Source organism: Xenopus tropicalis, chromosome 1 (assembly GCF_000004195.4).
Source record: "Xenopus tropicalis strain Nigerian chromosome 1, UCB_Xtro_10.0, whole genome shotgun sequence".
NCBI classification, from domain to species: domain Eukaryota; kingdom Metazoa; phylum Chordata; class Amphibia; order Anura; family Pipidae; genus Xenopus; species Xenopus tropicalis.
Window position 1 is genome coordinate 144,624,016 of NC_030677.2, and position 134,494 is coordinate 144,758,509.

A 134,494-nucleotide genomic window follows, 5' to 3' on the forward strand; every position below is an offset into this window, starting at 1 on the left:
TAGCTTTTATAAAATTGCACAAACGCAAGGCAATATCCCTGAACAATTCCTACTCATTCTTGCAACATATCAGACCCCAATACTCTAAATAAACTGCATATACTCGAGTATAAGCCTAGTTTTTCAGCACGCAAAATGTGCTGAAAAAGTCACCCTCGGCTTATACTTGAGTCAGGTGCCATGGGTCCCTCTAGACTAGCACCATCTGTCATTTGTGTGCAAATTAGGCCCCTGCAACCAGACCCTCCAGTGCCCTGGCCTAGGCTCCCACTAGTAATACTTATTTCCCCTTACATCTCCTCCGGGACTGGGTCTGCTGCCACTTTGCCAATGTGCAATGAGAGTGGGGTAGTACTCATATTATTTTTGTTGACCCTCTTCTCCGCTTACAGAGGTAGTTTACTGTTTTTCTTTGAAATAAATATTGAAAAACATATACCCCACTGATGCCTCAATTAATGTCATTTTATTGGTATTTATTTTGATTGTTAAAACTTAGCAGTAGCAGCTGCATTTCCCACCCTAGGCTTATACTCGAGTCAATAAGTTTTTCCAGTTTTCTTAGGTAAAATTAGGTACCTCGGCTTATATTCGGATCGGCTTATACTCGTGTATATACAGTAGTTGAAATATTATATCAAAACACAGATTATGTATATGTTTATTTAGATAGTGCTACTGGTGTAAGCAGTTCTGTACAGAAGAACAATGCGTTAATATACAAAATGCATCAAGATTCTGGTAAATGTCAGAGGGACTGGTGTAAGACTGGTGTAAGTCATGGGCATAGGCTGTACGGGCCCCTTTAGAGCTTACAATGTAAGTGGGTGGGTTACTGTAACAGCATTTATGGTGTCCTCCAGCAAAACTCTAAAAAAATATTATTCAGAATTAGGGTTCCCCGCTGTGTGGTTTTTAAAAGGCTGTTTGATTTCTAAAAAATATATAGGCTAGAATGTGTCAGCACAGGGATAAAAATCCTACTGATTTTTGTGTGGGCTCGCTAATAATATCGGAGAAAGTATACAAATTTAGGGGGTAAAGATGTATTGGGATATTATGAGGTACCAAAAGGAATCCATGTGTTGCCAAAACACTAATCTTGTGTTTATTAAAGAGCAGTTCCGTGTGAAAATGAAACTGGGTAAAATAGATAGACTGAGCAATAGTTAGTTATGCAAAAATGTAATCAATAAAGGCTTGAGGGGGCAGATGTCTAACATAAGCCAGAACACTAGTTCTTTCTTTACAGCTCTCTAACTACAGCAGATCTAATTAACTATATTCCAAATATGTTTTTATTTTGCGCAGTCTATCCATTTTACCCAGTTTCATTTTACACTGAACTGTTCTTTTAATATTTATTTAATAACTCAGGACTTACTGGCATGGCTTAGATCAGAAGTCTCTAACCTTTTATATTCATGAGCCACATTCAAGTGGAAAAAGTGTCAGGGAGAAACACAAGCATGAAAAAGTTACAGGGATGCCAAATTATAGCTCCGATTGGCTATTTGGTAGACCCCCCGTGCATGCACAAATGCACACATGCATGTCACTGAGGGAGAAACTCAGTGCATAAAGCGCACATTTGCCATGCAGAGGGGGGAGTGCCAGGAAATCAGCGGTGGGGGGCGAGGGATCCTGGACTAGGGGTTGGCGCCTAGCGCCCCCTCTCTGTTGCACTCTAGGCAGGTGCCTCTTCTGCCTACCCCTAGTTCCAGCCCTGCATTTACTTGTCACCTGTTTAAAGGAGAAGGAAAGTCTAAGTCACTTGGGGGTGGCAAAATGTTAGGCACCCCCCCCCCCCCCCAGTGACTTTAATCACTTACCTTTTAGGGCTCTGGCACACGGGGGAGATTAGTCGCCCGCGACAAAACTCCCTGTTCGCGGGATTATCATGTGTTTATAACCTTTGCAGAAACAATGAACTCATGAGTTGCAGCCTGATAATTTTGTTATTAGCAAAAGGCAGGAAACCCCTGAATACGTTTATAACTCTCTGTACATAAATAGCTGTTCTTAGAAAACTCTTATACATGTTGCACTGTATATATTCTAGATAACACCAAATTTATTACATGAAATGGAAGGCATTTTAACTTAGAAAAAAACAATACTATGGACTCCCCACTCTGTAAAACTAATTGCGCAGAGTGTTGATTGCCAGAGCATTTTTTAATGCCGCATCGTTTTTACAAGCGGTAAGCACCCGTCACTTGACAGCACTAGAGCGTCACATTAAAACCTTCTATCCCGGGTCATTGAACCAGACAATTCTGATTATCAGGTTTATTGGCCCCTGCAATAACAAAATAAGGCTTTAATTTTCTTGATACGACAGCCTGTGAATGTGAAAGTGAGTATTGCCAACCATACTGTCCTCCAGCAGCCAGGAACACATTTGCCTTCATATTTCTATATTTGGGTAGAGATAATGCGTCACTTCCCGTTAGGAGCGGACATGTATCTCCCCAGGAAGTGTTTCCCCTCGCTATTGGAGACAGGTTTGTGCCTGACGCTTTTAGAAGTACTTCTTGCTGAACGTCAGTGAGGACTTGAGTTTAGCATTTAGCATTTAGATTTTAGATTTAGCATTTGTGTACCATGGCATAGGCTGCCATCAGCCATAAGTTTCCGCAAGTTGTTTTCTCGTTTCCTCGTTAGAAATGCCAGGTCATTTCCAATCCTGTGTTGGCATATGTCAGAAGGCTGATAGAACATACATAGCTTTGCTTACTAGGCTTGACTTTTGTTTAGGGTAGACAGACAGGAAGGCACGTTTGTAGAATGGCGGACAGCCTTAGTGCTGTTAGATGTTTGCAAACAGTTGCCCAGAATGTGGAGTTTATATGATAGTAACTCCCTGACCCATGGACTTTGAGGCATATATAAATTTGCCCTTACCTTCCCAGATTCTGAAGTATATATTTGACACATCATTTATATAGTGCTTTATACCACTCCAACAGCACTGTTCTCAAGGGGTGACTGGCTTTACAGCTGTCATTGTGTTATATTAACCCCAAATTTCTGAAACCATGTCATTCTAATCTACATTTATTGTTTCCCAGGATGCCAGCGTTGCCATTGGATGAGTTACAGGTGACCCAAAAAGATGCTGTGACAGGGAGACTGTGTACTCTGCCTGCACTGGTAAGATATAACGGCTGCCATTATTCAGTTAGCAAGCACTCATCGTCAAGCTCTATTTAATAACTCATTCTAAGTGTAGCTGTACTTATTTGTCTCAACCTCCTTGGGCTGTATCACTCTTTAAGTGGCTACAAACATTTACTTTACCCCTTAGGGTGAAGACACACAGAGCTACTAGTAGCAGCTACTTGTCGTGGCTACTAGAATAGACAATGCTGATCATTTACTAATAACTGTCTCTATGTGTGTTTTAGCAGAGGCAATTCTCAGTATTGTCTATGGAAAGGTTTTTTTCTGGAGTTTAGTAGCTGTGAAAAAGTAGCTGCTACTAGTAGCTCAGTATCTTCACCCTTAGGGCAGGGGTACACGGGGAGATTTGTCTCTCCGCAACAAATCTCCTGCATTGCAATCCCACCGGCTAGAATGTAAATTGCCGGTGGGATTCATACGCGTTGCTGCGATGTCCCGCAGTCGCCCGAAGTTTCCTCTGAAGACAACTTCTGGTGACTGTCGCGGCACAACTAATCTCCCCATGTACCCCTGCCCTTAAGTGTAACTTTTGCTTGTGATTTTTCAGGTGTCTGTCTGAATTAGGTTACAATAAGTGGCTGTTTTCTTTCTTGCCAGCATCCTGAGCGTATTGTGTCAAGGCACTTTGTCTTATATGTACCTCCACCAGCTTCCTGTGCTCCAGCTTTACTAGAGGAGTTTTTGGAGAGAGCTAATTTTATCACACAAGACCTGCGCTGGTTACTGGGGCTTCCCCATGACCTCTTCTGGTGCCAGGTGACTAATTATTGTTGTTTAACCATTTGAATGCATTCCAAACATTGATAGGATCTTACTGTTTTTTTTCACTATTCTGGATTTTAATGAACTTTTATTTAAATATATTTATGTTTGAAAAACCTCTGTTACACTTATATTTTCTATTCAGGCATATTGTATATTGTGAGAGTTGCCATATTGTTGCATCAACAGTTACTGACAAAAGGCTACATTTCCTGTAGTAGTAATTTATATTTGATGTAGCATATTGCTGGAGGCTATCTTAGTAGTGGTCAGCATGGCAGCTCGCATCCATTTGAATACACAGAAATGTACACCCTACATATAACCAGCAATGTTCTTTGTCCAGGGATATAAATGAAAAATAACTGTACTTCAAAATACAATTTATTCTTTCCTTTATTCTTTCTTTCCTTTAATAGGCCATTCCTAAAGAGGATTTAATTTTTAACGGTTTGCCATTTTCCATATACACGTGCAGGCATTATAGAATTCCTTTAGTTGAAATATCGGAGTTAGTCTTGTATAATGTTGCTGTGCTGTAATACAGATTTTATAATTTTATTTAGGCCTTTTTATTTTATACTTTGACGCATTCTGTATACTTCTGTACATTTTCCTTTGTTTATTTAGAAGAACAGTAGTCTCAGAAGCACTAGGTGGGACAGGTTTTAGGAAGCTCCAAGATCTCACTCTTTTTGGACATATATCAGTGGGAGCTGCTGTAGATTTTCACTTTTATGGGACAATGCAACAATATTTGTAGTAATAATTTATAGATAGTTTAGGTTTATGCCAATGGGATGTTCTCACTTGAATCCAAGCAACTTGTCATTAGTTTCAGTGTGTACCCAGTGATTGCATATAAATTAGCACTATGCATGTGATAAGCAATGCAATTTGTCTAGGGAAATAAATGTAAATTAACTGCTGTACAGAGATTTTCTTTTGAGGAGTTCCCTTTTCCCCATATGCAGTCCCTCTAAGTGTTTTTGAGGCATTCTACAATTGTTATCTATAATAAAATAACACAATGTTCAATGTTTTGTTCAAAGTATCAACTGTGTACTTGACTGGTTTTGTTGTTTTTTTGTTAGTTTATTTCTTTTACTATACATGTTCTGTTCTGTTTCCAAAACCCCAGGTGCTATTTGATGAATCACTACAAAAATGTCTAGATTCTTTCTTGAACAATGCTCCAAGGAGATATGACCGTCACTGCCCCCTTCCTCCACTTGTTCAGAAAGTGCAGAATGAGCTTCATCACTATGTCTTCCTCGCTTTCTTGCGTATGTCGACACACAAAGAATCCAAGGTGCCATAAAATAATATCAATAAATGTAATAAATATTTCAAGTCACAGTTGCATTTTTATGTTGGTTTGAAAACCCAACAGACTGTTCTTCAATTTCATCGTATTCTTCCGCTTTTTAATCTTATTTTTCTAAACAATTTTCCTCCCACAGTTTGTTTTAGGGGTACAACACCCAAACTCCAAACTTCTTTGTCCTATAGCAGAGCAGGTTGTTTGTGCTTTTCGAAGTGATCCCGCCTTCTGTCTTTTTGTGGAGCCCCTCCTAACACCCCAATTGTTTCATTGACTTTGACAGGGAAGATTTTCAAACTGCTGCCGCTCTTACATCTTTGAAGCTAAACTCGCAAAACTTGAATATCATAATCATGGGGTCACCCCAAATGAAACAGCGGCATTTGTTGGACAACCCAAAGCTCGAACAGCCAATCAAATTTCACGCCTTATTTAAAAAGGGAACTTTAAACTGCTGCCAATCTTAGAGCTTTGAAGCCACAAAGTTAAATCATAGTCATGGGGTCAACCCAAAAGAAAAGGCAATATTTGTTGGAGGCCAAGTTGAAAGAGCCAACAACAGCCAATCAGATTTCACACATTGACTTTTAATGGGGAAATTTAAATTGCTGCTACTCTTACAGCTTTGAGGCTACACTCACCAAACTTGAATCACATAGTCATGGGGTCAACTTAAATGAAAAGATAATATTTGTTGGATGGCCAAAAGTGGGTGGAGCTACAAACAGCTAATCAGTTCACCCATTAACTATCAATAGGGGAATTTAACCCGCTGCCATTCTCACAGTATTAACCCCAGGATTCGGTTTGGGGGTTGGTCACTGGTGGACTGCAGGTCAAGGTTAGTAAAAGTGGACGGAGCCACCAACAGCCAATCAGATTTCATCCATTGAATTTCATTGTTTTACATTTAAATTGCTCCCATTCTTATGCCAGGGTTCCCAAACTTTACACAGTCAGCCACTAGTTGACTGCATATTCAAGGTTAGAAAAAAAGTGGGTGAAGCCACCAACAGATTTCACCCATTGACTTTTATTGTTTTAAATTTTAACTGCTGCATTCTTTAAATATTATTACCAGGGTCCCTAAACTTTGCACAATTAGTCACTGAGTAACTACAGTGCAAGGTTAGAAAAAGTGGGCAGAGCCACTAACTGTAGTGTATACTGACTTTCAGTGGAAAAATTAAATTTTTTTTGTCATTCTAACACTAATAAAAACTAGGGTCCCCAAAATTTATACAGTGTTTTTTACTATATGACTGTGGTCCAAGGTTAGAAAAACTGGGTGGAGCCAACAATAGCCAATCAGATTTCATTCAGTGATGTCATATGATTTTAAAACCAACATGAAGTTTGTTCTCAAACTTCCCTTTCTAGTTGATTAATAGTGTCTGTCTGTTACAGGAACACCACATTACTCCCTCTGTGTTTGGGGAAATCCTGTACAACAACTACCTGTTTGACATTCCTAAGCTCCTGGATATCTGTGTCCTTTTTGGAAAGGGGAATTCGGCTCTGCTACAGAAGATGATTGGTAAACAATGCTGATTTTGCTTTTCTTTGTGTTTATTGATAGTAATAACCCTTCATTTTCTTATCTTTCTATGTGTCTTAAAAATGGTTTTATAATAAAATTGCATTACCATGTCCCATATTCCAGTAGTCCTTACAGGTGTACTGCTTATAAATTGGATTTATTTTACATTAGCTGTTCCTTAAAGGAGAAGGGAAAAACATTTTGGCATTTTATTTCCAATAAATTAGTCACAATAGTGCAAGTTAGAACGATATATATATATTTTGCAGAAAGCTTTACCATCCCCTAGTAAACAGCCCTAGAAGCTCTCTCTGTTTGCTTAAGATAGCAGCTGCCATTTTAGCTTGGTCTCAGTAGCTTCCGTGCTGCAGCACTGTAGCTTAGATTACACAGGTTGGGGGAGTAAATTCTTATGGGTGAGGGAGCAAATTCTGATTGGAGGGGAAAAGGGAGAGGATTAAACTGAGCAGACTTGTGCCTGTGCCCAGAAGGATTTTTCTAAGATTAGGAAGTCTGATACCGAAGAAAGATACCAATGTAAATAAAGCCATTGAGAGTCCTCTATCAAAAGAAACACAGGATTTCTTGTCTTCTTTTGTGAAGAAAAAATAACTACCTCGAGTGTGATCCCTTGCCAGCGGTTCCTGCTCCAGCCCGCCCCGCCAACCCCACAGACTGCCTGTTTGCCCTCTTCTGCGCGCCGCAATAGTTCTATGTAGCAATAGTCTACATAGAAGTCGAGCCCGGGATTTCTGCAGGGGAGCGTGACGTCACTTCCGCTGTGGGGTTGGTGGGGCAGGCTGGAGCAGGAACCGCTGGCAGGGTAGCGGTGCGCAGGCAGTCTGTGGGGTTGGCGGGCTGGAGCAGGAACCGCTGGCAGGGGAGCGGCATGCAGGCAGTCTGTGGGGTTGGCGGGGCGGGCTGGAGCAGGAACCGCTGGCAGGGGATCACACTCGAGTATAAGCCGAGGGTGACTTTTTCAGCACATTTTTGATGCTGAAAAACTCTGCTTATACTCGAGTATATACGGTAAGCTTTATCAGAAAGGTCTATGTAAATACAGCCATAAGCACTCACAGAAATGTTGCACTAAGTCCTCTATCAAAAGGAATGTTCTTAGGGTATCTGACTTCCTCTCTCAGAAAAACCCTTCATTCCTGGGGCTAGATTCTGCACAGTTCTCTCCTCTCTGCCCTCTCCTGCTCCTCACAAGTATTCATAAAACTCACTCCCCCCCACACTTAGGAATGTGTAATCTGAGCTATAATGACTAAGCTGCAAGCAGGAAGCTATGAAGACAAGCTAAAATGGCAGCTGCAATCTTAAACAAACAGAGAAAGCTTCTAGGGCTCTTTACTTAAGTATGATAAAGTTTTCTGTAGACTATATATAGAATTCTATGTGGCAGTAATGTGGCGACTCTATTGGCAGTAAAATGCCAAAATGAACTTCTCCTTAAAAGTTACAAGAGACCGTTTTTTTTGCTGTCCATGGTAATTGGCTGCTCTGCTCACTGTCGCCTTAGGGTGGCACAGATCACAGCATGTAAGAGTCTTTCAGTTCTTGTTTTTACCCTCTCAACTAGCTTTTAATTGGTAGTTTTTGTAAATTGTAAGCTGCCGGAGACAAGCGCAGTTTATATGAATCCGGTTCTCGGGAAGCCTTGACACCTTGTTTAAAACTTAACTACCTTCATTGTCAAGCTAAAGGTAGAGAGGCATCAAAAACAAAATGCAGGCAGTTAAACACACCAAAGAGATATACTCACTGATGCCTGTTAAATGGTGAAAAAAGAAATACCTGGGAGATCTTATGGAACACTCAACCTTCCCAACATACCTGCAGATCCGAGAGAAAGCACAGCAACCTACTCTCCCCTTTTACAAATATTTACAGTTGCGATCAGTGTTCAGGGACCAATTTGCCACTCTCACCCCCCAACTCATTTCTTTACCAGCGGAGGCTACTTTACAATCTAGTAACCCAGTAAAGCTCACCTCAAATCTATATCAAAATCTACTTTCAACAGGTCCAAAACCCTTCCACTCTGCACAAATGTGGTGGACTTCCCAAATACCAGCACTCACCCAAGACGATTGGGAAGAGGCAACAGACGCAATGTACAACTGTCTTATATCTACCAGAGACAGACTTATACAGTATAAAACCTTCCATCACCTGTATATCACACCACTAAGATTGCACCAGATGGGCCGTACCCCAACAAATCACTGCCCGAGATGTGCAGCAAGCTCTGCCAACTTTTTTCACATGATCTGGTCATGCCCCCATATTGCTAAATTCTGGTCAGCAGTGACCAAATATCTATCAAACAACTTAGCCTTCCCCACTGTGACCGCTCCTGAAACCTGCTTGCTAGGAGTCCTAGACACTATAATTGCCCAAAATAGCTCCCGGCTACGCTACAGAATATTGCTGTTCTATGCCAAAAAAACAGTTGCAATGCACTGGATGGGCACTACCCTCCCCACTGTTACAGCCTGGAAGAATCTAGTGAATGCTGTTGTCCCTCTTTACAAACTTACATATGAGAACAGGGGCGTGTCCGATAAATTCAATAAAGTTTGGGGTCCTTGGTGTGAACTGGAGGGAAACTGAAGGACTCTACTCCCATTCACAGGGTAAAATCCCCGGCGTTTCCCCACTTCTCTCTACCATATCCTGAGCACTTAGCTCAGTAGGTTGATGTACCCAATACTATGTAACTGCCGCCAGATCCACCCTTAAACTTTGTATTGTTACACTTTCCCCCTCGATGTTTGTAACAAACCTTAAAGACAGACCTGAAAAGAAAGACTAGCATATTCTATTTACTGTAATGTTAAATGTGTTATTTTATGTTTTTGTTTGTATAAAAAGCAATAAAACATACCTTTCAAAAAAAAAAATGGTGAAAAAAGGCCAAAGGTTCCATATTTAACAGAAAAAAATGGAAATAAGATATTTTAATTATTATAAACTGCATGTAGTTTCCTTTTAAAAAAAAAAAAATATCCATATACAAGTGGATAAATAATTTAATTCTGTTGCATTTGTAACTTGTCATCTGTTTGCCATGTAAGTTATGATTTATATTTGAGTAAAGCAGGAAACGCAGCATGTGATTTTCAGGTTCCTGCCAGCTCATACTTAGTTACATCTTTCATTCCACTGTATGCTTTTTAAAGCATTTTTTCTGTTTCCAGGTAACATTTTCCAGCAACAACCCAGTTATTACCAGGATCTTGATGAGAGTGTGCCTACATTGCTTCAGGTAAATGGGCTGTATCTGTAAAAACAAATAATGCATAATACATCGCTTAATGAAAAATATGATGAGTACAATAGATATCTTTTGAGGAGTTTGACCCTGTAAAGGTACAGAGCTAAAGTAGAATAGATCAGATGGAGGTGAAGATAAATAATGAACTGACAGTTATTATTTTTTAATATATATGCAAGGTTTTCTGCACCCTTAAAGTAATGTGTGATCTGTATTTATAAACAAAAGATTATAGTTTGTGGTCATATCCACCTCATAACATTGATATATTGAATAGACCCATAAAACTTTTCCACAGATATCCAAGACCGTAAATAAGATTGCCTTACTAAATCTCACCCTATTTGACATTGTTTAGTGCCTCTCAATTTATCTGTGCAAATCAGATCATCTTGCCAAAGGTCTGTTGGGTCCTAGCCTGTTTAGCTAATGCCACACATGGCTGTTTCTTGGCCTTAAACACAGGGCAAGAGTCCACACCTTCGCTGGCATCAGCCTTCAACTTTGCCTACATGCAGAACCATTGCACTGATCCAAGTGCAGGTACAAAAATGCCTACTCACGCATTCTCTCACTGAAATCTGCCATGTGTGCCTGCACACGGGCCAATGCAATGGTTACGGCTATAAGCCAATAAGAAGGCTCATGCCAGTGTAGGGGCGGATTCTCCACCTTTGTGGCATTACCATTAAGTTTTTGTCACACTGCTACCCCTGTCCTCTGCCTTGAGGCTTTCTAATATTCAGGCAGTCACTGCTATACATAACATCCCTGCACACAAATATCTGTTGATTAACCTGGTCTTTACAGTAAAGTACTTACTTGGTTATACTCATTGTGAATTTTTGTGTGAAATAAATCCTTATTTCTGTACTTCACTGTATATTTGCAACTGCAATATAGTTATTTCTAACTTCATTATTTTCTTTGAAGGTGTTCAATAGAATCCTACAGATCTGCGGGATAAAGCAGGACAGTGATTGTGCAGAGCCTCAAAAATTGGAAAGCCAGAAAAAGATAACACCTTTAGATATGCCAGAAGAGGTCAGTTTATTCAAGTAAACCTTTTGTAAAGTGAATTTCTGCTATGGTATCGCAACTATAAACAAGATATTTTTGTTCTAACTGCTTCATTTTTTTTAAACATTACCATATGCATTTGGTCCTGAGTAAATGTTCACAGTCATATAGAACTGAACAATATTTTCCAGTGATCAGCAGGTCAGTCTCTGTTTATTTCACTTACATTCATTTTGATACAACATATTAGTCAAGACCCAATACAAAAGTAAAAATGCTCTATATTAGTATGAAATGTAATGTTTAGATAACAATTAACAAAGCTTAGTTAGTTTTAAAAAAAATACAGCAAAGTCATTATGTATATTGCCCGTTTCACTTTAACTGTATATAATATATATATATATATATATATATATATCCAAAAAAGACCAGCAACACCGAGTTATGCTCCAAAAACAATCAATTGTGTATTAAAAACGCATGAACAGCCAAAGTTACGTTTCGGTCCCCATCGGGACCTTTCTCAAGGCAACCATGCTAACCAACCCCATGTTCTATTTATCCATAGTGGGGGTTGGGGTTGGTTAGCATGGTTGCCTTGAGAAAGGTCCCGATGGGGACCGAAACGTAACGTTGGCTGTTCATGCGTTTTTAATACACAATTGATTGTTTTTGGAGCATAACTCGGTGTTGTTGGTCTTTTTTGGATATTTAAGTCATTTACCTTGCACCCGAGCTAAGAGCTGAAGCAGAGTGCCACCCTGGGTTCGCTATATATATATATATATAATATAGTATAAAAAAGACCAGCAACTCCGGGATTTCTTGTGAAAAATCAAAACATGTATTCAAAGTAGCATACACAGCCGACGTAACGTTTCGGTCCCCATCAGGACCTTTCAGTGAAATCGCGCAAGTTTCCTCTCAAGGCAACTTGCGCGATTTCACTGAAATCGCGCCGCCGCGTATGCCATCCCACCAGCGATTTACATTTGGTGGGATGGCAATCCGGGGAGATTAGTCGCCCGCGAACAGGGAGTTTTGTCGCGGGCGACTAATCTCCCATGTGCCAGAGCCCTTAGTGGACTAAATAAAACATACAGGAATATTGTCAGAAACGTCATCCCTGCTCATTTCCTTCTTCAGGATTTGCAGGATGCTGTGCTGTACCTTTGTGACACATCCAGCACACTTTGGGCATTCTTGGAAATATTTCCAGCTGCTGCTCAGACTGTTCAGAAACATGACATCTTGAACAAGTAAGTATATGAAAGCCCCTTTTAGTATTTTAACTTGCATGTCGTAGTAATAGCAAGATAGCACAGCCTTTACATTTATTAGGACAACTTCAGTATAGCAAACTTTGAACAAGATACCGTACATTTAGGATTGTTTTCAGGGTGTTTAAAATAATGCAGTGTTTCTTCTTTTGAATATGGCCTTTAAAAGAAGAATTGTGATTATCTTGCTTCTTATTATGTGTCTGCCACAGTTAGTTAAAGGAAAACTTTACCCCCAATTAATGTACCGTATATACTCGAGTATAAGCCGATCCGACTATAAGCCGAGGTACCTAATTTTACCTAAGAAAACTGGAAAAACTTATTGACTCAAGTATAAGCCTAGGGTGGGAAATGCAGCAGCTACTGCTAAATTTCATTAATTAAAATAAATACCAATAAAATTACATTAAATGAGGCATCAGTGGGGCATATTTTTCTAAATATTTTTTACAAAGAAAAACCGTAAACTAGCTCTGTAAGTGGAGAAGAAGGTCAACAAAAACAATATGGTATCAACAATAATGCCTTAAGAGTACTACCCCCCCTTAGCTCAATCAGCAACCAAGCTAAAACACAAAGAGTTAAAATCCTTCAAAACTATGGTTTATATAGAATATAAAGTGCAATGTATAGTGCAGAATGGGACAGGTGAGGATGGTAGATGAATTTGGGAGCGGGCCAGGGCACTGGAGGGTCTGGTTGCGGTTGGCCTAATTTGCACACAAATGACAGAAGGTGCTAGTCTGGAGGGACTCATGGCACCCGACTTGAGTATAAGCCGAGGGTGACTTTTTCAGCACATTTTGGGTGCTGAAAAAACTAGGCTTATACTCGAGTATATACAGTGATATAAACTATCTGTTGGTTAGGTATTCATTCTGGAGGTGTAATTTTCCTTTAAATGTTTTTGGCGCAGTTTGTTAAATGAAACACAGTATCCACTCTGCCTTGTGTCATGAGTGACCAGGCTCACTCTTCACTTTAAAATTAAAAGTGTGGCATTAGCCTTCGCCCAGACAAGGGCAGAACAGGGAGCAGTTATTTTAGCAGCAGGATACCAAGACAAAATTTGTACACAGTTTACCAAAGGTGATCCATCATACCTCATAATTCAACTTTGCTCCAAAATATTCCTTATCGGTTTATCTCTTCCCTTCAGACTGAGCTCTTTTTATGAGCTGGCCTTCTCTGAACTGGAAGCTGCAGTAATGAAAAGGAAGTTTGAAGACAAAAGGTGATGAAAATAATTTCATGTTTCTTAAAAGCCAATCTTACTTTATAACTTTATATTTTTCATTGCTGTTTGTGATCTTTCTACGTTGCACAGAAATCTAAACAACAAAAATCATATTCTCAGTTGTTTCTTTGTCCAAGCAAGTGGCCTGTGAAATTGTGTCCCTGCACTTTTATCAGTTCTCCAGTTCCTCAGTAGTGTTGCTAATGAACACATATTTTTTATTTCTAAAACTTTGTTTTAACAGCATGCAATTAGATCTCTGGAGGAGGCTTTCACACTCCAAGAAGAAGCTGCTGGAGATCTGCCACATCATTATCAGTGAGACTTGTCTACAGCCCCTTCTAGAACACAGGTACTTGACTTCTGCACAGCCTGCCTGGGGACTAACATTTAGAAAGTTTGCATTCTAATTGTTTTTTTAATTGCAGAACAGAGAATATTCAGCCTTTTGTGGAGGAATTCCTACAGATCTTGACAGCCTTTCTTCCAGAAAGGAGGTAAGGGCAATTGTAGGAATGCATGTTCATAATAATAACATGGCAGGCTGATACCATATACTATGTATGGCTCATGTGTGGCCAGATAAATACAAGGACAACCACTCAGTTTAGGAGAACTTTTAATAATGGAAATTAAGTGTATTTCAGTTTATATAGAATCGTAAATATGTTACATTACAGTGGAGGAAATAATTATTTGACCCCTCACTGATTTTGTAAGTTTGTCCAATGACAAAGAAATGAAAAGTCTCAGAACAGTATCATTTCAATGGTAGGTTTATTTTAACAGTGGCAGATAGCACATCAAAAGGAAAATCGAAAAAATAACTTTAAATAAAAGATAGCAACTGATTTGCATTTCATTGAGTGAAATAAGTTTTTGAACCCCTACCAACCATTAAGAGTTCTGGCTCCCACAGAGTGGTTAGACACTTCTACTCAATTAGTCAACCTCATTAAGGACACCTGTCTTAACTAGTCACCTGTATAAAAGACACCTGTCCACAGAATCAATCAATCAAGCAGACTCCAAACTCTCCAACATGGGAAAGACCAAAGAGCTGTCCAAGGATGTCAGAGACAAAATTGTAGACCTGCACAAGGCTGGAATGGGCTACAAAACCATTAGCAAGAAGCTGGGAGAGAAGGTGACAACTCTTGGTGCGATTGTTCGAAAATGGAAGGAGCACAAAATGACCATCAATCGACCTCGCTCTGGGGCTCCACGCAAGATCTCACCTCGTGGGGTGTCAATGATTCTGAGAAAGGTGAAAAAGCATCCTAGAACTACATGGGAGGAGTTAGTTAATGACCTCAAATTAGCAGGGACCACAGTCACCAAGAAAACCAATTGAAACACATTACACCGCAATGGATTAAAATCCTGCAGGGCTCGCAAGGTCCCCCCTGCTCAAGAAGGCACATGTGCAGGCCCGTCTGAAGTTTGCCAATGAACACCTGAATGATTCTGTGAGTGACTGGGAGAAGGTGCTGTGGTCTGATGAGACCAAAATAGAGCTCTTTGGCATTAACTCAACTCGCTGTGTTTGGAGGAAGAAAAATGCTGCCTATGACCCCCAAAACACCGTCCCCACCGTCAAGCATGGGGGTGGAAACATTTTGCTTTGGGGGTGTTTTTCTGCTAAGGGCACAGGACAACTTATTCGCATTAACGGGAAAATGGACGGAGCCATGTATCGTGAAATCCTGAACGACAACCTCCTTCCCTCTGCCAGGAAACTGAAAATGGGTCGTGGATGGGTGTTCCAGCACGACAATGACCCAAAACATACAGCAAAGGCAACAAAGGAGTGGCTCAAGAATAAGCACATTAAGGTCATGGAGTGGCCTAGTCAGTCTCCGGACCTTAATCCAATAGAAAACCTATGGAGGGAGCTCAAGCTCAGAGTTGCACAGAGACAGCCTCGAAACCTTAGGGATTTAGAGATGATCTGCAAAGAGGAGTGGACCAACATTCCTCCTAAAATGTGCGCAAACTTGGTCATCAATTACAAGAAACGTTTGACCTCTGTGCTTGCAAACAAGGGTTTTTCCACTAAGTATTAAGTCTTTTTTTGTTAGAGGGTTCAAAAACTTATTTCACTCAATGAAATGCAAATCAGTTGCTATCTTTTATTTAAAGTTATTTTTTCGATTTTCCTTTTGATGTGCTATCTGCCACTGTTAAAATAAACCTACCATTGAAATGATACTGTTCTGAGACTTTTCATTTCTTTGTCATTGGACAAACTTACAAAATCAGTGAGGGGTCAAATAATTATTTCCTCCACTGTATATGGGACTCAAGCTTTCCCTAATTGGGGTGGTTGTGTTTGTCTTTATGTAGGCAACTTTAACTGATTACCATGCCTGGACTGACATTTCAGGAACACAGAGGACCAAACAGCCCCCTGTCAGCCCAATAAATATATAATTACTGCACTCACAGGTCTTGCAAAGTGAAAAAGTGGTCATTTATATACACATAACTGTTAAGAAGATTCAGGGGAGTTATTTGTGGAGTCAATGTTAGGACAATGTGTTTAAAGGAGAACTAAAGCCTAACTACAGAAGTAGGCTAGAAATGTTGTACATTAGGTTTTGGGCTTTTCTACCTGCCAAAGGCCCCCACAGCCCTTTGGTGGGAATGATCTGTGGCTCTTAAGATGCCCCCAGTAGCTCCCCATATTCTTTTCTGATGATTCACTGCACATGCTCTGTGCTGCTGTCAGTTGCTGAGATTAGGAACTGACATATAATATAAATGTCACAATATAAGGCTGATTAGTAATAAATGCAGATAATTACTACATGGCAGCGCAGAGACTAGTGCATATAGCATCATCATTTAATAATCCGCATCAGCTTATATGACAGACAAACGTCATTTTCTGCTTGATAATTTGCAATTACCTCTAAGCTTAGCTTTTCAACAGCTGCCCTGAGCACACTGAGCTTCTGTGACAAGTTTGAAGGCCTGGATCATTGCTTCTATTGAGATGCTGAAACTTAAGGCTGGTGCAGTAATTAGAGTACATGGCACTTTTAGCCATATCCATTTGTAGGGATAAGTTATCCTTTAATGTTTCTCTGGGGACCCAAATTCAACATGGTAGTAAGCAATATGATCCTAGAATTGGTTTAGAATAAATTATTTACTTTATTTCAACAAATTGGATTTTGAGTCTTAAGCTGGCCACACATGGACCAATATAATCATAAGAAACTACTTTTTGTACGATTTTCGGATCATATGTGGGCTTTGAAATATCGTCCGTTGGTCCTCTAGTCAATCGGACAGGTTAGAAAATATAAAAATAAAATCTATGCATGAATTGTGTATCTGACGATATCTTTGGGAGGACCTACAATGCATTTATGGGACTTCACTTTCGTACTATTGTTGTCTGACAATTATTTTATGTTCAGAGTGTCCTCCAATTTATTATTTTTAATACTTTACACTACAATTTTAGTCTGAATGTTAGTTTTACTGTAATATTGATATGAAGACATTTCTGCTGTACATACATACATTTTACCATTGCAACGATTAAACAGATTCTTTAAATCAACAGGTTTTTATGTGACTATGATGAATTATACCCAGTGGCAGAAGATGTGAATTTGCTACAGCAGGTCTCCCCTTCACTGTATCCTTTTATCATATGGGTTTAGGTCTGTATCAGCTTCTAAAATGCGTTAGTTGGCTGAAAAAATAACCCTTAACTCCATATCAGTGATGAGACTCGCACTACATACTTGTTGCATGGGGTGCAAAGTGCATGGTCGGATACCAAAAGATCGAGAGCCCCTACTCTGCCTCCAGCACGGACTAGTCCTGATGGGGCTACTAATGGAGTGAGCACTTGTACAACACAGAACTCTGTCTGTGGGGCTGAGCCTGAAGTAAGAATCTAGGATAAAAATTGCTTTCAGGACAAGGTAATCATGCACAATTACTCACTTTACTCACCTTCTGTTGTTTCAGTGTGCAGGTGCTACAGCCAGCTCTTCTTTTACTGGGGTGGAACTGGATTCTTTGGTATCACAAGTAAAGGACTTGCTTCCTGATCTGGGTGAGGGATTCATATTATGTTGTCTTGAGGAATATGAACACAATCCTGAGAGAGTAATTAACAATTTACTGGAAGATAACCTAAGCCCACATCTTCAAGGTTTGGATCGCACTATGCCCAGGTACTCATTTTACTTATAACCAAGCTTGCTTTCAAAAACCGATTGCTTAAAGGGCAGTGTTGCTTTCTTTTTTATGATTAACCCCCTGGAATCACCAGAGGTAGATGCTTAATTCTTACCACAAGGAAATAGTTGTGCTGGCATAGCTTTATCATATCTCTATGTACAGGCAAGCAAATGTAGGAATCTCTCTATCTACCAAGCATTCTTTATACCTTTATCACCTTTGTCGACCTGCTATGGGCACTAGCCCATTCCCTTTGGCTGTCAGGTCATGCATTCACCTATGTTATTACATAGCTGAATGTAAAATATAAGGATATTATAAGTCACTGAGGAGTTCTGTGACCATATAAAAGCAGGCCCAAGACTGATATTTTTTTTAAAAAAAAGTCAAAACCAAAATGAAATCCATTCCAATTCCCAATGGTTCAAATCTAGTAACAGGTGCAGGCTTTTAGAGTTTACTGTACAACTAGTAGGGTGTGGGCTTTCTATTTGACATAGCTTATTTCAAAAGTGCAGACAAGCAACACTCCTTCTATAAGCCACAGTGCTATTGTAACTGGTGATTTATTTCTCTTTAATAGGAAATTAAATAGTTATTCACATTGTAATTTGTCTCTCAGGAATGAGAGGGTGGAGACCTGTCCGCTTGTCACCTCTCGATCGAACATCTTTGCAGATGACGAGTTTGATGTTTTTAGCCGAGACACCATTGACACTTCAAGGATATGGAAAGGAAGGAGGTAAGCAAGCAACACTTATTCACTTATTATTCCTCTGCTTACACAGTGCTTTTATAATGTTTAGGTAGTGTTGTGTAGATGACACTGGCTTGGTATTATTTATGTAGGATCATGTCTTCTTCTGTGATATAGAATCATATGGACCCGTTACATGAGCAAATGTTTGTGTGTGTATGTGTTATGTCCTCAAATATGCAAAACTGTCATACAGAATCAGCAAATATATCTCAGTGGACAGTAGCTCTCCCCTTCACAGCCGTTTTTATAAAAATCTGGGAAAAGCACCCACTTGAAATGCATTACAATTGGACCATAAAAATCAGTTTAAAATGCTGGAAAATGTAAAATCGAGGTTTGACCATACATGGAATATATAAATACGCTGGTATGTAATACATGCATATTGCAAGCTTAGCAGCTACACATAAAGAAATTAGAAATAGCTAATGTTTGCTTTTTATTCTGATGCAATGTAGGAAACAGGAGTCAGCCACTGAAATCCTGGCAGATAAGAGTGTGATCTCCGCACAGAGGGAGCGTTACTCCAAGTACAGCATGGTCAGTGAGGAGCACACGGTAGATGTGGATTATGATGATGAGTATGATGATACATATGATGGAAACCAAGTGGGAGCAAATGATGCAGATTCAGATGATGAGCTTATCAGCCGCAGGTAACAGTAATATTAATGCTTATAATGCTCTATTTGTATTTAGATTAAATGAGCACTGAATATTGACTGGTTTTTCTGCCATGCAGAGTCCATATAAAGCTGGCCATACACAGGTCAATAAAAGCAGCTGACTCTAGGCCAAGTCAACAGCATATTGGCCCAAGCATGGGGGTCATTGGTAGTAGGATGGATGAAAATCAGCCAGCTATTAACTGTGCAGGTTTAAAAATCCTCCAAACAAGGAACACAGAGGCAAAGAGAGAGTGATAAATAGACAGATAGACAGACAGACAGACTGACATACAGAAAGACAGACTGGCTGACATACAGAAAGACAGACTGACAGACATACAGACTGACAGACATACAGACTGACAGACATACAGACTGACAGACATACAGACTGGCTGACATACAGAAAGACAGACATACAGGCTGACAGACATACAGGCTGACAGACATACAGGCTGACAGACATACAGGCTGACAGACATACAGGCTGACAGACATACAGGCTGACAGACATACAGGCTGACAGACATACAGGCTGACAGACATACAGGCTGACTGACATACAGGCTGACTGACATACAGGCTGACTGACATACAGGCTGACTGACATACAGGCTGACTGACATACAGGCTGACTGACATACAGGCTGACTGACATACAGGCTGACTGACATACAGGCTGACTGACATACAGGCTGACTGACATACAGGCTGACTGACATACAGGCTGACTGACATACAGGCTGACTGACATACAGGCTGACTGACATACAGGCTGACTGACGGACAGGCTGACTGACGGACAGATAGATATAGACGGACAGATAGATATAGACGGACAGATAGATATAGACGGACAGATAGATATAGACGGACAGATAGATATAGACGGACAGATAGATATAGACGGACAGATAGATATAGACGGACAGATAGATATAGACGGACATATAGATATAGACAGTAAGATGGACAGATATAGACAGAAAGACGGACAGATAAGATATAGACACAGACAGACGGACACAGACAGACAGACGGACACAGACAGACAGACGGACACAGACAGACAGACGGACACAGACAGACAGACGGACACAGACAGACAGACGGACACAGACAGACAGACGGACACAGACAGACAGACGGACACAGACAGACAGACGGACACAGACAGACAGACGGACACAGACAGACAGACGGACACAGACAGACAGACGGACACAGACAGACAGACGGACACAGACAGACAGACGGACACAGACAGACAGACGGACACAGACAGACAGACGGACACAGACAGACAGACGGACACAGACAGACGGACACAGACATATGGACAAAATAAACATGCATAGCACGGAAGTTCCAGAATTTGTTCTCCCATGAGAAGATCAGAGAAGCTGTAACAGCTGCCAGAGAGCAACTAATTTAACAAAAATCCATATCATTAAATTGTATAATTTTTCTCCCTGCCCTCTTCCCTAGGCCGTTCACTATCCCACAGGTGCTTAGATCACGCAATCAGGAGGAGGAAGCAGAAGAGGAAGATGAGGAAGAAGTGGCTGAAGAAGAAACTTCTAAGGTAAAACTGAGGATATAATCAGAGACACAGCTTTCTGGGTAACTAGACAAGAGGTACTGTTGTTTGGAGTTCTGGCTAGGATGCAGTACTAAATTCTGGCCAAAATGTCCTTTAAGTGCCAAGAATGTAGCCCTTGTCCTTTTTTGTGCCATTTCACAGCTCATCTGGGCCAGTATGTAAGACACACAATTTGTCATTACTGATAAAACTAAGAATGAGGCAAGACCTAGGCTGCTGGGAAACTATTCTAATGGCCTATAGCCATATTAGTGGTAACAATGTATTGTCACTGTGCTGCTGTTCATAACATCACTCAGGTTTATAATCCCACTTGAATTAGTTGCTGTGTCCTGATTATAGCAACAGTGCACAACATCTCTTAAATGTTAAATTCTAGAATTTGAGAAATAAAATATTATGAATACATAATTTATGTCTTTTATTCTCTGGGTGTATTTTTAGGATATTATTGTGCTTGGCTAATATGCCGCGCATTTGGGTATAATTTGGTATATTACTAAAAACTGATACTTTTCAGTAGGTTTTTACATTTTTTTTTCTTTTAATGTTATTCTTTTGAATTAATATTACAAATTATTTTAGGGAGTCTTTGCCCATTTACCCTTTTCAAACCTTTGCGTCTGTCTGTCTGTCTGTCTGTTAGTAACTGCTCCTTCTTTTCTACTTACAGCCAGATCACTTTGTGCAGGATCCTGCAGTGCTGAGAGAAAGGGCTGAGGCAAGAAAAGCTAGCTACTATGCCAAGAAAGGGTAAGAACCATATTACTTTGTATGTCCTTCACCCATTTGACTTCCAGCAATAGCTCAGTTATCACCTTTCCAGATTACCTGGTGCACAATTTGTATTCATAATCACAGTACTTATTCTGAAACTGAAAAGGCCAAAAGGGCCACATTGATTTTATGGCCCATGTATGGCCACCTTTTGCTTACACGCCAGCCACATGCAATGTGGCTGGCGTAGGCAGTAATAAGCTCAAAGAGACATCACTACATTTTAAGGAACAGTAACACCAAAAAATGAAAAATGTTTTAAAGTAATTAAAATATAATGTACTGTTGCCCTGCACTGGTAGAAGTTTCATGTTTGCTTCAGAAAGACTTCTGTAATTTATATAAATAAGCTGCTGTGTAGCCACAGGGTCAGCCATTCAAGGCACAGATTTCATAGCAGATAACAGACACACTCTGTAGAATACATTGGTAATCTACACATCTTATCTGTTTTCTGCTATGTAACCTGTGCCTTTTGAAGGATTTGATGCAAACACACAACTTTTACCAGTGCAGGGCAATAGAACATAAAATATTAATTACTTGTATACATTTTTTGGTGTTACTGTTCCTTGAATATAACCTCATAAAAAGCCTGCAGTGCTTTTTAATTACATATTACCTGAATACTTAATTAATAAAAGGACATTCTTCTTTTGTGTCAACTCTCTGTATCTTAAGCATAAGCAGCTGCTGAATTCAGCTGTCTGACTGCTTGCGATTTGTCAGGCAGTGTCTTACTACCCAAGCCCGTGAGAATATTTACCAGATAATACTACTTTCTCAGGTCTCACCTGATGTCGATTTAGCTGAAGAAGCCTTTTTATCTAGAAACTCTGCATTAGTATTCGTATTAAATAACCACACATCTTGTGTCCTTGTAGATTTCGACATGACAACACAGCAGCAGTGGCTGGCTCAGGCAGAGGGCAGGGGCAGACTCGTGAGACAATACAGGAACGCAGGAAGAAAGAATCCAATAAGAGTATGAGAGCCAACCACAACCGCAGAGTGATGGCAGACAGGAAAAGAAACAAAGGCATGATACCATCCTAATACTCAGCATGCCTCAGCAGGGCAGTATGACCTGCCACAGACAAAAAACTGCAAGGGACATTCTAGTTCTACAATAATAATACATTGCCTTGTGTGCAATAATTAATCTTATACTTTTGGGTTACCAGAAGGTTTTACATTCAAGAAAAAATAAGCATGAAACTCTCAAAGCACAAACAAATGCATAGCCAACCGAGCATGAGGTGCTCCCCACATGTTAAAGTTGGATTGCCATAAAGGGTTTACAAGTTTGTCAGAAAAACACAACCAAACTAAATAAATATGCAAAACCAGTCGCAACAAATGTAATAACAAAGCTGCATTGTTGTCATTTAATATTCTGGGACTATTGTTATAACATCACTCAGCTTCTCTGCTTCACTCTGGAGATTGTTTTAACACTTTGGGGCAGTAGTGTAAGGGCCTGGAGGATCACATATGTTTATAAATCACTATATATAGGACCACATCACAAATCTGCAAATTTTGTCTGAAATTGCCATGTCATCAAGTAGGCAGAGCTCTGGTTACCCATTGCTCAATGAAAGTTGTGTAGGGTGCCAAATCATTGATCAAAGTATTCATAAATTACACTTTATGTATTACAAATTCTTACTGATCAGATCTCATAAAAATTGCCCTGTGTTTGAGGCTAAGGAGCAGTATATCCTGTTTTCAACACAATTTCAGTGAATAGGGCTTGCGCTGAACACATCTTTTGTTTTAATTAAGAATTATTTGTTTATTTTTTGCACTAAAAATATCTTTTACTTTATTTCCTGTTTTAGTTTTTTTTTTTTTTAAGCAACTGGGGAGGAGGAAAAGTTACCAAAAAAGTTGAACCTTTTGTCTGATAAGCTCCTGATTATCTGAAAGCCTAACATACACTGCAGCTGGGAGGAAGAGAAGCTTTTTTTTTTTTATACAAAACTCATGTCTCTTTTAAGAAGGTAAAATCTAACTAAGCTTGATCAGACCGTTCTATGTAAATACAGCCCTAAACACTTACAGAACTGCAGAGTCCTCTGTGAAAAGAAACCCCACATTTCTTTCCTTCTGTTCTGTATACATGATCTGTGTCAGACTTCCTTCTCTCAGCAAAATCGTTCAGGGTATGGCATGAGTCTGCTCCTCTTTTCTCTCTCCCTTCTCCTTTCCCCTCCCCTCTCTGCTGTAATCTGCACAGAGTTGCAGGAAGAGAGGTCAGACCAAACTAAAATGGCAGCTGCTATCCTAAACAAACAGAGGGAGCTTCTATGGCTGATTACTTGGGTATGGTAAAGCATTCTGTAGAATATAGCTTGCATTATTGTGACTAATCTATTGGCAATAAACTCCCTGATTAGCTTTCATTAGTTTGTGGGAGTATTAGCCAACCAAAAGAGTGTTCAAAAACAAACAAATGCCTTGTCTAATGTCTCATTCTGCAAAACTTTTCCCTGCATATCTACTGGAATTGGGGGAGTTTCTTTAAGTAGAAGATGCCACTTCTGATTTTGTTTTTTTACTTTATCCAAGTGTTAGAATTGGGGCAAGTGCAGAATGATCACCCTATGCCTACAAAGGCCCATCATTTTCCTTACTTTGCAATGCTAAGATGATCCAGTAGTGTTCCCTTGTGTCATCTTGGAGCCTGGTCTGCCATCATATCACTCTCTAATCACCAGTAGTATACACTTTGATTGGTGATGCATTTTATTCTGTAATCAACTGTATACTCTTCACTTCTTGCTTAGTATTCAGGGGCGCTGCTGCCATGAGACGAGTTGATAAACTAGCCTCAGGTGGCAGCACCCAACAAGTTACCAGGAGCAGCAAAAAAGCTGCTTCTGGTAACTTTAGGAGCTGAATCTCCACTTTTTAATCGATGCACCCCTCCCCCCACCAGACCCCCTCCGATGCTGTATAGGTATGCGCAGGGGGCTAAGGGAGGGTGGCATTGCAAAAGCCGTCTCAAGAATGCCCCTGGTAGTATTTCCTATAACTGAGCAGACAGCACACACACCATTACATCATTTGTGTAAATAATCCAGTTTTCCAAGGTCTAAAGCTGGCCATACACCTAAGAGCTTGTTTGGTGAGGTCGCTAAACAATTGGATCCCTGATATGCTGACATTAAGCACTTATTCACATAAACAGTTTTAGGTCTGCTGATAACTCTTACATAGCTAACCCAGAAAATTCATAGTATTGAATTATGGAAATGAAAACAATTTACTGGTAGATCAATGCAAAAAAGATTTATATGTAAAATGCTCTGTATTGAGTGAACCCCCACCCATTTCCTCCCAGTTAGCCTACAGGTCTACAACCTTCCTTGATGTTAGAAAATATCTTGTAAAAATGAATCCGGCTTTTTGGAAAAAGCTCATATCAATTAGTATGCCCTAAATCCAGAGCTGCCATGTGAAATCATATGGCCCTGTGCTGTTTAGTTAGCAGTGATTAGGTTACTAGCCTACTTCCTTGCCAACTAAGTATAATGCAATCCAAACTCCTCGTTATCCACACTGACACCAAGCCCTCAACAGGATTCCCGCTTGTGCCCGTGATGTTAACCCACGCACATATCAAAAACTGCCTACACATACAGCAAGGTTTGGCAAGAGGTAGCATCATGCTGTGGGAGTTCTTGTAATGAGTAGTGGATGGGTATTATACGAAGACAGAACGGATGGTATAAAATACCGTATTAGTCCAGCAAGGCACAGAAACTTGGAAAGTTCATATTACAGCAGTACAGTGATCTGCAATACAAGGCCAGAGAACAAAAGGTGAATGTCCTGCTATGGCCCAGCCAAAGCCCTGGTCTTAATCCATCTGAGACTGATATTAATTCAGTATAGGATTAGCCATTCAATTGGCTGTGGGTCTATAACTGTGCATACACATTAGTAAACATTTCTGATATGTTCTGCATCATACCCAACTTGCCAAAGTGTTGAAGCAAACTGGGAAGTACACATGGATTGGGTGCAGATATTGTCAAACATAAAGCAAAGTGTGCACCAGCTCTACACAAAATCATAGCTTTTCACACACTTTAGTACTTCTATGCAGATCTCCATGTTGGAAAAAAATTCTTCTTTTCTCAAACCTACAGTGGTGATGAAAATTTGGTGTGTTTCTCATGGATGCAATATATGACCAAAAGGCTAACTCTTTACCAGAGATGTTATGTTGGATTCCCAGCCCATTTCTTGGCTTGAATCCAAGTGTGTTATAGAAACAGAAGTCCTTGAATGAACATTGGCAGGGATTATAGGGTCAGCATGATGGGTATAGCCTCATGAAACCACTTGGACTTGCATGTGCCAGCCTATAACAGAGCAGCACACATGCTCCACACTGAGGGCAGGAGATGGCACTGAGCTATCCGACCAGGAACTGATACCAACCATGTAAAAGAATTGGAGGAGGAATTCTGCAAATTTCTTTCAAGATAAGAGTAAATGATCCCTATTATAAAGGGGTATGTTGGCACAGAGGTCAACCTGTCACAGCTGTGTGCCAGACCGATTCCTTGGAAGAGGAGGATGTGGTGACATCTGCAAACAGGGCAGTGACACCCAGTGGCCGAAATGTAACAGGGGAAGTTACTAACACACCCATGCTTCTTCTATTCTGCAACCCAGTGCTTGGTCTTAAGGGCCGCATCCTCCCTACACAATTATAGTAAAAAAAAAAAAAAAAAAATGACTGGAGTAATACTTCAATGGGCCACTAGCCTTACCTTAAACACTATTACCATCACCATGCACTGTTAGGTTAGTTGTCAGCTACAAGCAGTGGTCTCAGCAAAATTTGTCTGACAGTTTTCAGAAACTCTAGATTTTACTAGATAATGGGGTTTTCACTTTATATTTTATTGATCTTACAACATCAGGACTATAGCTGTTTCCTATTCTTGCCTTGAGTCACATCACTGTGCTAGAAAGAGATGAGAATGGCTTTATCAATGGATGGGCTAACAGCAGGAACACAATATTCACTGACACAGCAAAACATTGCAAATATTTTAATCCATCACAGCTGACAGTTGTAATAAAGAGACTTTACATAGAGTCGTATTACACAGATGCAGAGTGTAATCATGATAAATACATCTGAAGGAACAGTCTGCAGAGTTCCAGGGGAAAGTTATTAAAGAGAAGTTTGTTCTCCTTGGATGAAGTGCCAGTCCATTTACAGGCTTTTTCTTAATACATCAGTCTGCTCCATCTATTCTTCTGACTGCTCATACTTGTGCTTGATGTGATCCCATAATTTCTACAGGCAAGAAAAAAAAAAGATTAATAAGTAAGACTGGGTTCAGTACGGAAAATCCCAACCCAAAGCGCAAGAGTTGGCCCCTTAAAAGCTAAAAGGGAACAGTCCTCAATATCAATTTACCCCAGACTGTAGTGGATGCATACTTACAGGTTTTGTTATTGTTTTCTTAGTTTGAAATATAAAATGGTTAACTGTGCTTCCTCAACCTAACATTTTCCTACTGACAAAAAAACCCAAAATCATGCTGTTTGTCAGTAATGCGCTGCCAATTGCCCACTCGTGCTGGAATCAGCCAGTCAGAGCAGTTTGAACCTCTCAGTAAATCACAGCATGTGTGTGTTGGTTGCAGCCAGGAAAAAAAATTAAGTTGAGGATCTTACAAATGTTAAATATATAAAAAAAAAAAAAAAAAAGCGCTCCAAATATATATTTTTAAAAACTGATTCATTGGTGGACTTTCTATAACAGCAACAGTAAAACTATCTTGTACCTGCTGCCCCAGTCCAGCATTCCTTAAAGAGAAGGAGGCTAAAATCATTGGGTGGGTGCTAAGTTGATAGATACCCCAGTGATTCTAGTCACTTAGCTCTTACCCTCAGAAGTGGTGTACTTTAATCTTAAGTGCCGCTATTTACTTTTGTAACTCAGGGGATGCATTTTTTGCTGGTGCAAGGTGAAAATCGTGCCTCAGGCAGCAGTGCCCCAATCGTTACCAGGGGTGGCAAATAGCAGCTCCTGGTAACTTTAAGGATGAAGACACACTGAGCTACTTGTCACAGCTACGAAATGCCAGAAAATACCCTGCCATAGACAATACTGAGAATTAGCTCTGCTAAAACACATAGACAAGTATCAGTAAATGACCAGCAGTGTCTATTTCTGTAGCAGCGACAAGAAGCTGCTACTAGTAGCTCTGTGTCTTCAACCTAAGTGACAAAAATCTGTCAAAAATAGAAGTTCATCTACAATTGCAGAGGGTGCAATTACATTCTCTCTACTAACAATACAACCCCCCCCCCCCCCCCAACTCTGAATTTGTGAGCATAGGGTATCATTGGAAAGGCCACCTCAAGACAACCTTGTAGCCCAAATCACCCCTGGGATGGTGCATTTTTATTTTTTTTTGAAGAGCTGAAGGTAAACGCCTAAAAGACTCTGGATGCCAAACCCCTCAGCCCCACCCCAGACTGTACCTTTCCTGCGCCTTTAAGGACACCACTAAGCATGTGACTTTATCCCTAAAGCACATAATATTACCAAACAAGAAGCTCTAGTCCAATAAGATAGTAACTTAGCGCAGTTATGGCTCAGCATGTGACCCATAGAAGAGAGAAGAAGGCTGAAGCGACTAGTGCAGCCCTTGGTCACATTACATGGATAAGCCAACACTTCACTACAAATTAGAGCCAAATAATGGCGCAGTAGGGAGCAGTGCGCAGCGATCACCAGACATGGTTACTGATTATTTCCGCATATTAACAGCCGCCTTAAAAATAATATTGTGGCACCCCAAGCACTGGTGACCCTCCCGTGTCCTTGGGCCCCAGCTCCCAGCGTTTGCCCTTGGCCTCTTCTTACCCCTCTATTGAGGTGATCGTACAAAGCATCCGCCCCCTGGTCAAACGCCCGCTCGAACAGCACAGCGCCGATCACTATTGTGAGCGTGAATGTAGAAGTCCTTCGGAACAGAGCCTGATACAGAGAACTTCCCAGCGCCATCTTTCGCGTCTGACAAATACACCGCCTCCTAGTACGTCACTTCCGCATCTAGATGAACCGGAACGCACGGCTTTTCCGATCACGTGAGGACAAAATGTCGAATTAACCTTTTCGTTTCCGAAGTCATTCGTTTAGCAATAACGTCAGACGGAGACCGCATAGTTTCTCAAATGATTTTCAATTGAATCTATACTCATATGATTTACTGCACTGGTAGCATTTTAAACTTTGCTGTAGTTCTAGACTCTCCACATTGGCTTTAGCTAATGCGCATGCGCTGGTCACGGCATAGTATTGTGCCTAGTGAGGATTCTGGGAATGTCGGAGTGGGTTTTCTGGATACATAACTTCGGGTTTGGTGTGTTAGTGATGGGCCGGGAGAACAAGCGGTAGCAGTTGTGCTGAGAGGGTCGGACAAGCTCTGCTGAGGCTATGGGGAGGCGATATTTCTGCGACTATTGCGATCGCTCTTTTCAGGACAATTTACACAACCGCAAGAAGCACCTGAATGGCGTGCAGCACCAGCGGAGCAAGAAGGCCTGGTTCGATGCCTTCAGAGGTGAGAGCGCGATTTCCTACATGGAGGCGAACCCTGCGCCCCTCATGAAATGTGCTCCCATATAGTTGTTTCTAGAGTAGTGTGTATAGTAACCAAGGTATCATCGCTAACGTTTTATATCAGGTCTATCTTAAGGAACAGTAACACCAAAAAATGAAAGTGTATAAAAGTAACTAAAATATAATGTGCTGCTGCCCTGCCCTGGTAAAAGTTGTGTGTTTACTTCAGAAAGTCTACTATAATTTATATAAATAAGCTGCTGTGTAGCCATGGAGGCAGCCATTCAAAGGAGAAAAGGCACAGGTTACATAGCAGATAAGTTCTGTAGAATACAATAGTGTTTTATCTGTTATCTGCTATGTAACCTGTGCCTTTTCTCCTTTTTTCCAGCTTGAATGGATGCCCCCGTGGCTACACAGCAGCTTATTATATAAATTATAGTAGTGTTACTGTAGCAAACACACCAGTTTTACCAGTGCAGGGCAACAGTGCATTATATTTTTATTACATTAAAGCTCTTTCATTAGTGTTACTGTTCCTATTTATCTAACTTCCCTGCAGCCTGACAACCAAAAGATGCAGGAGGATTGTGGGAGCTGCAGGTTACCACTTACAGGGAATTGTAAATGTTATCGCCCCCCACAGTTTCTCCTGCCACATCCTGCCGGTCCCTGTTTCAGGCTCCTCATCCAAAACCGGACAGCAGAAAGTATATTGCTCTTGTAGAAAATCTATCAATTTGTCTTAAGGTCCTTTTGTGAGATAATTTCAGAGGTTGGCCAAAGTATGCTGCCTTACTTCTAATCTTGCTCTGAAGAACGAAGGGTGTATAATAGTGTACCCCAACTCTAGAACTCCAGAGCCCAGGGTTTCAGTTCTTAGGGTAATGTCACATACAGCTGTGGCTAAACTGCCCAGGATATTTTGTAGGATGGTGATGGACAGACAAAATGCATCCTACAAGTTGAATGTAGTTGCGTGGGTCAAAATATAATGGGGCTGATCCAAAAATCCAGAGGTGTCAACCTGATAGCTGTAATACCCGGGGAAAATGCGGCTGATGTCACACGCGTGCGCAAAATCAGAGCTGAAGTTGAAAAATTCTACCCAAAATCTTGCGCTGTTGCATGTCAAGATCAGATAAAATCTGACCCACAAAATCTGATAAAAATCTCATGTGGAGTTCATCCCTAAAGCTGGCCATACATGCACCGATAATATCGTACAAAACCTCGTTTCGTACGATATTCGGTGCGTGTATGGCAAGTCGGCGAGTCGACCGATATCGCAGGAAGCTGCCAGTTAAAAGATTTTGATCGGGCGCCATAGAAGGCGCCTGACCAAAATCTGCCTTCAGCGCTGAATCGGCAGAAGGAGGTAGAAATCCTATTGTTTCTACCTCCTTAACTGCCGTTTCAGTCCTGAACGGTTTGTGGCTGATTGTACGATCTTTCGTGCTGATACTAGCCCTCAGAGACAGGTAGTGGGTTATATTTGCCACCAGGCCCTTCCTGACCTCTCCGCGTTGTCCCAGCCCCACTAGTGATGTTTCAGCACTTACTGATACACTTGCCCAGTCCCCTCTTTTAATGTCAGAGATGTGGCAAGAGTACAAGTCATCTCAGGTTGATTTAGGGTGGGTTTAGGTTTACTTGTGTTCATGTCAGTTTGATTTTATCACTGTTACTGGGTGGATTCCTTCCTACTGATATAAACTGGAAGTGCTACAAGTGCTCAGTATGAAAGAAAACATCCAAGACCTCATGTTGCTTTTATATTTTTCCTTACGTTGATGGATGATATTTTGAGCACATATTGTAGATTTTACAATAATGGGTTAGAACATGTCACCCAGCTTATTAGCTCAAATTAGCTGGAAGACTGAAACCACACCATGCCCTGAGCTGTGCATGTATGCGCATCATTTTAGATCTTGTTCTTCTCATGCCTTTCACAGATGCCTCGGAGGTCCTTGCAGAAGAACAAACCAAGAAAGTCTGCAGGAGATTCATACAGTGCGGTAATACACTTTCCTTTCCACTCAGTACCCTACCCTTCTCAAGTGACAGACAAGACAAGGTTGGGGCAAGCATACCGACATCCAGTCCTGATTACATGCACTTTGTGGTGCACTGAGCAATGTCCAGTATTGCTATTTTGTGTATGATTAAATAAATTAATGTTACTGATTAATGCTGGTACTATGCTTATGTTTCCCCTTGTAATTTTGTGGTGCGTAGCTATGCCTGCCATAATGAAGCATCTATGCCAACGCAGCACTAATTGTATATGAATGGCCTTCTGTCATTACCCACTTTTTTCTATGTTATATGCAGGGTTGCCATAAGCCACTGTGCTTGTTGTAAAATATAGTGCAGTCACCAGTATTTATTGTCCTCCTTATATAATGTTCCAGGAATTGCCTGTAGCAACTGTAACTGTAGAGTAACTGGTATTGTTACTGTATAATGTGCAGTGGTTGCCTGTAACAATTGCTGTGTCTGTGTAAAGCAACATAGTAGCTAGTAAAATCGCACACTATATTGTGTAGTAGCTGCAACACACATACTGCTTAGTGTTGTGTGGTTTGACCCGCAACCCAGGAAATCTGTGGGCTTCCACATAGGTTAGGTGGGTTTGGGTTAAAATTTAGGCAGCCCCTGCGGGATCAGGTTGGGTGAGACACTCTTCCTCCGCTCCTAAACTTTCCCTGTCTTGGAATATAAGGTGCATGCAGAAGTAGCCTACAGAGCGGAAAGATGCAGGTGCGAATTGGGTGCGGGTCCCACTATGGCAACATTTTGCGGGTTAGAATCTGGTCCAGATGCACTCATCGCTAATGCTGTTGCACTGAGACTAGTTAGGTTTAGTAGTCTGTGTTCTTATAGCATGTAATGTAACCATTGCTGTTGTTGATCTGCTTTGTTCCACTACAAAATAACACACAAGTTAAAAGGGTAGTTCACCTTTAAATTAACATTAGTATAATGTAGAGAGTGCTGTTCTGAGTCACTTTGCAGTTGGTCTTCTTATGATTTCTTATGATATGTAGTTTTTGAATTATTTCTCATTTGGAATTTCAGCAGCAGTTGCTAGGGTCCAATTTAACCTATCAACCAGGCAGTGGTTATGGATAAGACTAGAGGAGGGCCTAAATAGAAAAATAGGTAATGAAAAGTAACAATAGCCCTACAATTGTAACTTTACAGAGAAATTGTTTTTTGGCTGTTGGGGTCAGTAAAAAGCAAATAATACAAAAACAATACAAAAATGAAGACCAGTTGAAAAGTAATGTGGGACAGGAGCATGTGTGTGAAAAGTATTATTCGTGTAAGTACATGCAAATACATGACATACGTATGATTACTGACTGTGTCCTCTTATAGGCTGTTGAGCAATTGCTCATTGCTTTTAGCCACTTTGCTTTCACAGTGCTCTGTGTTAATTAAGTGTTGTTTCCAATGCCATTTCTGATTAAAGACCATCTCCCTTGTTACATAATAGTGTGTTGAGGTACTGTCAGACATTAATTATATTTGTAATGAATATAAGGCAGTGCATGATGGGATGCATTGTCACTGTGAAATAGGTTGCTTTTTGCCCTTCTCACAGAAGCACCTTATTAAGATTGCTGGATTGTATTGCTCTTGTTGTGCCCTCTATACAACATAATTGGAGGTTAGCTGGTGATGTCACTGCCTGTTATTGATTGCACTATTTTTTTTTTTGTCCTTCCAACGAGTACTAAAGTATCATTATTAAAATGATGTGTTCCCTCTTTCAGGCCAGTGTGACTTTGGCCCTGGCTGCCGCTTTTCCCATCTGACAGTAGAGGAACTGGAAGCTCTAAAGGGTCAAGTAGAAGGTAAGTGAAAGCTCTTTATCAGTAAGTCTCTTATATACAGTGTTTTCTTAGGCTCATCAATTTTCCCGTCTTTCAGCCATTTTGCTTATAATGTTTTATTGGTGCTCTGGCAATAGGCATTTTTGTAGCATAACAAAGGTTTGTGCACATTTTTTTAGGGGTCAAGTTTTTATTTTGCCACATGATTCAGCGAGGCATTGGCTCCAAGATTTTATGTGAGCTCGGCCAGCCTTGAGGTTTACCTGTTGCCCAACAGATCTAGGATCTCAGAATAACATGTGTGGTTAGTTAACCAAATGTCATCAGCCATGATGCGCTGCTCAGAACAGACATGAGCTAAAATGAATATTGCCATTGTGACATATTAGACAATTTCTCGTTTCTTTTTGTGTTATGGGAAGTAGATTTTGAAGTCGCCCCCCCCCCCCAGGCCCAGTTCATATGTTAATGTGCCCACTATTCCCAGACCAGACCGCAGAGAAGATTTAGGCTTTAGGCTTAACGCCAGTATGTACAGGTGATTGGCTGTAGAGTGGCTTAGTGACCTGTCAGTTAATTCTTTTGTCTCTGTTTAGGGGAAAGTGCAGCCTCTGCGAATTAGCCTGGAATTAGCAGTATTTGTGTAGTATCATTTTTTTTTAACAGGTTTTTATTTGTGAGTTTTCAAACAGGGTAGGGGAAATATTTACATCAGGTCAGGTACAGTACATATTCATTGTACATCATCAATTGTAAATAGCAGTCAACAAAATAGTATAAGCATCAATATCAATGCATGGCATTAGTAATTTAGGCTAAAGTTCACATTCAATGGGGGGGGATGAAAGTCCCTCTAATTTGTTGCTAATGACCAGTTCTCTCATATTTACAGGGGCAGCCTCTCAATAGATATGTTAATTGAATTAATGGGAGTCTAGAGCTGAGGCTAACCATTGCCTTAGTGTCTGGGTGTTGGTAGAGTGTAGTATCATTTTTACTTGTTGCCCACTAAGTACACTTGTTGTATAGAACTGCCCTCCCCCTCAAGGATTTGTTACAGATGAGTTGATTTAATGACATAGTATATTATCTTGCAGCAGAGCGGAGGGCAAGAGAGATGCAGAGAAGACAATTGCCCCCTTGCAACATAGAGAGATGGCTTGAAGAGAGGGCCAAGAAAAAGAGTGTAAGCAGTAAAAAGTGAGTACAGCAGAGGGAGCTGTTGGAGCAGAATGTGGCTAATTGAATACTCTATCACTAATAACTCACAGCTATTACAATTCTCCCTAGCTGTCTCTCGCCTACTTTCCCTCATGAAGTTTCCGTGGGGGGGGGGGGGGGTTCATGATATATGTGATATAATGTTCTGTTTCCATAGTTTTTGCCTGGTTAATGATTTGGTTTACATACAGTTCTAAGAATATTTAGCTATAACCACTTGTGTATTACTGCAACATACAGGTGACAATCATAGTTTTACTGCACTGTTGCAGGCTATATTGCTGTTACTAAGTAGATTGCAAATTAAATCTGACCAGGCTGTTAAGTCTGGGTCTACATTACCACTGGGACCAATGGGCACAATGCATCTGGGGAAAAGTTATTACTCCCTAAGCTGCTATATATCCTACTTCAGTCCCCAGTATGGTTATTTTTGTTCGACTGGACACTTTGTTTCAGCAGCTCATTTGGGTGAATTCTAGATGCCAGTTAAAAATGAATACACTAATGCGCTCCAAAGCAAATGTATGGGTTTCCTTTCCTTATATGCGCCTATACTATCTAGCTGCACAGCTATCCCATTTAGTTACCTTGATGGAAAACTAACACCATCACACCTTGACAAACATCTGGGCCCAACTAACAGGCTGCAAAGAACACCCCATAAATTGGTTAATACGGGAATCCACTAAACGAGATAACAGCCGTCATTTGCACTACGCAATGGGTATGGAGAATAGCTTCACAAATGGCTACAGACCCTCGTTACCCTCCTTTGGAATAATCTTGCTTATCCATCAGTTGCAGCAATGTGACATATGTGCATATGGTATGATAAAGTCTTAAACAACATAGGGAACAATATATACACATTAAGGCAGTGGCACACGGGGAGTTTAGTGAGGCGACTTTTGGAAATTGTAGCAACACATATGCCATCCCACTGGCGATTTACATTCTTGCCGGTGGGATGGCATTGCGGGGAGATTAGTCACCCGCGGTTATAAAGATTTGTTGTGGGGCAACTTATCTCCCTGTGTGCCACTGCCCTTAGGTATCTACAGCAAATGAAAGGGCTACCGGCTAGCCAGTGGCTTCACTACATAATTAAAAGAGCCCTCATGAGGGTCCACGGGTCTGAAGGCATTGTTCTGGCTAATAACAAACTACTAATTTACCTCACTATATTCCACACCAAGGGCCTATATATTATTTGCATTGCTCCTACAGGAAGATAAAGCTGACCCACTCGATGGCCTACGGGCCAAATGGGAAAGGGTGGTAGGTATTATTCTGGATGAGGAATGGCAGGAAGCCCCCCAAATGGTTTCAGTCTGTTACAGGCTCAGAATGATTCAAATATATGTGCTACACAGGGACTACTATACCCCAACTAGATTACATCTAATGAATACCTGATGTATGCACATAGGGGCTCCCTAATACATATGCTATGGCAATGTCAAGATATCCATTAACACTGGTCCACAAATCTAGACAAAATAAATCATACAACAAACTACAATAAGTAGAACTCCTAAACTATGTATACTACACATTCTTGGAATTCTGTGATTAACCAGTACACCAGACTATTTGCCCACCAAGCTCTCTTTTTAGCTAAAACCTTATTACACAAAACTGAAAGAGTACCACTCCTCCAGAAGTGCAGGCCTGGGAAAACTTGAATGAAAACTGGAGCAACTGATTTACTTTAAAAAAGGGAGTCTAGGGAAATTTCAGAAAATCTGGGGACAATGGTTGGATGAACACCCCCTCCCTAGTGCAACTGTTGTCTGTCTGTAATATTCTATCACCCAGTGTTAAACATGGATGGTTTTTTTTTTTTTCTAAAACTGCAATCAGTGTCATTGTACAAAAGTATTATATTCTGTATACCTCACTTGGCTGTAAATTAATTTTTACTATGTTCAATAAACTCTACCTGAATTAACAAAAAAAAAATCTCACCAGGCTTCAATGCATCAGCCTGTAAAGCCTGAAAAGGCAAATTGTTATTTCTCACAGATCTTCTATTAGCGTGGATTGCAGCCGCATCATTGCCTCTGGTTTTATTATCTTTTTTTCTTTCTTAAAGTGATTCTGTTTCTCAACCACCTACATACCAATTGCCGCCAGGCTGGCCACCTCTATGTGAGCTGCCTCCTTCACTCCACCCCCCCTCAGAATGGGATGAACCACCTGGCCTGGAATGGGGCTGAAACTGGAAGAAGATCAGAAAAGGAGTTGCTGCAATGTATTGTTCACTCATATTTTTTTTTTTATAATAAAATTGTGAAAAACAATAATTTGAGATTATTTGTTGATATATCCCAAAGCATGGAGAGGACTGTTCATATGTTTATTTGGGGAGAACATACTATGGAAAATGTACCTTGCTGCATATTGGCACTACAGAATGAGTCTTTTATACAGCTTTTAAGTTACACACTTTCTGATTTCACCTTTTGAACCACAGCACACGCTCTGTTTTGTTGTTTAATTGTACATTTTAGCTTTTCTGTTCTGCATAGTCTACTCTAGAGGCAGATCTCCTTTTAGCGCTTGCTGAACTGTAACATCAAGTTCTCCTCATTCCATCCATCTTGACCAAATGATGCTGGGAATTTCAGTTCAACAACAGAGTGGACATTAATGCAATAACCTTGTCAGCCATTCTGCATTAGACTTTCATGTAGCTTCCTATTCAGAACATTGTCTGATTTGTTCTAATCCAGTGGGGTTATTTTAGCTCATCTCCAACACATATCAGGCAGTGCTAGCACATTCTAACAATAGACATGGATGTTCTGAGACAATTTCGCCTCCTTTTTTTTTTTCCCTTTTTTTGGTGGCTTTGCATTATTCTCTTTTCGTTTCTATTTGTCAGCAGTGTCCAACAACCAGGAAGGTGCATTCTGAGGCTTCATTTTTGGTTTATGTAAAGTGGTAGTTTACCTTTAAATGAATTTGTTATGATGTAGTCAGTGATTTTCTGGTACAGTTTACAACAGGACTTTATTTTTCATTTTATTTTGTAGTTTTTTTTTATTGTTTTTTTCAGCTGCTCTTCAATTTAGACTTTCAACAAAAATTCAAACATAGGACATTTTATAACATACTAAAAGTTAAAAGTAAACTGACACTTTTGCCTATCAATCATGCATATGCTTCACTGCCAATGAGCAAAGCATCAGCCTGCCAATGGTGTAGCACATAGATTTCCGGGTTTAAGGGTATGCTGTGGGAAAACCTTGTTGCCTAGCTGCACACTTTTGGAAAGTGCTCTTAATATTTGTCTTTGCATTAAGGCCCAATCCTATTCAGATTTTCTTGCTATTTCCCTCTTACTACTCCACTGCACTTTGTAGTTCACATAGATTATATTAATTATTGGTTCCTAGGTGTGCTGAACACTTACTCCATAAACTGCAGTATTAAACATTATATTGTAAATTTCAATTTAAACAGATGTTTTACTTTAGTTACTGCAAATCCTATTGCTCATCATACTTTCTGTTTATATGCACATATTTATCAACAGGTACTCCCTTGTTTCAATAAACTGGAAAAATGTGCATTTGCCCAGACTTTTGACTAAAGCATTCCTCAGAAATGAGAGACCCCTTGGTCTGTTTAGCTGTAAGAGCCCACAAAATAAGAGTTTACCTTTTTTGTTTTTTTCTTGAGGTGTGATTACAGTTTATCCCATTCTATGACTGTTCCATGGACCCCCACAGCCAATAGGTGTACTTAAGTAAGCACAGGCCATTTATGTATTCCCTGCCTTATTATATTTATCTTCACCTGCTTTACGTAGTTTGAATTTCTTGGCTGTGGGGGTCCATGAAACAGTCAGCAAAACAGTGGGCAGGTAACAAGATAGCAGCTACCTGACACCTCTGCTAAAGGATTCACTTGCCTGAACTGATAGTGCCTCCATGGCCTAATAGTATTACTGATACTGCCCTGAATTTTAGTGAGTGGGTAAAATGGGCAAAACTACCTATACTGCCTCCCAGTAATTTAGGAAGGCTTCAGGCATTTGTCTGCCAGCTAAATTACACTGAGGAAACTGCCCCATGTGCCTTTAGCCTCAATTATCTTGTACAGTGAAGGACATACAGTATTGATATACACACATAGTATGTACTTGTAAATAATGGTACATTGACTTCTATGAACAATAATTCCAGATCCTAAATGCATTATATAGTAAGGGACAGAAGTAGTGGCACCCAAAATACATTAAATACAGTAAGAGACATTGGGTAGTGGCACCAAAAAAATGATTTCTGACGCCCTAAAGCCCCTTACCCTTCCAAAAAGCAGGTTTCTTAAATACTGGAGAAAATTTCAGCATTTTAGATATCAAATGGCGTTCAGGAACCCTGTATGTTAATCAGCGAGGCTTTGAAATATTTTTTAGAGACATTTGTAAATATCTATCTCTTCACTCTGTGATAAACATGCCTCTTTATACTTGTGAGGGGGATCTTGCAGCTTGGAATTAATGCTGGAGTTCTCTTTGTGCAGAGCTCCATAAATCTATATTGTTGTTCACTCTATGTTGTTGTTTCTGAGTTGAGTTACTTAAAATCAAGGTTGTAGACCCTGTGAATGCAGGTGGTTCCACGGGCGGAAACCGTGTTCTTCCTGAAGTTTTTGACTCTGCATATAATTACCTTGTAGGTTAGATGCACTATAATCCTACTGCAATGTTGCTGCAATATATTAAGATAAGTGGAGCTTGTTCTTCTCCATAATGCATCATTGATGTAGAATTACAAGCTCTGTACGACAGTAAGCCACCGTATCAATTGATAGGTTTCTAGAATAAAGCATCTATCATTTGCAGGCTTCATATGAGGAGCAGGGAGCCAGACACAGCAGCAAAACCTCAATGATTCTTGTCATGCCTCAGTGGGCAATCTTTTCTCTAGGTTGTGGTTGTTAAATATCAGTAGCACCCCTGAAGTCATGCATTCACTGTGTATCCTACTGAGTGCAACGGTAGCCTCTGCCTTTAAAACATGCTTCGTTTATGTCAGTTTCTCAATCAATTGCTGTCCTTTCTAATTACATAGTCTGTGGATCATTTCCTTTTATTGGCTTTAAACACTACCTCTTATGAGGAATTAATTGCAGACTCTGTGGCTGAGACACTTTCTGCCACCACAATTTTATTGTTTATTGAAATAAGCAGAAATCAATATGTTTTAGTAAAGAACATATTTAGCATGGCACAAATGCCTGTTTTACCTGACTCTGCGTTAGGATAATATGTCATTTTTGTGCACATTTCACAGGTCTTATTATGTGATTTGTTGCACCTAATGGAATATAGACCCTGCCAATCTCCTGTACATCATCGTACATATTATAACCATTTAGATTTCTGCACTCCAGTCGTTTTAGTCTTTTCACTGCAACTATTGGCTTCAATGCACAACACTGTGTTTAATGGTTCGGGAACAATTCAATACACTCCTTCCCAAAATAAAACTTTAACCTTTTGTTCAGACAACAAAATGCACATGTGATAACTTGTTATTTCTCTGCTTTATGGAGGTATTTCCATAGCCTATATTATTATTATTTAGACAGTTCAAACATATTCCACTGCACATCATAGGTTTGAGCTTGTCATTATTTTTTTATGAACTTTTAATTTATTAGTTTTCTTATTCTCTTTCTCTAGAGCAGGGGTCCACAACCTTTTTTTTCGGTGAGCCATATTCAAATATAAGAAAAGATGGAAAGCAACACAAGCACAAAAAAATTCCTGGTTGTGACAAAAAAAGGACTTTTATTGGCTATTTGGTAGCCCTATGTGGACTGGCAGCCTACAGGACACTCTGTTTGGCAGTACAACTGGTTTTTATGCAACCAAAACTTGCCCCCAATCCAGGAATGAAAAAAAAAACCCTGCTTTGAGACATCCAAGGGATTGGTGAGCAAAATGTTGCTCCCAGGTCACTGGTTGGGGATCACTGCTTTAGAGCCTCTAACTGAATATTCTCTGGTTATCAGGGTCATGGATTGGTGGATCTTGCAGTATCATTCTGCTTGCATACCATGTGGTGTAAACAGTTGTGCATTTGTGTTTTGAGTTCACTTGGTAGCATATCAATATAACTTTGCTAAGAAGAATGTTTTTGTGTGAATTTCTTTTTGTAATGATGCTTCTATATATTTCTATTTTGACCCTCTTCTATTCATCTGACTTCCAAACTGCTGCATAATTACTAAGAATATTTAGCCCTAGCAACCAGATAGATTTAATGTCAAACCTGACCAATGCAGAGTAAAAAAAAAAAAAAAATAATCTGCAACACTCAGGCTTGGAATGTAATATTGTTAAGGCTTATTTACCCTAGTAACCAGGAAGCAGTGTAGATGTTTGAGTAGAAGATGATAGTAGAGAAGCTGAATGCAAAGAAAATGAAGCCTCACAGTGAATGGTTGTTTTTGATGGGGGGGTCAGATTCATTAAGGAAAGAAAAGTCTATTAAAGGTACGGAATTGCTTATCTGGAAACCAGTTGTCCTAAAAGTTCCAAAAGTCAATTTTAAGCAAGTCATTCTAATATTTTTTAAATTATTTTCCTTTTTTCTGTAATAATAAAACAGTAGCTTGTACTTGATGGTAAATAAGCTACAGGAATCCATATAGGTGACTTAACAGACTTATTATGTTTATTTCATGTTTATTATGTTTATGTCATGGATTCTGGGTAATAGATTATATATGTTCAAAAACACAAAAAATTAAGGGCAATTGAAACATATATGGATTCATATTTAACAAACTAAAGTTTTAGCATGAAACTGAATGTATCTGAGTATTATGTTCCTAAACTATATTATCTGCATCTTTGTGAAGACACAACTGATTTAATGGTAACATGTGCTCCTTATAAACAGTGTGAATTGGTCCTAAATAACTAAAACTGCAATATTACTGAATTAGCAGGATCCTGTAAGCATTGCTGATGCTACTGCTAGGAACACAATAGAAATATTGAAATTGATGTGGAAGCTGTTTGTAAGAATGTCAAAGAAGCTGCCTAATAAGAGCAATTTGATGCACCCAAGAACAGTTAAACCCACAGTGACCACAAGATCTGGAGAGCATTATGTTTCCAAACTGCTTCCCTGACAATAAAGTGATTAGCATAGGCATTGACAGAATGTCATTACGGAAGTCAGGAAGACTTGCTGAGGAATTAGGAGGTAGGCCATAAAATGAAGCCTAAGTACCCAGAAAAGGGAGGAAAAAGAGAAAGGCTTAAATAGCCCTTTAATAGTGAATTACCTGTTGCTGGACCCTATAAATTACATGATGTGCCAAGAAAGGAAAAGGTGAAATAAATAATAATTGCAATGCTGGACCCAAACAGCCTACTGAGACAGACAGAGCACCAGCCAGTAAACATAAGGTCCCTGGTTCTAGAGTGTACGTCCTGACAGAGAAAATAAAGCAGTGCATAAAATGCGCAGTCAAAAGTAGTAGTGAAACTATTCTGATATGGGCTGTTCACCTGTTGTGGAGTTGGAGACTCTCCCAGTATCAAAGCAAAGTGCCACTTTAATGTATGCCATATCAACTAATTTATAGCTTAGCTATCCCAAGTCAATGTGAAGATGAAGGAAGAGCAAGGAGAGTGTATGCATGGATTTTCCAGACCTCAACCCTATGAAACACCTTTGGAACCATTCACATAGGAAAAGTAAAAAATCACCAGACACACTGGATGCTCTAAAAGACAACTGGAATGATACGGCAGAATCTCAGGTACTGCAATAATATGTAGGGGCTCATTAACTAAGTGCAAGTGCAGTTGTGGTAAAGCAAAGATGGCCACAGACATTGCACAAATCTGTTCCATGCATTAAAGGTACTTACATCTCAATCCACTCCTTGCACTTCAACTTCCTGCTGCAAAGCGCCAATGCATCCCACAAAAGGATAACACAAATTGCCAAAAATTGCATTATCCCAGCACCAAAGATTTTCAGCACAATTGCATTCAATTTGCAGCTAAGCGCAAGTGCAGTTACAAGCATTTTAATACATCAGATACAATTTGCCAAGCACAATAATGCTGGAATAATGAAAGAGGGGATATATAGTTATATATAATTATATTATTAAAACATTATGTAAACTTGTTTGAAAAACATAATTTGACTTACAAATCATAAAAATATTTGTTGGTGTTGGAACGTATTACAGACAAAACAACACTTACATAAAGAGTTCTTGTGTCCCTCTGAAGCTCTGCATTTTGCTCAATCTACTAACCTTAATGGAAGCGGTACAACAAGTCAAATACATTTAATAATAAAGTGAAGCAATACAGCGCAGACCAGGGGCAATATGCCCGTGTTCACTGAGCCATAGGCTAACACTGGTTTAATTTTCATCCAATTTCATTGTTACCAAAAATACATTAGAAATAGGATGAGAAAAACGTGTGTAGGGACTATTATTCGATTTATTCAGCCTGGACATTCTTCAAATAAAACCTGCTGCCAATACAAGGAGCTTAATAACATTAATGCCATGTAATACTGTAGCCTTTTTGAAAAAAATGCCAGCAATCCCTAACCCATTTCTTAGAAACCCATAAGACTGGATGCAGATGGAGCATATAGAATTAATTACGTGTTTTATCCCAGTGGAGACACCAGACCAAGTATACACAGCTGTCTTTTCCTACTATATTGTGGGAGGCCAAGAAACACTTACCGTTTAAGTACAACAGCAATTTTATATTTTAGTTGAGTTTTTTTTATCACTTCCCCTATTATTAAAGCTCTCTTTGGTGCATACTAAATGATCCAGTATAGCAGAATTGAAATGCCTCCAATTTCATATATCATGTGTATACCGCAAATACTTAATGCCATTTGGAATCAGAGTGATCAAGCCAGTCAAAATTGATCCTGGATTCAATTCATTTTTCTTTCTGGTTTGCAGTTTTTGTTCTGCTTTAGCTGCCATCGCAGCTTCCTGCTGCTCCTCTGGGATTTACCTCTGGAATTTTTATTCCTGAATTCCTCTAAAGAGACTAGGCCCTTACTTGCTTCAGATTAAAGAAATATTGTCATGGGAAAACATGTTTTTTTCAAAATGCATGAGTTGATAGAACTTCTCCAGCAGAATCCTGCATTGTAATCCATATTTTAAAGGCACAGAGGCAACAGATTTTTTAATATTTAATATTGAAATTTCACATGGGCTAGCCATATTCTTCATTTCCCAGGGTATCACAGCCATGTGACCTGTGCTCTGATAAACCTCAGTCACACTTTACTGCTGTGCTGCAAGTTGATATCACCCCCCCTCCATTTCCCCCCCAGCAGCCGAACAGAACAATGGGAAGGTAGCAAGCTTTAGATATAAAAATAAGTGTCAAACTTTGCCACATGTAATAAACACACTTCTTTTTTGGATTTCAAGTAGATTTAAGCATTTTTTGTCTTATATCTTATGTCTATATACAGTATATATAAATGGTTGGAAGGTACCAGAATCATCCACTTGCACCCCACTTTATTTTCTTAAGGTAGCAAGATAGCTGCTCCCTGACACCTGTATTACTAAAAATGGTAGATATGAGAATAACACTCAATAGTAAGAAATCCAACTCTGACATAGGACTCCTCCAGTTACATAGAGTAGAAACAATAGGTTATCTGAATGCAGATTTTGGGGCGAAGACGTGGCAATTAGTTGCCGCAACTTTTTAAAAAGCGGAAAAACCACAAACGATTAGTCACAGCAACTTATAGTACTCTATGGCGGGAAAGTTGCCACGATTAGTCGCCCAACTGACTTTGCCCTAAGGGTGAAGACATACAGAGCTACTAGTAGCAGCTACAAAAATAGACAATGCTGATAATTTACTGATAATTGTCTCTACGTGTGTTTTTGCAGAGGCAATTTTCAGTATTGTCTATGGCAGGGTATTTTATGACTTTTAGTAGCTGTGACAAGTAGCTGCTACTAAGTAGCTCCGTGTGTCTTCGCCCTAAAGTGTAGCGTTGGCTCCTTCTAAAAGCTCAGGATCAGGCCCAGTGCACTTCTCTCTCCCACCCTTTTTAAGAATAAAGAATAACTATGATCTCCATGCATGCTGTTCACTTCACCATAATAACCAAACCATTAATACTTCCCATTGCTATAGCCAAAATCTAGTTCTAGTGCTTAACCTCTTATTTTGGAACAAATTCCTTGTTTCACTGCATCCTTAATTTGTTTGCACAAACTATCAAACAACTTTTGGTTTGTCCCGTGGGTGTAGTTTTACAACAACCTTTTCTGTTTGGCCTTTGATCAAGAGAAAGGGGAAGTAATAAACAAGTATTTTGCTGGAAGAAGCAGGAAAAACATTCCTAACTACTAAACACAATGAGAACATCTTCAGAGATCAATATATTACTGCTGTTCAATTTATTATTATTTTTAAGACATTAAGCCAATTTGCAATGTCAGCCAGCCTGGCAGTGAGTTCCATAATTTTACTGCCTTGAGAGTGAAGAAGCCTTTATGTTGCTGAAAGTGAAAACACTTGTCCTCTCATCTGAAATGATGACCTCTAGCTGTAATACACAAATCTATGCCAATGAGAAATGTGTTGTAGCATACAATCCTTTGAAAGTGACAGTTCCCTTCTAAGTACTGTATTCACTGTGATTATTCTGCTCGGCATTAGAACTATTTGCACATTTTATTAAAGTGGCTCTCATGCATGCACAAATTAGATGGTTTAGGACACCAAGGATCGATAAAAGTAACAGAATTATTGATTATCTCACCTATGTTACAGCAGGCTCATTCTCCAATACCCTTCAGTATAACTTGATGAATGGAAATGGTAATCACAAAGTAAGCTCTATGTTCTTGCACGGTTACCAACTGTACACACTGTACCCATCTACAATTAACTGCCATCATAAAAAGAACAGTTGAACAAATGAGGGACACAAATTATATTTACATCTAGTGCTTCCGAACAGGCATGCTTCCTTAATTGTTTATTCATTAAGCATCAAGCCTAGATCATTTATAAAAATGCTAGCCCCAGTTGCTTAATAATTCAGCAATTATATTTATAGGAAGATACCTCCACGAATTTGAAAGAGAGATTACATATTCTTTTGCTAAACTTGCTGTTGGTCTTTTTTAGTTCAGCCCCTTGGAGGTTCAACCTTTGTTCAGGGCCCCCCTTATCACATAAAAGGTTTACAGATATAGAATAACATTTATGGATTAGTTATTCAGGGCCAGTTCCAAGAATATCTAGGACAGATAAGCTGTGCCACCCTATTTGACCTTTAAGATGGTCTTTCAGATACAGTATTATCAAGAGAGCAAATAGGCTTACTCTCCAAATCTCACCCTAACAGGCCTTCAGGCTGTTCCCCTGCCACTGAAGCAGGAGCCCCGAAGTTTGAAAACCAAAGTTCTAGAACATCATTAGCAATGGCGGAATGAAATCTGAAAGAAAGACATCATTAACAATGGCAACGGTGAACAAAGACACATTCAGTGTGACCTTGATGTCCATGCATTGGTTATACAGGCAAAGCAAAAGGAAACAGCTCTGCACATCTCAACTTAGGGGGCATGTTTACTAACATGGGAGATAAATATCACCAGTGATGTTGCCCATAGCAACACATCAGCAATGAGATTTCAACAGTCGCCTAGAAGTTAAAAGCAAACGCAAATATCTGATTGGTTGTTATGGGCAGCATCCCTGGTCCTATATATCTCCAATGTTAATAAACAAACCCCCTAGTTCTTTAGCAGGTGCACACAAGTATCAGCCATCAGAAACTTTACAGAGATGGAGACTGTGGTGAGCTTTTGCATGTAAAGCAGTGCAAAGAACCTGGGAAGTTGTCTATGGAACTGTTTAAATCAGTTATCCTTTGCCCTGTTCTAAGTAGATGACAATATATGAGGCAAATTCCAAAAGAAACAGGTTCAGTTCCCATGGTAGTGGATTTTTTCTTCTCAGTAATGCTAAGGTTTTTATGTGATGTTCTTTGCATTATTACTTCCTCTTAGATATGCTTAAAGGAGAAGACCTTGGGCTGTTGCTCCTGTTTGCTGAAAACAGTACCTGCCCAGTGTTATATTACATTGCTGATATAATTAAATTTGAAACAGAATATCCTGCCATTTATTTCACCTGACCAGACACAGTCAGCTAAAACTTAAGTTAGTGAGAAAGGAAAGTCGTGTGACACTGATTTGTTCAAAATCAAATTAGTGAGTAGAAAAGAGTCACAAGCCTTTTCTATTCTCACTAACTTAATTTTCTGACAGCTGCGCCAGGTCTGCAGAACTGAACAGCATCTGGTGCTCTTGTTTAAAATTCATTATGTCAGCAGTTATAAAATGGCTAATTTTTGCCATACAAATATTTGTTTTCTGTTTTTCCCTTACATTGTATGTATGAAGTAGCTGCACCTAATATATTCCTTACTTCATAGCTGTTAATGTGCAGTATTCCTTGCTCTAGACAGTGATATATATGTTTAAACAATATGTGCCTGTGTGCACAAAAGGTACAGCTACATGTGTATGCTTACATCTGTGTCGCTGTTTATTATGCAGATAGCGTCTCATCCTTCACCACTGGGACACTACATATATTCCTCTGCCTCGCTTTTGGTAAAACAGAGGTGTCAAGAGGGGCATTGATGGATTGATTGTGTTAAAAGGTAAGTCACGGAGCTGGGAATCCAATTTGGTGGGGGGAGGAGTATGAACTCTGAGCCCTGACAAAAGCATACCTCTCATTTTCAGATAAATCTGCCGTTTTGCTTTCCTGTTAGGAAAGATATGCATAGGTGGCACTATCATATCAGCAGCCACCCTAGATACTATATGCTCAAAGTGGTGTCAAATTTCCTATGCATCTGCTCTATTATATCTAATTTGTTTAGTACAAATAAAAAATGATCCAAGTGTTTCTAGAGGATCAGGAATAGGCCCATTCTAAATGCCTTTTACTTTTAAGTTTTATTTTATCCAAATTGTGATAGACATGGGCTAGAAAGACATAAGATAAAAACATGAGAGAGCTGTAAGCAGAACAAGAAACAGATAAGGGCTGCGATCATCGAGTAATCAAATTAAAAGCAAAATGGAGAGGAGAAGAGTGAGTGATTGTGAATTTAAGAGAATTAAATAGGAGGAGGGGGGGTACATTGGGAAAAGGGAAAGGTGTGAGAAAGAGAAAGCATATATGTAGTTGTTTATTATCTTTCCACTACATTCTGTTTCCCAAGACAGATGTGAGAATGAGATTTACATCTTGCTGCCACTTTGCTTTCAAAATATTTAAGAAGAAGCAGAAGAGTGAAGGACAAAAGAGAGGAGAAAGAACAGGAGGTGTGAGAATGAGGAAGACAGGTGGTGAGAGGTGAGGGAGGGTTGCGGGAGGAATACTGCATTAGCTGATTATTTCAGCCTGTCACTCTGAAAGCTCATTATCCTGTCCCTCATTGTGATGATACAATAACTTCCACTAGGAAGAGAGCGTGAAGACAGCAGATTAGTCTTTTGTGCCAACAACTGTACTATCCCTACTCTGCCAGAGAGACCTAGCATCTGCACAGTGCCACATAACTCCTACAGTGCCATGAAAAGAACTGAACCCATCCAGTGCTACAAGCAGTGCACAGGCTTTGCAATTCCGCATACCTACTGCAATGCCCTAGAGAGTATGAGATGCTGAATGTGTCAAGCACAGACTTTCCCCCTGCAGTCGTGTAATAAGTATGCAGTGGGTACCTAGAGCACATCAGTCCCTGCAGAACCATGCAGCTTTGCAACATACACACATCGGCACAGTTGTTGGTCTTTGCATGCATCCATTAATTGTTAGCCATGATCCTTGCAGATTTTATTGCAATTAAAAAAATACAGAAGGCAGAATTAAAACCTAGGACAAAACAGGCAAGAGCATGGATAGAGAGAAACAAGCAATTCAAGGGGATTGTGACAAGGGCCAGGCAAGAGGGGATGATTTTACGCAAACCTAAAAAAAAGCTCTTCATGTAACAGTATAGAAATCAGGAAAAAAAAACGAAATGGGGGTGCTGATAATAATAAAAGAGAAAAGAGCACATTGCTCTCTGTTTAGCTTATATTTATATGATTAAATATTATGACAAAGGACAAACCTGGTTTGAGGCAGACAAATATAAACCCCATGGCTCCCAAAGTGACCTGCAAAGTCAGCGCTGAGTTTTTGTCAGCTTAGAATTTAAAATACCATAATAACCCCCTGTATTACAGAGAATCACGCACTTGGGGTTTGCTGCATAAACGTTAAACACAAGCCTCAACAGACAGACATAAAAAGAAACAGACAGCTACATGTAATCTTAACTTCCTGCATTTAAGGGGTTAAGGCGGGTCACACTGGGGCGGGAAGACAGCTTTTCACTTCATCTGCCTTTCTGCTGGCAGTGTACAAAATGTTACTTTTTTTTTTTAATAGATGTCCATTAAATATTTTGACATTATCTTCAAAGTCTTAACCCCTTTGCAGACCAAAAATGTTATTGCTCATAAATATAGATTTGTATATTCGTATATATATGTACATCTATTATATATATAGAGAGAGAGAGCAAGAGATAGAAGGTCCCTTTGTGTTACAGGTTATAAAAGCACAGATGGTCACCTGACAACTTAAATGCCCATGCATTTCCATGCAAATCTTCCCATGCATATTCAGAGACCTGAGGGGCCATCCCCTGGATTTTACGTTGTTTGTGTGGTGGTATCTTTAGGTCCTGAAGTCCATTTGTAGATCAGTGAGAGGGAAAGAGTCAGGACTGACACATAGGAAAGTTCCTGTATTCATCATTTAGAGAAAAATATATTTTATTACTTCATGCCACTGCGTAGAACCTGATTGGCGGCTATAAGCATCACACTTATAATGAAAGCGATGGCAAAGGCGCAGATCAGACTTTTCCTTACGCAGGTCTGTCGAATTTGCTGGTTTGAAGAACCTAGAACAGGTAAGAAATAATTTGGTAGCCTAAAAAACATAGAAGATGGCTGATACAAGTTAAGGCAAAGTCAGTACCCCAAATACGTCTAGCACAGGGAAATCCAGCATGAAGCACTTCAGCTTCAGCTATAGGATGCTAGCAGTTCAACAACAGCGAACAGGGCTTGTGTTTGACTTCCTGCATCTAGCAGATACAATCACAAGTAGCCTTAAGGAAAATCAGTTTGAATGATTCAGCTAACTGTTCTAACGCAGAAGTATTTTTTATAATGAGACACATAAACTATACTTGAAGGCTGGACTCTTCTGCACACTTGCCATGTAGGACACCAGAGGAAGCATTGGGTTATTGGGGCAAACATAAAGACATACTGGAGAATTTCATTATATCACAGATTATAGGTTATATGGATTCATCTTATTTTTAATTTATAATTTTAAAAATGCAAATATGTTGAAATAATGTTTTATGTTCCAGCAGTTTTTAACATTCATTATTTAGAATCTGATATGGTTTGTCCTTGCAGCTTCAATTTTTTCCTTCTGTTTGTTGTAAAATAATCATGAGATCGCCAGTTTATTTTTAAACATGTTCCCTTTTATCGTGTGTGTGTTTTATTTCTTGTAGCAATGGCATCCAACAGAAGCAAAAGCTATGTCTCCAGAGGCCCCTGTCCTGCTCATTGTTAGTATGGGACCAAGAGACAATGTCCCTTTTCCATGCAATGCAATGCTTGTAAGAAATGTGCCACTGCCTCTAAACAAAGAGACACTTACTCTCCATATCGACAGAACAATCCCCTCTTGTTCCCAGGTTTCCGGCCTCCTCTGTCAATATGATATTCTCAATGTCACGCATGGACAGATGCTCACAGAAAGTGTCGTACAACAACCTCTTCAATTCCTCCACTGACAGAGACTGCATGTCACACTGCGAGGACACACCAGGGACATGAAGTTAAATGCAGGAGCAACATCCAACTGAAACATATCTTACATATGCATATCATCAGGCAACAGGCATTTCATCAGTCTAAGCAGATGTTTCATGTGGGACATGTAACATACCATAAACAAGACACTGAAAGGGTATGCCCAAAGCACATAGTAGGTTCATGAATAAGGAACACAGGAGTGACATCTCTGAGTAGAGCACACCTACACAAACAGACACATAGACATAGACCCAAGTAAAGTGATACCCAGACATTTACTCAATATCTTCATCCATATATGGCCAACCTACCTTCCAAAATACAGTGTCAAAGTCAGCACCATGGAACTTGTCTGGGATTCCAGATGTTGTGATCTTTGGTCCCAGTAATGTCACAAACTCTTCAAAATCAACTTGACCATCTCCTAGGACAAGGAAAGAAGAAAATGTGAGCAGGAGGAAAAATATTTCCCTTTTTTAAAGAAAAAGAAGACAGTGACATTATGAATGGAAAGAAGAGGATGCATTAATAAAGGAAGCAACATACAGTAAAGAATAATAGAGAGTAGCATATAGGAGGAAAGGCATATTATAGTGATCCCTTTGGAGGAAGTGGTTGAAAATTTGGAAGGAGCTCTTGATTTTGCTTGTTGCTAAATAAACTTTTTAAGTAATCAGAAATACATTTTATATTTGTATACTTTCAATCCTCTGATGTATATCATGCACTGGCTGCATTGGCAGCTCACCCAAATGTCTACATGTGTAAAGTTTAAATGCCTCAGTTATAATTGGCTCTTGCTGTTTTTCAGCCTGCTTGGTGAAATTTGTGCACTGTACACTACCATTTCATAGACATTTTGTGATAACGTAAAATGTTGTTAGTACAAAACCATGTGTGGAAAAGATATGTTAGTGTGTGAAATATAGAAAGGAACATAAGAACAAGAAGCATTATGTGTGATAAAGGAAGGGTCCCATGTAAAAGTAAAGGGAGAACTGAGGAACTAGGCAAGGAGCACAATGTACTGAAGGAATGGAGCAGAAAATCAGAGAAGAGAGATAATGTAAATATGTACATGGATAATGAGAAGTAAATTGAGGCAGGGTTCACAAGAAAGAGGACAACTGGTTAAGCAGTAACATAAATGTGTCTATCGATAGGAAATATGATTTAGTTAGCTTGCTAATAGGGATAGCAGAGAAGAACTTGTGGCTATATATATAGTACCTGATTGTTAACAACTAGTATAACAACAATAGAGTCTACTTCACAGTGATGAGCAGCACTATTTTATAGGTACAAATGACAGAGTTTGGGCAGAATGGAAAAGCAAGTAAAAGCACCAAAAAGCAAGAGAAAAAACTAAAGGTATACATATACTTTTCTCATGGTATATTTGCATTAAGGGCTAATGAGATGCACCTTATACATAGCCATTAACCAGGAGTATGGTTAGAGAACAGGGGGCCCTTTGGGATGTTTGAAGGCTGGGGATACCAATCTGAAGGAAAACAACAATAATGTAAGTGCAGTGTTCAATGGGTGCAAGGAAGTGTGGTCCATCAGAAATTGAAAGGCCACAAGGTGTGAAAATCCCTTGTGTATTCTGAAAAAATTGAATATATGTCTTTTTCACATCATGTTATCCTAATGTGGGCCACCGCAGTGCTTTGGGCTCAGGGCAAATGATCTCCCTGACCTTCCATAAATCTAGTCTTAAGAGTAAATCTTTACTATTCAGGTCAAAGAATCAGTGTTGAAAATGTAATCAGTGTATAAGTGATCTGTATTGAAATTCATATATTCTTATGTGGAGGAACAAGAATCCCTCAGGTAACTTAGTAATAAATTTCAAAAATTAGAGGCAAGGTTCACTGAACCCACTCCTAAATGTATTTAGCTATTTAACAGGCCTTAGAACCAAACCAGGGTCAAAATCAGTCACAAGTCTCCTTCATAAAACAAAACCCCAAAAAGAAACTAATGGAACCTAATTTTAATTCTAAGTGGATACCAAAAACTGGCATCTTTTAATGCAACAGAATTCGACCTTAACCTATGTGTAAACCATGGGGCAGATTTACTAAGACACGAACGCTCGGAGCGTTCATTCGAATGCTCCAAGCATATTTTCGCCGAATTTTTCGTGTCTTGCGTGACTTTTTCAACACCCGTGTGACTTTTTCGTATGCTTGCGCGACTTTTTCATACACTTGCGTGAAAAAATCGGAAAAGCTTTTCCTGCTGTTAACAATCGTTCGGTACGAAAATTTTGTGACTTTCGGATCGCCAAAACGATATTATCGTGACTAATACGATTTTTTCGTAATCATTTTCGTGATATTTGCTATCTTCAGAAATTTTCGTATCCAATCCGAATTTGTATATAACAGACTAGTGGATTCTAAGGAACAAGCTTAGCACATAATCAAGTTTATCTGGTTGGCAAACCCTATAGAATTAAAAGTAGATTTTTGGATTACCTTTTGCATTCATTGGCTGAACCTTATGAAACAGCAAAAAATCATGGATGTGGAGGTAAGACTCAAATTGAGTAGAACTACAGAATCTGCACAGGGCTGTGGAGTCGGTAGATAAATTCTCCGACTCCGACTCCTCAGTTTCTGATACTCCCGACTCCGACTCCGACTCCGCGACTCCGACTCCTCTGTTTTTAATATGCTAATGCAGTGCTGTCCAACTGGCGGCCCACTTTAAATGGTATCAGTACTGAGATTAACTGCATGGTTCTCACCTCAGATTCAGGCTGTAATCCCTCTGTATTATTTAAACATCTAATCCCCTGTACTGTTCACACTTTTTAATCTATGCATTGTTCACCCCCTGCATTGTTCACACCTCCTGCTCAGGCTGTAATCACCCACATTGTTCGTCTGTTCACACCTCAGACATTGTAAGTACTGCCTGGCCTATGCTGCCTGTGTATAGGCAGCATAGGGAAGGCAGAGTATGGCACATAGGCAGCATAGGGCAGGGAGGGTATGGCACAAATAGGCAGCATAGGGCAGAGAGGGTATTGAACACACAGGCAGCATAGGGCAGGGAGAGTATATGGCACACACAGGCAGCATATGGCAGGCAGAGTATGGCACACACAGGTAGGGTAGGGCAGAGTATGGCACACACAGGCAGGGTAGGGCAGAGTATGGCACACACAGGCAGCATATGACAGGCAGAGTATGGCACACACAGGCAGCATATGGTAGGCAGAGTATGGCACACACAGGCAGGGTAGGGCAGAGTATGGCACACACAGGCAGCATATGGCAGGCAGAGTATGGCACACACAGGCAGGGTAGGGCAGAGTATGGCACACACAGACAGCATATGGCAGGCAGAGTATGGCACACACAGGCAGGGTAGGGCAGATTATGGCACACACAGGCAGAATATGGCAGGGAGAGTATGGCACACACAGGCAGGGTAGGGCAGAGTATGGCACACACAGGCAGCATATGGCAGGCAGAGTATGGCACACACAGGAAGGGCAGGCAGAGTATGGCACACACAGGCAGCATATGGCAGGCAGAGTATGGCAGACACAGGCAGGGCAGGCAGGGTATGGCACACACAGGCAGAATATGGCAGGGAGAGTATGGCAAAGGCACACACAGGCAGCATATGGCAGGGAGAGTATGGCACACACAGGCAGGGTAGGGCAGAGTATGGCACACAGGCAGCATATGGCAGGGAGAGTATGGCACACACAGGCAGGGTAGAGCAGAGTATGGCACACACAGGCAGCATAGGGCAGGCAGAGTATGGCACACACAGGTAGTGTAGGGCAGGCAGAGTGCTGCCTGTGTGTGCCATATACTCTTTCTACCCTATGGTGCCTGTGGGAGGTGAACCTGGCAGGGGTTTGTTCTGGGAGTTTGTTAGCAGTTGGAAATAGCCATTAAATGGTCCCTAAGGTGTGTAATTATATGCTGGGGGTTGCTGTGCTATCCACAGGGGAGGAGGAGTCATATGGATTTTAGGGTGTGTCTTAATATGACATAATATAATTTTTTCACATATGAATGATGGTTGATATCCCTGCAGTGAGGACCAAGCCTTTGGGTTTTTGCTGCACTACCACCATTGTGATAAAATGGGTGTGGTTTGAAGTGGGTGTGGTTTAAAAAGGGGGGAGTGGTCAAAACTGGCTTCCATTAGCGGCCCTCCACCATGTATGCGCGAGAAATTCCGGCCCTCGGCACCGCAGAAGTTGGACAGCACTGTGTATGTATTTTATACATCCAGGAAGGGGCAGGGGGGAAGGGGCACTTAAAACACGACTGAACTGATAAACTGATAGACAATTTTATCTATACTCCTACTTCTAATGATTTCCCTAGAATCCCATAGTCATGTTTAAAGTTTTAGCTAACATTACAGCTGAATTACAGCAGTTTTTCAAATGTTTTAAAGCTTCAGTCTTAAACTATGGACTATCCATTCCCTTCACGTATACAGGTATTTCTAGTTATCAGTGAGAGTTAGGCTGGGTTCCCAGAGGAACCCGACGCAGTGGAGCTGCCGCACCATAACTGTGCGTTACGTCCCATTTAGTGAAGCATACAGTCAATGAAAAGCTTCATGGTCGCTCAACGTGTTCGTTTATGCACTGCGTGCATTGGGCTTTATTCTTATTGCAGAGAAGTAATTAATTATGACTGTTTGTGAATTGGGACATTTAAACTTGCTTTATTTATTTTTTTATTCCCATTTAAATTTAGTAGGAGTCGGAGTCGGAGTCGGTTCATTTTTTGCCGACTCCGACTCCAGGTACCCAAAATTGCCTCCGACTCCGACTCCTCGACTCCGACTCCTCGACTCCGACTCCGACTCCACAGCCCTGAATCTGCAGGCAGCTCTGCATAAATGGTTCATTTCGATGAATGAGATATAGCAATCAGACTTTAATGGCAATTAACAACATAAATAACATAAATTAGGTTTCACATATTGTTCACTTGGGTTACATTGTCAAATATTCTGCATAATTTCTAGGAAGCTGGATATTTTTACTGAAAAATAGCTGTTTTTTCATTTGCAGGGCTGTTTGGGATATATCATAAATATTTATTATCTAAGGCTTCATTGAACAGCATAAATCATGTTAGAATTTGTTTAGAGAATAGATATATCTTAATGCCCTAAAGAACTAATAGCAAAGATACCACAATTAAGAACAAGAACGTCTCCTTCAATTAATCTTATTAGCAGTGCCTACATAATTATCCTAATTTCCACACATGACACAATAATGGCATGAAATAAACTGTCTGAGAAAGAAGTCCAATACATATTTATATTTAGTACAAGGGCAGGGAAAGAAACAAGCAGTTTCTCTGCCAGTGCCATTTTGCAGGGTCTGTATTGGCTAAAACAATTCCAGATGTTTAATGACCATTGAAAAAATAATGAATAAACTCTATTTACAGATTTTATTTTAACCTGTGTTATCAGCCTACTTATCACTCCTCTGTGAAACATCCATTTATAACATGCTGAGAAGAACATCTTTAACATCTTTTATTCAAACTGCTTGACCTATATAATGTTTTGCTGCAAAAACATCCTATTTGGAATAAAAACTGTTTTTCAGTTGTTATGGTCCCACTCGCTTGCTATTTTTGCTTTCTAACATTCTTGCACCAACCAGAAACACAAAACAGGAAGGCAATACCATAAAATAAAAAGTAGACAAGTTGCCAGTTGTCTTTATGTCCATTTAAAGCTGAGCTTTCCCTAACCATTCTGCAGTCCAGTCCTGTATCCCTGCTGGTACATTTCCAAGGTACATGAAGTTTCTGCTTTTTTTCATATACTGATTTTATGATTAAGTCTTCTTTGTATTTCATTTTTTGTTACCTGTTAAATCATTTGTAACATTTAAAAATTCAATCTAAGTGATATAAATAGCCTAACCTTTTCTTATAAAAGTACACAAAATCTAAATAACAGTTAAAAAATCACAGGCAAAGTCTTAATCCACTAATAAAGTTTTTTTTATAAGGTAGATTGTTTACAGTACTAAAGGATCCTTCATATCTTTCAGGCAGTAAACCTTCTTGAAGAATTTGCATGCTTTGAATTGGTTTGTGAGTCTAGGAGACGCATCCTTACAACTTTAGTGGATAAGGAAAAGTTTCAATGGAGAATTGGAGAATTTTCTTCCCACATGCAGGGTCATTGCTCCCTATTTTTGGGTTACTTAGACATGTGAAACTGCTGTGTTTTAAATATATTAGTAATATAAGCAGTAGACATTTTTCCTGTCTTGCATGTATTTTATGTTGTATATTGATATATTGACATATATTTATATGTAGAGAGTAAAATTATACTCACCAAAATGTATATTTTTCCCTACTTTTTTAAAGCAATAATAACATATACCCTTGTGTCTAAAGAGGAGTACTCAGGTTTGCCAAAGTATGTGTGGTTTTTCCTGGCACACTGCAAATAAATGGTGTCTGTCTTACCAAAGCTGAAGCTAGAGAGTTGTTGAAAAGGTCTTTCAGATGTTTGGCCTGCAAAAGATGCTAAAAAGACTGAATGGCTTTGAACTTCTCTGACATGAACATCGATTAGGCATTGAAAATGCCTTGAGTTGCAAACTTGTCTTCATTAGGATCACAGTCTGAAAGTAAAACAACTGTGGTCAATACTGTCCATATCAATAGATTAAAGGGAAAGCTCTAAGGTAGACTGAACTTATGAAGCCAATACCTCAGCTGCAATCTTATCTTCATACTCAAAATGATTTTGTTTTTTAATTTCATGCCAGCTGTGGTTATATCAAATGGAAGGACCTCGAAATAAAGATGATAAGTATCTTCACAACTATGTAGAGAAACTTTCTGTAAACTTGGCCTAAGACTTGTAAAAATAAATGTCTGTTTTAAATTCAAGAGTATACATATGGTATACACAAATGTGATGTATTTTTAAACTCATGACCTGATTAACAACCTTCAAGTCTATTATTGTATAAAAACTAAAATTTGTTTTGGGAAATCTTAAATGTGTGTTCTGCAGTATTTTCTAGGAAGGAACAGGACCCAGAAATTTTTGAAGAAAGTCTGTTATATTTTACTCAGTGCTAATTCCACATGCTAAAGAGCCCATTTGTCAGGAATCACTTCATACCATTGCCAAAGGAAGGAACTTAACTTTTCACTTATTTCTGGCTTTGAGACACCGGAGGTCTACTTTCGTATAACTGATTTTCCTCTACCCTTGTCCAGCGCTAAAGAAGAAAAAGTGTTTAAGTAATGTTAAAAGGAACTATTCTCTGATCTTTTCTTGTATTTCTGAGTGTTAGGACTGTTATGTGAGGTTACTGACAAGGCATGAGTTAATGGGCTTGCATGCATGGCAGGTGTTAACAAGCACAGGGAGGAGTAGCCTATCAGCAGTGAACATAGGTTTTGTAAGCTCAGGCAATGCATACATCAGCAATGCCAGTTCAATGTGGCTTTAGTGTGATCAAGTACAGAGCTCTCTGAGTGTTCTTAAATGCTAGTTTAAGTGAATCCCTGCAACCTAGTCTTGTGTGTTCTACTTAGGCAGGGATCCTCAACATTGTATACCTGTGAGCCTCATTCAAATGGGAAAAGTTTTGAAGAGAAACACAAACATGAAAAAAGTTCCTGGAGGTGCCAAAAGTTACTGGAGGTTGCCCCTGAACTGCACTCATTCCTGCACAGATTGAATATTCCACCCTAAGTATACCCACTGCTTGTTCCTCTTGTGCCTCAGTGTTTACCCACATGGTTTGGGTCGCCTGGTGTTCTGCTACAGGCAAACTGGTAGGACTGAGTGATTCTCCTTAAGAGCTGTTACACTACTCTCTTACAGCCCCTAAGTCTGCCACAATTGTTGCCTTAACTAACTTAAAAGTTGCTACATAAGTTGTAAGACTGAGATGCTGACTTAGTTTCAGAAGGATTTCTTTTAAGCAAAAAAAAAAGGAACCTTCCTCTCATCTTCTAGAGATGTGCTTAGATTCTATATATTTGCTCACATCATTTTAAGATACAAACTGGTTTGAAGATTCTAAAACACAAGCTCAAAGTCAAATCAGTTGTGCAGTATCTTAGCATGGTGAGCTCTTCTAACAGCTGTATCAAAAGCCACTGACATAACTTTGTTAAAATCGGCTGTAGTATTTTCTTTTAGTACTTTTTCCCATTTACAATTTAAGACTTGTTTATCAATACAAGTGAAATGTACAAAGAACAGAAACACACAAAAATCACCATGCTTTTGCATGCAATTCATTCTTCCCAATTTCAGCACAATAGTATGTACCCCCAAAATACAGTGCACACTAACCTTTGGTAAAGAACACACAAACTGCAGTTTCCAGGATCCATTTTGGGATTCACCTGAATGCAAGCATTTTTTGCAGGATTTGGATTTGGAGAATCCATAGTGTCCAGCTGAATCAGTATTTGGTCAAAATACTGACTTGCACCAAATCTGGTGCATCCCTAGTGATCATTTCCAGTAAGAGGCAATAGTGACTTCAATATATGATTAAATAGGTACATTTCTTAAAGCTCTCTAAGACAACATTTGTTCTCTCTCCCCCATACAACAATCATAACATTCCAGAAATGTCTGTTACAGTGAACAATTGCACCCCATCTCCCCAGGCCTGGTGCCTTGGGGTTATCCTTGATTCTGCACTGTATTTCTCTCCTACACTGTACTTCACTAAATCATTCCACTTACACCTAAGAAATACTTCCAAAATATGATCATCTATCACAAAAGATGCTGCCAAAATTCTAAATTATATGGAACAAGGGAAAGTTGTTCTCACCACTAAATTTTTAACCATTCATGGGGATGCAATGAGGCTGTGACCACAAAATTCATACAGACAGCAACAAGAGGTCCTCTGTACTCACCCATCATCAATATATATAGGGCATTAAGACATTCTGTGTAGCTACCAAGAAATGCCCTCCCCTTTAAGCAAAACAGGGTTTGTTTGTCCATATATTGCAATATACCGTACTTCAAGCTGGCCAACTACGTCAAAATGATGCCAGGTTTGGTCAGTCCTACACTCACTTTTATCTGATTCATTAAGAATTCTACCGCTGCCATATGTATTTAACAAAGGAACTTAGTTTTACCTGCAACTTACTTGATAATGGGTTGGAGAGAACCTTTTGTTGCTGTCTATATGCATTTTGCAACATTGCACCCCTGCCTAATGGCTAATAATTTAGTGGTGAGCACAACTTTCCCTTGTTTGCTGTAGTTTATACAGGAGCAGTGGCCAGCTCCATGTTGTAACTCCCACTCTTACCAACTACAGTCAGGTGGTCCCAATGGAGCCAATAAAAGGGCAACCATTTGGGGATTTTAACCTTGAGAAATTGAAAGAGGGACAAAAATAAATTTTTGGCCGCACCCATTTTTGTGACCAAACCTCCTAAATACTACTCCCATTTTACAAAATTTGTCAGGTTATGTAAAGTTTGAGCACATTTCTGGGGGTGTTGGGGTCTTGTTTTATGTGTTATTACAGTTTTGCTAATAAAGGTGAAATTCCCCTTTAAGATGCAAGTTCCCCCAAGAGACCTGTTTATTTATTAGTTACAATTGTATCTAAGTGTTGACTGTTAAGAATTCTGGGCTCTCTGCTAAAAGCATACTTGTTTAATTGAGTTTGAGAAACTTGGTATCTACTTTGACATTCAGTGCAGGACATCAAAGGGAATCGAGAGACTTTGCAACAAGAATCCGGGACTGCGGGCTGAGCTGTTAAAATAGGGGCTGTCCCGTGAAAATCTGGACAGTTGGGGGGTATGCAGTTGTTTGTTTGTTACAGGTGGGGAATTTAAGGCAGAATGATGGTCCAGGGGCTCCCAAGTTGAGGGGTCTGCTGAACAGTAGTTATGCCACTGTCCCATTTAAACCATGCCCACTCTAGCCATAGCCAGATATTTAAAAAAGTGACATTGCTTTGTGCATATATTTCCCCAGAGAGGGTAACTTTTTTTCCCCCAGTGCTCATATGGTAACATATCATCCTCATATTGTAACTGGCCAGTTGAAACATCTAATTTAGAAATGGTCCATCTCCCCTACTTCCTACAGAGCTCACTACACTAGAAATTTTATTACAAGGTCAGTTGGGGGTGATATTTTTCCCTGGGACAGTATTCCACTGGACCTTGGATCAAGGTTCTAAAATGGGAACCTTACTTTTTTTCCTACTCTATGTGTTTCAGAACTAGGATGTGTTTCAGAACTAGGTTGCAGCCAGAACTTGATTGTTTTAGGGTCTGTCACTACCAACCCCACAGATGTCACAGATTTGCCTCTGGTGTCATGATTCAGACATCACTGACCTGGCTTCTGACATCATTACCCTTTGGGGCTGATTTACTAACCCACGAATCCGACCCGAATTGGAAAAGTTCCGACTTGAAAACGAACATTTTGCGACTTTTTCGTATGTTTTGCGATTTTTTCGGATTCTGTACGAATTTTTCGTTACCAATACGATTTTTACGTAAAAACGCGAGTTTTTCGTATCCATTACGAAAGTTGCGTAAAAAGTTGCGCATTTTGCGTAGCGTTAAAACTTACGCGAAAAGTTGCGCATTTTTCGTAGCGTTAAAACTTAACGCTACGAAAAATGCGCAACTTTTCGCGTAAGTTTTTATGCAAAAATCGTATTGGATCCGAAAAATTCGTAAAGAATCCGAAAAAATCGCAAAACATACGAAAAAATCGCAAAGTACCGATCATTACGAAAAAAACGCAATCGGACTCCATTCGACCCGTTCGTGGGTAAGTAAATCAGCCCCTTTGTCTTTGTCCATTTTATACAACCATCAAGGGTGGCAACTCAAGTATGTATATTTACATTCTACTTATACTAGCATACATTACTAAATACTATATTGGCTAATTGAACCACTTATACTGTACATGCTTAACGTCAGGTAATTTAAATGTGCTCATGTACTTAGAAATGAAAATCTGTAAAAAAAAAAAAAATATACATATAAATATATATAATATATGGAGCTTGTTTTAATTTATTTTTTGAATAAATGAACATGTATTGTCATATATCATTTTCCCAGTTTCACACAACTACTCTCAGCCATGGTGAAATTAGAAGCCAAAAAGGAAAACAGAACATAAGAGCTGGCATTAATTTCCCTAGATGCATTTGCTAAATGGAAATCTGTCTCCTGCTGGCTCACCTGTCCTAAGAGATAGACATTGAATAATTACTTCTTCCATCAGTGGAATTCTGGGAAAGAGGAACAAGACTTATTTCCTAACAGTGCACTACTCCTCAGTGAGGTAGTAAGGAATAATTTGGAGTGGGGTTGACTGTAAGATGGCAATAGGTTATTAACTGCGGCATATTGGTTAATCACATCCAAGTCAGAGTAAATAACAGGACTAAACCGAAGGGCCTTTTATATTGTGAAATCATCTCAACACTAAACAATTCATCCAATTACCTCTAGGGAAGGAAAAAGAAGTTTGTGAATCTGCTGTTTCATTTTGGTGTTCTACTGCTAATGAAAGCTGTTTTTCCTTTTTGAGCTGTTTGGTGAAGGAAAACTGCCTTTATTTAATGCATACTGCTGGGGGCTCAAACAAAAGCCATTTTTCTTAAAAAACTTTTGGTTTCCAGAAAATGGCTCTGCACAGACCTACCATACCAGCTAAAAGCTGTCTTTGCATTTGAAGGGTCCAAGAACAAAAAAAGGTGCCTAAGTCTGTTTCCTTCAGATTGTAATCCACTAAACCCAATGTCATTCTCCTGAAATGGCAACATAATGATATAACTAAAACCTATAAACAGGGAAAAGTTAAGGGCTCAGCCCCATGAAGGGTCAAAAACACATAGTAGACACACCACACCAGTACTTATCAAAGAAAACATATTTTTAATCAAGGTAAATATCGCTGTATTCTATTATTACATTCTAAGTAGATCACATCCACTGTCATCCCAGAGTCTAGCTTCTTGCTCATCTTTTACGCATAAATCTATACTCAAAATATTCATAGTATTGTGATTTGAAATATATTCCAGTTACTTTTAGCCCTAAAAAATGCTCCAACAATCACTGTCAAACTAACAAGCCTATAGATTTAGGCACAGGGACTGCTCCCTTTTTGAATAACATGGAATCTTGATTTTCATCATAATGAACTAGAAAAAGAGTCAGATATCAGCAATATAATGTATAACTTTTCAGTAGGCCTCTGAATGTTTTAAGTTTGTTTCCTCTGAACTTCCTTTGACATGCAAGCAAAAAGGAGGCTCCGCAACTGTTGATTTATAAGGGCTGTGACAGACGGGGAGATTCGGGGAGATTAATCTCCCCGAAATGCCATCCCACCGGCTAGAATGTAAATCGCCGGTGGGATGGTATACGCGGCGCATCGATTTGCCGAAATTGGCGAAGTTGCCTTGAGAGGAAACTTCGGCGATTTCGGCGCAGCGGGGGGGAGCGCAAGCCATCCCACCAACGATTTACATTCTAGCCGGTGGGATGGCATTTAGGGGAGACTAGTCGCCCGCGACAAGGGAGATTTGTCGCCCACGACAAGGGAGATTTGTCGCGTGGCGACCAATCTCCCCGTCTGTCACAGTTTTAAGAATGTAAACTATGGTAGAAAGTGTGCAAACCAAGTCATGCTTGGAGCACTTGTTTTATTATTATGGTGTATTTATTATTATGCTAAGTGTTTTCTGGGGGCATTATCTTGGTGAATGTAAAAACACAAATTTGACCTCTCCTTCCCCTCTGCTCTGTATCTGTGCCCATTAACAGTACTGGAATGCTTCTCGCAGTGTACTCAGGAAGCAGATTTCAGATACAAAACATTCAAAAGCACATGTTCAGGTCAAAATTCACTTCATGTGTGCACTGACAGATTCCAGTCCCATCAATGCGCATAAATATGGAAGGGGGGTTGTCAAATGTAATTTTTTTTATTAGCCTTACTAGTATTGCTGCAGGTATCTGCGCTCAGAAACACACCCCTAGAATAGAGAGCTAACTGTAGTCAGTGACTGTTAGTCAGTGCTGTATTAGTGAGGGTTGGGAGGCACGTGGGCATCCCAAAACCTCCTCCTAACTTGCGAGTCATTCTAAAACACAAGTTTGGGAGTGGCTAGAGCAGGGGGCTCAAACTCAATTTACCTGGGGGCCGCAGGAGGCAAAGTCAGGATGAGGCTGGGCCGCATAAGGGATTTCACAAAAAAATGGCTTTCAAGGGATAATGCAAGGCACGGCGGGCGGGAGCTGCTGATTGCGGAAATGACGTTATGCCATCATAAGTTATTATGGGAAGACGTTCTGTGTGCACAATTAGCTCCTTAGCAGCTAATTGTGCACACAGAACGTCTTCCCATAATAACTGTTATGATGGCATAACGTCATTTCCGCAATCAGCAGCTCCCGCCCGCCACGCCTTGCATTATCCCTTGAATCGCAATAAAAATCGCGATCCATTCATTGCTTTTGAGAAGGCGTTGGTGCGGGCCACAAAATATTGTACCGAGGGCCGCAAATGGCCCGCGGGCCGCGAGTTTGAGACCCCTGGGCTAGAGAATCTACTCCTCGCACTGGATTGGGAACTGGCCCAAGGAGCAAAGGGCAGCTTACTCCAGAGCTGTACAATCTGATTCTGCTCTCTACTCCTTGTGCCGAATTTTCAGTCTAGCACAATCTGTAGAAAGCAGCTCATCCCAGGGCACAGATGCAGTATGGACAGGGCTCAGTCCTCCTGGTGCTGCGCTTTGCTCCTCATGATATATTTTTCAATTCAGCACAATAGCAGAGCGCAGTTCTCTGTCCCTTTCCATCTAGAACAAGGTGAAAAGTGCAGTTTACTCCTAGGCACAAGTGCTCCTTAGATGAGCAATAAGTTGCATGCTTTTGCACCCCTTAGTACTCTAGCATTTACGCCTCATGGTAAAGTAAATTATGCCTCCCATGTATTAAGAATCCTTTGTGGTATACAACAGGAAGCCTTCCAAAAGATGGACGTGGCATGGGAGAAATCTTGCACCACTAAATTTAAAGATTTAGAGGAAGGGTAATTTGCTTAAGTTAATGGGCAGGTAAGTGGAGGCACTCATTAAGGGCCGTGACACATGGGGAGATTAGTTGTGTTGCGACACCGGAGATTTGTAGCAGATACTTGCAGCGACACAATTTGCCGTAGCCGGCGAAGTTTCCTCTCAAGGCAACTTTGGCAAATCTCTGCGCCGCGTATGCCATCCCACCAGTGATTTACATTCTAGCTGGTGGGATGGCATTGCGGGGATATTAGTCACCCCTGCGACAATGGAGATTTGTCGTGTTGTGACTAATCTCCCTGTGTGTCACGGCCCTAATACATTGCTAAGTAATGCAGTCAGAGCTGTATTCTAGGGGCATGCAGCCCTGCGGCAATAGAGCTAAAACAAAACGCATTGTGCAAAGTAAAAAAAATGGCCCATAGCGGACTTGTTCTGCTCTTTCCGCACTGCATTATGCATGCAGTGCATGGTGTTTACATTTATATTATATTTAAGTGAATAGGCTTGTGCACAAGTAAGAATGCTGTCAGCATGGTGTTAGTAAGTTAGCTGGGTATCAAGAAACCCACTATCCTTTACAATGCAGAAGATGATTCCTCTTGGGTGCCAACTTGTGGTTGCCAATCATATCTGACTCTGCCCTATATAAACCTTTGTAAACCCAAGTCTCAGCGCCTACTTTGCCCTGTTCCTGTCTCCACACCTGCTCTGTTTAGACCTATTTTCTTCAAAATGATTACTTATGCATTTGTCCTGCAGTACAACCTGTTACAAGTTCCAAGTTGTGTCTTTTGTCTTAAAATAGAACAGCTCTAACAGATATTATGTGATGGTATCTCTCAATAGGTTGTGTGCAAGGATTTATGAGGATTGTTCAAACAGTTGATTCTTTTTCACTACATCCTATCACATAAGACATGCTTTCCACTCAGTTACTTCTCTTGTTACCCTCTTATTGACGACTAAGAAGAGATTAGCAATGTTATAGCAAGAAGGAGGTGTAGAATGGATAAGTTTTCTACTCCAAAATGGCAATTGGACTAGTCCATGGGTCACTATTGTATAATAAGTAATAACAGGAATAGCCAGGCATTTTCTTGCTTATAAAAATGAAGCCAACCCTTTCTGAAAACTAACTACAGAATCTACAAGTAAAATGACTTCAAAGACAAAATTTCTAATTTTGTAAAAAAAACAAAACAAACCTCCTTGAAATCTCAAGGAATGCCCTCATATACTCTGGACATATCTGGTTGTAAATAAGGAAGGACATTTTCTCCAATGTAGTCAATATCGCTTTGATTTATATAAAGTGATTTTATGCATTAAGTGCTAAAACCTTCCACTGCCATTATTATTTTTGTCACAGCTCTCTAAAAAGTGCCCTAGTGCTGCAGACTGGTAGTGCTTTCCGCAGCTAAATCATGTACGATGCTCACATCAGAGGTTTTTTGTTCAAGTCAATGTAAGGGAATCTAAATTCATCTATATAAGCAGAGTGTAGATTTTATCATCTAAAGACTCCTTCTTTCCTGCAGGTTTACAATCAGAAAGGCACTCTGATCCTCCGAACAGAAGGTTGTTGGTAGGAGGTTCAGACTGGGATACAAAATAACATTTCACTGCATAGAGACGCAAAGAGTTACCACCAGCCTAATAAATACTGGCTCGCTATGGCATGTCATAAAAGCCCCTCTGGCATTTGCCAGAATCCACAGATTGCCAGTGTGGGCCTGGTTGGCAGTGGTACTCCTCTCTGCTAAGCATTCAGATATGACTACAGTGGCAGAAATGCCTATACTATTCTATCTGGCTGACTCTTTGTGTTTAGTAGAGGTTCCACTAGCTCTCGCTAAGTCTTATAGTCAGCTGTGGACCCCAAGATTTGCTTCAGAATCAACGAGGTAACAAATGTAGAGAAAGCTATTTTAAGAAGTTTTATGGTGGTTCACTCTATAGCTTAGTGACACATTTATAAGTCCTGATTCACACATTGAGATTCCACCATCCATCTTATATTTTTCTGCAGTATCACTGGTATATAATGATGCCGTAAACAATAGCCACAAAAGATACAAAATCTAAAATATTCATCAGAAATCTAAGCAACACCCTTAATTAAACTCACAGCCTGCAAAATGATGATTAGCATAAGGCCAGTTCTCATACAAAATCCAGAGTATGTGCTTTTTCCAGAAGGACACATATAAAGTGTTTTCAGACCTTACCATCCATGTCCAGTCGCTGTATAATGACTTCTAGTTCTACTTCATTTGGCATATACCCCAGAGATCTCATTGCTGTTCCCAGCTCTTGTTTGGAGATGAATCCATTTCCATCTCGGTCAAACACCTTGAAGGCCTCCCGAATCTCTATACAGAAAGGAAAATAGATTATAACTTCTTCTCTTCTAATGTTACTCAGCATTACATTGCATCATAAATGAACAATAATGTGTGTCTCTGACATGTTCATGCACCTATTCACATAATTATAACCTTTGGGTTATTATTGTATTAGCGCTGTTAGTCATAGTGTGAGGTTCAGTGAGTGTGAATGAACAAATCTTAAGTATGGTACAAGGGCTGCAGGGTGCAAGGAAATCATTTGTAAATCTATTGTAATAAAACAGTGTGTTTTAAGCTGTAATCATGCAAAACAGGAACAGGATAAACTTATACCTATCTTTGCATGAATTATACACAGATACCAGTATGGTTTATAGTAAGACACTAAGGGGCCGATTTACTAAAGTCTGAAAAAACGATTATTATCACTTCTTATTTTTTGAGCGTTAACGATCGATTCACTAAAAGGACACTTGTCATAATTAAGAAGCGATGTTCATGTCGTTATTTATCTGGTGATGACAGATTTGCAAGCCATATTTTAACGCATGCGATATATTCCGCTGCATGCAATATATTCCGCCGCACACAATATTAGCGCGCAATATTCTGCACATAAGTGTTACTCGTCGCATACCACATGAATTTTGTGCAGGTCCGCTGTGAGTGTTGAGATGAAGAATGTGGAAGGTGCAGCTGCGCAATTATTGCCTGTGGAGCGGCAAAAAAAACCCATCCTTACCACCGCCTGTCAGAAGCAAAGGTAGACAATCCTCAGTTTCTACCATTCCAAGTAATATTGTTTGCTAATTTTGGAGGACATGTGTTTTGTGTCAGGCTTGTGCAATGGCATAAAGAGGGAATGTCCATGTATATTGCAGGTGTTTCAATTACAGAAATGCAGTGTATTGGTAATAAGATAGGTGTGTTATTGGACAAGTGTGTCTTGCTGGGTTAGGTGCAGTCAGTTCATCTTGTACTTTTGGCCAGTCAATCTTTTAAACTTTTTTTTGCCCTTGCACTCTGTAAACATTTTACCTTTTTTTGCTCATTTGGAATGAATCAATGTCCACAAATACATTTTTGAAAATCAACTTTGCAATGTTGTAAAATAAATGAAAAACATTATTGTCCATGAAGTTTTAATGTCATCATAAACATCATTCAAAACCTTGAATTAACATTTATTTTTTTTAAATAAAGGTGGAAAACGTCACTCGGCTGGACAGTCAGCAAGTCCGCTACGCATGCAACACCAACAGTCTCCTGAAATGCAAAAAAGAATGTTTAGTGCTGATGATAATGCATGACAGTCTGGTCAAATTTTAAGTGATGTTTCTCTTTTTTCTGATAATGATGACAATGACCCCTCCGAATATCCCCAACAACCACTTGTTAAACATAAGGCCAAAACCCCAATATCTAATCGTTTCCACAAGTCACTCATTAACTATCACAAGTCTCTCATGAAAAAAATGCACGTTGCACACCTTGATTTGTGTGTCGCCACAGCTTACAACGACAGTCAGGTACGACAAACCTCATATGAGGCAGCTATGTTAAATCTGCATGAGCAACACTTAAAGGAAATGTAACACTAAATTTTTTTAAGTAAAAAGGCTATTCTACCCTGCACCAATAACTGCCCTATCCTGCAAACCACTTAGTATTTTAAATGCTTTAATAGAAAAAACTTGGCATCCTGTCAATTGAACTACTGCGATAAGGCGAAGTTAGGAGCTGCATCCACTATGCGATGATCGATTGATCGAGCCTAGCCTTTTTCCTGTATAGGAAGGAGTCAGGCTAGGCACGATCAATCGATCGTTGCAAAGTGGATGCAGCTCCTTCCTTCACCTTATCGCCATAGTTCAATTGACAGGAAGCCAAGTTTTAACAGGTATTTTCTATTAAAGCATTTAAAATACTAAGTGGTTTGCAGGATAGGGCAGTTATTGATGCAGGGTAGAATAGCTTTTTTACTTAAAAATTTTTAGTTTTACTTTTCCTTTAAAGGTCCAGGAAAAAAAAATTGCTTTGTTGGAAAAACAAAATGCCCTTTTAGAGAACATGAGTAATTCACAACAGGAATTGAACAAAAACTTGCCAAGTGTTCTAGATACCAATCGAACAGTATTGTTTGAGATGTTAAAGATTGTAGGTACTTACAGGCAAAGTAATTGTTTACGATATCTCCCCGCCTCTGTCATCTGCACTTTGGACAGGATGTATGGAATGAATTGGGTCATCCAGGTCCTCAGCCACAAACACAGGTAATCCATGCCGTTAGCTAGATTGTGCAGTACAGCACAGACTACTACTATTTGTGCAACTTTAGTGGGGCTGTACATCAAGCTTCCTCCCGACTTGTCCAGACATCGGAAGCAGCTTTTTAGAACCCCAAACGTTCTCTCGATAACAGACCGCGCTCTGACATGTGCTTCATTGAAAGCACATTCGGCCCTTGTATGCGACCTGGGTATGGGGGTCATTAGCCACCTAGAACAAGGGTAGCCAGCATCTCCTGAAATAAAATAAGATGGAATAAGTTGCTGAAATCAAATAAGCTGCTTACACTCTCCCACTGTCAAAAGAGGACCCGCTTGCAACAGATGTGACAGTGTGAGACTGATAGCTGACACCACAAGTACCTGCTTTGACTCTCCCACTGTCAAAAGAGGGCCCTTTTGCAATTGCAAACCATGCTTATGGCAGGCGGACCCTGGTTTGACAGTGGGAGACAGAAAGCAAATGTGGGAAAGTTGTGCTAGACATGACACAAATACTTACCTAAAAGCCACCCGTGAGGCATTTGTCCACTTTGAAAATCAGCATAAAGTCCGGACTGCTTCAGTATGTAAGCATCATGTGATTAGCCTGGAAATCCGGACACAATGATCCCGATGTTCATGCTACAGTCACAGACCACTTGGATGTTTAGGGAATGGTTACTTTTTCTGTTCTGAAAAATATGCTTCTTGTCTAGGGGGGAAATTAATGCCACGTGGGTGCAATCTATGGCACCTAACACATTGGGGATGCCACTTACACCATAGAACTGTCTTTTTGAACCCCCTGGCCCCCGACGGAAAAATTCAGACTACTTACTAAACTATGTTTACTACCTATATCTCATCATAAAGCTTTGGTACTCTACGATATTGTAACTATGTTTGTATATACGGTGATATTTGGAAAGTAGCCTGTATGTCTTTTGCTTTTTCAAAAAAAAATAAATATTGAAATATAGAACTGTCTTTTGATGGTGTTCCACTCATTTCTATTGGTGGGAAAGGAGATATAATTGGCAGACACTGAACGTATTGCATCCAGGACCTGGCCATGGCACCGTGAGAATGTGGGATGTGACACTCCCCCATAGATCCCTTCTGAAAACTTCCCATGGCAAAAAAATGAAGGGAGCACAGAAGTTTGACTATGCCAGGAACAGCGTGGCTTCTGCGTGCAAGTGGCTGCAGGTAAGGCTCCAGTACCTCATACAGGCTAAAGGTTGCTTCTCTATTTAACCTATAGCGCCTCACTATTTCCTCCTCTGTTAATCCCTCTAGAGTTGATCTTTCCCTGAAAACTCTAGGATGCATCACTCTAGGACGTTCACATACTTGATCCTCTTCTTCCCAATCCATCAAAAATCCGACTGCAAACTCCATCTTGTCTTCACAAACGCTCATGAATAACAATGTTCTTTGAGTAACGCCTACTCCAAGTAGGTGTTAATTTAGCACAGATTATCGCGATATTTTACGCGTTTAACGCTTCATATGCATTTGTGAATCATGCGTTAGTATTATTTCTATTCTATAATTACCGCAATGCGATGCACATGCGATATGAGTGGGAACGCATGTGAAATTACTTTGATGAATCGGTACTTAATTATCGCACACTTTTTAACGCAAAAAACTATAGTGAATCGATCTTTAGCAAATCGGCCCCTAACTGTTTTAGAGGAGCAAGAGTGTTGCTTGTCATTTCAGATACAATTTTGAGAGAATGTGCCCTATTCCAAGTAATCCGTTCCTCTTTTCAAATAGACCTCATTGCACCATATGTTTCTTTATATCTCCTGCTCTCTGCACATGGCAAATCTTATCTGTCGCTTTCTTTATCTTAAATCTTTCTTTTTAATGTTTTAGCATTGGTTATTAAAAATTCCTTTAGAATCAGAATAAGCAAATTATCAGAATGTCCTCTATATCCTCTAATCCAGATTTGATTCATATGATTCATATGACTGACAATTGTCCCATATTGGCAAGTTTTCCAAATAAAAAAGTGACTGTTCTAGTAGCACCTATATTTCCACTACAATATATCATCATTTATTGCCACTGTGTATAATACTGTGTGGATTTATTCAATTAAACAATACATACAGCTGAAAAACACCCATGTCATAAGGTGATGGTATGTTACATAGTTACATAGTTACATAGGGTTGAAAAAAGACCAGTGTCCATCAAGTTCAACCCATCCAAGTAAACCCAGCACACTTAACCCACACCTACCAATCTATACACTCACATACATACACTATATATACAACCACTAGTACTAACTGTAGATATTAGTATCACAATAGCCTTGGATATTCTGATTGATCAAGAACTCATCCAGGCCCCTCTTAAAGGCATTAACAGAATCTGCCATTACCACATCACTAGGAAGGGCATTCCATAACCTCACTGCCCTCACCGTGAAAAACCACCTACGCTGCTTCAAATGGAAGCTCCTTTCCTCTAATCTAAAGGGGTGACCTCTGGTGCGCTGATTGTTTTTATGGGAAAAAAGAACATCCCCCAACTGCCTATAATCCCCTCTAATGTACTTGTACAGAGTAATCATGTCCCCTCGCAAGCGCCTCTTTTCCAGAGAAAACAACCCCAACCTCGACAGTCTCACCTCATAGTTTAAATCTTCCATCCCCTTAACCAGTTTAGTTGCACGTCTCTGCACTTTCTCCAGCTCATTAATATCCTTCTTAAAGGAACAGTAACACTAAAAAATAAAAATGTTTTAAAATAATTAAAATATAATGTACTGTTGTCCTGCACTGGTAAAAGTTGTGTGTTTGCTTCAGAAAGACTACTGTAGTTAATAGAAATAGCTGTTGTGTAGGCATGGGGGCAGCCATTTAAATTGAAAAAAGGAGAAAAGGCACAGGTTACATAAGAAGATAACAGATAACTGTGTAGAATACAATGGTAATCTATGCTACTTATCTGTTATCTGCTTAGTAACCTGTGCCTTTTCTCCTTTTTTAAATTTAAATGGCTGCCCCCATGGCTACACAGCAGGGTATTTATATAAACTGTAGTAGTGTTTAAGAAGCAAACAGACAACTTTTACCAGTGCAGGGCAATAGTACATAATATATTAATTATTTTTATACACTTTCATTTTTTGGTGTTACTGTTCCTTTAAGGACTGGAGCCCAAAATTGCACTGCATACTCAAGGTGAGGCCTTACCAGGGACCTATAAAGGGGCAAAATTATGTTCTCATCCCTTGAGTCAATGCCCTTTTTTATACAAGACAGCACTTTATTTGCTTTAGTAGCCACAGAATGACACTGCCTGGCATTAGACAACTTGTGATCTACAAAAACCCCTAGATCCTTCTCCATTAAGGAAACCCCCAACACACTACCATTCAGTAGATAGTTTGCGTTTATATTATTTCTACCAAAGTGCATAACTTTGCACTTATCAACATTGAACCTCATTTTCCAGTTTGCTGCCCAGTTATCTAATTTTGTCAAATCGCTCTGCAAAGCGGCAGCATCCTGCATGGAACTTATAGTTTTGCACAATTTAGTGTCATCAGCAAAAATAGAAACAGTACTGTCTATGCCCACCTCCAGGTCATTAATAAACAAGTTAAAAAGCAAAGGCCCAAGGACTGACCCCTGCGGTACTCCACTAACCACACTGGTCCAATTAGAAAATGTTCCATTTACAACCACTCTTTGTACTCTATCCTTCAGCCAGTTCTCTATCCAATTACAAATATTATGTTCTAGACCAATATTCCTCAATTTGATCATTAACCTTCTGTGAGGTACTGTATCAAACGCTTTAGCAAAGTCTAAGTAGATGACATCAACTGCCATTCCAGCATCAAGGTTCCTGCTCACCTCCTCATTAAAGGCGACTAAATTGGCAAGATCTGTTACGCGTATTTACAAACATTAAAATTGGCATTACTTCTTGTAGCCAATCATTCTTAAGATACTTAGATCAAAGCTTAGGCAGTTACCTCTATATTTTCCAGAAGTAATGATTAAAAAACCATTAAGGATTCTTACACATACACACACCTGCATTTTCCTAGCAGAGGACCTATGTGCATCCCACTGCACAGTATTTTAGAAATTATTGATCCGAGTCTCCCCTGTGGGTATGTACCCCTGCAGATGGGAGGATTTTATGCAATTTACTGAAGCATTTTTGCATTCTCCCTATTGCTTGTCTTTTTCTCTTAAAGCTGTTTAACAGCCCTGTGCTCAGGGCCGGATTTCTTTCTGAGGCGCCCCGAGGCCGCCTCTGTGGGTGTCCCCCTCTGCGCATGCGCGAACGCGCCCCCTCCCCAGTGCGCATGCTCCTTTAAACTCCCATACGGAGCAGTGGGGAGAGGTCCCGACTGCTCCATATGGGAGCCAAATTTAAAATTTTTCTTGCGGCGGTGCTCACAAGAAACACTATAACCTATGGCAGTAACATTAATTACAGCGTGAAATATATTTGTACAATCTTTTCTCTCCCAAATTTGAAACTTATCAGAAAGTAAAGATGCAAATACAGTAGATTATAGGACTCATCACTGCTACAGATTATCCCATTTTGCCTCACTCTACAGTCTACACAATTTGCCACAATTATCAATAATAATAATAACAACAATAATAATAATAATAACAACAATAATAATAATAACAACACATATTTATAAAGCAACAATATATACCACAGAACTGTACAACAGATGCATGTATATGTAAAACCGATAAACGAATTAAAGAGGATCCTTCGTAACAGAACTGCAATCCCTTACCTATAGGGAAAATATATTTTATGACATATTTATGACTGCATATAACTGTTGCTCTGCAATTACACCAGCTTTTCCCAGACAGTTCTGGGCACAGCAAACACAAAATATATAAAAAAAAAAGTGTAAAACATAAAATTAGGTTTTTACTTTGTATCACTAATTAAGCAAAATGACAAGCAAAGGATTATGTGAGTAGAAGTTCAGCTATATACCTACTGGTTGGGCTATTCCTAAATCACCATACTATGGGGCCCATTCATTAAAGCACGATTGACTATGAATGAGAAAAAAAATCATATTTTTTCCAATTGTGCTTTTAATTAGCAAAAATGTGTGCTTTAATGAATGGGCCCCTAAGTGTTTTCAATTGGGGATGGATGAAATAAAACAGGGAGCTGAGGAAGATGGCTTTTTGGCGTCCAAAGAGGGATGACTTCCCAGGGGCCAATGAACTGCTATGCACTGCAGTTCATCATCTGTACATAAGAATGATGGAGGAACAACAGGCATACTATACGATGGTAACAACAATTCTGCATGGGAGAGATGCACAACCAAAAAGCCACCAACATCCACCAACAGCTTAAGAAGTCTGGGGTTATGTAATAAAAGGCACTGAGTTTGCCCATGGCAACCAATAACAGGTGACCATAAAATTTTACCTGCTGATTGATTGCTATAGGGTACTGCTCCTGGGCAAACTTAATGCCTTTTATTACGGTACATACGGGGTTTAGAGTTGTTCAACAAAAGATGATGGGCCATAGGTCAGATTCTATTTTACCCTTGTTTCTACCAATACCCTGATCTTATGCTGCTTTGGCCAGCTCCCTCAGCCCTGGAAGGCAACCCAAGAACTAATGTAGCTTTAGGCAGGAGCATAAGGAGCTTTGTACATAATCAGGCTCAGAACTGTAATAGAATTTGTCACAACCAAACACTTATTACCATTTTGTAATGATCAATACTAGAGAGGTCACAACTGCAGAAGGACTTCTGAAAGACAGTGAGCATTAGTCATAATGGTTTCTCATGTACAGCCCTGATATCATAATACAGCAGAACTGAGAAAGACAGTTTGATTTCTGTTCAGTCAGTGTAATTCAGTTTTCTAGAAGAGGGGTTGTGAAAGAAAAATCAGGGTTGATGTCTAATTATGCTTGTTGTAACAAAGTTGCAGTGCTCCACACACACCGATGGCATAACAGAGCACAACACAACCAAACATTCTCACACAAAAGAATACAGATATAAACACTCCTTGAAGAAGACATAGGAAATGCAAAGTGTGAAGTTCTTTTTGCTCTTAGAATGAAATGCCCCTTGTTGCTCATTCAACAAGCACAAGGGTCTGGAGCGTATCTGCACTTTGCACCTGGCACTAGATAAAAAAGCTGTTTCTGTGCAATAAATATGAAACAGTTAGGGCAGTGCAATAAATGATCCACAATTGTGTTGAAACATTTCTAAATCTGGTTGGTATCACTTCCAGCATTTACCATTAAAAATGGCATCTGCACCCAGGAGCAAGCTTTTGCAATTACCTTTAATGAATGACACTTTTTATGGAATTTCTGAGTTCATTTTGTGCGACTGTTTGCAGGTCATGGATGACCCCCTTTAATTAAAAATGCAGGAACGTGGGGGAGTATTTTTATGTGCACTGGGTAGGAAGCACACTTTGTCACTCAGTGCAATTACCCTGCTTATATCTTGCTCACCTACATAAATGGATCTTTCCAACTAAGACCCCTGGCACATTTCTCAAGTGCAGAGCAATCAAAACATAGATGCTCACTCTTAGCAGTTTGGACTACAGCATGTAGACACCCAAGACAACAACAAAAAACCCTGGTCATTTTAAAAACATTGGGTAATCCTTAGTGTCAAACAATATTTAAGTCAATTTGTCAAAACCACAGAGCCCCATGCACAGAAACATCCAGATCAGGCATATAACCTATCTGCTATTGACCCACAGTCCTCTCCAAACCCTGCTCAAGCATCTTATCCTGTTTTGAAAAAAACAATCTAGTTTCCACTTCCACTTACTTTCCATATTGATACCTCAACAACGAAGAAATGACAGAATGGTTTCTAAGTTATCTAACACAATGTTCTTTAGATAATTACAATGACAGCATGGTTTAAAAGCCCAATTCAGAGAGTCATAGATCAATACATGAATTGAAGACATAATATTCACCCATACCTTGGTGAAGCTAATATCACAATTCTATTCACTACTAAACAAACCCTCAAAACAATCATAGCAAAATCATATAGCAGATGTTCCAGAAATGTCCCCAGCCTCAGGCTAATGACAGAAGGATCATTTTCTGGTATTTCTACACCTTATGGTTCCTGAATGCATGCATAGTAACAGGTATGGGATCAACCCCCTCAGCCCATACACACACTGCAGATCTTTCAGCACAAACCCTGCTGCCAGTTTCACAATTGAAATCTGAATTAACCATGACTACTCTGCAGTGGAAAGATGTAGTAAACACTAATATCACTATGTACAAGTTAACAGGCTTTCTAAGAATATGCACCTCAAAATTTGGAAGATTTGGTCACCATGGCTGCAAGATCATTTTCAAGAAACCATGATCTTACAAGTAGTGGTTTATCTTCTCTGCTCGGTCCAACTCCCCCTCCAAACCAACCTTTGCAATCTCTGCATTTCTGTACTCCCCCCCCCCACCCCACACACTCTGCCATGGAGAACTAACATAGACAAATGGAATTGTGGTATTGTAACTGTCACATACCAGCGCTCACCTCCCCAAGAATCAAGCCACCAGGTGCTAACCAAAAATATATAAAGCAGAAGCAATAGCGAAAGCACTCACAGTGTTTAGCAAAGAGGACTGAGACTGATGTCTCTCGTACTATGTTGTTTATCTGTTTACTTGTTTTAATTGTTTAATTATTTACCTTGCACAAATGAAAGGGATACAAACTATTAAACATATGTGCTAAACATTCAAAATCCTTTGCCACATTAGAAATGGTATGAGTCTGGAACACTGTAGTCTTTTTAATCCCACATATCCTCAGATAGAGGACTACCTGCACAGGCTATTGCCTATTTACTTTATGAATTTGCCTTAATATTGTATCCCTCCCCTAACACTTATGTGCAGAGCAAAAGTAAATTATACCTACACACCCTGCAGTCATAATTATTAGCTATACCTTGGTGGAACAGTTAAATATGCTGCAGTGAGCTGCAGTAAGCTCTCGCGTAGAACTTATATACATACTGCAGTCATACACAGCAGAAATACACATAATCTGGTCAGAAAGAAGGAGAAAGTTAGAACACACAACAGGCATAAACAATGTTACCAACAAAAATATAAAGCTGTGACGTGTGGCAGGTACAGTACAAAAGGCTGTCATAAAGGATATTTATCACACACATGCACATAAAGCCCTAAGATACAGCATTAAAATATTTCAGGCACACAGTAAACATTATATTTGGCCATAAAAATCTAATATTACAGTGCAGAATAGGCAGTTACATTATTTAAAATGAAATTTTAGAGATGTCACAAAACATCCACCAAGAGAGGTTCCATTGTACACACAGAGAGTCTTCCATTAAGGATACGTGGTCTCAAATATCACTCCAAGAAATTGCCTTTAAATCTTATTTTTTAATAGTGCAGCTACAACAATGTGAACAAAGTACTGTGCATTAATGGACCGTGTTAGTCCGATCTGTTTGAGAGCCAAAGGCAGTCCATGAAATGTATAAAATCTGGGCTTCATTCCAGACTCACTCTCAAACAGACCAATTAACTCAGATCAGATTCACAAACCTTCATAAAGTTGCACCCTGCCTCACACCCCTGGGAGACCAGGTAAAGAGCCTTAAATAATAGAGGCTGTATGCCATGTTATGTTTAAAAGACTGTTTAAGGGTGGTCAGTTATTTTTTCCCCTTCTCCTGCTCAACCAAAATCAGCCCTGCATTAAAATGTTATTCACTTCATACTCATACCAGTGAATTATCTTTTGTTCAACAGCTCTCCAGTTTGGAATTTCAGCAGCTATTCGGTTCTAGGATTTTGTTTACTTTAGCAAGCAGGCAGTGATTTAAATGAAAGACTAAATTATGAATAGAAGAGGGACTAAATAGAAAGATAAGTAATAAAATTGTAGGCTCACAAGGCAATGGTTTTTGGCTGTCAGGGCCAGTGATCCCCATTTGAAAGCTGAACCAATGTAGAAGTGAAAGTAAATAAATGAAAAACAATGAAGACCAATGGCAAAGCTGCTAGGGATAGGACATTCTATAACATACTAAAATTTAACACAAAGTTGAACTGCTTAAGTGAGTTTCAAGCAGGAGCTGCCATATGCCAAAGGGAATTGGTGATCTGGGTCTTGTATTTACCAAGGGTTGTCTCACACCTAGAAAGCTGTTTTAAGACAGCACAGTTCTTGACCTCTCTTTCTTGGAGAGGAAAAGGCAATAAAGCAGGCAAAAGACACTGAGAAGCTCTCTCTGGTACCAGAATGCCTAAGGAAATTATAGACTGTTTTGTCTGGAAGGTGAATACAATTCAAAGAAAATGTAAAGCAATTTATTATATTTTTCTTAGTCTAATAAGTCTTGGGAACAGTGAGGGCATATGCTCTGTGCAGTTAGCAGGATTGCTCTTTTTGTTAACTGTATGGATGGTGGATCTGTATTTTTGTTGTGCAAAATAAAATAGGCGTGTGTGTTACAATGTCACATGATATATTGGTAGTTATATTAAAATTATATCATTATGGTTTAATAGGACATAAAGCTGTTTTGCTCTATCTTTTGGTTTAAAGCTAATTGTTTATACATAAGTGACTTGGTAAACATCTGTGGTGCCTCTTTGTTTTATGCCCATCTATGGGCCTGATTCACTAAAGTGCGATAAAATGTGCGCTATTTTTAGCGTGCGCTATAAATTTTACCGCATCTTAATTTTGGCGATTTTTCGCACGATTCACTATAAGCATACTTGCGCTTTTTTACGCGCGATATTGCATGCGTTATTTAACTCGCGAAGACTATTTCAATGCGGTATTTGCCGGTACATGCGCTAAATTACGCACGCGAATAGTCGCGGCATATGAATGGTAGCATAGAAATAGTATATAAAAATTGTCGCCACATATAAATGGTGTATATAAATATTAGCCACATATAAATGGTAGCATATAAATGGTAGCATATAAATGGTATCATATAAATAGTAGATGCTTATAAATAGTAGCCACTAGTGATGAGCAAATGTGTTCTGGTTTCTTTAGTGAAAAATTAGCAAATCTTTCGAAAGATCCAAAAATGTTGTGCGGGCAAAAAAATTGTTGCCTGTGACTATTATTTTTTGACGCTTGTATACATTTTTTTTTGCGTGGCGAATTTTTTCATGCGTTTTGCCATTGGCGAATTGTTTTGCGAAACGCATGAAAAAATCCGCAGCGAAAAAATTCAACGCACGTCAAAAAATTCGCTGCGAATCCATGCCTGGCGAAACATTTCATCACTTGTAGCCAAATATAAATAGTCGCGCAAATGAACGCACGCCATGTTAGCCATACACGCCAATACTTGCGGAAAATTACTGTATTAAAAATGAACATTTCGCTGCAAACTGGCGGCTGCGTCACTCTAGGGGAAACACAGACTTCAATAAATAACACTGCAAAGTCCATATTTTATTGCAAAAACTCATTTACTGTACTTTTCTATAATTATCGCCTGCCTGTAGTAGGTGTTAATTTTGAGTAAAATTGAGTAAAAAGACACAAAAAGCCATACACGCCAATACTTGCGGAAAATTACTGTATTAAAAATGAACATTTTGCTGCAAACTGGCGGCTGCGTCACTCTAGGGGAAACACAGACTTCAATAAATAACACTGTAAGTCCATATTTTATTGCAAAAAAATCATTTACTGTACTTTTCTATGATTTTTCGCCTGCCTGTAGTAGGAGTTAATTTTCGCATAGCCGAATGCGATATTTAGCGCGCAAAAGTTATAGTGAATCATGCGATCGTATTCTTTTCAGCGCGGAAAATAACGCATGCGGTAAAACTAGCGCGAGAAATACCGCATGCGAAAATGGCGATTTATCACACGCGATAATACTATGGTGAATCGCGCGCAAATTATCGCGTCTTTTTTACCGCAAAAAAGCGTGCGATAATTTTTATCGCACTTTAGTGAATCAGGCCCTATATGTTATATGTATATGTTTTTGCCATCCAAATCTCCTGTCCACAGTGCAGCTCCATTGTAACACAATGTGGGTTTGCTGCAGGTTGGGTTTGGGGCAGGATCTTAAGTGCTGTGGAATATGTCAGCTTTATATAAAGGATAGAAAAAAAATAATAAATAAATGTATATCTTTCAGGTCTATCTCCTGCCTTGCATAATTAAAGCAGGAACCAAGTGTAATGGCTATGGCACTTGATTTAACATGATTCTAGTCATTTTGTCAGCTGAAGGATTAATTGCTTAAAGCGTGGGTAACAAAGTTCCTTGAACATGATTGATTTTATCAGCAATAATGCAGACATGTGGGTAAAAGATAAAAGTTCCTCAGTGCACTGGATGGATGGTGTAAATGCACACAGATGATATGTGTGAGTGTTGATGTTGATGGCCGAGGGCCCAAACTAGGGCTAGGCAGACAGAGAAGGTACATGCCTAGCACCCCCTGACCGATGTGCCCTAGGCATATGCCTCTTCTGCCTACACCTAGTTCCAGTCCTGGTTAGCATGCATTGACCCTTAATTCTATGTGGAAGGATCCTGAGAGTTGTAGCGGGCGCCCTATGCCACCCAGTCGGCCACCTTGCCCCTGCACATTTTCCCCCCCGCGTGTGCTTTGGAGCACATGCGCAGTTCCGTCAAGCAGAATGGGGGGTGCGGGGGGTCATTTCCCCCACCTCGTAATGACAAGAGATGGGGGCAATGACAAGGGGTAGACAGGAGAGGCTCCTGCCTGGTGCCCCCCCCAATTGTTGCGCCCTAGGCAGGTGCCTCTTTTGCCTAACCCCAGTTTCAGCCCTGGTTAAGAGTGAGGTCTGTCATACCCACTCAGCCTAATTTACAAGGTTATTACAAATTGCTTGATACTCCTATAAATATAATAACTTAATAATTATTTAATAATAATAATTTAATAATTAATAATAACTTAAAACTATTCTTTTAAAATTAGATTCACAATTAACTTCATCCTACACACATAAATATGGTTTTCTTATTAGCAATATAGCCACTCTCCACGATGCCTTTCTCTCACAATCATTCTTATACAACTTAATAGAAAGGTGTTACTGAGAAATCTTTCAGCAATCTTACTTGTTAAAAACTTTTACTCTAATTATCCCCACTGACAACCATTTTAATGAACATGCAAAGCTGTCAGTATCACTTTAAATTAAAACAATACTGGGAGCATTAGGCAGATTTCTATCAAGTGGCACAAGGTCATATATCACTGACAAAGACGCATAAAGTACAATTACGAAAAACATTGCTTGCAATAAAGTGATTTGTCTAAGGGCAATATCAAAATAACATGTCAGAAGCAATCAATACTGCTGAAACAAGGAATATTCAGGATCAAAATGAGTTATCAACAACATGTATTTTCTTCTGTGATGTCTTCTTAAAGCCCGATTCCATATGATCAGTACAAACAATCACTTCTTAAACATTCTTAATACGGGTATAGAATCTATTATGCAGAATTCTTGAGATATGGAATTTTAGGATAAGGGATCATTCTGTAATCACCATACTTTAAAGGGGGCCATACACCTTCAGATCTGCTCGCTTGGCGATGTCACTGAGCGAGCGGATCTTCTCTCGATATCCCCCACCTACAGGTGGGCAATACGATAGAATTATATCGACAGGTATAGGCAAAGTCTGTTCGGGGACCGCATCAACGAGCCGATGCGGTCCCCGATCCGACTAGATTTTTTAACCTGCCTGATCGATATCTGCCCGATTTCAGGCCAGATATCGGTCGGGCAGGCCCGTCGGTAGTGCCCATACACGGGTCGATTAGCTGCTGAATCGGTCTAAGGGACCAATATCGGCAGCTAGAATCGGCCCGTGTGTGGGGACCTTAAGTCTGCTAAAAATCATTTAAACATTTAATAAACCCAATAGAATTGTTTTGCCACCATTATTGATCCATGCAACTTCGTACCATCAAGTACAAGTTACTGTTTTATTATTACAGAGAAAAGAGAATCATTCTAAAAACTAAGAACTATTTGCTTAAAATGGACTCTGTGGGAGATGGCCATCCAGTAATTAGGAGCTATCTGTGTAACAGGGATCCTGAATCTGTATATCCATTCTGGCTGTAAAAGACTCAACCTCTGTTGGCTGGCCTGTGTAATCTATGTGTACTTTTCAGCCCATGAAGCCAGAAAAATCAGCTTATGTGACATTTAGCCACATGTGTGGATGTCCATGTTACATTAATCTGATCTCTTGGCACAAAAACACAAATTATACAAACTGCCTTGTGGGAAGATACATAATGTTAATTCCTTTTGTAAATTAAAATGAGATTATAAACATATTATTTTAAATAACTGCAATCAAAAATGCAACTCTAAAAAGATAATGACTCTTTAATTAAGAGGATTTATCAGCTAAATGTCATTATCAATCTCCTGGTTTCTAAACAATATACTAATCTATTCACAGAAGTGCTAGTAATGCTGCATTACTTTTGGTGGGAATGTACAAAATGCTGATATTTATTAACAGCCAATATGGGCAGTATTTGCAGCTTGCATTTTTTTGTATCTACGCCCTGTTGTATTCGCCTACATAAAGGAAACACCAAAAGTTCAATGACAGCAAAAAACATCTCATCTAAATTCAAGCTATCCAAGCTATAGAAAATATAAAAATGCACTGAAGATCTATACAATCTTGTCTGCTTGTTTAGTGAAAGATTAATTTTAGAAATATTACAAACATATTCAAGACAAATAAACAAGCACACAGTGACAATCATGTTATTTATGCTTATGCACTTTCAGGTGAGCTTTCGTTGTTTGCACAGTGTTGTTTTAAAGACCTGCAACAGATTTTCTGTCAGAATCAGGTCTGGTTTTGGATGAACTACATGGGGACATTCAATTCTGTCTTGCCTAAATACACGTTTGTTTTGTGCTTAGTATAAATATTTTGCTAAAAGATAATACTTCTTCCCAGTCCCATATCTCTGGCAGATTTGAAAGAATTTCCTCAGGGCTCTGCCAGAGGAAACCTATTTTCTTTATCTTTTGTGAACAAATAATTCTTATGAATAATGCTCATGCCACCATGCTTCACTGTAGTGATGTTGCTTCCACTGTGATGTTTTGTGTCAAATTATGACATATATGTCACTTAAGGTGCCTTTACACAGTTACACAGTGTTAGACACTGGCTCAGCCACTCTTGATCAAGTTGACAGTCTATTGTTGATTGTGGGTCCAAAAACAATGGTTCCCCTACTCAAGCTCATTCAACTGAGCAGGGTATAAAATGCCTTTGGGCAAGGACCAAATCAGATGTCATTTTTAGGCTAATGTCCCACGGAGAGATTAGTCGCTGCTATTTTTAAAAAGTGAGTTCCAGCGACAAGTCGCTCGTTTTGTCTCTTAATAAAGAACAATATAAATCTGCAGTACCTAAACAGATGATACTGCTTCGAATTGCATATAACTCCAGATCTCTATGAGACCCTTTTTTGAGTGATGTTACAAAGAAAGCATTACCATTCAAAACTATTGGAATCGCTCAAAGGAAAACCCATCGGGGGGGAAGTTGCTGAGAATGTTTGCAAATTCCCCCATTGGAAACACTGGGAATTATGAAGTGCTGACTTGTGAGAAATAAAATCACTGCCCTGTTGAAATTTCTAGTAATCGCTTGTTAGGAAAAGATCACAAAAAAAATCACAGCAAAAAAATCTTTCCATGGGACATTAACTAACCAGTCAAGAAAAGTCAGCCTGCTTATACAGTGATTGGGACTGACAATCCCACTCCTATCTGGCTGATATTTGGTCCCTGTGTATGTACAGTATGATCGTTTGTTGGCCTGAGCATGCACACTGGGCCTCCTAAGGACTTTTTTGCATAGGGGTCCCATACAACTTACACTATTACGAGTGGTGTAACTATAAAGCAGACAACACAGTTGCAAGGGGCTCGGGGAACAGGGGGGCCAGACCGCAGGGTCAGCTTCCCCTATAGCCACTTTTCTACAAAGAAAATACAGACGGGTTGCACATAGTTGACCCCTTCCAGGATTCTTTGCATGGTGGGCCGGCACCACTTCGTTACACAGCTGCCCAATAATATTGGACATTCAGATAATAAACCATATTGATGTTTTTGTTTACAATGTACTAACTAATAATTCTGCATCCATTGCTAGAGGGCTGCAATGTCTCTTTATTTATTATGTTTATATAGTGCTGACACAAATATGCAGTTCTTTGTATCATCATTGCATCAATTTTGACACAGTTGCACTTGTACTTTAACATTAATTAGATGCAATTGTGATAAAGTGATGTCCAGTTGGTATCATTTCAAAATGACGCATGTGGCTACTTCTTTAGGATCCATGGTTTCTTCTGTGTCAATAACAGCACTGAGCACAAATATATGGAAATGCAAAGTACATTTGACAAAAGTACCTTTAATGAATGGAATTTTTCACACAACTTACTGTGGCCAATTTGGCAAACCCACAACTGCACTTGTGGTCATGACGACTATAGACTTTTCTATGAGACAAGTTCTTTTTTATTAATTATTTCATGGCCAACGTCACCAAAAAAGAAGCCTATGAATTCCCAGTGTGCCATAACCTAAACTCCCACAACAGGAATAGACTGAATGTAATTCTTTTCTTGTTTGTTTATTAATAAAACACATACCAATTTGTGTGTGCCATGTGCATATCTACTTCAAATGTATACATCTGAAGTAGATATGCCCTCTGCAACCACATACAGTGCGGATACTCAGCATGGATATCCACACATACTGCAGTCTCCCAGCATAATGCAGCTCTGTGTAAAAGCCACACTGCACACAAACTGCGTCACTGAGTATAAATACCTAGATATGTGTCATACACAGAGTCTGTACCCATGCATTAATCACACAGCAAAACCACAACCTAAAAGCACATTCTATGCAGCCGCATTCTGGCACTGCCACAAACAATTAGAAAAGATAAATTTTCTGCTATAACATATTGCATACAAATACCTTATTCAGTTATAGGAAGAATAGCAATTACACAGAATAAGCACACACACATATAAGGAGGCACAGTCTCCTGTTTCCATAGTTCAGGGTACCTTTGTTTGGTACTATGTCTAAAATGTTTTCCATGCTTTACTCTCCATAAGCATCAAGTACACTGCAGCACAATATAAATAAAAGATGCATACATTCATACAAAAATAGTGCAGATCTACAAATACACTGGTACGCGTATAAACACTGCAGTCTCTTGGTCTCCTCAGCTCGCTCCTTTGTGCCTCGTGTTCGAACAAATTGAATTCTTCCCCGAAACCTGAGAAGAATGTTAATGTGGGAGAGACACTGACACCCACAATATACACTGACACCCACAATGTGCACATACTTACCTCCTAAATACTTACCTCAGCACACTACATGGACAATCACTGTAAGCTTTTGCCTGATCACCCTCTACCCTTACAGTGAGTATTATTATAGCCACTTTTGGATTAATTCACTTGCATGATGTGTTTAGGATTAGAACATACATGCTAAAATAGTCTGTACATGCACTTAGCTCTAACTGAAAGGGCTCTAGCACTATTTTATGTGCTGATATGTATAATATGGAAAATATATATACTTACATTAATTACATAATATACTTACTGACGCTAACAACAAGCAACATACATTTAGATATTTTATAGACACAAAAAAGGCTTTCTACATGTTAAACATCTATTACACCCTTTATACATTAAACCTGTGGATTCTCTAGATTGCTAAATTACCACTAAAATCATCAAAAAAGAACTTTTGTGTGCTGCTGAGAGTTGCATTTCCACAATAGCTGGAATGATGCAGGCCAGCCATCCCTAATAATACTACAACAAAATCAGTATATCATGCGCATTTATCTGAATAATGCCACATGATACACACATTATGTACAGACAAAAAAAAATACAGTAAGACTAAATTGATGGCAGTTAATGACATCATATATATGGATACCCGTAAAACACACTGTAATGTGCAGCACCGGATGTTACAGTAACTTAAAGATGAAACTTTGTTGCTTTATCCCAGCTAACTGCATTGTCACCCAAGGTATTCTTGGAGTCAGCAGCATCCCAAACATATGCACTCTCTATAAAGACACAGGGTCATTTATGAAGGTGAGACAGGACTCAAGTTAATGCAAAAGAGGCCGTTTCCATGCTAGCAACTGGAAATGTTGTGCTTGAATGTGCTGCTCTATGCTGAGGTAATCGCTTAATAAAAATGAAAACTGTCTAAGGATGTATGACACATGGGTGAGGCACAAGGTCCTTGGCATGTGGAGTGGTACTGAGCGATCATAAATGGCTATCTATCTATCTATCTATCTATCTATCATCTATCATCATCATCCATCTATTATATTCAATGCAAATTTTACTGTACTGGGGTGTTATGTGATTTCCTAGGCACTAAGCAGTACACTTAAAGGTGTATTTTCAATATTGGAGCCAAAGATCACAGATGATATTGCCCATAGCAACCAATCAGATCTTTCCTATTGTTTTCTAATTTGTAGGTGACCCTTTAAATCTAACTGCTGATCGGTTGCTATGGGCAACATCACCAGTGATGTTTGTCTCCAAAATTAATAAATATGGAACAGTAACACCAAAATGAAAGTGTATAAAAGTGATTACAGTATAAAGCTCTGTTGCCCTGCACTGGTACAACTGGTGTGTTTGCCTCAGAAATACTACTAAAGTTTATTTAAACAAAGCTGCTGTGTAGCCACAGGGGCAGCCATTCAAGTGAGAAAAGGCACAGGTGTAATAAATTTACCGGTGCGGCGGGGACGCCCGCCGCGCTGCCATCGGCGGGGACGCCCGCTACGCCGCTCATCTTGCCGGCCTGCTGCTAGTGCGCGCGCCGCGCGTCTTCTTCCTATTTAAAGGCGCAGGTGCGCTGACGGATGACGTCATGACGCATGGCGCATGACGTCAGCGCGCAATGGCGCCAAATTTGAATTATTTAAAGGGCCTTTCTTTTGCTACTCATTGCCCGTGATAGGTTTATTCCTGATGTCTGTATTTGTGCTGAAAGCTTTTGTTTGTTCCTGTTTTTGATCCTGCCTGGCTTTGACGATTCTGATTATCTGTATCCTGATCCGTGCCTGTCTTTGACTACTGTTTCCGCCTCATCCTTCTGATTGATTACCCGGTTTGACCCTTTGCCTGCCTGACGATCCTAGTTATCTGCCCGCCTCGACCCAGCCTGTCTGACCACGTATTTGCCCACTCCTATCTGTACCGTGACCATTGGCCTTAAGACTCTTTACAGTCGTGCCCCATTGCTAGCCAGAACTCCTGCTCTGCACCTCTCGTATAAGTCCAGGTGGCCTTTATGGTAGAGTGGCAAGAAGAAAGCCATTGTTAACAGAAAACCATAAGAAGTCCTGTTTGCAGTTTGCCACAAGTGGGGGACACAGCAAACATGTGGAAGAAGGTGCTCTGGTCAGATGAGACCAAAATGGAATGCTTTGTGTGGCGGAAAACTAACACTGCACATCACTCTGAACACACCATCCCCACTGTCAAATATGGTGGTGGCAGCATCAAGCTCTGGGGGTGCTTCTCTTCAGCAGGGACAGGGAAGCTGGTCAGAGTTGATGGGAAGGTGGATCGAGCCAAATACAGAACAATCTTGGAAGAAAACCTCTTGGAGTCTGCAAAAGACTTGAGACTGGGGCGGAGGTTCACCTTCCAGCAGGACAACGACCCTAAACATAAAGCCAGGGCAACAATGGAATGGTTTAAAACAAAACATATCCATGTGTTAGAATGGCCCAGTCAAAGTCCAGATCTAATTCCAATCGAGAATCTGTGGCAAGATCTGAAAACTGCTGTTCACAAACGCTGTCCATCTAATCTGACTGAGCTGGAGCTGTTTTGCAAAGAAGAATGGGCAAGGATTTCAGTCTCTAGATGTGCAAAGCTGGTAGAGACATACCCTAAAAGCCTGGCAGCTGTAATTGCAGCAAAAGGTGGTTCTACAAAGTATTGACTCAGGGGGCTGAATAATTATGCACACCCCACTTTGCAGTTATTTATTTGTAAAAAATGTTTGGAATCATGTATGATTTTCGTTCCACTTTTCACGTGTACACTACTTTGTATTGGTCTTTCACGTGGAATTCCAATAAAATTGATTCATATTTGTGGCTGTAATGTGACAAAATGTGGAAAAGTTCAGTGGCTGAATACTTTTGCAAGCCACTGTATTTTGTCTACAGTGCAACAGAAACAAAGCATATATTAGGAACTTATTATTATTAACATTTATTTATAAAGCGTCAACATATTCCACAGCACTGTACAATAAGTGGGTTTCATACATTGGACATACATTAACATATAAAGCAATCAATAACCGATACAAGAGGTGAAGAGAGCCCTGCCCAAAAGAGCTTACAGTCTACAAGGAGAAAGGGTTGAGACACAAGGTGTGGGAATGGGCATGACAGAGTTGTGAGAGGTGTGGCACAGGGTATTGCTTTTAGCAGCACACTGAGATTATGTTAAACTTGATTAGGGTAAGCTTCTCTAAATAAATGCGTTTTTAGAGATCTCTTGAAGGCAGAGAGATTGGGAGAAAGTCTGACAGTTTGTGGGAGCGAATTCCAGAGAAGGGGGGCAGCCCTTGCAAAGTCTTGAATGCGAGTGTGTGAGGAGGGAATGAGAGAGGAGTTGAGGAGCAGGTCAGTAGAGGAGCGTAACAAGCAGGTTGGATGGTACCTAGAGATAAGTTCAGAGATGTAGGGTGGAATAGAGTTATGAACTGCTTTGAATGTGAATTTTATCCTGGATGGTAGGGGAAGCCAGTGCAGGGATTGGCAGAGGAGGAGTGGTTGGAGAGGTGTATGAGCCTGCTGTATTCATTGTGGACTGGAGAGGGGACAGTCTTTGGAGGGGAAGGCCAATTAATAGGGAGTTACAGTAGTCCAGGCAAGATATTATAAGAGAGTGAATAAGAATTTTGGCAGCATCTTGGGTGGTAAATGATCATATTGGAAATATTCCTTAGGTGAATGTGACATGATTTGATAAGTGACTGGATATGAGGAGTGAAGGACAGGGCAGAATCAAGGATAACCCCAAGGCACCAGGCCTGAAAGATGGGTGATGGTAGAATTGTTAACCTTTATAGATACCTCGGGAACAATGTGGGCTGAATAAAAGTGTTAGGGTCGAGGTTGGTAAGAAAAAACGTGCTTTTAGGGCATTCAAGTTAGCTGGGACAGCAGAAACTTTCATCAGGTACAAGGAAGCAAATAAAGCATGCAAAAAAGCTATCAAGCAAGCTAAAATAGAAATGGAAAGGGATATTGCAGCTAGGAGTAAAAAGAATCCTAAATTATTTTTTAATTATGTGAATAGTAAAAAAATGAAGCAAGAAGGGGTGGGAACTTTATTATCACGGGGGGGTAAGTTGGTTGATGAGAACGGAGAAAAAGCTGAAATTTTGAACTCTTATTTTTCATCTGTCTATACATCTGAGGAGCCAGATAATGAAGGCTTCCCTTGTAATATGCCCAGTTCTAGTAATTTAGCTACTGGCGCATGGGTCACTCGGGAGGAAATTCAAAAGAGACTTGAACATGTAAAGGTAAACAAAGGTCCAGGGCCGGATGGGATTCATCCCAGGGTATTAAATGAGCTGAGCGCTGTGATTGCCAAACCTCTTCACTTAATTTTTCAGGATTCATTGAGGTCTGGCATGGTGCCAAGAGACTGGCGGATTGCTAATGTGGTGCCGTTATTTAAAAAGGGATCCCGTTCTCAGCCTGAAAACTATAGGCCTGTTAGTCTGACATCAGTAGTAGGAAAACTTTTGGAAGGGGTAATAAGGGATAGGGTACTTGAATACATTGCAGTTCACAATACTATTAGTTTGTGCCAGCATGGTTTTATGCGTAACAGATCTTGCCAGACTAATTTAGTCGCCTTTTATGAGGAGGTGAGTAGGAACCTTGATGCTGGAATGGCAGTTGATGTCATCTACTTGGACTTTGCTAAAGCGTTTGATACAGTACCTCACAGAAGGTTAATGATCAAATTAAGGAATATTGGCCTAGAACATAATATTTGTAATTGGATAGAGAACTGGCTGAAGGATAGAGTACAAAGAGTGGTTGTAAATGGAACATTTTCTAATTGGACCAGTGTGGTTAGTGGAGTACCGCAGGGGTCAGTCCTTGGGCCTTTGCTTTTTAACTTGTTTATTAATGACCTGGAGGTGGGCATAGACAGTACTGTTTCTATTTTTGCTGATGACACTAAATTGTGCAAAACTATAAGTTCCATGCAGGATGCTGCCGCTTTGCAGAGCGATTTGACAAAATTAGATAACTGGGCAGCAAACTGGAAAATGAGGTTCAATGTTGATAAGTGCAAAGTTATGCACTTTGGTAGAAATAATATAAACGCAAACTATCTACTGAATGGGAGTGTGTTGGGGGTTTCCTTAATGGAGAAGGATCTAGGGGTTTTTGTTGATAACAAGTTGTCTAATGCCAGGCAGTGTCATTCTGTGGCTACTAAAGCAAATAAAGTGCTGTCTTGTATAAAAAAGGGCATTGACTCAAGGGATGAGAACATAATTTTGCCCCTTTATAGGTCCCTGGTAAGGCCTCACCTTGAGTATGCAGTGCAGTTTTGGGCTCCAGTCCTTAAGAAGGATATTAATGAGCTGGAGAAAGTGCAGAGACGTGCAACTAAACTGGTTAAGGGGATGGAAGATTTAAACTATGAGGTGAGACTGTCGAGGTTGGGGTTGTTTTCTCTGGAAAAGAGGCGCTTGCGAGGGGACATGATTACTCTGTACAAGTACATTAGAGGGGATTATAGGCAGTTGGGGGATGTTCTTTTTTCCCATAAAAACAATCAGCGCACCAGAGGTCACCCCTTTAGATTAGAGGAAAGGAGCTTCCATTTGAAGCAGCGTAGGTGGTTTTTCACGGTGAGGGCAGTGAGGTTATGGAATGCCCTTCCTAGTGATGTGGTAATGGCAGATTCTGTTAATGCCTTTAAGAGGGGCCTGGATGAGTTCTTGATCAATCAGAATATCCAAGGCTATTGTGATACTAATATCTACAGTTAGTACTAGTGGTTGTATATATAGTGTATGTATGTGAGTGTATAGATTGGTAGGTGTGGGTTAAGTGTGCTGGGTTTACTTGGATGGGTTGAACTTGATGGACACTGGTCTTTTTTCAACCCTATGTAACTATGTAACTATAACTATGTAACTATTGGATGGGGGAAAGAGAACCAATTCAGACTTAACTTACTTCAAGATCTACAATCTATGAGGGTTATGTAGTAAAAGGGTAAAGGTCTGCCCTAGTTCAGCAACCTACAGCAAACTTCCACAACCATAAACACCATTATCCTGCAGCATATGCCAAGGGTAATTCCTCTAAACAGCTCAACCTGCAAAAGGAAGGGTACACCAATAATGCTTATTTAAGTGGAAATTTTTTTAATCTATTTTTTTTTTATTCTTTTATTTTCTCCCATCTCAAAGACATTGTAAAGCCCAAGGGCATACAGGCAGCGCCCCCTAAGTTACCAGGGGCATCTCTCCAGTTTGGAGTTTTAGCAGCTATCTGGTTGTAAGTATCAAAATTATTTTAGCAACCAGGGAGTGTTTTGAATAAGAGTAGGAGAGGGCCTGAGTATAAAAATACTTTATAAAAAGTAACAATAACAAAAAAAAAATTTATCTGCACAGAGTAATAGTTTTTTGGCTGTTGGGTCAATGACCAATTGAGAAGTTGCCTAGAACTGTTCATTCTATAACATACTGAGGGTGAAGACACACGGAGCTACTAGTAGTAGTACTTTAGCTACTAAAATAGACAATGCTTGTTTTAGCAGAGACAATTCTCACTATTGTTTAAGACAGGATATATTCTGGAGTTAGGGCTCTGGCACACGGGGGAGATTAGTCGCCCGCGATTAACTCCCTGTTCGCGGGCGACTAATCTCCCCGAGTTGCCTACCCCTGCCATCCCACTGGCGAACATGTAAGTCGCCGGCGGGATGGCAGACGCGGCGGGGCGATTTCCGGAAATCGCCGAAAAAGACTTGCGAGTCTTTTTCGGCGATTTGCGCGTTAATCGCGGGCGACTAATCTCCCCCGTGTGCCAGAGCCCTTAAGTAGCCGTGAAAAAGTAGTTGCTACTAGTAGCTCAGTGTGTCTTCACCCTAAAGCTGGCCATACACATGACCATCGGTCGCACGAAACATCGTCAGATCCGCCACACACAGTCAGGGCTGAAACAGCAGATAAGGAGGTAGAAACAATAGGATTTCTACCTCCTTCTGCCGATTCAGCCCTGACGGCAGATTTTGGTCAGGCGCCTTCTATGGCGCCCGATCAAAATTTTCTAACCTGGCCGATCGGGGAGTCGTCCGATATCAGCAGCTTCCTGCGATATCGGTCGACTCGCCGACATGCCATACACGCACCGAATATCGTACGAAACGAGGTTTCGTACGATAGTATCGGTGCGTGTATGGCCAGCTTACCGGAGGTGACAGACGGGGAGATCAGGCGCTCTGCGACAAATCTTTGTTGTCGTGGGCAACTAATTTCCCCGCAATGCCATCCCACTGGCAAGAATGTAAATCGCCGGTGGAATGGCATACGCATTGATGCGATTTCCGGAAGTCGCCGAAGTTGCCTTGAGAGAAATCGCAGTGACGCATATGCCATCCCATCAGCGATTTACATTCTTGCCGGTGGTCATATCTTTTTTCAGTTTTTTGACTGGGTGGTATGTATTGATTTGTTTATTGATGGATATTATGTTGTTTTTTTAAAAAAATGCAATATTGTTGCTGCATAATGACATGATAAATAAAAATGACTTTTTAACTATAGTTAAACTATAGTTTGTTGGTATATATAATCCTCTATATGTATATATTTTCTTTAAAGGGCAAGAGTATCTTAGCTGGTGTGCCCTCCACCATTCTAAATTACTCTAAGGGTGAAGACACACAGAGCTACTAGTAGCAGCTATTTGTTACGGCTACTAAAATAGACAATGCTGATCATTTACAAATAATTGTCTCTATGTGTGTTTTAGCAAAGCTAATTCTCAGTACTGTCTACGGCAGGGTATTTTTTGGGGTTTAGCAGCCATGACAAGTAGCTGCTACTAAGCAGCTCTGTGTGTCTTCACCCTTAGGGCAGTGACAGATGGGGAGATTAGTTGCCCCATGACTATGATAATCTTTGTTACCATGGGCGACCAATCTCCCCGCAATGCCTTCCCACCGGATAGAATGTAAATCGGCGGTGGGATGGAATAAGTTTCCTCTCAAGGCAACTTCGGCCGACCTCCGGAAATCGTAGCACCACGTATGCCATCCCATCACCGATTAACATTCTTGCCAGTGGGATGGCACTGCAGGGAGATTAGTCACCCGCGGCAACAAAGATTTGTAGCGGGGCGACTAATCTCCCCATCTGTCACTGCCCTTAGGCCCATTACTGCTACTTGAGACAGAGATCAAAACACTTCTATTCGCCCCCAAAACACCTGTTCCGTAGCTCTAAGGGCTGTGACAGATGGGGAGATTAGTCGCCGTGCGACAATAGTCGTGGGCGACTAATCTCCCTGAAATGCCATCCCACCGGCGAGAATGTACATCGCCGGTGGGATGGCATTCGCAGCGTGGCGATTTGCCGAAGACGCAGAAGTTTCCTCTGAAGGCAACTGACGCGCTGCATATGCCATCCCACGGGCGATTTACATTCTCGCCGGTGGGGTGGCATTTTGGGGAGTCTAATCTCCCCGTCTGTCACAACCCTAAGAAGTCTATTGAGAAAATCTTTTCCAAGGAATTGTTGCATATCTAGATAAAAGTGATAAGAATGCCGAGACAGCTGGTTTCATTGTTGTCTGGAGCCTTAGCAGTAGTGCTATTTTCAAAGAGCAGAGAGATTTCCCTGCAGATTTTGTTAACAAGTATTATGATTTATCAACTATGTGCTGGGTTAAAAATGCATAAATGAATAAAAGTAACTGTAAATTGCATAAAGAAAAAATAATCAGTAAAAAAAGTTATATTATGTCTTTAACTGCATACAAACGGTGCTCTCTAGCCTTCCCTGGTGCGTCATTCACCAATCCCTTTATCCCTTGCATCCACTAAAAAAAAGACTGCTCCATTGTGCAAAAAATACGCTGGGTCAGATAAAGCAATTATAAAGTGAAAAACAAAAAGTTAATAGCATTTACAGAAAGAGCATGGAAATAGCAATACTTAAATTGGAGGATAAGCCAGGTCAATTAAAATTCATCCACCAACTTAACAGCAACAGATAGGTGTTAAAAAAAGACATCTTTTGATTTGCAGGCATTGAGCAAGACTCTAACACTGCAGGGAAAAGACCAGGGCAGCAATGACACAGTGAAAGCAGAATAGGGCAATTAACAATATAAAATCTAAAGCTCAACAAAAAGCTGAAAAATGAATAATGCAGAAACACAGGACATGGGAGGTAGCAATGAGAATGGTAATTCAAAAAAGCAGGCAATCTTTTTATGTATCACACTGCTTATCAGAAAATTAACCACCTTTATTTTTTAAGCTTCCAGGTAAAACGAAAGATATCAGAAGCATCATTATACACATACAAAAGTCACTATGGTAAAGAAGAGATAAGTGACAAAACAATAGGAGGATTGCAACCCTAGAGGACAGAAATGATGGAGGATAATAGAGTCCAACAACTCTCAACACCACTGTAAAAACTAATTCAAAAGAGTAAATGTAAAAAAGGTTTAGGGCTCTGGTACACGGGGAGATTAGTCGCCCGCGGCAAAACTCCCTGCTCGCGGGCGACTAATCTCCCCGAGTTGCCTTCCCTCTGCCATCCCACCGGCGAACATGTAAGTCGCTGGCGGGATGGCAGACGCGGCGGCGCGATTTCGCGCAAATCGCCGAAAAAGACTCGCGAGTCTTTTTCGGCGATTTCCCGAAATCGCGCCGCCGCGTCTGCCATCCCGCCGACTTACATGTGCCATCTCACCGGCAACTTACATTTTCGCCGGTGGGATGGCAATCCGGGGAGATTAGTCGCCCGTGGGCGACTAATCTCCCCGTGTGCCAGAGCCCTTAGGATCAAAATAAGATAATAATATTATATTCAAGATGATACCGGGAATAGGAAAAGGAAGACACACAGTTTTAATCAGCCATGAAACAGCAAGTTTCTATAGCACCATTTTGTAACAGAATACCCATAATGCACTCATTACCTGAAATACCAGTTAAAGGAGAAGGAAAGGCTAAGTCACTTGGGGGTGCCAAAATGTTAGGCACTCCCAAGTGACCAGGGCCGAATTTCTCCGTGAGGCGCCCCGAGGCCGCCCCTATGGCTGTCCCCCTCTGCGCATGCGCGAACGCTCCTTTAAACTCCCATATGGAGCAGTGGGGAGAGGTCCCAACTGCTCCGTATGGGAGCCAAATTTAAAAATTTTCTTGCGGCGGGGCGGCATGCCGCCCCTAAACTTCTGCCGCCCTAGGCCCGGGCCTTTGTGGCCTTTCCACAAATCCGGGCCTGCAAGTGACTTAAATCGCTTACCTTTCATCCCGGGCAGGTGCCCCTGTTAGGAGAAAACAGCACCAGCCCCAGGTAGCTGTAGCGAGCGCTTCCTCCTTCCTCTTTCTTCTGCCGGCTAAATCCCTGGGCCGGCGCATGCGCAGTAGAGTGAAAAGTTGACTTTCTTGTTAAAGTTCTGTTTTTCACTCTACTGCGCATGCGCAAGCGCGCGAGACAGGAAGAAGGAATCGCTCGCAGCTACCCCGGGCTCGTGCTGTTTTCTCCTAACAGGGGCACCAGCCTGGGGTACAAAGTAAGCAATGTTAGGCACCCCCAAGTGACTTAGCCTTTCCTTCTCCTTTAAATGCCACAAATATGCAATATGTCTGTTTAGGTCAGTAATCCCGAACCAGTGGCTCACAAGCAATATGTTGATCCCAGCCTCTTTGATGTTGCTCCAAGTGGCCTCAAAGAAGGTGCTTATTTTAGAATTTCTGACTTGGAGGACAAGGCATAAAGACCATGTGTACTGCCAAACAGAGCCTTTTGCTAGTCCACACTGGGCTACCAAATAACTAATCACAGCACTTATTGGTTTCTCCCTTGGAACTAGTCATATTTTTAAAAGGAATGTTGGAAAGTATTGTCTTCTGGTCATCAAAAAAAAAAAGATATATTAGTAGATCAGTGTTGCGGAATATGTTGGCGCTTTATAAACAAATGTTAATAATAGTAATAATAATAATAATAATAATAATCACATAAATGAGAATTGTTAAGATGTAATTGCAAAAAATGGTAAATAAAAAAGACACATCTTCTAGAAGATGCAGACCTTAACACTCTGTGTTTAAATCTGATGGATTAGCTTTACAACCTATCATTTTCAGATATGACCACAAATGCTTTTCTGCTCCAGGTGCCATAGAAAATAGAGAAATTCAGGTAATTGTAGCAATGCAATGTCTTGGAGCCTGACTTTTCCTATAGAAATCTGTAAAGGTATTCCGTGTTCCTTATGCTGCATTTCAGCATTTCCCATTGACCTTAAGCGTCAGCCCTGACATTCAAGAATTACATTTAGACTGTGGATGTTTATCAAAGCATTCCAGCAGTTATATTCATGCAAAAACACAACTTTACTGCTGTCTTTTTTTTAACTTAATGTTCTGTGTGTCTTTGCGAGATACTGAAGGAGGCGAATCTAATGAGGCTAAAATGACTAAAATGGGCACCCGTAGAAGGGAGCAATTACTGGCATGCAGCATGGATTTATGAGCCAAAGCTCAGATAACCATACATACAGCAGCCATATGAATCTAAATTCATTGACAAATGCTGCTTAGATGACATCCCTTCCACTTTTTTGACCCCCTCCATTGGATCTGAATTCATATGCATGCTTTAAACTCCTAAATGCATACAAGGCTTACAGTATGGACAGAGAAACCAGTCAAAGGAAGGAGATCAGCATGGGAATGCACTGTGGCTGTTATTCTGATGTACCTATGCTCTTCTATGCAAGCGCTATGTCATGTGCTAAAAGTAAATTCCTGCTTTATACCAGAGGGGGTTTATCTTCTTTTAAACAGTGGCACAACGCAGCAATATAAAACAACATAAGACAAAATAGACATAAATGCAGGTACCTATATCACCACTAAACATGCAATTACAACTTAGTAGCAAATGAGCTAATGTAAATGTTTTTGTAGATATCATTAGCAGAGATGAGTGAAGGGTTAGGAGGGTTAGTTTCTACAAAAAGAGCCCAACTACTATTCATCAGCTTCGTATAGCTGTATTTGCTACATGCATGCATATTAGACAGAAAATAAATGAAACAGATTGTTAATAAATGGTGTACTGTATAAACTATGGCAAAATATATTGGCATCCACTGGATATTTAGTTATGGGTTTTAACAAAGCCCTTCATAATCTCTTACACTGACTAAGTCGTAAACACTTTATCTTGCTTATTTAAACGCTCATTTTCCATCCCTGACATAATTTTCATGCTCTATACAATTGAAAGCATCTGCAGCGCCCCCCACGTGAGCACTTCTCTCATTTTTCACTGGATAGGCTACTTAGCCATTTCCTCACTAATTCTGCTGTGCTGAGGGAAAGAAAGTCATCTGTTTGCATCTCAAAGTGGCACCACAACAGTTTGTCAATTCAATTACATACCCAAGACACCATTTTTTGCAACTTAAACAATTTGTAGCAATAGACTACCAACACACACATGCACACATATACAGTATGCCATAAATACAGTAAGAACTTGTTTTCTTTATAAAGCATCAAATGAATAAGCACCAAATGAAACAGATTTAACCTAACCAAAGACCCAGTTTAGACTGAGTTTCAGCTGAGAGTCCATCAAAATATGGAAACTGTTGCTAGAAGATTATACATTGGACAGCCCTATTATCATGTCTCCACGAATAATTTACAAATATAGATTACAAGAGTGAGAGAATGAGAATTGCCCTAATGCCACTAAGGCCACATTATATTAGGTGCAAGCCAGCACTAAAGATTAGATGGATTAGAAAAAGATGCACTTCAAGTGAGCTGGTTATTTCTACATCTTCCAACAAATATGCCATAGCATGACAAATATTATCCACAAAGAACCAACAGGGCTACAGCTTTGCACTCACTGACTCTATACTAGAAAAAGCAAACACACTGTAATACCTATAGACTTACAGCACAAAACCCCACTTATAGTGCTGTACAGGCCACCCTTGCAATGTGCTAGATAAAATAGCTGCTGAAAAAAAAACATTAATAGCCAGACACCAAATATTTTCCATCTGTAACATGTAGGATCAGACTACTGGGGCCCCCTTTCACCAATCAACCAACTGTCTGTAGGACCATCCTTGATATTTCCACAAAGGTGATAAAGATTCTTGGTAAATGGGAGTTCTTTCAAGGCCATCCACCTTGCTCACACCTCTGTCTCCTGCCACTTCACTTCCATACATCTGTGTCTCATGTCCATCTTCCAATCCACACACCTTTGTTTTGTGGCTCACCTTTCCACACATGCCACACCATTACTACACACATATGCCCCCTGCTACTCACCTTGCACACACCTATGCCTCAAATCACTCTTCTGCACCTTTGTCTCATGTCACTCCCCTACCACACACTTGTGCCTCTGGCCGCTCATCTTACATACAACTGAGCTTCATGCCATACCTCTACACACCTCTGTCTTGTCTTGCCTCATTCTCTACCGTAACACACACCTGTGCCTCATATCATTTTCCTCTTGTGAACATTTCTCTCAGGTCATTCACCTTGCACTGGCCTTTTCCTTGTGTCACTCACCTTTCCTCCTGAGTATCAGCGCCTCATTGCGCATCCTTTTCAGGCACCTTTATATTTCTTTCCATGCACCTGTAGCTCATGGCCTCAGCTTGCAAGCACCAGTGGCCACTGGCCAATGACTCACCTCCCACACACCTGTGCCTCATGCGGCTTCTTACTCAGTGCCCCCCCCCCCAGGGGCAAATATACAGCAGGCCCCCTGCATGCAGTGCCCAGTGGGCTTCTCACCTTCTATTTCGTCTTCTGGGAGCTGAGTGGGTGAGTGGTCTCTCAGAAGCTCGGGGATAGTGTACACTCCCCGGTACATTAACGCCGCTGTTACCGGGTGGAAAGGCATTATTGCGGGTGAGAGGACACCCGGGGGTACAGACAGTCCAAGAGGGCAGCATGCGGAGTGACTGTCACCGAAGGTTCGTTAAGGAGAGAGGGGCACCGGCACACAGCCCGCGGACTGTCCCTAGGAGAGGCGCACAGGTGAGCTGCATGCGGAGACACGGGAGGATACTAGTGGCACATGGAGACTGCTGCCTCACCGACACACACAAGGACTGTCACATGGAGACTGCCTCTTAGAGACCGGCATGCACCCAGAGACAGGGACCGTCACATGTAGAGACGACAGAAAGGGACAGTCACACTGGGAGAGCAAGGTAGGAGAGAGAGGGAGGAGGAGAAAGAGGGGAGAGAGAAAGCCAAAAGGGAGAAATGTAGTAGTGGGTGAAATCAAGGAGAAAGACTGTGACACTAGTGGCATGAGGAGGAGGAGGGAGAGAGACGGAGACAGAGATGGTGAGAGGCAGGAGAAGGGATGCAGAGGAAAGAGGCAGAGAGAGGTGCAGAGGCAACAGGAGGGAGCGGGAAGGCTGGATGGCAGCAAAGAGAGAAGGAGGAAAGCGCGGAGAGGGAAGGAGTAGGGGGAGAAGGAGGGAAAGACTGGCAGAAAGTCACTGAGATAGAAGCTAGCGGAGAAATGGGGTAGATAGAAAAGGGAACAGAACAGTGTAATGTAGTGAATATGTGAGAGATGGGTTCCTAATCGCCGCCAAACCTTATGGTCTCCAATTAGGAACCGTAACCATATTGACACGTCTTTTGGTGAATGACACCTTCTGTCCAGAGCAGCACTTTCCCTCCATGTTGAAATTTACGTCTGGGAACCAAAATCACTGGGTCAAGAATCACCCCCTCATTCTCTGACATATCGCCCCCCCCCCCCCCCCCCCCCGACTTTTGATATGCTATAAACCTTTTCCTCCCCGCTCAATGTCATTGCTACATACAAACTGTCAGATTCAGGGCTTATTAAAGACGGAAAATTGTGCTAGAGTGCTGCTTCCCTGTGTCCTTTCACTTAGGAGAGAGTCTCAAAATCGTGACAGTACAGTCGATGTGGATTCATATTTCAGTGTATGTGAGATCTGTGTAAATACGAATTAGCTGCAGTACGTACCAACTACCGAGAGAACGCAAACGCGCTCTATGCCCAATAGAAAAGTGCCCAGATCTCGGTTGATTTATTTAGAATAGGAGTGTGTATCTTTCTCATTTACAGCGATTTCTTACACTTGTACCAAGTATCTTTCCACTGCCAATGATCACCCATAGCTCCCTATCACTGCAATACCTGCACATGCTGATCACTACACCTGCCTTTAGTCCTACATCCATTCATCCATCTAATCGTCTGGCGGCATCCATCCCAAGTCAGTATTTTCTGCACTGAACACTAATCTTAATATATGTATAGTTCTCTGTGGTATATGTAATTTTCCAAGAAAAAATGTACATCAAAATCGTATAGCCCTGAATACTAGCATCATTATACCTATACACTTACATTTAGTAATATTATAATAATATTTTTCTAATATCATCTATTTTCTCTCTGTTTGTCTCACCCTGTTCATTTATCTATCACAATTTGTCTCTTTTTCATTCTTTTTATTCATCCATATACCCCTTTTTCTACCCAATTATCTTTTATCTGTATGTGACCTAATCTATAACAAGCTGTCTATCCACTTACCTATTTCTCTCTATATGTTTTAATTTCTTCATTTTCTATTTATCAATTAATTTTCCTATGTAGTGAGACATCTTTTTTTTTGCCACTCACCTATTATATTCAGTGTCACTTTAAAAGATGGGCAAAAGATACAATTGTCCACCACTAAGAGGTGTCACACCATCATACCACTCATCTGCTTTAACATATAACTTTCAACTGAGAGATCTCACAGAAATGTCAGCGCCTTTATTTTGAACAACCGAAATAGCATTATAACAAAATATAGGGGTTGTATATGTTTTCTCTGGGCAGAAGTGCAAGAACACTAATGGGTACAAGAGCTGGCCCCTTAGTGCTCATTCATGCAGCACTTCTGCCCAGGGAATGGTTGTGCTGTGCACGGTGTGCCAAATTTTTTAGGGTGCACAGTGTATGGTCAGGAGGTGCAGGCTAGCGATGTCCTTACCAGGGCCCAATTGTGGCTTGCAGGAGGAGGCTTACCTACATGCTTTCCTCTGCCTGCCACTCTTAAATAGAGCACTAATGTAGTTCTAAAACAGGGCACATAGACCTGTGGCAGTTCCAACAAAAAATGAAGGCAGTGTGCAGATTACAAAAAAAATGGCTTATTGCAGCTGTTTTTGCACTTTGCATACCACCATCCTTGCTGCAATTACTCATTATAGCTTAAAAATGGTGTTTATCAAAGTGATGAGTATTTTTTTTGTTAGTTATTTCTTTAGCTTATGCCTTATATATTCAAGTTCAACTGCTTTAGGTAGGTTCTGTCACAGATTTCTTGGGGTGGCTGCAGGGGACAGCCAGTGAGATCATTGTTATTGGTGCAGTGCTACCTTATAGTGGCCCTGATTATCTTAGCTACATTACTGTAGCCTGTGACACCATGACTACTACAGACTATTTGTTTGGAGAAAAAAAGTAATGAAATATGTTTTTTGGTTTGTGTAGATTATCTACATTCTCTATTGTAATACAAACTCAATATTCTTGTTTACTTGTCTGGGCAGCTTTAAGAAGCTAAGCTTTGGGGTTGTAGAAAATTATGAAGAAGAAAATAAAGTCTGCCTGTCATATAAGCTAATAGTGAAGTGCGGGTCAGCCCAATAACCGTGGGACCCGTGGGTTGACCTGGGTGTTTGGTCCACCTCGTCACATAACTTGCGGGTCACGAGCAGGTTCGGGTTTTGTGATGTCATTGCGGGGCAGGTGCGGGTCTATGAATAAAGGAGAGAAGCCAGGTTAGGTAGAGTTCGGGCTAGAAGCAGGCAGGTTAGGATCGGGCGTGGGTCAGGTTTTTCTTGACCTGCACTTCACTATAAGCTGATGCTACAGGGATGCTACAGTTCTTATGCTAATTACACTGGTCTCTGAGCTACCATGTACTAATAATCTGTATGAATTCTGTATATACAGTGTATTGTGCATCAGCCCCTAAGCTCAGGTAACTAACAGCAGCACAGGACATGTGCAGTGAATCAGCAGAAAAGAAGATGGGGAGCTACTGGGGGCATTTTGGAGGCACAGATCTTCCCTGCTAAAGGGCTGTGGTTGCTGAAAGTGTTGTGTTTTAGATCCTCCAGGGACCGAACTGGGGGAATGCAGGCAGAAGAGGTACATACCCAGTGCCCCCTCCCATGCACCGTTGCACCCTAGGCATGTGCTTCTTCTGCCTACCCATAGTTCCAGCCCTGGTAAGATTAAACCTTGGCCAGCACTCATGATGCAGGCATTATTGTAACATGACATTTAAAAGTCCAACTGATGTTAACAACATTGCATGTACTGAGATTTTTGTACCTGCTGGTAAAAACTTGGGCCTGATCCTTGACTCTACTTGTACATTTGCAGGCCAAGACCTGACCTTAATGTGGAACGTATTTTACTACTTGCTATATTGCTGTATGTGTAACTTGCCATGCCAGTCTGCCTGTGCCTACCTTGCCTACCCTACCTGTTTGAGTTCCTATTACCTGCACTTACCATTCCTTTGTGATCCATGTACCTACCTGCCTCGTCTAACCTACCTTTGCCTGAATAAAATGTGAGCTTGTTTTGCAAAAGGTGTCCTTGTGCACCTGTCAATGCTTTCTCCTTAGTCTACACATTTTGGGCCAGTGATCCTGACACAAGCTACAACCTATCAGCCTCTTAATTTCAGGCAAGGGCTGAAAGGTGTTGTGGCATGCTGGGGTTGTATATTCTTCTTTTTCTTGACAAGTAGGCTGGCAAGGGGTTGTAGTTTGACACCATCTAAAGGGCTGCAGATTGCCCATTACTAATGTATCTCTCTGTCCACTCACCAACATATTTTTCTTTTCTTTCTTATGTGCTCTGTATAAATTTCATACCTCATGGTCTATCTACACCTCCCCCCAAACCATTCATCCATTATCTAGATCTGACCATCCATCTTGTTTCTGTCTATGGTTATTGATCAATAGCCCTTATAAGCTCTCTACTTTTTTCCTATCCACTCACCTAGTATCTATATCTGCCTGATCATCTATCTACATCTATTTCTGCCTTTAGCTGTTAAGTATATCTGGCATTCATATATTTTTTATAGCTGTAATTTTCTGTGTCTCCATTCGTACATTTTCTGTATCTTACTGTCTATACTAGAATATCCACTCACCTATGCACGTCTTAATTCATTTACCTGGGATATATTTATATATATATATGGCATGGCAGGTGTGACTGGGGAAGGTAAGGGGTGTGGCCATGCATCCACAGGTCTTTTGGTTTTTCATTGGGGCCCCATTCTACTTAATGGCAGAACCCTCCATCCAGGGACGCAGGAGACAAATGTTGGTTGTGTTCCTTATACTTAGTTGACAGGGGCCACCACCCAGGGGGGCCAGAAAGCAGTGGTCTGATAACCAAACACCCATGGTTGGGAGGGTCCTTATAACTATGAATGGGACCTCATGAATTTTGATTGAAGCCTTGATGGCTTCAATCAAAAACAGGGGAAACATTTCTGGATCTGTGTTGCCTTGTCAAATAGCCCCTACACCTCATGAAATCAGGTCTACAAAATCAGATCAATTAAAAAAAGGGCATTAGAATAGAGCAAAATTGCGCGCAGCAAAGAAGAAAGGTTTAAGCCACATGGAACAGAGACAGTGTTATAGGGGAAAGTATACAAAGTAAGGCTTAATTGAAGGGATGGTGAGAAGGGTATCTAAGGAATACTGCATTAACAAGAAAGGAAATAACAAAAACTAGAATTATGAAAATGAAGATGAGGATCATAAACTAGAGCAGAAAAAGGTGTTGTGGAGCATAATAAGAATGAAAATAAAATTGTGAGAAGAAGGAACAGAGGACTGTATATAAAATCAGGATATAATAATACAAAGAAGTGTGGAAAGGGTATTAAGCCAAAGCAGAGAGCTGACAGTACAGAGGATCGGGGAAATGAGGGATTAGAGAGACATTGAGTAAATGGTGTAAAATGGCATCGTGAGGTGAAGATAAATGGAAAAAAGGAGGGTGCGGGGAAGAAGGACTCATAGCTTGATTGAAAGGGAATGTTGAAGAAAAAGCTGGAGAATGTAATCAGGAAGCTTCCCTCCCAGCTGGAGATATCCATCTGGATCAATTCTCTAAACTAAGAAACTATCAGTCCATATGGACAGAGACAGAACCATCATGCATAAGCTTCATTTGGTGTGCACAGCATCTTCATCCCTGTCACAGAAACATAGAATCTGGCAGCAGCTATAACTCTACCCATATTGCTCTTTCACACATGGAGCAATACCTCAAATCCTGTTTGGCATTTGCTTACAGAGAGTGTGTCTTTGCTGGATATGGTAAGGTTTCTTACTTAACTGACATTTGTTGCAGGAATATTTTTAGATCAGTCAAGTACTGCATCTAAATTGATTGTTGCATTTCCTCCTACAGGTCTTTCAGCATTATTTCAAAATGTTACTTCATATATATTACCTAAATACCAAACTCCTATTTACATTTACAAAAGGGCAAAAGATTGAGGGGGCTTAAGTTAAACCAAATTCATGATTTTTTTGGATTTGGTTAAATATTGAATCTTCCATGAATGCTAAACCCAATATAAACTTTACATTTCACATGCAAAATTAGAACACAATAATTGCCACCTAAATTTGCCACCTTTCGTTGCTGGTCATATGTCATAAAGAGTTCAATTCTCTCAGTTCAAATTGCGTAAGTTATGTATAAGGTTATGTTAAAAAGTGCACAATTTACGTAACTTCCACAAAATTTGCCTAGAAGCTTAAGAAACTGACTTAACTTGCCTGGAAACTTGTGTACTGAAGAAAAATACATGACACGGGCAGGCATGGGCAAACTTCACTCACCACCAATGAATTAAAAAACTTAAAGTAAATTCCCCTGTCCCAGTCGTAACGGCAACGAAAAAAATCGCAAAAATACGAAAAAGTCGCAAAATGTTCGTTTTCCAATCTGAATTTTTCTCATTCGGATTCGGATTCGTGGATTAGTAAATCAGTGTATGGCAAAAATGTTGGCACTGTACGCTTGTGTTCATTGGTGGCCCCATATAAATAACTTGTATGGGGCCCCAAAGTTTCTGATGGCGTCACTGTTGGGGAGCCCGGCACACCACAGTCTGACCCTACATTTTCACTTTTTATCCTGTGGTCTAAAATGCAAACTGATTGAAAGTGCCAGAAATGGCATTCTCAACCTGAACATTTATGCTATTTTTGGCCCAAGAACCCAGATTCAAGTAGTTTGCATTTACAGGTTGTGGGAGACAGCAGAGGTAGCCTAGGTGGGTATTTGCACAAGCTCAAATACACCAGAAGGAAACTCCCAGACAGCCTCTGTGTAATAAAATCCAATTTGCAAAGAATGGTTTGGAAAATGTACTTTCCTTATTCTTTATTGCAAAAGTAATAAATGAGTTTTTATTGATTCTGTTTTTATGACATACATCTTCTGAGATGTTCCATCATCTAACAGGTGTCATTTGTTATTGTGTATATTGTGTATACTCCTCCACCACAAACAGACCTCGACCAGGGTTCTTTCTTGAAGTGGATTTGGGCATCCAGCAGGCTGAAACAGGTTCCCTTTATTTTATATACACAGAAACATAGCAATGCTTATCCAAAAATTCAAAACTTCACTTTATTGGATACCAATACCACCACATCATCAGATTTTTAAATAAGCACAATAAAATTTCTATATGGTCTGATGATACATGGATGGGAAGCATGCATGCAGATGCCGGGTGCAGGGCGCTATTATGCACCAGGTCCCAATGAAGTTCCTGCAGGGGTTCCTAGGCCTTTCTAATTATGTGCCTCTGGCTACCACCATCATTTAAATCACATGAATGAAGCCTAATGGGGTAGCCCTTCAGAAGGATATTTACATTTCTCATCTGGTTAGTACCTTTGTGTGGTATACTAACAACCTGGGACTGAATACAGGGCCATGGTTGGGCACATGCCAAGGGTGGGGGGTGAGGGGTGCTGGACTCTTACATGGCCAATATAAGCTGTTTAGTCTCTCCAATTAGCACCTGGGCAGTAACCCATAACAACCAATTAGTGATAACCTTTTCTCAGCCACAGGTAGAACAATAAAAATAAAAATTTGATTGGTAGTCATGGGTTCCTGCCCAGGTGGAAATGTTTCCTGTATTGATAAATTAACCCTTTTGTTTGAAATTGAACAAGTGGTCATGCTGTTAATGCATAATGCACGGTCATATAAATAGTAAGTAGTTGGATTTAATTTTAGCCAATTAACATATTTAACAACTACACTGTTTGAAAGATAATAATGGTATTTTTATTGAACTTTGAATCCCACTGATAATTCAGACTTGCCAAATTGTATGAGCATGTTTGCAATGGAAACAAATTGATAGTTGTTTATTTGTATACGTAAGGTTTTAATTGCTTATAGATTATCTTTTGGGAATCTAAGTATAGTTATAGATTAACTTTTGGGAATTATTCTTAAGATATTGATAATAAATTTGTCATTTTATTACTACAGCATGTCGAGCATTGAAGTACAAATTTCAATATGTAATTGGTAAGCATGCCAAACAGTGAAAAAATATTTTTTTAGCAGAATTATAATTTGGGATTGGGGCTACTAAGGCTAGAAATGCCACACATTATGTTTTGGGGATTCTGTACCAAAAGCAACCACAGCTATTTAGCTGTAAATATCTGTGCCTTAAAAGATGTATACCCATATACGTTTCTGTTGATCCAATACAAGTCTGATTAGTAAAATTTAATAATGAGCCCTGTAGCTTCAACTTTTATTACAGACAAACCTCATTTTCTGCTTGATTAATATAACTGAAGAGAAGCTGAACTTTTAGGCTGGTGCATTACGTTCTGTATGTAAAATATGACATTTCTAGCAAATTCTCATTTAAGATTCCCTTATGTAAATAGCCTTTATATAGAAACTTACTAATTGTTTCATTTTACATTTTTTTTTGCATATCTGTTCCTGAGAAAATATTTTCTTAACCCTTATGTATTGGTGTTTTGGCAGCCCCATAATTCACATACTGGGTAAAAGCTACTATACAATATAATTAGATATTATTTATGTTGGTATATTTTAGATACAAATCAGCTCTAAAGGAATAAATCTCTTTTAAAATTTCACATCCATGAATTTTGAACCTATGCCATATGCAGAATGACTAGTTGGATCAAATTAATTTGCCAATTCCATCATTCTTAACAAATCACTTTCAATGTCATGCCAAGCACATATGTAGACATATCTGTATGTTTTTGAGCCAATAAATTATATTTTGGCACCTCAGCACTTGTTCAGAGTGATGCATTAGCGAGCTTCTCTCTAAACATGCATGCGGTATTCTTAACTGTTGGTACGTGAGTAAGAGGAAGATGTTTCCATAAATTGTTATAAAGGATAACCTGCAATAAATTTTAAAATTAAGAATACTTCATAATCTTGAACTGTTTAATACAGCGTGTGTTGGGAAGTTTAATAAAGTATGTTCTTTTATGGCCTGTTAAATCCTACAGTACTACATTCAACAGACGTTAAACTTAAAAGCTCCATTCACTTGTTAAAAATGGTAGTACATGCTACTCTTTAAAGGTTATAGTAGTTATAAAAACCCTACAAAAAGTAATGGATTAAAAAAAAAAAAATGCAGAATTTTTAGTGCAGATTAAACTTATGCATGTGGTGTGTAATAACAGGGTCCCTAAACCCTACACATTTCCCATTACTGCACATGAAAAAAACGTATTCAGTTTTCCTTATATAGAAAAGGTGCATAAACACTATATGAACTTCCAGAAATATATATAATATTGATATAATGGTCTGAGACCAGTTCTCTAACCCTTAAGCTCCCAGTGTAATGCAATCCCAACCAGGGCCGGAACTAGGGGTAGGCAGAAGAGGCAGCTGCCTAGGGCGCAACGATTGGGGGGCGCCAGGCAGGAGCCTCTCCTGCCTACCCCTAGTCTGCGATCCATTTCGCATCGCACATTGCCCCCGCCCCGCTCTCAAACTGCGCATGCGCGCCAAACGAAACGGGGGTGTGGGTGTGCGCGGTGCAGGGGCGTGGTGGCCGACCGGTTGCCTAGGGCGCCCGGTCGGCTCGGCCCGCCCCTGATCCCAACCACACTTTATTCAACTGTAAAGTGGTGAATTCTGTAAGCTGAAGTCCCTTTGCTTTCCAGAAAATCTGTGCACCACACACTATGCAAAGCAGAGGGACGTAAAGAAATAATGTAATGGGAAAACATGTTTTTATCAAAACACATCAGTTATTGGAGCTTCTCCTGCACAATGCATTGAAATCTGTTTTCCAAAAACAAAAAAATATCTTTTAATATTTAATTTTGAAATTAGCCATATTCTTTATTTCCCAGGGTGCCACAGCCATGTGACTTGTGCTCTGATAAACTTCAGTCACACTTTACTGCTCCAGTTACATGAAATAGGAGAAACAATAAGTTTCCTGAAAGCAGTTCTAATGTGTAATACTGGCTCCTTCTGAAAGCTCAGACTCGGGCACAATACACTATGATGGCTGCCTACACACCAATATTACTACTAAAAATAAATACATTTGTTGGCAAAAAATTTTTAAATGGTAGAGTGAATTATTTGCTATGTAAGTAGTGTAATTTAGAAATAAAAAGTATACCGTAAAAATCACTACAGAATCCCTTTAAATACCTTTACATATATATACTAGCAATGTAATTCTAATTACAGTATATTCCAGACCAGTAATAATACATCTCACTTTGTAACCCAGTGTTAAGAGTTTTATTCATTTTGAAAATACTATCTACACTGAATTATTTTGTTTTAGCACCTGAGAATCAGCATCCAGTCAAGTTCTCTTATCAAGTTTCACCTGTATTCAGGCATCACCTCTGTGGTTCTCAATGTCGGTTTCCCACTTTTTACTGTTCTGTTCATTCTGGTTGTCTTTCAAGGTGATCGGAACAATATAAAGGTGTCCATAACATCGGTTGCCATGGCATGTGTGTAGTCACCTTAACTCAGCATGTTACCTGGTGCCCAGCCCCTGGTCTTCTTAACCTAAAGAACCTAGAAAGTAAAGAGAACTGTTATAGCCTGTTTGCTGATCAGCATTCAAGCATATTAGAGCTTATCTACTGTAAAGCTTCTGTTCTCTTTAACCACCCCTGGAGGGACCTGCAACAGAAAGAGAGCTATTTAAACTGCATGACTAACAACTAAGCAAGCTAGCATTTGTCAGTCACTCAGTGCCTGTTCTCCTTAATTTTCCTTCAGGGAACTTGAAGAAAGAAAGAAATACAGACAGTGACTAATTCTCTGTCATGAGTTCCACTCTCTGCTCCTGTCAGCTCCTAGTCATCATAGGCCACTGGAATCCAGGTCAATTAGGGGGCAAATTTACTAATCCACGAACGGTCCGAAGGCGTCCGAATGTGTTTTTTTCGTAATGATCTGTATTTTTGCGACTTTTTCGTCGCCGTCGCGACTTTTTCGGATTGGTTTTTCCGCTGTTTACAATTGCTCAATGCGAAAAATCGCGTCGGCAAATAAATAGTCGCGACAAATACAAACAAGTCGCGACAGCGACGAAAAGACGGCAAAATTTTCGTTTCCAATCCGAATTTTTCCCTTTCGGGATTCAGATTCGTGGATTAGTAAATCTCCCCCTAAGAGTATTAATATATCCCAATTATACTCTACCAATCTGGGCAACTAGCAAATACATCTTTAGTATGCTAGAAGTCCAGAGTACTATATCTGCAGGACCCCCCTGCAATACTAGGACAATCCCATCCAAGTACTTTTTCCTCTTTCAAGCACCCCAATCTAACATTAGTTAGTTTTATGAATACAGAAGTTGTGATTTTATTTACTTCCCAAATGTATATTATCACTGTTGCAAGCTCTTCCATTATATCAGAATACCTTAGAAAATTATTGTGTTGGTCTCTTTAATCCCCCACCATCTTGTATTCTTGTGCACCCTGGTTTCTTACATGTACTCCATCTCTCCAAACTGTTGTGCACTCCCACATTTCTGTAGTTTGCTAGATAGAATAAAGAATACAAGATGTGAGTTTTGCATTAGCAACTTGAACACAGACATGAAATCCCACATTATAAATCGGAACAGAACAAACCTGCCTGATATATTTGGATAAAAGTTTTAACTTACTAACTGCCACGTTCTGTTTAGAGAGGCTAGCAACAACAACTAAAAAGGCATCACTAGAAAGCATTTTGCAAAATCAGCTGGAATCTCCTGCTTAGAATACAACAAAATTAACTTTGCTAGGTTGCCAAAAACTGGCTTTGGATAGTAATCCTGATAGTCAGGATTAATGGAGCGCTGTCATTCTCCTGTCACCCATGCCATAGATCTTAATTGTACATTTAATAACATCAATTAGGCAAAACACTGACATAAAGGGTTTGATGGATGAGAACACTGAACATAAAACTTGAGTTTACAGTGAAGATTTGTTTATGTCAAATTTTTATATACCTCACTGCTTTTTCTTATGAAGCATTTAGAAAACTTTGGTAGACATAGTAGTTTATAAAATTACTTACCGGTATATTAAATGTGTGTAATTATCACAATAGTTTGTCATAAAATTTATTTTCCCTTTCCTGTGTCAGAAACAAACATTCATTTGCCAAGTCAGCTGTCCAATAGTTACATAGTTACATAGTTACATAGTTACATAGTTACATAGTTACATAGGGTTGAAAAAAGACCAGAGTCCATCAAGTTCAACACATCCAAGTAAACCCAGCATGCACAACCCATACTTACCAACCTATACTCTTACATACATAAACTATATATACAACCACTAATATTAACTGTAGATATTAGTATCACAATAGCCTTGGATATTCTGCTTGTTCAAAAACTTATCCAGGCCCCTCTTAAAGACATTAACAGAATCTGCCATTACCACATCTCTAGGAAGGGAATTCCACAACCTCACTGCCCTCACCGTGAAAAACCATCTGCGCTGCTTCAAATGGAAGCTCCGTTCCTCTAATCTAAAGGGGTGACCTCTGGTGCATTGATAATTTTTATGGGAAAAAGGAACATCCCCTATCTGCCTATATTCCCCTCTAATGTACTTGTACAGAGTAATCATGTCCCCTCGCAAGCACCTCTTTTCCAGAGAAAACAACCCCAACCTCGACAGTCTAACCTCATAGCTTAAATCTTCCATTCCCTTTACCAGTTTATTTGCTCGTCTCTGCACTCTCTCCTGCTCATTAATATCCTTCTTAAGGACTGGAGCCCAAAACTGCAGGCCTTACTAGGGACCTATAAAGAGGCAAAATTATGTTTTCATCCCTTGAGCCAATGCCCTTTTTTATACAAGACAGCACTTTATTGGCTTTAGTGTCAAATCACTCTGCAAAGTGGCAGCATCCTGCATGGAACTTATAGTTTTGCGCAATTTAGTGTCATCAGCAAAAATAGAAACAGTACTCTCTATGCCCACCTCCAGGTCATTAATAAACAAGTTAAAAAGCAAAGGACCAAGGACTGACCCCTGCGGTACTCCACTAACCACACTGGTCCAATTAGAAAATGTTCCATTTACCACCACTCTTTATAATCTATCCTTCAGCCAGTTCTCTATCCAATTACAAATATTATGTTCTAGGCCAATATTCCTCAATTTAATCATTAACCTTCTGTGAGGTACTGTATCAAATGCTTTAGCAAAGTCCAAGTAGATTACATCAACTGCCATTCCAGCATCGAGGTTCCTGCTCACCTCCTCATAAAAGGCGACTAAATTAGTCTGGAAAGATCTGTTACGCATAAAACCATGCTGGCACAAACTAATAGTATTGTGAACTGCAATGTATTCAAGTACCCTATCCCTTATTACCCCTTCCAAAATCTTTCCTACTACTGATGTCAGACTAACAGGCCTATAGTTTTCAGGCTGAGAACGGGATCCCTTTTTAAAAAACGGCACCACATTAGCAATTCACCATTCTCTCTGCACCATGCCAGACCTCAAAGAATTCTGAAAAATTATGTGAAAAGTCTTGGCAATCACAGTGCTCAGCTCATTTAATACCCTGGGATGAATCCCATCCGGTCCTGGACCTTTGTTTACCTTTACATGTTCAAGTCTCTTTTGAATTATCTCCTGAATTATCTCCTGAGAGAACTGGGCATATTAAAAGGGAAGCCTTCATTAGCTGGCTCCTCAGATGTATAATAGGTTCCCACAACCTCTTTCATTTTTTACTATTCACATAATTAAAAAATAATTTTGGTTTCTTTTTACTCCTACATGCAATATCCCTTTCCATCTCTATTTTAGCTTGCCTGATAGCTTTTTTGCATGCTTTATTTGATTCCTTGTACCTGATAAAAGTTTCTGCAGTCCCAGCTAACTTGAATACTTTAAAATCACGTTTTTTCTTACCAACACTTTTATTCAGCCATAAAGGTTTTGCTTTGTGATGCCTCTCCTTGCTTACAAGGGGAATATACTGTTGTGTATACCTGCAAAGCAATGCTTTAAAGATGTTCCATTTTCCTTCTGTGTCTAACCCTATGAAAAGCCTTTCCCAGTTGACACATTGCAGAGATTCCCTTATACTGGCAAAGTCTGCACGTCTAAAATTGAGCATTTTAGTTAATCCCTTTTAGAGCTGTCTCTGTAGCATTATCTCAATGGAGACCATGTTGTGATCACTGTTCCCCAAATGTTCACCCACACAAATGTTAGAGATGAGTTCAGTGTTATTAGATATCACCAGGTCCAAAATAGAGTAATTCCTAGTAGGTTCTTGAACCGCCTGAAATAAAAAGTTGTCATTTTGTATATTTACAACCTACAAGCTTTTTCTGACTTAGCCACCCCATTACTCCAGTCAATGTCCGGATAATTAAAGTCCCCCATAATAACAACTTGACCCAATTGTGAAGCCTCCTCCATTTGCAAAAGTAGCTGGGTCTCATCCTCCTCATCTATACGGGGTAGTATATAGCATACACCAATGATCATTTTCTTTGTTACCTTCAGCCCTACTGAAATTTCTACCCAAAGAAATTCAACGTTTTCATTGGTAATGTCTTTATTACATGGCTTTAAATCTGACTTTACATAAAGACAAACCCCTCCACCCTTTTTAATCTCTCTGTCCCTCCTAAAAAGGGTATAACCATTTAAATTCATGGCCCAGTCGCATTTTTTATCCCACCAGGTCTCAGTGATACCAATTTAATCATAATTTTCAATACATGCAATAGCCTGCAGCTCCCCTAATTTACCCAACAAGCTTCGCACATTAGCCAGCATGCAGCAGAGATTACTACTTCTCCCTCTGATGTTTACATTAGCTAACAGAGAGTTAGAGCTAAGGTGAAAATTAGCTTGTTTCCCTTGTAACAAAGGAAGCTCCTTATCTGATAAACTATATGTCCCCCTCACTGCTCCCCCACAGCCCTTTGCTAGTCCCACTGCCCCGTCTACACTAGCTTTCCCATAAAACTCTAGCTCACCCCCCCCTGTCTAGTTTAAACACTCCTCCAGCCTCTTAACCATTCTCTCCCCTAGCACAGCAGACCCCCTTCCATTGAGGTGCAATCCGTCACGGCTGTATAGATTGTACCCCAAAGAAAAGTCAGCCCAGTACTCTAGGAACCCAAACCCTTCCTTCCTACACCAAGACTTTAGCCACACATTTAGCTCCCTAAGCTCCCGCTGTCTCCCTAAACTTGCACTTGGCACCAGCAAAATTATCGAAAAAACGACATTGGAGGACCTTTGCTTAATCTTAGAGCCTAGATCCCTGAACTCACTCTTTAAGTTTCTCCACCTACCATTCATTTTGTCGTTAGTACCGATATGTACCAAGACAGCCGGGTCATGCCCAGCCCCTCCCAATAATTTGTCAACCCAATCAACCACATGCCGAACCCTGGCACCAGGAAGACAGCAAACTGTTCCGTTGAAGTGATCCGCTCAACAGATTACCCTGTCCACTTTCCTAATGATCGGAATGAACTGGAAGGGAGAGGGGCAGCATAAGGTGATATCCTGTGGGTGAAATGGCATGCCTTCTTACCTACAACTTACACATAGTATAGTAATATATAAAGCATGGATCCCAGGAATCCAAACAGGCCTTTAACCACCATCTGTTTAGGCCTAGCTCTGCTCTCCTCCCCACCACTACTAGAGAAACTGGTATCCCGGCTGTTAGAGAGATGAGCCTCATCTAGAACCGCCAGACCAGAGTTCACACTCCCATCTTTTTCACACAATCTGGCAAATCTGTTGGGATGCGCAAACCCTGGCGCAGCCTCCCTCTTCCTTTTTCCCACACTAGATTGTCTAACTGTCACCCAGCTTACTGCCTTATCATCCTTTTGATGCTCCCCTCTCCCCAAACTATCTGACCCCGCTAGCTCCTGCTCAGTAAGCAAGAGACTCCTCTCAAGATTGTCAATCGAATGCAGTGTTGCAACTTGTTCCTCTAGGGCTCTAACATGAGCCTCTAAAGTGGCAATTCGCTCACAACCACAACAGAGGTATGCACTTTGGAACTGTTGTTCCGCAACTGCATACAAGTGGCAGGCTGTGCACTGTGTCAGACCTTCAATGTTGCTGCCACTCATTCTCCCAGTTACAGAAACAATTAAACAGAAATAGGTGAAAGGACTTGAAATAAATGCAAACTTAGTACCTTGTTTTAAACTCCCTTAGTTTGTAACTCCTGTATTCATAACTCCACTTACAGAGCCCTCACTAACGCCTGTGTTTATAACTCCACTTACAGAGCCCTCACTAACTCCTGTGTTTATAACTCCACTTACAGAGCCCCACTTAAAGAGCAATCACTTTCAGAGCACCAACCACCAGAGCAAGCTCCACTGGAGTGCCAGAAGGTCTATTTATACAGTCTGTCCAGGTGAACTAATCAAACCCCACCTGCCTCAAACTGAGGGTAATTACAAAGGAATGTAACTTATGGCAAACCTGCTGTAAAGCCTTATAGTTCACCAAACTTTGTAAATTTTTACCAAAAACAGCAAATACTTTTGAAAATATTAAACCCAACAGTTAAAAAACACAAAGATTCTGAATAAAGTTAATAAAAAATACTTATCCCTTTTTTGTTGAAGTGAAAAGCAAGTTGATTCCACCCGCCACCAGCCAGTTAGTAAGCAAGTTCACTGGAGTGCCAGTAGGTCTCAATAGCTTTAGAGCACAACTGCCATTTTGATTGCCACTGCAAGAAATTATTGACTCCTTTTTGGTACCAGACACAGAAGAGAATACAGGCTAAATAAAAGGCTAGAGGGCCGGCAATGTTGTTGTTCTGTGCATGTGGCTATGATGAATAAATGCACATACACTTAAAATTTATATAAATATGTTTTATTAATGATCAATTGCATGCTCTTTGTGTATGCTCAGTACATACATAAAGATGTGTGGTTGGGTAGAAATAGGGCATGACCCAGGAGTAAAGGCCATCTCTATGTTTAAAATGACTGGAAGGGAGAGGGGCAGCATAAGGTGATATTCTGTGGGTGAAATGGCTTGCCTTCTTACCTGCAACTTACACATAGTATAGTAATATATAAAGCATGGATCCCAGGAATCCAAACAGGCCCAGACTGGCAACCTGTGGATTCTGGCAAATGCTGCTGTAAGATGCCATTGACAGTCACTGTCTATTGGGGTGGTGGGAGGCTGTTTGGACGTATATGTATATGAAATGCCAGGGCCTAATTTGAATGCTATTTTGGACTTGAAGCCAAGTGACCTGTGATAACTACCATCAGCTCCAGCAATTTGCAGGGAAGTTAATACATTTTGTCTGCTTATGGACTACAGTAACTTTAGGTCCCCATACACGGTAAGATCCACCTGAGGGTGGGCGATATCGGGGAGCTTGAAGTTAAAAAAAATAATAATACGATCGTTTGGCCCTGGGGTCAAACAACCGGATTATGTAGGCGGCAATGTATCAGTCGGTTCGGGGACTGAATATTTTTACCTGGCCGATCGATATCTGCCCAATTTCAGGCCAGATATCGGTCGGCCAGTCCACTCGTTTCTGCCCCTACACAGCAGCTATTATCGGCCCATGTATGGGGGCCTTTACTCTCACCTACAGGGAAGAGAAGGGGGAGAGGTGGGGAGAGGCTTTGCATAATGCACTTTTATAGCAATTAGCCTCTTAAAACATACAGAAATACAGAGCTTAAATACAGATAAAATACTAAAATGCATAGTTTAAATACCCATTTAAAGCTTACATCTTTCAGGAACTACAGTGAAGGAAAAAACAAACTTGCAGCAGTAAAATGGTTTTTAGTCTTACAGTATTACAATGAATTCCCAGCACAGCTGTCAAAATGTCAGATTCAGCTTAGAAGTTTGGCAGTTTTCACCTTATAGAATCCCTATGTAGAAAGGGGTGGACATAACCAGCCTGAAACACTCCATCACTGAGCTTGGATCTCAGTTAATAGGATTGGGGACATTGGAAGAATTCCCCTGATATTCCAAAATACCATTATTTGTGGCTCTGAGCTTCAATGTGACATTGCTCTGCCCATGCAAACACACAGTTGAGGTTTCTTTCTTAAAAATTATGTTCATATTTTAATATCAAGTGTTCTATTAAGTGCATCCACAGATCTATGGTTGGGTAATATGTCTGCCTTATTATAATTTCCTTTCCACAGAGGCATGATTTGTCCTCCACCTTTTGAACACCGCATGGTGACTGACATTTCATTAACTTTTCCCATAAATTACAACTTATCTTGTGAATATTCTTGATAAATGGCAAGACTGGGGTTCATTGATCTTTTACAAATTTGATCATTAACATAAAATGTAGTAGGTCAGACTGGCAAGGGTGAAACATTTTCCTTTTGATAAACTGACCTAGATTGACCATGCATTCCAGTATGGTCCCTCTAGTGACAAGGCATTTACAGGACCATAAACATAAAATGAAAAGGCTCTGTGTGCATTATACACAGAGAAAACAGTCTGTATTAAAAAAACATCAAAAACATCAGTCCACCCCCCTGGCCTTTCTCTTCATTGCTTTGGGCGCAGGAACAATCCAGTGGCTGCCACAGAGGGATATACACAGTTCTGGAAGAGTTACCTGCTTTAATAGTTCAAAAGGTATAGATAACAGACAGATATGCTCTAAGAGCATGTTACAAAACAGTATAGTACAGTGCTTGCATAGTAAGTCCTAGCACCACTAAGCAAGAAGGAGATCTTAGGCTAGTAACAATACAAGAAACTGGCTATGAAGGCATTAATCATAAACTGTAACAATAACAGAGATACATAAAAAGCAAGGAAACATTCATCTGAGAAACCGGTTACAAATTAATTTGCCAGTTTTCAAGAACCCACTGAAAGGGTGCAGGAAGTTAACAGAACAGAAGCTTAGACAGAATTGGATGTGAACCAAACTGGCAAGACCAATATCAATGCAATCCAACAAATCTGTCAAATTATTGTAAGGTTAGTGGGCACCAAACGATCACACATTTAGCGATTTTTCATCAAACATTGGTCAGAAAATCGATCAGGCAGGATTGAAAATTTTCATCATTAGCAATGAAATTTGCCCGTTGTCCAATTGTTTCCAGGACCAAACAGGTAGTTTTCAAAATCTCTTGAAACAGTCATTTTTGTTGATGGACAAAACGTACTTTTAAACAATCGTTTCAGTCCTGCGATAACTAAAAGATCTTTTAAAAAACTTACTGTCTATGGTCAGCTTTAAAAGGGTGATGCATAAAGGTTAATGCAATGCAGGGCTGATTCTCAGGCTACGGACAAAAACAGGGCGAAGATCAGCCCTTACTCTGGCAACAGCCTTTCCCTGTGCCTGCCTCCAGAGCCATAGCATTGGCAAATGGAGGGGATTTCAGCATACTTACATTTTAGATTAGTTTACGTTTACATAATCCTTAGTTTTCTGATTCAGATAAGTAGTCTTCACCAAATATTTGGTCACATTTAAGAACTAGAACATGTTTTTGATTAGCTCTATTCATTTAGGCTAACAACACAAGGGCTGGAACTAGGAGTAGGCAGAAGAAGCACCTGCCTAGGGCACAATGCTGGAGGGTGCCAGGCCTTTCCTGCCTACCACTGGTTCATGCTTCCTTGCCCCCACTTCTTGTTGCATGAAATCCCCCCAGTGGAATCACTGTGTGCACAAGCGGGGGCGGGGGGGGGGGGGCAAGGAAGCTAAAGGTGGCCATACACTATTAGAGTTGTCACCTGGCTAGTATTTAACTAGCCTAGGCTGTAAATCACCAGCTACGACCAACACCGGTATTGAAAATTTATCTGTAATATACTTTCTGGTAAATTTGCAATACCCTATAAATCCCCCCTTCCTCACATTCTCTGCACTAATCAGCCTTTATACTCACAGGCTCAACTCTGACCCTTCCCATTTTACCACCCATTTTTCAGTCACATTCACCCTTTCCCCGCCTAGTCCACCCATTTTTCTGCCCCTTTTGTTACAGCTTGCCCCTGAAATGAAGGCTGATATTAAAGAAAAAAAAAGGTGGCAACCCTACACACTATAAGATCTGCTTGTTTAGTGAGGTCGCTAAATGAATAGATCTGACCTCCCATATGCCCACCCAAAGTGATGATATTGTGCTAATCCTGTTGTTTGACCATATGTAAATGATTGCATTACAATGACAGGAATACAAGCCTTTGGAGCAAGGACCGCATCAATGAGCCAATGCAGTGCTCGATTCGATGGGAGAATCAAACCTGCCCTATCGACATCTGGCTGATTTTTGGCCAGATATGGGTTGGTTAGGCTTGTTGGAGGGCTCCACACATTGGCATATCAGCTGCTGATTCAGTTTGAAGGACCCAAACCAGCAGCTTAAATCTGCCTGTGTATGGCCACTTTAAAGACTAAGCGAATTTCCCCTCCATAGCTTAACTATGCCCTCTTTACTTCCTCGATAATCTGAACTTTTGGGAAGAAAGAGATAAAACATAAAAGCCCTGGGGGAAAGAGTTGGTTACATGAGACCTTATCATATACTTATACCTTAAACCAAGGGAAAAAAAAGCATTGCTGTAGGATTATCATGAGAACTGTAATAAAAACAAGTTCAGCTCGAGGGAATTTTTTTCAGACTTACTTGTGGCCTTAACTAATTTGAATATATATGCAGCTTGTTCATTTGTTTTGTTACTGGCGTTTACTATGCTGCTGCCTAATTAGCGTGCCCCAATTTCACATTTTTAGTTACAGCACATAATCAGCAGAATCTAGCATTCTCCTCTTGTAATATCACTGTTGTTTTACTTGACACATTAAGGACTGTGGCACAGAGGACTATTTTTGGCTCAAAATACATTTTGTAAAAGTATGCTCTAGATTCTGAAGCATGATTGTAACAGTGATAATAACACAAAATCGCCACACTGGTATTAGCTGCTGCAGATACCATCTACATTATTGATTATACATCACAACTGAGTATCCTTTGAAGTATATCTTAAGAAACATTTTTTTAAAGGGCCTATAAAACAATTGTCTTTAGAACTACAAAGTTAATATATTATTGATCAATCTTAAGCTTAAAGGAGAACTAAACCCTAAAAACAAATATGGCTAAAAAAACATATTTTACATAATGAACTTATTGCACCTGCCTAAAGGTTCAGAATCTCTGTAGCAGTAATGATCCAGGCCTTCAAAGTTGTCACAGGAGCTTCCCATCTTGTATTCTGTTAGAAGTGTCAGTGTCACTCACATGCTCAGTGAGCTCAGGGCAGCTGTTGGGAAGCTAAGCTTAGGGCTCATAGCAAATTATCAAGCAGAAATTACATTTAGCTGTAATAGAAGCAGATGCTACGGGGGTGACTATTAATTTTTAATGCTAATTCCAATGGTTTCAGGGCTGCCATGTTCTAATTATCGGAATTATGTTGCCTTGTATTGCAACATTTATATTCTATATAAATGTATATGGTGAGTTGGTCCCTAAGCTTAGGTAGGTGGCAGCAGCAGCACAGAGCATGTGCAGTGAAGCGGAAAAGAAGATGGAGAGCACTAATACACTGGTGGGCATCTTTGGGGGCAGAGATTTTTAGTGCTGTGGTTGCCTTCGGCTGCTACAGAAGCCCAAAACATAAAGTGCAGAATTTCTTCCATTTTCTTAAGTTAGACTTTAGTTCTCCTTTAAGCCTTGTTGATTTTGTTGTATTTTTCCAACAATACGGAAAGTCTGGACTATTTGTGGGAGGCCAATATATCTATGTCAGGTGTTGCCTTACCTATGTATTAGCTGTTGGATGACTTCTGTATTCAAGGACGTGCTCAAGAAGTCTGCATCTCACTTTTATGCACACACAGCCAATTTGCAGGGTATGTCTCCCTTCTTGTTGGTGAAGGCCACCACCATGGTATTGTCAGACTATACATGTAGCAGAGAATCTAGTAATAATGGTTTAAAGGAAAAGTAATACTTTAAAGGAACAGTAACATCAAAAAATAAAAGTGTATCAAAGTAATTGTGTGTAGCCCTGAGTGTGGGCTACAGGTTACATAGCAAATAACATAAGTTCTGTAAAACACCATTGCATTCTACAGAGGGTATCTGTTATCTGCTATGTAACCTGTGCCTTTTCTCCTTTTTTTCAACTTGAATGGCTGCCCCCTGGATACTCAGCAGCTTAATTATATAAGCTATAGTAGTTTTTCTGAAGCAAACACACAACTTTTACCTTTGTAGGGCAACAGTACATTATATTTTATTTACCTTAAAACACTTTTAAACAATTTTTTTCAGTCTTATTGTTCTTTTAAATATAGCTCTGACTATTGACTAAGAATGTCACTTCCACCTTCCTGGTTTGTTGAAAAGTGTAGGGCTGCCCCCCTTCCATAGAGTCTGTAAAAACTACTTTCCATGCCAGAAATGCCCACGCCTTTCCCTTTGTAAAGCTCTAATAGTTAACCAACTAGTGAAGAGGTGAAGGAATATAAACCCTAACATCTGCATAGGCTGTAGGGTCACCAGGAAAAATAGATTTATATATTATTTTTTAAAAATGTAAAGCAACTTTTTAAAGTCACACAGCTAAATGTATTACATTATTTTATTTGATTGTCTCTAAATCACCAACAATTGTTTTACAGTCTGTGAAATAAGAGAAGGTATAATTTAACACTTTCACTGCCAACAACGTAAAGCGTGTCAGCATCGCGTCTGCTGCTTCGTCTTCACTTCCTCTTCCTGTTTCCCCCCCCCAAGCGCCGGCCCCAGATGAAGACTGAAGCAGAAGGACCAGGACTGCGATCCCTGCTTCAGGACGGGTAAGGTGGGGGTTTTTTTGCTCTTACACACACTTACACACACTTACATACATTTACACACACTTACAGCAGAAAATTTAGCAGTTTTTGTTTTTTTCATTTTTTTTCATTTTGCACACTTATATACACTTATATACACTAATATACACACTTACACACTGTCACACAACTTTTACACATGTACACAAATACTTTTTTTTTTACCACTTTGTTTTTAGTTTCTTTTCCCTAAAAACTGTATATTTTGACAGCGTGGCTATTGGATCAGATATTCTGACCACTAATTACACTGTCGTGTGACTTATTTTGTCATTTCACTAATTTGCACAATTTTTTTGGTTTTATTGCATTTTTATCCCTGTATTAATATTCCTGATCTGTTTTTAGCAAAGCTTTGCCATGTGTAACTTTGGTGTAGAAAAATAACTTTACCTATTTTGAATTCATCAGAATGTGTACTTTCCAAAAATATATGGGTTTCTGGGGGTCTCTGTATAGTTAGGGGGTGTTACTGCACATAATACGCTGTCAGGGGGCTCTGTGTGCAAAAGCTGAGTTGGCAGGCGAGAAATCCATATGCGCTATTTTCATTTTGGGGTCAGTACATACCACAGACTTTGGTATATCTATGCATATTGGGCATCAAACTGTTCAGTAGACCTTAGGTGTTCCTATTTGTGGTGATTTGCCATTGTACGCAAGAAATTGTGTGAGATAAATGCAGCAAACTGCAAAATTTTTAGGTGATTTTCTGAAATGTCATAAAAACCACTAACTTTAGGAACGCTTTGCAGATTGGTACTTTGGTGTAAAGGATTCTTTAACGATGTTGGATTTGTCAGAATGTGTACTTTCCAAAACTATATGGTTTTCTGGGTTTTTCTGTATAGTTAGGGGGGTTACGGCACATAATATGCTGTCAGGGGGCTCTGTGTGCAAAAGCTGAGTTGGCCGGCAAGAAATCCTTATGCGCTATTTTCATTTTGGGGTCAGTACATACCACAGACTTTGGTATATCTATGCATATTGGGAATCAAACTGTTCAGTAGACCATAGGTGTTTCTATTTGGGGTGATTTGCCTCTGTATGCAAGAAATTGTGTGAGATAAATGCGGCAAATTGCAACATTTTTAGGTGAATTTCTGAAATGTCATAAAAATCAGCAAACAGGAAAGCTTTATGGCTTGGTATTTTGGAGTAAAAAGAAATGTGTACCCATTACAGATTCGGGGGAATGTGTACTTTCCAAAAATATATGGCTTTCTGGGGTGTGTGTACTTTTTTTGTACCATGATCCCACATAAAGGATGTAAATGTGTTGATTTTGCAGGAGCTGAAATGACAGATCATATGGGGGTATGTTCACATTGGGGCCCCTACATGCCACATATTTAAGTACAATTATACATATTGGGTATCAAACTGGTCAGAGGACCCCTGGTGTTCAAATTTAGGGTGTTTTATCTTGGTACATAATGCTATGTGGGAGATAAGATGCTGCAAAGTGTAAGCTTTGTGGGGATTTTTGGAAATGTCATCAAAATTGCTACATTTAGAAAAGCTTTGCAGCTTGGTACTTTGGAGTAGAAAGACACGGGTACCCATTTTTGATTCGGGGGAATGTGTACTTTCCACAAATATATGACTTTCTGGGGTGAGCGTACTTTTTACTAGCTTTATCCCACATATAATTATGTAAATGTGTTGCTTTTGCTGGAGCTGAAATAACAGAAATGATTAATCATATGGGGTATGTTCACATTGGGGCCCCTACATGCCACATACTTGGGTAAACCTATACATATTGGGCATCAAACTGTTCAGTGGACCCCTGGCATTCAAAGTTAGGGTGTTTTATCTTGGTACCTAATGCTATGTGGGAGATAAGATGCTGCTAAGTGGAAGCTTTGAGGGGATTTTTGGAAATGTCATCAAAATTGCTACATTTAGAAAACCATTGCGGCTTGGTACTTTGGAGTAGAAAGACATGGGTACCCATTTTAGATTCGGAAGAATGTGTACTTTCCAAAAATATATGTATTTCTGGGGTGAGCATACTTTATACTAGCTTTATTCCACATATAATGATGTAAATGTGTTGATTTTGCAGGAGCTGAAATAACAGAAATGATTGATCATATGGGGGTATGTTCACATTGGGGACCCAAAATGCCACATACTTAGCTAAACCTATACATATTGGGCATCAAACTGTTCAGTGGACCCCTGGCATTCATATTTAGGGTGTTTTATTTGGTTACTTTATGACCTATAGGAGATAAGATACTATAGACTGGAAGCTTTGAAGTGATTTTTTAAAAAATTCACAAATTTTGATAAAAACCAATAACTTTAGGAAAGCATTGTGACTTGATAGTTTGGAATAGACAGACAGTTGTGCCTATTCTGGATTCCCCAGAATCTGTTCTTTCCAGAAATGTGTAAACCTTCTGTTAGTGGATTTTTTGGCCTTGAAGTCTAAAGTATGCAGCTTTCTGGAGCAGTGCTTTGGAAATTTGGTAGTGTACTGCTGGGAGTTTTTGACCTATACAAGTGAGAAATCTTCATAAAACTATATATATTTGGTATTGGCACATTCAGGAGACATGGGACTTTCCAAATCAGTTGTATTTTTGTGCATAAAATAATTTTTGTTTTTAGTATGTGTGTTTATATTATGGAAAATGTGAGTTTTTAAAATTTTTTAGACATTTAGAAGCCTATATCTTGTTACAGAATTGGAATTACACCAAAATTCTACCATATTTTGAAAGCTTAGGTTGTCCTCAAAAAAACAATATATTGTTTTCCTGGGTAAACTAAAAGTCCCCCCGAGGAAAGGCCCCTAAAGTGAAACAGTGCAAAATGTTCAAAAACTGTCTGGCAGTAGAAGTTCCGCTTTGACCAAAATGACTGGCAGTGAAAGGGTTAATGCTATACTTTTGTCTGTTTTCTTATCTTCTCCATTTTTCTTGTGTGTGCAAATGATTAATCTGCAGGTTTGTGATATAAGCAAATAAAGGGAATACAGAACATTTACTCTATTTAAGCAAGACTGAGCTAGAATTATAGCACAAAGCAGAGATGCCCATGTATCAGTAAGGATGATGGCATACGGGGTGCTTTTAAGCTGGATAAAAAGTACCTAAAATTGCCCACTGACAGCACCCTTGAATGGTTAATTGAATACAAAATGCCTGACACTGCAGCCTATTTCCCACTGCATTTCCCATTCAATTCAATGAGAGGCATCAGGGGGGATTTCAGCTCTTTTCAACAGGCTGAAAAAAAAGACCTGTGCGTCATCATTCAAACTCTTCCAGAATTAAAATTAACAAATGTTACTGTCATGTTTAAATCATATACTATATTTTAGGTATAAACCTGTCCTGATTGCTGATATCACAGACTCTTCCATTAAACTTGTTGGTGTAACATTAGAGTTACTAGCCTATGCCAAGTGCCCCCCCCCCCACCCCCACCAAAGCATCTGTAGAGGAGTCCGGTGCACACAGCAACAGCAACATGACCTCTGTACCTGGCCTCCTTCCCCACTCGCTTCTCCCTACCAGCTTGCACCTTCACTTGCTTTTAGGTAGGAGAGAGGTAGAGGAGCGGGGGACACAATGCGGCCAAGTGCTATCATTTCTACAACTATGGAGGAAGCAGACCCACAGTCCAGGGTCCCCTATCTCCTGGGCCCCCCACGACTATTGGGTCTGCTTCCTCACTGTGTAAGATGTTAATGAGAGCAGAACTCTGCAAGATAGCATTATTACTGTTATTATTAATATGTATTATTACATTTATTACATTAATATGTATTTACAAACATATTTTGAATCACTGTACAACAGAAAGGGTTTACATGGAACATGGATTACAAACAAAAAGTAGTTACAAACAATAGAGCACTATATACATTTTTTACCTGTAATACATTGCAGAATATCTCAGCACTATAAAATATAGTTATGATAAAATATAGAAAAGAAATAATTCATCACGAGTAGAGGAAAGCAAGATCCAGAGTAAATTCCCCTTGTGGCAATAAGACATAATTGTGTTTGTGTTGCTATAGATGTTCCTTAAATGCTACTAAAACAGGCCAATTAAAAGGCCGATACAACGGCTCCCAGAAGTTGAGAGTCAGTTTGTGTGGACATGCTATCAAATGAAAGTAAATCCATTTCTGTTTGCCTCTGGTTCAATGTAAATAGAAGAGGGGAGGGGGTGGGAAATCACTGTAGGCTTTGGGTACAGACAGAGAATGTTCCTGTACTGTACATATTATTTAATACAATTTATATATCTTCTCCCAGTAAGTTATACATAAAATATTGTGACTGGAAACATGGAAGGAAATGCCTAGTAGCTATATATCACATTATTAATGCTCTTCCAAAGGGTTAGAACTCATTAAACATTCGGAGACAGCATCACTTTCTGGCGAGGGAAGCTAGAAAATCTATTTGGAAGAAACAAAGCAAGCAACAGCGTTTACATTCAGCCCATGGCCCATGGGGGATTTGTTCTGGTACATAAATTAGATTAAATAAGGGTTATTTATATGTTGATGAGTGGACCCCCTTACCTACAAATAAGGAATACAGAAGGTTGGACAATGCGGATTTTCTCTCCTTCAAACCTCCATCATTTTGAGCTCTCTGTGCAGCTGTAACTACATGTTCAGCCTGCAGATTAAATAAGGGCAAATGTTCCCATGAAACATCCTCAGATTAACCTCTTCAATGATAAAGGCAGGAGGATGTTCTTTTGGTGTTTTGTTTTATTTTTAAACCCAAATATTACCCAGCGTCCGTGAACCGCAGCCAAAGGGACTAACACCCATTACGGGAGCTTTGTAGTTATTTTTAGAGAACTTTTTCTCTATATTGAAGCATGTTTGAATAATAAAGCATTTTTATATGAGTGCCTGTGGGTATAACAATCCTGGGTTTGCCTACACTCTTATTCATGTGAAATTGTTCCTTTCTGCCTTTGAGTACTTTACCTCTCCCACTTTAACAATGATTTTATTGCTTTTTCAGCCTTTGCTCTTTCTAGCTATGATCATAATCAAATGAAAATGTCCCATTCCTAATAACAATATTTCTTTTCTTACCTTTTTGTTGAACTCCTGCCTCGGCTCTATACATAGCTAAGTATAATAAGCTAATGTGGCCGTCAACCACATACGGCTTATAAAACTAACTCTAAGAAGCACTGTGAAACAGAAAATCCTACTCTAATTGTAATATACTCTTCTAACCTTCCCTTATGTGGAGACAAACTCCTTACCAGGCCTGTGTCTTATACAGCCAAAAGTCTTCATGTAATCAAATCATCAGAATTCCTATAATTGTGTGTAAGTAAAACACAATGGAAAAGTAACACAAAGGAACACAAATATAAATAGATATTTGAGTCACGCAATATTTAAAAGGAATCTATATCCTTCTTTGAGTTTATGTAAAGGCTCAATAAATCATATTGGTTTAGGCTATTCTTCCCAGGGAGCTTCCCTTATTTATATTCACATCCATAGTACCTGCCATATGCCACATTCATAAAAGCAGTCAGTTAAATGTCTGCTGTAGTAACAAGCAAAAATATTCACCTCTAGTGGCCAATCAGCCACTTAGAACATAGTAGAATGCTTGCTTAGCATTACCAAGTGGTTACTTTTACACATCCCTTAGAATAGTATTTCCCATAGAAGAGACCCAGTGTTGTTCCTAATAATAAGATTTAAATATCCCAAACACAGCTTTCATTGGAAAGTGAAGAGTGCCCACTTTGCATGGCAGGCATAACAAATATGTACTCAATTATTGTATAGACAAGTAACATCAGATGCAAACAGTGTAATATAGCAACTGCTAAAATGTGTTGTTGTTGTTGCAGGGCCACTGTAACTGAATGTTAACTACAAGTTTAATTTTTAGACAAACTACTTTCCCTCTCCATAGCTTTACAGATTTTTTTCCTTACTGTGAAAGGAACAGATCCTTCCTCTAAACTGTATTCTAATAAAAGAACATTAAGATTTAACAGTTGGCTTATCACACAGTGAACCAAAGAAAACACCCAGCTTCTACAGTTTGAGCAAATGCCTTTGAGACTAGTTTGCTGCATTTACCGCTGCACTGATTTTTCTATCACTGAGTGCTAAGAAGTTTAGAGGCTTGCCTCAAGGTGGCTATACACAGGTAGATTTAGGCCAGTGTGCTTGCACCTGGGCTGACGCAGTGGCTACAGGCTGATTCTCAGCCCGCATTTATCTGCAAGCTGGGAATCAGCTCTGAGTTGCATTAGCCTTAAGGTCCCCATACACCTTCAGATCCGCTCGCTTGGCTATGTCGCCAAGTGAGCGGATCTTCTCCCGATATCCCCCACCTATGGGTTGGTGATATGAGGAAAATCCAGGCCCTGGGGCCAAACGATCAAATTATAACGACGGGTATAGGCAAAGTCGGTTCTGGGACCACATCGACGAGCTGATGCGGTCCCCGATCCGACTAGATTTTTTAACCTGCCTGATTGATATCTGGCCGATTTCAGGCCAGATATCGGTCGGGCAGGCCCATCGGTAGTGCCCATCCACGGGCCGATTAGCAGCCGAATCAGTCTAAGGGTCCGATATCGGCAGCTAGAATCGGCCCGTGTATGGGCACCCAATTTGGCCCCTTCAGTCAGCAGCTTATCTGCCTGTAAATGGGGCCCTCAGATAGGTCTCCCTCAGATCTGGCCAAAAATTGGCCAGATGTAGATAGTGAAAACAGTGCTGGACTCTCAAAAACTCCACTGTACAGGCCAGGTGTAAAAAAAAAGTACAGCATAGTACAAGTCCATCATTGTTTTCATGGTCATCCACTCCCCTTAGCTAAAGGTTTGTGGCTTGACACCCAAACCCATTTACACTAGTGAGCTTTACCGATTTATAGACTTGGGAGGGTCTCTATTCTAAATGCAGATATTGATCAGGCAGATTTTAAAATCCTGTTGGGGTGAGGACCACATACATTGTCACAAGGACCTCTATCACAGTTTGGCTCTTGGCCCAAACAATCGGATCAGGCCATTATTGCCCACCTCAAGACAACCTCACCAAATGAGCAAATCTTTCAATGTATGGCCCCATTTAGAACAATTCCCTGATACAGACTAGCTTCAGCAATTTGCTACAGGATCAGTAGTTTGTTCAGTTTTAGACTGAACAGCACAAATAGAATGAAAAGGCTCTCCAAATGCTTTGAAAAGTTTTAAAAAATTTTTTAGTGAATAGCTGAAATTTCTACTATGGACCTTGGAGAGATGAACTTAAACTTTTACTATGTGCTCATAGCTTTCCTTGTAAAGGATTCAGTTTGTGAAAATGCATTAGAATCAATATGTTTTTTGTGGCTTTCATTATTTTTTATTGGACTCTTCAGCTGATTTTGTGCTTGAAGTAGGCAAGCAAGCCACCTTTGATTTATTAAAATAGTGTTAGAAGAGAGGTCTGAGTGTTCAGCTTTAAAAATCTGCATGGCTGCCTTGATTGGGTAATCAATCTGTTTTGTTCATAGCCTTGTTTGGAAGGCTAATTTTCATCAGAATGTCCTTTTACAGCTCACTTTCATCAGCTCGCTTTCATGCAGTTTGGTCTAATAGTTCTAAGCAGAAAGCTACACACAGAGCTTCACTTATATTGTGTGCACAGACAAAATAATATATCCTAGAGGGCCTGAGGTCTCCTCAGCAAGCTGTCATACCTTGTTCCCTTTTGGAGACAACCCATTAAACACAACTTTTCTGCATATATAAGCCTGTGTAAGTGCTACGTGAAGCATATTGGTGATTCATAAATATATTAAATTCTTCTACAACAAGGTTCCATTCTTGCATCGCCGCACTACTGACTATATTGCACTGAGATACTCAGAAGGCCATAAATCTTGTCCCTAATTTAGACAGATATGGTTGTGCACTGCTAGGTAAGACACACTCAATGTGGCAATTGAGAACTGCATTGAACATGGTTAAAAATGTGGTGGGGGTAGTTTATCATTTATATGATTGACTACTGCCAAGGTAATTGCCCCACTCTGGCACAGTTATAAACTGCACAAACATGCTACTGGACAGTAAATGAGCCCCAGGTTTGGATAGAACTGCAAGCAATTAGCCCAATAATGGGGGAAATATAACCCAAAAGCCATCATAGAGTGGCAGGTATTGAAGAAATGCAACTTGCACTTTATACCCTAAAATAGAGTAATAAAGACAACACACAGAGCAAAATAAAATCCCAAAACACACAGAAAAAGTGAAGAGAGAAGAGAAGTATGCCCAGTAGAAAACGTCATCCAACTCTTTAAGGTCCATTTTTTCTTTAAGGGACTAACACCTATGATATTTTATTTCTACGTACAAAGCAAAGTCATTTGAAATATCACATTTCTCTGATAAGAATTGCTATGCATTCCATGTATTTAGATTAGAGGGACCCCACAAAATATATCTAGTTATTTGTTCAATGTTATTGCTTGTGAATAAGGTACTATTGGGTTGATTCACTAAAGTGCGATAAGCGCTATCGCATGCTTTTTTGTGTTAAAATTACGTGTAAAAAACGCACGATTCGCTAAAGTATTATCGTGTGCGTTAAGTCGCACATCATATGCGCTAAATAACGCAAGGCGTTAATTTTAATGCATTGCGTTAATTCTCACGCAGAAATAATACTAACGCTTAATTCACAAACACAAAGACGCGCTACACCTACTTGGGGCAGGCGGTAATTATAGAAAAGTACAGTTCATGAGCTTTTGGCAACACAATATGGACTTTGCAGTGTGATTTATTCAAGTCTGTGTTGGCCCTAGAGTGATGTAGCCTCCAGTTTGTAGAGAAATGGTCATTTTCAGAACAGTAGTTTTCCGAAAGTAATGGCGTGTATGGTTAATATTGCGTGTGTATTTTCGTATGCGGCGACAATTTGTGTGCGCTGCGTTAATTAGTGCGCGTTGCGTCAAATACCACACGAAAATAGTCTTTGCGACTTAAAGGAGAAGGAAAGGCAAAATCTATAAAGCACACTATTAAATAGTACAGGTATGGGACCTATTATCCAGAATGCTCGGGACCTGGGCTTTTCCGGATAAGGGATCTTTCCATAATTTGGATCTCCATAACTTAAGTCTGCTAAAAAGCGTTTAAATATTGAATAAACCCAATAGGACTGTTCTGCAATAAGGATTCATTATATCTGAGTTGGGATCAAGTACAAGGTACTGTTTTATTATTACAGGGAAAAAGGAAATCATTTTTAAAAATGTGAATTATTTGCTTATAATGGAGTCTATGGGAGATGGCCATTCCGTAATTCGGAACTTTCTGGATAATGGGTTTCCAGATAAGGGATCCCATACCTGTACTACTATTGCTGTGTAAAAATGCTCTATTCCTGGCTTGCCTAATGAAAGATTTACAGAGATACACATACTAGAACCTATATACTTGTTTCAGTGAACGGCGCCGCCATCTTTAACAAGGAATGCCCACTCACCTTCCCTCACTATCTGTACTGCACATGCCCCCCCAACAGCCTCCCTGTGGCCCCCCCGTCCTTCTGTGTCTCCCCCCCAGCAGCTGCGTCCACTCGCCTCTTGTCAGCACCCCACTCGTGTGCTCCTGTAGTGTAGGCAACTCGCCTCCCCCCCCTCGCATCCTCTCTGGCATCTCCCCGCTCCTGTCCAGGTGTGTGTCAAACTCGCCTGTCAGCACGATCGCCACCACCGGTTTGTGAAAGGTGCCTCTCCTCCCCAAGCACTTGCCTGCCGGCTGCGTCCTCTGCGTCCACCACCCGCTCTGCTCCAGTCCCTGCTCGCCGCTTGCCTCTTGCCCCTTGCCCCACCAGCACCTGTGTCTCAAGCCTAGGGGGAGCCTCCTGTTTGTGCGCATGCGCCGCCTACAGTCCGAGTCCTTAAGTCTGGGAAAGAGTGAGGCATTATGGGAATTTTCTCTACCCTGCTCAGCGTTTTTTCTAAGTGTTTGGCTTCAGATCTTCTGAATGGGAGAAATATGGGGAGACTTAAAGGAACAGTAACACCAAAAAATTCAAGTGTATAAAAGAAATTCCAATATAATGCACTGCTGCCCTGCACTGGTACAACTGGGGTGTTTGCCTCAGAAACACTACTATGGTTTATATAAAGAATGCAGCTGTGTAGCCATGGGGGCAGCCATTCAAAGGAGAAAAGGCACAGGCACTTAGCAGATTTATAACAGATAAAACACTATTGTATTCTGCAGAGCTTATCTGTTATCTGCTATGTAACCTGTGCCTTTTTTCCTTTTTCCTAGCTTGAATGGCTGCCCCCGGGGCTACACACCAGCTTATTTATATAAACTATAGTAGTGTTACTGTAGCAAACACACAACTTTTACCAGTGCAGGGCAACAGTACATTATATTTTATTTACTTTAAAACTCTTTAATTTTTTGGTGTTACTGTTCCTTTAAGGGCACTATTGAGACAACTGAAGGTATGCCTGCAGCTTGGGATTAACTCTTTATTAGCCTGTCCTTCTCCTTTAAATAACGCAAACAGCAACGCATGCTATAAATATCGCTCGTTTTAACGCACCTTAGTGAATCAACCCTTATGTTTTTTTCCAAATGTTCATCTAAGAACTTATCGTTTTCTCACTTCATACCAAAAATAACTCGCTTTTTAGCAGGTAGGAATTTTACTAAAGAAAATTGCACATGGCATTTTGCTGTTCAGAAGGGACTGCACTCTTGAAGTCACTCTCCATTTACTTGAATAGCAATGGCCCGAAACTGCGAGTACAGGCACACAGTCAGTTATCTATCAAGACAGTATCTGCTCTTAGTTGCAATTTCTATTTGTATATGGAGGGGGGCAATTAGGAGTGTTTTGTCCTCGATCCACAGGGGTGTAATAACACAAGCAAGAACTGCCCAGTGTGACACCAGCCATCTGACTTGTTGCAGTTTTCTTTATTTGCTAGGTTGCTTCCCAAATTCTTAAGCATAACCTAGCAAATAATACCTATACCTGATGTTACCAGAAACATATATTTAAGTTTTTCTCTTTCTTATAGGCAGACAGGACATATGTCTACTCTTTTCTCCTGAATGAGTCACATTTTTTCCTCCTGCTGCTATCTTCCAATAATAAGCTTCTATCAGGATGGATAAGAACATTCATTTATTATAATCCTGAAAACCAAAATAGCCTAACCTTTGGCAGACTTGGTCCAGAAGGACGGCTCGATTCATAACTCTATGCAAATTTGAAAATGAAAGTAAGACCATTAGAAAATGACAGGTATTAAGAAAAGAACCGTATCTAGAGGTGAAAGTATGAAAATGCAAAACAGAGAAATGCTGCAGGAGTCTAAAACTGGAATTTAACAGAAAACCGGCAGCAGAAACCTTAAATAGCAGCAAGGTCAAGTGGACTGCACAGGTTACATGTTAGCAGGGATGCGGTGATTTGGTTTAGGATTCAGGCAAATGATTTTTAGAGAGCCCAGCCAAATTAAACTCAAAACCAGAAAGTTGAATTTATCACTATTCAGCTCTGGATGAGTAAACACAATGTGTTTCCTTCGCAACTGACGCCTAAAGTTTAAAAATTGCAAAATAGGGCTTGGATTTGGCTCTGGATTCTGTAGAATCCTTTGTGGCGAATTTGAGGTTTGGCTGAATCTAAAAATGATAGATTCTGTTCATCACTAAATTTAAGAGTGGGATTAAATGTCTGCCCGCGTAGATATAACTGTTCTTTGTAACACAACACAAATTGTCTGGGCAGTGCACTGATGCCATTTTAAGAATTCCCTCCTGGGATAGGATTCACAGTGCAGACAAACAAACCAAGGCACACATACATGCTAGGCCACATCAGCCAATGAATAGACAGAGTTTTGCCTTTTGCTTCCACACTTCTTCCCCGTTAGTTAGAGCTGCATTATTTCTGGTCATGTGATCTCTGAGGGAGCACACAGCCCATCACTAAATGGTGGCTCAAGATAAAACATGTAAAAGGGCAATATTTACTGATTATATATATATATATATATATATATATATATATATATATATATATATATATAATCAGGAAAAAACAGGTGCACTCCAGGAACCTTTTAAAATAAAAGTCAAAATTCTTTTATTTAAGTCATTTTAAAAATGTATCAGGGCCAACGTTTCGGTCTCCTCCTAAGACCATTGTCAAGACCATATGTACACTTAAAATCTCCATATAAATAGGTAAAACCTGTAGCCCTCACCCAATCCCATGCTCTCCCATCAGTCATAAGACTGGAGGAGAAGCCCTGTACTCAGGATAAAAAATACCCAGCTTAACTATATACACAGGGACCCATGCAATTAGGGAAATGTGGTTAAAAACAAGTGCATAGTCCTACTG

The 134,494-nt window shown here is 40.1% G+C and overlaps 4 protein-coding genes across 9 annotated transcripts; 2 read left to right on the forward strand and 2 right to left on the reverse strand.

Moving 5' to 3' along the window:
• Positions 1–2,295: 2,295 nt before the first annotated feature.
• ascc2 (activating signal cointegrator 1 complex subunit 2) lies at positions 2,296–23,024 on the forward strand. 5 transcript variants are annotated; one of them, XM_031900168.1, is made up of 19 exons: positions 2,296–2,359; positions 3,075–3,156; positions 3,784–3,942; positions 5,090–5,260; positions 6,680–6,809; positions 10,019–10,086; positions 11,029–11,139; positions 12,265–12,377; positions 13,561–13,635; positions 13,883–13,990; positions 14,067–14,135; positions 17,216–17,290; positions 17,378–17,546; positions 17,629–17,837; positions 18,467–18,586; positions 19,063–19,260; positions 20,761–20,857; positions 21,549–21,628; positions 22,537–23,024. In XM_031900168.1, the coding sequence occupies exons 2-19, from the start codon at positions 3,076–3,078 to the stop codon at positions 22,706–22,708; spliced, it is 2,205 nt and encodes a 734-aa protein (XP_031756028.1). In that variant the 5' UTR covers positions 2,296–2,359; position 3,075; the 3' UTR covers positions 22,709–23,024.
• Positions 23,025–26,712: 3,688 nt separating this feature from the next.
• uqcr10 (ubiquinol-cytochrome c reductase, complex III subunit X) lies at positions 26,713–28,740 on the reverse strand (the record flags this gene model as incomplete). Its single annotated transcript, NM_001044430.1, is given in 2 exon segments — positions 26,713–26,978; positions 28,560–28,740. Coding segments are annotated over 2 exon segments (189 nt in total). The 3' UTR covers positions 26,713–26,930.
• Positions 28,741–28,807: 67 nt separating this feature from the next.
• zmat5 (zinc finger, matrin-type 5) lies at positions 28,808–37,902 on the forward strand. Of its 2 annotated transcripts, NM_001171821.1 has the most exons (5): positions 29,013–29,259; positions 31,217–31,279; positions 33,044–33,124; positions 34,201–34,303; positions 36,423–36,633. In NM_001171821.1, the coding sequence occupies exons 1-5, from the start codon at positions 29,133–29,135 to the stop codon at positions 36,544–36,546; spliced, it is 498 nt and encodes a 165-aa protein (NP_001165292.1). In that variant the 5' UTR covers positions 29,013–29,132; the 3' UTR covers positions 36,547–36,633. The 2 variants fall into 2 exon arrangements, with proteins under 2 accessions (XP_017947412.1, NP_001165292.1); XM_018091923.1 differs by lacking the exon at positions 34,201–34,303 and having other exon boundaries at positions 28,808–29,259; positions 36,423–37,902.
• A 10,327-nt stretch (positions 37,903–48,229) lies between these two features.
• On the reverse strand, positions 48,230–100,260 carry cabp7 (calcium binding protein 7). The gene is made up of 5 exons (XM_002934290.3): positions 99,336–100,260; positions 66,644–66,787; positions 50,623–50,735; positions 50,154–50,307; positions 48,230–49,374 (listed from the first exon to the last, which is right to left on the reverse strand). The coding sequence occupies exons 1-5, from the start codon at positions 99,442–99,444 to the stop codon at positions 49,247–49,249; spliced, it is 648 nt and encodes a 215-aa protein (XP_002934336.2). The 5' UTR covers positions 99,445–100,260; the 3' UTR covers positions 48,230–49,246.
• Positions 100,261–134,494: the final 34,234 nt, after the last annotated feature.

Excerpts from the sequence above, each read along its gene's own strand:
- zmat5 (XM_018091923.1), top strand. The coding sequence starts at position 29,133 with ATGGGGAGGCGATATTTCTGCGACTATTGCGATCGCTCTTTTCAGGAC. Across the intron at positions 31,280-33,043 it reads CAGGAGATTCATACAGTGCG|GCCAGTGTGACTTTGGCCCT; the intron begins GTAATACACTTT and ends TCCCTCTTTCAG. Across the intron at positions 33,125-36,422 it reads TCTAAAGGGTCAAGTAGAAG|TGATTCTGTTTCTCAACCAC; the intron begins GTAAGTGAAAGC and ends TCTTTCTTAAAG.
- ascc2 (XM_031900168.1), top strand. The coding sequence starts at position 3,076 with ATGCCAGCGTTGCCATTGGATGAGTTACAGGTGACCCAAAAAGATGCT. Across the intron at positions 3,157-3,783 it reads TGTGTACTCTGCCTGCACTG|CATCCTGAGCGTATTGTGTC; the intron begins GTAAGATATAAC and ends CTTTCTTGCCAG. Across the intron at positions 14,136-17,215 it reads GCCTTTCTTCCAGAAAGGAG|GTTTTTATGTGACTATGATG; the intron begins GTAAGGGCAATT and ends TTAAATCAACAG.
- cabp7 (XM_002934290.3), bottom strand. The coding sequence starts at position 99,444 with ATGCCTTTCCACCCGGTAACAGCGGCGTTAATGTACCGGGGAGTGTAC. Across the intron at positions 66,788-99,335 it reads CCCAGAAGACGAAATAGAAG|AGATTCGGGAGGCCTTCAAG; the intron begins GTGAGAAGCCCA and ends CTTTCTGTATAG. Across the intron at positions 49,375-50,153 it reads TTGTTCTGTCGATATGGAGA|GTTCTTCAAACCAGCAAATT; the intron begins GTAAGTGTCTCT and ends TACCTGTTCTAG.